At 44.7% G+C, this 144,179-nt stretch overlaps 1 protein-coding gene across 4 annotated transcripts; it reads left to right on the forward strand.

The window, feature by feature from the left end:
* The first annotated feature begins 11,711 nt into the window (after positions 1 to 11,711).
* On the forward strand, positions 11,712 to 66,350 carry ANKRD10 (ankyrin repeat domain 10). 4 transcript variants are annotated; one of them, XM_059721076.1, is made up of 7 exons: positions 11,712 to 12,014; positions 18,251 to 18,403; positions 35,162 to 35,253; positions 44,857 to 44,892; positions 54,568 to 54,803; positions 61,741 to 61,836; positions 64,667 to 66,350. In XM_059721076.1, the coding sequence occupies exons 1-7, from the start codon at positions 11,814 to 11,816 to the stop codon at positions 65,134 to 65,136; spliced, it is 1,284 nt and encodes a 427-aa protein (XP_059577059.1). In that variant the 5' UTR covers positions 11,712 to 11,813; the 3' UTR covers positions 65,137 to 66,350. The 4 variants fall into 4 exon arrangements, with proteins under 4 accessions (XP_059577059.1, XP_059577061.1, XP_059577060.1 ...); XM_059721077.1 differs by having other exon boundaries at positions 11,714 to 12,014; positions 64,685 to 66,350; XM_059721078.1 differs by lacking the exon at positions 44,857 to 44,892 and having other exon boundaries at positions 11,713 to 12,014.
* Positions 66,351 to 144,179: the final 77,829 nt, after the last annotated feature.

The raw sequence follows: 144,179 nt of genomic DNA on the forward strand, positions 1-144,179 counted from the left end.
GGCACAGGCAGCCCCACGTGGGCTGCGAGCAGCTGCAGCACGGGGCTCTGGCCACAGGGCAGGCGAGGGGCTGCTTTCCCTCCCACCCCGCTCAGCACCACCTTGTAACCCAGGCCTACTGCCAGCTTGGGCCCTGTGCTGGCTCTGGGCTCGCCCGTCCAGGCTGCACATGGCTACAGCAGCTGTGACCCCCCCCGCTTGCCATGCCAGGCAGTGTTTGCCACTGCCGCCTGTAGGCTGCCCAGTGCACGAGCTCTGGGCAGGCAGCAGCAGTTAACAGTCCCCGGCACGGCAAGCGGGGGGGGGCGGGAGAGAGGGGGCCTGCAGCTGCTGCCACTGTGTAAAGCTCCAACGGGTGAGCCTGGAGCTGGCGCAGAGCCCAGGCTGGCAGCAGGGCTGGGTTACAAGCTGGTGCTGAGCATGGGGAAAAGCGGCCCCTCGCTCACTCCGTGGCCAGTGCCCCATGCTGTAGCCACTCGCAGCCCGTGTGTGGCTGCCTGTGCCTGCATGGGCTGCGAGTGGCTGCAGCAGGGAACACGGGCCATGGGGCAGGTGAGGGGCCGCTTTTCCCCGTGCTCAGCACCAGCTCCTTCCCTGCCAGTGAGCAGAGGGTCAAAGCTGTGTGCTACCCCCTGCCTGTACCGCAGCACTGGGGGGGCACTGGGAGTGAGTGGGCTGGGAGCTAGCAGGAGCACAGGGCCCGCACCGGTGTCCCAGGGCCAGTGCCAGCGGGGCCCAGAACAGGGCAGCAGGAGCATGGGGTCCCAGCCAGCAGGGGGTCTATGGAACTGGGCCAGCTCCCCCTTCTCCCTGCTGGTGCAGCCCAGCCCAGCTCCACAGACCCCTACCAGCCTGTGCCCCACCTGTGCTGGCCCTGGGATATTGGTCCCAAGATAGTGACCAGGGGGCAGGGCACCTGTCAAGGGGCAGGGCTACCCATGCGGCCCTCAACAGCCTGCCAAAACTGGGTAAGTGGCACTCCGCCCGAGATAATTACCCACCCCTGGTATAAACCAATGCATGATCATTTGTGCTGGAAGGAAAAACTGAAACTAGTTATATGCATGTCTGGGCTTTAATGCAACTAAAATTATGTAGTAGGACTACTTAGCCAAAAGAACTAGGCATCCCCGTGAATGGGACAGTCAAAATATTTTGTGTTTGATTTATATGACACCTTCCCAACAAAGGCTCAGAGTAACTTAAAATAAGAGAACAAAATAACTTATAGAACAGGGGAGTAAACAGGAGAAAAAACAACTTAAAAAAATTACTCTGTGTTCTGCCACACTGAAATAAAAGCAGCAGAGACAATATATTAAGACATACAAAAATGGAACAGCGAGTAATACTAAAAAAGTTATGTGATTATATGCCACCTATATATAGGTGTCTCTTTTCAGATGGTAGGTTTTAAACAACTTTTCTTTTCACCTTCCTACATGGTATTTATTAGGCTTGGTTAGAAACATAGCCCGTGGTACCAGTGGCCAAAGTCACATAACAGTCTTCCTCAATAATGAGACAACAGATAATAAAACAAATAAAAGCAAGCTTGCTTAAAAATAAACCTGACTCCACGATTGTTTCTACCTACACAGTACTATTACAATACTATACTATACTACCATATAGTTCAGGGGTGGGAAAAATACGGCCTGCAGGCTGGATCAAGCCCGTGGGGCCCTGTGACAGGAGTGCCTCTCCTGGAGAGGGTCTATCAGTGACTCCACCCTCCTGTTATGGGCTAATCTCCTGCCTTCTCACCTGCCATGCCTTGATCTTATTTAATTAATGGATGTTAATTAGGGGAAAGTTGCCCATTTATTGCCCCGGTGCCAGGGGGTGCTATCTGCAGCTCCTTTTCCTCCCCTACACCGCAGCCCAAGCCTCACGAATGATACTGACGTGGTTTGATCTGGGCCTTGTTGTAATTTGGCCCTCCTCTTGTCCTCCCTGGGCTTTCTACAGCCTTATCTCGCTCTGTGCCTTCCTGGTGCTTGGGCTCTCCACAGCCCTGTCTGGCACTGCACCTTCACTCTTGCCCCCCCCTCTCTGGGGCTTCTCGCTGCCCCCCCTGTCTGGGACTGGGGTTCCCACACTGCTACGGGTCCCCTATGAGGCATCCTCCATCCCCTAATAGCATCACCCAAACCGCCAGTTAAAATAGCAAACACAAAACACAAGCCCCTGGGCTATAACAAAAAATCCAAGCCACCTGGCTAAAACATCATTCAATCCCTGCCAGGGAATACTCCATCCCATAACAGCATCAGAAGCTGGTTGTGCAGTCAGGCCTCTTCCCCTTCGCTTGACCTAACAGAGCTCTCTTCCCCCTTGGTTGCCAACAGGGAACTGCCCTCCTGGCCTTAGGTCTGGGATTTATGTGGGAGCCAGGCCCTGCCCCTTCCAGTCAGCTGACCAGGCATAGGTGCAGCCAATTCCCTCCTTAATCGGTTGTCCCGGCAACCAGCACCTGGGTTCCTGCCTCTGCTCTGAGAGTAGCAGGCATCTTAGTGTCCTGCTACAGGCCTCTAAAAAATTTAGAAAATTAATATTTATTTGCCCTTGGTTCCCATAAAAGATGACAGGAGGCAGGGGCAGCAGGACCCAGGGGAAGCCCAGCAGAGGCTTCTGGCCTGGGACCATGCAGATGCACTGTGCTGGAAACTCAGGTAAGGGGTGGGGAGGAAAGGGCAGGGGAAGACCCCAGGGAAAACCAGCCCAGGGAAAAGCTGAGCATGGGGAAAAGCGGCCCCTTGCCCACCCCATGGCTGGCGCTCCCTGCTGCAGCTGCTCACATCATGTGCAGGGCTGTCCTGAGCAGGCACAGGCAGCCCCATGTAGGCTGTGAGCAGCTGCAGTGTAGGGTGCCAGCCATGGGGCTGCACCCCTCCCCCCCTGCACTCAGCACCAGCTTGTAACCTGCCCACGCAGCCAGCCTAGGCCTTGCACCAGCTCCAGACTCGCCCGTCGGGGCTGTGCATGGCAGCAGCAGCTGAGGCCCCCACACTTGCTGCACCAGGCAGTGTTTGCCACCACCACCTGTGGGCTACCCAGTGCGTGAGCTCTGGGTGGGTAGCAGCAGCAAACATTGCCCAGTGTGACAAGCAGAGGGGCCGCAGCTGCTGCTGCTGTATGCAGCCTGGACGGGTGAGTCTGGAGCCAGTGCAGAGGCCAGGCTGGCAGCGGGGCTAGGTTACAAGCTGGTGCTGAGTGCGGGGAGGAAAAAGTAGTTCCTCGCCCACCCCGTGGTTGCTGCCCCGTGCTGCAGCTGCTTGCAGCCCACCTGGGGCTGCCTGTGCCTGCTTAGGACAGCCCTGCGTGGGCTGCGAGTGGCTACAGCAGCAAGCACGGGCTACAGGGCAGGCAAGGAGCCACTTTTCCCTGCTCAGCACCAGCTGCATCCCTGCCGGCGAGCAGGGCATTGGGGCTGCACGCTGCCCCCCACCTGTACCACGGGGCTGGGGGGCACTGGGAGTGAGCAGACAGGGAGGCAGCAAGAGCACGGAGCCCACACCAGTGTGTCTTGGAGCCAGTGCCAGCAGGGCCCAGAGCAGGATGGCAGGGGTACAGGGTCCCAGCCGGCAGGGTCTCTATGGAGCTGGGCCAGCTCCCCCCTCTCCCTGCCGGTGCAGCACAGCCCAGCTCCACAGACCCCTGCCAGCCTGTGCCCCGCTTGAGGCCCCAACAGTGCTGGCCCTGGAACACTGGTCCCAAGACATTGGGACATTGGTCCCAAGATGGTGACCAGGGGGCAGGGCACCTGTCAACGGGTGGGGCTACCCATGCGGCTCTCGACAGCTTGCTAAAACTGGGTAAGCTGCCCTCTGCCCAAAATTATTGCCCGTCCCTGATATAGTTACTACCTTCTTTTTTTGTGGAGGCAATTCAATTATTTAATTCCTCCAGCCAAATAATGTCTACCTGCTCTGAGTCAGCAGAGGCACAAACTTTCTTTTTTACAGCTAAGAGAATATTCTCTTAAACAAGCAGAGAAAGTATATTTGTGGAGAATAAAATGATTATGAGAAATGCCAATGAGCCTAGTTACTGAATATGTTAGGGTTACTATACATCCAGGTTTTCCCAGACATGTCCTCTTTTTGGATCCTCCAATCTCCATCTGGGTGTTTTTTTGAAATCTGAGCCAATGTCTGAGATTTTGATCCACTCTGCTGGTAGGAGAAGGTGCAGAGTGATTGGATGCAGGGTGCACCATGTGTGTCTGTGTGTGCACACACATGTAGCCGGCATGCAGCCAGGCAGGGTGGTAGGAGGAGCCTTGGCAGCTGGATCCAGATAAATGTATGGGGGGCAGGGGTTGAAAGGTCATGTCTTTGGGACTGTCTGGGGGGCTGTGGGGTAGGTTTGTGGGTGCATGTAAGTGTGCGTGTGTGGTATGGGTGTGTGGAAGGGATGGGTGTGTGAGGGGGGCTGGTGCCTGCTGGTGCTGGGGGAAGGTGTCTGGGTGCTGGGGCTGCGGTAAGGCAGGGCAGGGGGGTGGCAGGCAGGCTCCCACTCCTCCAGTGAGGGAAGAAAGTGGAGGGGGCCTTTGAAGGCAGCAGGGAGTTCTGTAGCCAAGCCAGCAGCACCAGGGCCAGTCCCCTTGCTTGTGGGGCTGGGCTGGCTGGGAGACGCTGCCCGGTGGGGGCATGGCCAGGTTACCTGGCATGGCACTGGAGCCCCAGCCCGGGGTGGGGGGTGCCACAGGCATCCCCTCTTCCCTCCCACCCGCGCTGGGGCCGGACTTGCTCCGCCACCTCCCACATGAATCAGAGTTGCTGTGTTCTGGCCTGGTCAGGATGGGGGCAGCTGGAGGCCCCCTCTGGCAGGGCTGGGGGGAGCAGGGGGCTGCGGGTCAGGAGTGAGGGGCACTGGCAGGGCCAGGGGGCTGCGGTTTGCGAGTGAGGGGCACCAGCATGGCCTGGGGGGCAGGAGACTGTGGGTTGGGAGTGAGGAGCCACGGGTCTGTGGGTCAGGAGTGAGGGTTGGTAGCAGGGGTTGGGCGGCTGCGGGTTGGGACTGAGGGGCACCAGCATAGCCTGGGGAAGTGAGGGACTGTGGGTCAGGAGTGAGCGGCAGCAGCAGGGATGGGGGGCTACAAGAGGGAAATGAGAGGTACTGACAGGGCCAGAGGGTGTGGGTTGAGAGTGAGGTATCCCCCCTAACAGATGTCCTCTTTTTTAGAATTGGAAATACAGTAACCCTAGAATATGTATAACTGTAAGCTACTTGGTCAGTGAAGTTGTCAGACTAATCTGACAAAGTTCATACAAACCAGGAAATAGAAACAAAAGTCTGAGGCTGTCATTATGGCCTTTCTTTTGCCACACAAAGGTATAAATTACAGTTTAACCTTAACTGTAATGTCCTGCCTTTTACCACATAATGCATGCAAACCACATCAACAATTCCACACATTTATTTGTCTGGAAAGCCAAATGTATAATCTAGAGAGAAGCCTGGACTATATAAAGAAAATCTATATCCCAAGCCTGGACTCTATAAAGAAAATCTATATCCCAAATTATATAGTCTAGGATTGAAAGACATCTGCAGAACAGCTCAGTTAAGAGACTGTTAAGAAGAACCATGATGATACAGAATAGGTACATTCAGAAAAGATAGATCCAGAATTTCTGTTTACCTAGTTTCACAAAACAAAGAAATTATTTCAAAATAAAATATTTTTGTACATGGAACATAATTAACCTGAAAGGCTTGTTAACATGAAATATACCATTAAAAGAGGCCCAGAGCATAGCAGGACTTTAGAAAAGGGTTTTTTTCCCCAATTTATAAGGACAATAATAAAACTCACAGCAAAAATTGATAGAAATATTGTGTTGTTTTATAAAAGGGAACAGAACCACTGCCTTAGACCATAAGTCAATCAACTAACTGATGGTGATTTGTAAGGAACCACCACTCTGAAGAAGTTGGTTCATTACAGTCTATCTTCAAATTATCTGCTACTACCTACTGTAAAGAACAATGAAAAAAAGATGAATGGTCTAGAGCAGTGGTTGTCAACTGGGGGTACACATACCCCTAGGGATACTTAAAAGGGTTGTACAGGGTACAGAGGGGTTCCTGCTGCTATGCACATCCCTGCAGGGGCATGGGGGGCATGTGCTCCCCTAATCTGTGCAGGGGACGGAGGCAGCTGCTGCTGCATTTTGCATGCAGCTGCAGTTGCCCCAGGAGCAGTGTGATGCCATGTGCCTGCCAATGCCAGGCTGCGCCATGCCCCCTACCTGCCCAGTGGCGGGATGCAGGTGGTATCACACTGCTCTTGGGGCAGCTACAGAGGTGTACAAAACCCAATGTGCAGTGGCAGTTGCCTTTGTCCTGTGCACAGATTGGGAGGGCACATGCCCCCCCGGGCCTCCGCTAGGGTGCGTGCAGCAGCAGGAGACCCCGCTATGCCCCTGGATGAGCTGCCCGGGCTCCGATTGTCCCATGACTCAGCCCAGACAGAGCCCCACTCACTCCAGCCCCTACCCGTCTCTGCCCCACTCCCTCCCTCAATGTGGGGGCCTCAATCTGCCCCCCACCATGGCCCTTTCCCCTCCCCCACAGAATTACCTGCTCAGGGGTGCATACGTTCATGCGCTCAGCCCCCCTCAATACTTTTAATATAAAGGAGTACAAGAGCTGAAACTTTGAGACAGAAGGGGTACATTTGTTAAAAAAGGTTGAAAACCCCTGGTCTAGAGGATGCTAACTATGAACCTTAAGTGACAATGTGTTAAAATAATTTCTCTGCCACACATTTCCTCAGTGACTGTAGAAAATTCAGTTCTCTGTGCCTTGTTTGCCATCTGCAAAATGGGGAAAATAGTACTATCTTACCTCATACAGAGTATGTAAGGATACGTACCTACAAGAGTGAGGAGCTCTGATACTATGGTGACAGGATATACGTAATACTATGCATACAAAGGATACTGAAACTAGACAGACCAGGGGCCTAAATTGCTATGGCAATTTCTGTAAAAAGGCACCTTCAAAATTTGGATTGGAATGTTCATGTTTACTTTATGCTTTCTTTGCTACAACCAACATCTTTTTAAATATTTTTCTACACTTTATTATAATTTTAAATTAAATTGAAACTATTATGGTTTATTACTTAGGTGACAAGAGTGGGCCCAAAAATATAAAAGGCATAAATAAAAAGGCAATGCCTCTCTTTATTCTTTATCTCATTACTTGTTAATACTATTTGTCATTTTATGAAGACCTTTTATGTCTTTACTTACATGGCATAAAGAATTCAATGCATCAGTTTAACTGTGTTCTACCATATGTCAAACTGCTACATTTCCAGCAGATTTCAGTCACAAATAAGCATAAAGATTACAAGATAAAGTGTTGGTACTAGTCTAGAAGAGTGTGGTATGTAAAACAAACTGAAACTAAATTTAAATCAGGTGTGGCAGGTTTACCTTTTCGGAGTTTGAGTTGAGTCCCAGAATTGAGGGTCTGCTGTTTGATTGGTGGAGTCTGCCCACCAACCCGGAGGCAGCACAAAGGAAGCACTGCCCCACCCTTTTCCAAAGGGAGGGGGCAAGGAGACATCCCAGGGCCCTAAGGGGAGGGACTTCAGAAAAACCCCTCCAGGAGGTGCTAAGTGCACTCCCTATTTTAAGGTTGTCATGTTAAAGGCTATGTAGCTAGGGGTATTCTTCAAGGGGGTTTATATGGTTTATGTGTTTTAATGTCTTGGTGCGTATATTGGTATTGTTATTTGTAAAGGTTTTAAAAAATATTATTGTTTATTTACTTGGGTTATATAAATGAATATCCCTATGTATTAATTGTGTTGTATAGCTTGTAAGTTATTTAATTTCTTTTTGGTATTATATGTAAATTGTAAAATATTATATATAGTATTATATATTAAGCCTTGTAAATAGTCTATGTTTTATATTAAGTGTCTGTATTTATTCTTTTAATAAATTCTAAGTACTTAAGTATTTAATTTCGGCCTAGCTCTATAAAGAGGGAAAAAAGCCACTCTAATAGCTAACCCCTTCCTCAGCACCCTGCCTGACCACTACCACTGTCATCAAAGAACAGGGCACACCCCCCAGGTTTACCTGGGCTACACAGGTTAATAAACTTTATCAAACGCCAGGAAAATAAGACACAGCTCCAAAGGAAATTATTGTTCGGCAGGCAGTGAGGACTAATGCAAGGGTCACTGGATAGCAAGTCAAGGGGTACATAAAGACATTTCAGGAGGTTAGGGGAGATTAGATTACATTAAAAACAGCCACCTGATCTTAGTTAGCCTAGGTGTGGAGCTTACATTTAGGGCACTGACAGACATGTAGCTCCCTGCTTTAACTCAAGGCGCTTCACAGAAAATGTCATGAGTTACACAGCGACCTCCTCCGAACCCAAGAGATGTTCACCTGTTGGGTCGGGGGGGGGGGGAATCAAGCTCCAGAAGTTTGACAGAAGCTCCATAAGGTGCTGCACTTTATCTGATTCCTCATTAGATGAGTCTTAATTTCATAGCTTCATAGAAACTATGAAACTATGTCACATGCTTGCCCACTTTTCAAGCACTTTGCATCTGTGCACGTGTGACACAGCGTGGCTGTAGCAAATGTTCAGGGTTCCGATCACGCAACAAATGTCACTTCTGTGAGCACTCTTAGATCCCTAGTTAGGTGGATCCAAGTGCAAACTGTGCAGAAGTTCAGGAAGGTTAGATCAGTCTAAAAGTGGCTGACCAGATCCAAGTTAACCCTATCTCTGATATAGTCTAATTTAGATTGGGTCTGGTGAGACTGATCTAACTAAACTTCTGTACACTTAACTGTGCAGCCCTTGACTGGGAAAGCCCAGCCACTGGTCCCAACCCCAGGGTTGCACTTTCCCTACTGCCCTCCCTGGCACCAAGCTATTTTTAGCCCCCCAGCCTCTTCCCCAGATGAACCAGCTGCCCTGCAGATCACCCAGCCCCCCTGAGCCTGACAACCCTCCCCCCCCCAGCCACTCCTGGTACCAGTTTTACTAGCATACACCAGTGCTGGAAACCAAGGAAGTAAATCAGGGTGGGGGGGATGGGCAGGCAGAATGAAAGGGTAGGTTCTCTGGGAGCATTAGGGAGCTAAAAATAGCCCCTGGTTCCAGCCTCCCCCATCCTCCCTATGGACCCCGCTGGTCCCCCTGATCCCACCAAGCCCCCTGCAGATCCCTTTTCCCTTCTGATCCCTCCAACTCCTCCTGCAGACCCTTCTTGCCCTCCCTAACGTTCCCCACAGACTCTGCTATCCCCCTTGATGTCACTGATTTCCCCCCCCCCCGTCCTGCTAGCCCCACTCCCATCCCTCTCATGTACCCTGCTTACCCCTCTGATCCTCACAGAGTCCACTTCCCTCCTGGTCCCCCTCCCCTAGAGCCTGCTTGTTCCTCCCAGATCCCCCCCAATTCCCCCTAATAGCTCCCTCATCCTGATCTACCTTAGATCAGGTGGCCATTTTTAACTCAATCCAACCTCCCCCTAACCTCCCCAAAAGTAACATACAGTAATTCAAGGTATGAGCTTTCCATTACTGTACTTACCCTAGGTACAAGCAATCATATTGTATTAAGTGGTTGCCAAGATGAAGTGACATTGTGATCCAAAGAAGAACATTACAAGAGTTAGTATCTTTTCAGGGTGAGTAAATGGGATAATCCTGCCTCAAGCAGGGAGTTGGACAGGATGACCTATGGAGGTCCCTTCCAGCTTTATGTCTATGATTCTACAAATTTCCTTAAAACTGCCGATTGTTCAAAGAAAACTTGAAGGAAAAAACTTGGGTTAAACAAGACTTCTACATATCATTTTATTTCTTCCTTTTTTTCTACTTAAAGAACACGATACATGACTTTGACTGTCACATATCCACACCTTTAGAAAAAAGAATAGCATAATGCCTGAGAAATCAGGATTTCTTATCCACAGGGTACTTCATAATCACCGATCCCCAAAAGAAGCTGTAAGATTCTTAAACATACCGCAAAAGCCAAATGATACTTGCTCCACCTTTGGGGCCACTTGTTTCAAGAGTCAGCTTGACACAATGGTTAGGGAAAAAAGAAAAGATTCCTTAAGTAAATTAATTTGCAACAGTTATACTTGCACAAATTACAGGGCCTTCCAGTCTCACTACTCCAGCCCAGCATCTGCCACTACAGAATTGTTCTGTAAACCCCTTTTTTGTAGGCTGAGCAAACGGTCCTCAGTCTAAGCATAGTGTTGAAAGATTAGTTTGGTCCCCTGCCCCAGAAGTTTAGCTTGTCAGCAGCGATTAGAGATGTTGGGTTGTATTTTGGCTTGCCGGAAAAACCCGGGAATAATGAACTTCAGTTGCAAAAGCTTGATGTTTCTGTGGAGAAACTTCTAGAAATCCCCCTTTCTACCTAAATCAGTTCCAAATTCAGTTGAACAAAACTCAGTCCAAAATTTGACCAAGCTTTGCCCAATTGGACTCCTGGTCAGTCCAAAATTTGACTGAGCACAACTCACTCGTCAAAGCTACATGACTGTACCGTAGGGCAAGTATCCTCCCGCCCAGGGCTGGATTAACGCATAAACAAAGTAGGCACATGCCTAGGACCCTAGGTGAAGAAGGGGCCCAGTTGTGCTTATTTTACATAGATAGTTGTCATGAATCACTCTTGCCTTGCCTCCTGAGGCTGGGGGGGCACAGTGACCACCTGCAGGCAGCAGCTGCAGCATGACGGTGGTGAGCGGGGACTGCCTGCAGGCGGCCGCAATTATGTTGGAGGCAAGGGCAGGCTGTGCAGGGACCGGCCACAACAACGTTGGCACCGAGGGTGGGCCAAGCGGGGACCACCTGCAGGTGGCCACTCAGGGTGGGGGTGGCGAGCGGTGACCACCCACTAGCACTGGCATCAGCCATGGCCAATCTCAGGGGGTGCACATGCCGCCCTTGCACGTTGCCTATGATAGTTATTGACTGAAAAAAAGTAGGGGCCCACGAGTGTGCTTGTCTAGGGCCCATGCCCAGACCCATCCCGCTGTGGCTTCAGATACTCCCCAAATCCAGGCAGGCATCCTACATGCAAGCCCCAAGCCCAGAGGCTTTGGGGTTCTTATGCTAGAGAGGGAAGGACCTGGACTCCACTGCATCGCACACCTCAACCTGGGCGGATTATTTCAGTTGGGCCCTTCCACAACGCTGACTTAATTACAAGGCAGGCTAAGAATTGAAATTTAGTGCGGGTGGGGGGAGAAAGCGCTTTTTAACTGGCAGCGGTGCAAGACAAGAGCTGAAGGCAGCAACAAGCGAGGCCGAGCTCCCGGGGGACGAGCGCGCACCGCTCCCAAGCTGCTCCGCTCCCGCCGCTTCCACCCACGTCTTAACTGCGGGGCTCGGGGCCGTTGGGCCTGTCCCAACGGCTCCCAGCACGTGGGTGGCCGTTAACTACAGCTAACGGCGCTGCCCGGGCCCGCCTCCTGGGGGCGTTGGATCGCAACCGCCGCCCTGGGAGATGACGGGGGGAAGGGAGGCCCGCTATGACGCTACCTCCTGCCCGGCGCCCGCCCCGCGAGGAACGAGGCAACAGCTGCGCATGAGCAGCCGGCGGGCGTTGTAAACTGTGGGGCGCGGTAGTGCGCGCGTGCGCATGCGCGCGACCATTCCTTGGCCCGGGGCGGAGCGTGGAGCCGGCTCCGCCCCGCTTCTTTTGTGCTCAGCAGCGGTGGCGGCAACAGCAGCGGAAGTCTTCAGCCAGGTCGGCGCGTGCCCCCCTCCGTGCCTGCCTAGTAGCCGCTCGCCGCCATGTCGCTGGGCCCCGGCGCCGAGGCGGGCTTCTCCAGCGAGGAGCTGCTCACGCTGCGCTTCCCCCTGCACCGCGCTTGCCGCGACGGCGACCTGCCGGCCCTGTGTGCACTGCTGCACAGCTCGCCGCGCTCCGACCTGGCCGCCGAGGACTCCTTCTACGGCTGGACCCCCATCCATTGGGCTGCGCACTTCGGCAAGGTGCGGGCGGGCGGGGGTGTGTGTGTGTGTGTGTGTGTGTGTGTGTGTGTGGCGGCGCCGCCGCCGGTCCCCCTCGGGCCCCTCACGCAGGCGCGCGCGCACGGCGCCATCTTATCCCGTGGGGGGGGGGGGGGGTCGGCGCGGGGGCTGCAGCCGCGGCCTCTCCAGTTCCCGCCTCGGGCAGGGGAGCGGAGAAGCCGGCGGTGTCTCCCCATTGGTTGGCCGGCGTTCGGAGGTGCCGGGGTCACGGGCCGCGTCGGCGGGAGCCAATGGGGAATCGTTTCCTTCTGTTCCGCTTCCCCCCCCAGCCCGGGGCGTTGGAGCGCAGCTGCTCGCTCCGTGCCTGCCTCTGCCTGCCCCGCCTCGCTGTTGTGGAGTCTGTGTTGTGGCGACCAGACTGCAAGGGGGGGCGGCGCTTTTGTGAAATAGGTGTCAGAGGAAATCACGGCGCCCACCTGCCCCTGGAGGGTTGATCTGCCACATCTGTCTGATTAATACCAATTTTGTGATCGCCAGGGTGCAAGTTCCTTTTTTTGTCAAAGGTGTTTAGCCGACCTAAATGGAGCGCTGAATGCTTTCTTTTGGCTCCTAAATGGTGGTGCCTAGATCTTTGTACAAAGGTGTTTCTAAAATAGTTTGTATCTAAAGCTAGGTAGTCTTTGATTGCTTTGCTTTCCGCAGGATGGTAATGGATGAGGTTCTTAGCCCAGTTTCATAGATGTTAGGTGCTGATGGGACAGACGATTAAAGAGGAATGGGCGTTTAGGGCTTTTATAGACGTGCCGGGGGTGGGGGGGACACTTTTATTAGAGTGGCTGCGAGAGCTGCTGTGGACCACAGGGTCATGTGTATTGGTATCCCCATGCTGAAAAATGGCAGTGGCAACGCTTTAAAGGTGGTTGAACCAGCTTTAGTTAAAGCACCCCCACTACCATTTTTCAGCATGGGGCTGTTGATGCACACAATGCTGTAGTCCCCTAGAGCAGTGGTTTGCAAACTTATGGATTGCGTACCACCAATTTAAAATGATACAGCCTTAAGTACCACCAACACATTTTTGTTATATGAAGTAATTATAATAAACCTGTCAATGTGTACCACTGACAGGTTGTCTGTGTACCACTGGTACCCATACCACAGTGTGAGAACCGCTGCACTAGAGAGCAGTAATTGCCATGTTCATGCAGACTCAATTAATGGAGTCTGCTCCAATGCATTGTAATTAACACATAAGAACAGCCTCTCTGCTGATGTATAGGTACCCTTAGAGAAAGGAGCAGACACAAAAAGATAAACTCTGTCACTGGAGGGAGGAGCTTCAGCCCTGCTGTCTTCTGGAGCAAGTAGAAGCAGAGCTGACTCCTCCAACTTTAGGGAATGCTGTTGATATGACAGGCTGTATCTGAATTTATGAAGAATTTAAGTATGCATTGAATTTACATCAAGTTTGTGTGAATGCTGTATTTCTGTTACAAACCCTACCCTTCCTATGGGCTAGGAAAGTGTAAGGCATACTTCAAAGAGACATATTTGAGTAATTAAGAAAAAACAAATTTGCTATTTAAATATTCATAAGATTGCATGGGTACCAAAATAGACCTTTCATTAGATAAGACTGAGTAATACACCTGTTCCTGGGAAATGAAACAATAGCTGCATTCATGGACTGCACACACCTTCATTCGCTCGTGTTTTTATTAATGTCTTTCATCTTAATTCAGAGTGGTCATAACTGAAATGAGAAAGTACTTGTATTTTTAAACTTATTGGGGACTCTCAGTGTTAGTTTCTGAAAGGCTTAAGCAGATCCTACATGAGAGAGGAAGGCGTGTAGTTGTCGTGTCGTTATTCTGCTTAGGTAGTCATTGGTATAGGACTTCTTGGGTGGGCAATGGATGGCAAAACAGTGAGTTTGTAAATATAACTTTTTAATATATGGCATCTTGTAGTAAGTACTCCCAGCTTTCTATAACTCTAACTGGTTTCTGCCCAAAGATAGTGGGCTCAGGGGAGAAAGTATTTCAGTGTCTTCATAAATTAAAAAACCCCAAATACTCAAAAATATAGTTTTGAGTTTTGGCTGTATTATTAGGTTTTATATAGGTAATGGTGACTGACCCCACAATGAGGAAGGTAGAAAAGGCTAGCTGTGTCAGAGGGGAAGTGTGGGGAGAGGGAGGAAAGAATGAGACACACAAGTCTAGTACCAAGATAAATTTAAGAAAATGCAAGGATAGAAAAAGAGTTCTAAACCTGTGATTTCTTAGCTTTTTTGCTACATAGCAACTACTATGGCTAAAACAAAAATAATGGTCAGAAGGTGTGATGCCCTTCATTTTTAATGGTCCAGTGTTCTGGTATCTTCTTGAGTATAAACCACAGTCTCTCCAAAGCTGCTCTTCCTTTTTAAATTTAATTTTTGTTTTCATGGAAGATATAAAAACAGAGACTTGCTTCTTGAGAGATGAATGAATTCCACACAAACATCCAGCCAAATTAGTTAATTATATAGTGGGGAAATACTCTACAGACATGCAAGAAGATAAACAGATATCTAAGTTCATGATCTCTAGCCATTGCTGGCAGGGACCTAGCATAAGATTGTTCATTCTCTCTCCCCCTCCCCCCCCCCCCCCAACTCTTTTCCCCATGTTTCATACTTGTCCAATTGTTGACTGCTTAGTCTTCAGTTAGTGATCCTGTGCCAGCTTCTAGTTTTGGCTTGTTGGAGTCGTGTTGTTTCCCCCACCCCCGTGCCAAAAAATAATAGAGCAGTTCTTCTGTTGCAAAGAACTCAGACCACAACAGGTCAGAATGAATATATATATATATATATATATATATATATATATATATATATATATATATATATAATTTTTTTTTTTTTTTTTATCAGTAAGTAATTCTGTGTAAAATTTTTTAGGTTTACCTTGGGGAATCATGTTTGTACACTGAACAGTTCTACAATTGTGGCACCTTTGAAAGGATGTCAAGGGAGCCCAGGGTGCGGTAGCATCTTGGTTGAGAATCACTAGAATGGATACTGTGCCTTGTCTCTCTTAAATTATTTGAGTTTACCAAGCCCCCCCCCCCCCCCGCCAACATTTCACTTAACCATACTCTTTAGTATGGCTAATTATCATAATTAATAGAGGTGCAAAATCAGTTCTAAACAGTAAAGAAAGAGGGCAGTGATTCTCCAATTCTATTTCTTTTTAAAATTGAGGAAATTGCAACACCTACCATTTATCAAAGCTGAGATTGAGTTAAGAAAATGTCAGAAGTGACAATAGCCTGATACGGCTATAAACTTTTACAACAGTATTCAAAATTGTGATTATTAAAATAACCAAAACTTTTGCTTAGTGTGATACTAAACAGAATGTGGCAGAATAAAGGGAAACAAATTTATGTTATTGGTAATGGCTATTATAGCAATTCTAATCTGAAAGAATGGTAATCAACATAAAATCTGAAAGTTTACTTATTTTTATATACTTAGTTTGGACTGTGGACATTTGACCAGCATTTTGTTTTCTTTGCATTTGTTTCAGCTCTTTGGAGGAATACGAGGAGGGTGGGTGTGAAGAACTTTTCTTCCTTCCTTATAGATTGTCCTGAAAACACGTAAGATCAGGGGTGGGCAAAATATGGCTTACGGGCCCTGCCAGGCTTTTTTTTAATCCAGCTGGCTGGTGCCTGCCAATTAATTGTACCCTGCCCAGCCTGTATGCTTAGCTCCTTCTCTTGTGTGTGGAATAGCCCCAGCCCTGGCCAGCATGCACAGGTGAGGCCATTGCTGTAGCTGCCAGGGGACCTGCTCAGCTTCTCCCACCTCCAGCGGCGGCTCCTCTTTGTGTCCCTACTGCAGCTCTTGCTGCAGGCAGCAGATAGGGAAGTAGTGGTGAGTGGGAGGAAGCTGCAGCTGGGCAGGAGCACAGAACCCAGTTTGTGGGGCCCATGCCCAGTGAGGACATGGAGCCCAGGTTAGCCTGGTTTCATTGCACTGGGTTCCTCGTGGCTAGTGTAGCTGCCAGTACTCACATGCCATGTGTGCCCCCCATGTGATGGAACTAGCTTCCTTACCTGCCCCAACATGCAGCTCCTGGGACATTGCCGGAATCCTGGGTGCTGCATGTGGTGGCAGGGAGTGGAGCCAGGCTGCTGGTTCCATTGTATGGGGCTTCCCCTCTGTGGCATGCAAGTCCTGGGATGTGCACATGAGCTGTGGGGAGACCCACATGATAGAAGCAGGTTGATGAGGGCTCCACAGTCACACCAGGCATGGGCCCCAGACCCTGGGCTCTGAGCTCCTGCCTAGCTGCAGCTTCCCTACCTGTTGTGAGGAGCAAGAGCTGCAGCAGGGACATGAGGAGGAGCCCTTGTTGGAAGCCAGGGAAGCTGAGCAAGTCCCCTGCTGGCTACTGCAGTGGCCTCACCTGGGAGCTGTGTGTGCTGGTGGAGGTGGGGCCCTCCCATGCAAAAGTGAAGGAGTGAAGTGCACAGGCTGGGCAGGGTTCAACTAATTGGCAGGCACCAGCAGGTTGGATGAACATCTCCTGGCAGGCCATATCTGGCCCACAGGCCATATTTTGCCTGCCCCTGATCTTAAATGTTTTCAGGAAGATGTTTTTCAGCCTGGCTCTATTCCTTGCCACCACATGTAGCTCCTGGAACTTGCTGCTGCTGGCAAGAGGGGCTGTGCACCATGGGAGAGGTGGTGTGTGGAAGGGTGGTTCTGTTTAACACCGCCCCCCCCCCCTCCCAATACCTCACACTCCCCCACACACAATATGCAAGCCTAAGACTTTATTTTTGAGTCATTATGCAATCACTTCTATATATACTATGAAAACGCACATAAATCAGGACAAAAATATTTTTTTTAATAAAATTTAAATATGTTAAAGTAGGTTTTGTTTTTGGTGTATGATTTGGTGTTTTTCTGGTTCCAAGATGGCAGCCCCCTTCCAAAAGGAGTACTTCTGGGAGGCAAGGGCAAGGGACTTCTGGTGGCAACGGTTGAGGATTATGGGGGAGTGGCGTATGGGTATGGGACTTCTGGTTCCAAGATGGCGACTAGGGGATGGGGCTACACTTGCAGCCTTTGACAGCTCACCAAAACTCATTAAATGGCTGTCCAGCCAAAATAATTGCCTGCTTCTATTTAAGATCATGTCAGATTTTGTTTCTCTTCAAGCAGAAGGAAGTGTTTTTGATTTCATAGACTTTAGGGCTGGCAGGGACCTTGGAAGATCATCAAGTCCAGCCCCCTGCGCCAGAGGCAGGAAGTCAGCTGGGTTCACAGGATCCCGGCAAGATAAACGTCTGATTGACTCTTAAAGGAACCCAGAGAAGGTGCTTATACCACCTCTGATGGAATTCTGTTCCAGGTCTTGCGGGCTTCCAAGTCTTGGAACATTATCATATTTCAGCATCAACTGGGTGTTTGATTTTGCTAGGCTTTTTAGGTATTTTGCTGTTAGTACTCACTTACCGTGCAGATAACCCCCACCCAGACAACAAGCTTTCATTTTATTTCCAATAGTTAACCTCCTGAATTCTCTGTCAGCCGTGCCTAATGCTCATGCTTCACAGATCAGTGTCATGACTGTTTCCATAGCTTATATTGTCATCAAGATAAGAAATGAAAACAGTTAATAAGATCCATATCTAGTTAGCCCCATTAAACACTTCTGGCCATGCTTCCTGGGGCTGTACAATTCCCAACTGCAGTAAAACTGGATGGTTCTGTTCTACATAGGAGCTGTGAAAAGGATGCCCAGGACAACTTAACCCTTCCTAGATTTACCCTTATAGACTAGGGACCGACATTACACATAAACCAGTTTAAGTGATCAGAAACTGGTTTAATTGCTAGGTAGTGCTTAATAACTTTGATATCTTGCCTGATAAAAAAACTTAATATATTTTCTAACAAAAGCAAACCAAATGAAGTGTCTTTTTCTATTAAATTCAAGGTAGTAGGGTTGTTTTTTCAAATGTTTGTGGCAAGAATTAAATTTCTCTTGGCTACTAGAGACTGAAAATCATGGAGGAGGTTGGAAAGAGGTAGTATGGTGTTAGTTCTATTGCATGAGTCTTAATTCAGCAATAATTAATTTAGCTGATACTTTCCCACTATTTCTTTCAATTTAACTATCAATACATAACTATCAATTAATATGTATGATGCGTAATATTTCTAAATAGTTTTTCTTCATGTATCTTTAAAGCTGGAGTGCCTAATACAGTTAGTGAGAGCTGGAGCTACTGTAAATGCCTGTACAACACGTTTTGCCCAAACACCAGCCCATATTGCTGCTTTTGGAGGACATCCTCAATGCCTGATCTGGTTGATTCAAGCAGGGGCCAACATAAACAAGCAGGTATGAACTAATACTTTGTTTTGCATCTGTTTTTGTATCTTAAAAGTGTATTTATGCCTTAAGCAATAATTTAATATACTTATGGAGATTATCAGCATCATAAAGATCAACTGTGGAAAGTGTAAGCATCTCATAAAAAATTTATGAAGGAAGTCAGGTGATGACAGCTATAGTATGATGTGTATAAGACCACTTAATTATTGAAGAACACTCTTTTTACACAATATGTTGAGGTATGGATGGTGGCTTGAGCAAAAGGTTATATTGGATCACTGGGGTCTGCAGCAGAACCATAAATTCTGGTGTTAAAAATGCCTATTTTTAATAAATATGGACTTTCTCAGTGGCTTTAATATGTTATGGTCTGGAAAAATGTCTATACCATATCTAATTAAACCAATGAAGCTGGTAGCAGGCCACCATGATTGAGTGAAAATGCTCATTCTAATAAAGCAGGGTCTGCATTTATTTTAGCATGTATTTGTTTTCCTAATTTTTCTTTTCTAAGGCATAGCAAAATTCTACAAGTTACGTTTTAGTTAGTAGGGAAAGGCTTCTTCCTCCTCCTGAAGATGGAAGCAACAAGAAGAAAACTTGTAATGGTAAAGGGGAGCTGAAGAATTGCAGACCAGCAGAGAGACTGAGGCATGCTGTTCTTGGCTAACAGAACTCAGAAGAGGGAAGGTCCAAGGACTAGTGGTGTACAACTTGAGGTAACTGTGGAGCTCAGACTGGGAGTTGAGGAAATAATGGGGACGAGACCGAAATGCAAGGATGACTCAAGATATGTTTGAACAACAGGATGGAGGAAAGTAGAAGGATATGACTGTAGGACAAGGCAGAGAAATATGACTAGCAGAGGAGTTGAGATTTGAGGAATAAATTTGTCATGCTTTAGATTTGAAGAGGAGAATTGGGGAGAAATATAAATAGGCAGAAACCTGAAATTAGGTTGTAAAGGAAGAAGAGAGAGTAGCCCATGAGAATAGAGGCATAGGACACAATGGAGCTTGCCAAGGAAATGAGCCTTGGGGGGGATACTTGGCTGAAATACAGAAGACTCTGAGAGACAACAGAAGGCAGAATGGAAGAGGAGGAGCAGAGACTTACACCAGTGTGAGGAAGAAGCAGGTTTGTGTGCCTGGAGTCTACTTAGGGAAGAGATGCAAGGTTCTTGCTGAATTTGAACTAAGAAGATGATGATTGCCAAACTACAGAAGATTGTCAAAGCAGTAGAGGTTCAAGTGATTTTTTCAATAGAACTAACTCCTTCAGCTCATAAAAAGGGGGGGGGGCAAAGGCATATCAAGATAATGGAGAAAAAAAGATGGCTTGAATTTGTGCTCCAGGGAAGGAATTGGGATATCTTAACCACTGAGGCAACCACAGGAAGAACTCTTTTCTCAAAAGCTAGACTTCATGTGCGTACTTCAGGAAACAGCCTTCTAGGATTAAGGCTGGTACAACTGATAAGAGTATTAAGCGAAGAAAAGAGGGGAGAAGGTAGAGGGGCAGTGTAGGATGACCTCTGTGCCTGGCTTTAGGTCACAGCAGGGTATGACAGCAAATAAAGGAATATCAGTGGGTAGAAGGATGGATTGCAAAGAAGTAGTAATAATAATGATGGGAACAGTAGTGGGTAGGTGATACAGTTAGTGACAGGATAGGATTCTGCTAAGGAATCCTATCAACTAGTGAACTGGGTGCAATTGGTAAGAAATAACTGAAATATTTGTATGCTACTACCAGGCAGATGGAAAACAGAATGAAGCAATTTAGGCATAACAATCTTAGATGTAAAACCATATATTATAAGACTAACAGAAACGTGGTGGAGCAGCCATCACTGGAAGACAGTGTTGAAGGGTATGGGCTGGTAAGGAAAGGTAACAACAATAATTTGCAAGTTATCCTGATTTTTTTTTTTGATTTTTTTTTTTATTTTTTATTTTATAGTCTGCATTATTAAGGAACAATGATAAAACAAGGTCATCCTTCCTTAAAGCAATTTTGGCTGTAAAATAATTCTACTGCATTAGGGTTGGAAGTGTACTTTGGATCCTCAGGATCAAATATGGGTAAAAGTAGAGATCTCCCTAATGGTCTTTAGGGAGTAATGCCAACACTCGCCATTATAGAAAACTTGTCCAATATAAATTGGAGAGCAGATGCTGCAAATAATAGTAGGGTCCATTTATGTTTGGGCCCTGGATCTGATAGCAAATACTTCTTTACCAAATAGGTATTGAAACAAGAAGTGATGCTTATTTCTTTTGATTGGTAATGAAGGCTGTGGTGGGCTAGTAGGGGGAGCTCCTGTGCTGAGCCACCTACCTCAATGCGCCTGACTGCCTTCCAGGCTCTGAGTGCCTCCCTGGGGGCACCTCACGTCTGGCTGACCCCCTTCCTGGGGCACACCCACAAGCCTGGAGGTACCTGCACCACTCACGAGTCTTGGTCTGTTAGTGGCTCTGTGCCTTGTGAGGTACACAGGCTTTATAGACCTGAAGGGGGTACTTGGCCATCTGCAAGAACTTGGGGTGCTTCCTTTAGTCTGAAGCATATGTAGTGGTCTCCCTTAGCCAGGCCAAGGGGACCCTGAGGTATAGTCTAGACCCTCTCCCAGTAAGTCTCCCTTGCTAGGTACAAAGGAGAACTTTATTGATTACAGTGAGTAGGTTTGGAATAGCATACAGGGTGGAGCAATATCAAAGAATAGCCCTTAGCGCAAACAGTAGCATCATAGCCTTTGATCACGCATCTGAGTTACTGCAAGCTATATATCTAGCCAGATCTCGAGTAGCTTACTCACAGGTATCATCCAGAGGAAGGTGGAGATTCCTTCTGGAGGCCAGTAATTCATTCTCTATGAGTTTCAAGAGAGAGAGTTTCAGATGGTCCAGCTTCTCTGAGAGTCTTCATCATGGCTGTCACCCTTCCTCCTGGGCAGTCTTTAACTTAAATAGACCTTATGACCTCATTTACCTGATCCAGTGAAGGCCAGGAGTTGTAGGCTGCTAGACAACCAATTTGAAATGCAGCACTGGTTGCCAGGTAGACTGGCAGGGTCTCTAGCCCTGTCCCAGTCATGATGTCATTGTTTAGAACAATAGGGAGTTTAAGCTGCCCCCCCCCCCCCAATCCGAGGTGTACGAGGCCAGTCACGTGGGCAGAGGGAGCAGGTTCCTCCCTCCCTCAAGAATGTATCCAGCTCAAGTTACAACTCAGGGTTACCTGAAACAGATGGGGCAGGGGGGGGTGCCTGCTCTCTTCAGTGACCGTGATAACCAAGTTGTCAGATAGGTAATAAGCCTGATAGCAGAGTTTGGGGAGAGACTGGGATGGCATTCTTCCACAAAGGCATTATAGGAGAGTTGATCATTGAAGATGATCTTGGATTCAGTATTCATGTGTGTTGATTCTATTTTTTTTAAAAGAAGGCTAAAAAGAAATGGGTGTAATGCTAACAGTCTCCTTTTGAAAAGGGTAAATGGTCAAATTGAGGGAAGTAATTATTCTGGACATGAGGATCTCGGAGACTGAAAAAGAATTTTCAGATCTCTTCCATGTTCATGTCAAAGGTGCTAAAATTATTAGGAAAAGCTTATAGGCGGGGATAAATTTTACGATGCTCTGCATGAAGTGGTCAAAGGAATACCATCAACTGAGCAACTATTCTTCCTCAGAAAATTCAGCGTAAGAGTTGGCACAGATGACTCATGGCCAGATTGCCTAGGACACTTTGACATCAGCAAGATGAATGAAAACGGCCAGTGACTTCTTGAGTTCTGTGCCCAAAACCAACTGCACTACTGATTCATATTTTTCTGGAAAAGAGCACCACAAATTGTCATGGGGATGAAAGGCGGACATCGCTGGGTGTCCTGGACGCTGACCACCTATGAGAAGGTTAAGGGCCTGGTGGTTGTTAGGCCTCCTCAGACAACCCCAGGGCCTTTTGTATGCTCTGTTTGGGGTGGATTTGGGGGCCAGGGATATACATAGAGCTACACCCTGCCCTCACGTAACCTATAAATACACAGAGACTCCAATAAAGTTCAAAAGTATATTATAAACTCACGATCACAACAAAAAAGATTAACAGTAGGAAACGTACATAACCAGTGTGTACAGTTAATGCTTGATGTTAACTTCAGTATACCATAAACAGAACTGCCGGGGGCAGCGAAGGGCAGCATCAGGGACTTCACAGGCTCACTGAGCTAGAGTGACAGTCAGGCCCTTAGTTTTTTCCCTCATAGGGTACTCGGACTGAGAGAGGGAAGGGTGATCACTGATAATTACCAGTCCAATGGATGATTGAGGTCCCGATCCAGTAACACTTTTACAGGTAAGTATCCAATTATAATACAGTCCAATAGGTCACCCCTCTCTCTCACTGCTACAGTCACTACTCATATGCCTCAGACACGCAGATATGATCACCAACCAAGTAAGCTCACACACCATTCAAACCTCAGGCACTCTTAAGCATCCATATTCCATTCACACTGAATCACACTTTAGGATTCCTTAAATACTCACCAAAATCGCACCAGGTGTCAGTCATTCATTTCACCAATCATATTCACATGCACATGATACCCTACTATTGTACTCTCGGCACTCGGGTGTAGCACATGGCACTCTATTGGACCACACAAGCTATTGCACAAGCTCCCCAGATGTAAGTGGATCACTGACATCATCAAGGTGGAAAGTTTAGCTATTCTAGAACCTTCCCACCTCTGAGCATGTGAACACTGATTAGAAGGGATCTTGTCTTATGGACCACATCCAACAGGGACATCCACGATCAGGCCACTGGCACCAATCTAGACCATGGTATTGTTAACAAGAAAGATCTACCTTCAGTGCAGAAGACCCACACATTCCACGGTGCTGACTGTGACACTGACCACTCCCTGATCATTAGCAAAGTGAGAATTGGAGCCAAGAAACTACATAGAGCAAAACCTAGGAGCAAGCCCAAAATCAATACCACTGACACCAAGAACCAAAGGAAATGCCAAGAGTTTGTGAAAGCTTTTGAACTTGGCATGTTTGGGAAGTTGCCATCAAACAAGGCAGAGGAAATTTGGGAAGGCTTAAAAACTGCAATCCATGAAACAGCTAAAGCTATGTTTGGGGAAAAGAGACCATCCAATAAGAAAATTCAGAAAAAATTACTACCTCATCATCTTCAAGGCACAGCCTATTTGGAACACAACAAGAATCCAATAGAGGACACCAAAGCGAGGTTTTGATAGGCAAAAAAAGTACAGAGAGCAACTAGATGCTGTGCAAATCAGTATTGGATTAAGCTCTGTGATGGGATACAGATGGCCTCAGACACAGGAAACCTAAAAGTTATGTACAGTGGTCTGAAGGAAGCTCTAGGCTTTCAACAAGGTTGCCCCCCTCAAGTCACGCAGCAGTGAAGCTGTTAGATGGAAGCAAGCAAATGTCTTGGGTTGATCTCTACTCGGAGCTGTACTCACAAGAAAGAAACATCACCAGTGAGTCACTGGACCAAATACCAACTCTATAGGTCATGCAAGAGTTAGATGTGGAGCCCACTGTAGAAGAGTTAAGCAAAGCCAGTGAGTCATTGTCAAGTGGCAAGGCTTCTGGAAAAGATGGCATCCCAGCGGATATTCTCAAGTGCAAGAAAGAAAGCCTACTACCATATCTTCATCAGCTGCTACTGAAATGCTGGAAAGAGGGTGAGGTACCACAAGCCATGTGATGCTTCATCACTATATAAAAATGAAGAGAATAAGGGGTAACTGCAACAACTACTGAGGTATCTCGCTACGAAATATAGCAGGAAAAGCTTTCACGAGGGCCATCTTGGTGTGCCTACAATAGCTGGCAAGCATACTGAGCTTCAGCACAGATATGAGATTCAGGGCTGGAAGATAAACCATAGACATGATGTTCTCCCTGCGTCAACTTCAAGAAAAGCACAGAGACCAAAACTGACCATTGTACATCGCCTTCATGAATCTAACCAAAGCATTTGACACCATCAGCAGAGTAGTCCTGTTTGCAGTCCTAGAAAAGATAAGATGTTCACCAACCCTGTTAATGTCTTGTACATACCTTCCAAGACAACATGAAAGCAACTGTTCAGTTTAATGGGTCCACTTCAGACAGCTTTGAGATAAAAAGCAAAGTGAAGCAAAGATGTGTTCTTGCCCCCACACTCTTTGAAATCTTCTCAGTACTCCTGAACTGTGTGTTTAAAGACATGAAAGGTGGAATGTACCTTTACACAAGATCAGTTGAGAAACTCTTCAACATGCCACAACTAAAGTTAGAAAGGTGCTTATCAAGGAGCTTTTATTCGCTGATGATGCCCTTATAGCTTATGACAAAGACCTACTACAAGAACTCGTGGATTGCCTCTCAAGTGGTTGCCAGGCATCAGCTACCACTATCTGCTTAAAGAAAACGAATGTACTAAGGCAGGGAGTTCCACGAGATCCATCCATCACCCTTAAAGAGAACCAGCTAAAAGTAGTCCAAAAGTTCAGCTGCCTAGGTTCTACAGTGACTGCAGGCTTCTCACTGGGGCTAGGGACAGACATTAAAAAAGCCTGAGCTTGAATTGATTCAATCTTTGCAGGTTAGTCTAACCTACCTAGGTTGAACCGGTTTGCAACTGCACAGACATTCCCTCTGGTCTGAAGAAATGCAGGTGCATGCCTGCAGTGGCTCAGGCTAGAAGCCGAAGCACACCAGAGCAACCCTCCTTTGCCTTTGACAGTGCTGAGCTGAGGGTGGGGAAGTATGGCTTGGCTCTGGCAGAACGCTCTGATTAGGGAGGGGTGTAAAACCCCAACCCTGCCTGTGCTATCCCAGGCTCTTCCCCGCTCACTGCTGAAGGGGTGGGAGTGTTGCCAGACCTCAGCCCCGGGCTAGCACACTGAGGTAAAGTGAGGTGTGTGCAGTGCGTGCATCTGATGATACTGAGCTTTTCAATCTCCCTCTCCCTGCTTCATACTTTCTGCAAACCTGACAGGTGAGGGATCCAGCAGGGGCCTGATAATACAGTGTTTATCAGCCCATCAAGGAAACAAAAGCCTCTATCATTAGTTCAAGCTCTTCTTAAACAGCTTTTTCCAAGGAAGGAATGAAGGGACATTACCAGCTGATCTGTTGATTAGCTCCAAATAGCACTAAGCAGACACTGTTCTGTGAAATTGGAGATACACATGGACACCTCTCAGTATTAGCTAGCATACATGTCTAGAGTCTGTGGGGCTGGGGTCTGCGCTGTGGGAGATTTGGCGGGTGCGGGGGCAGAATCCCTGTTCAAGCAGTGAGAGGGGATGGGGCAGGGGAAAGCAAGGCAGACCTTGCTGTGCCTGCAGTCTCTGCTGGAGCTCTAGCTAGGGAGCAGAGGGATGGGGCCAGCCCTATTTTCTGAAGCAGATGGCACAGCCCAGGGCTGCAAAGCATCTGGGATGCTAGGGGACTTGGGTTTAACTTAATTCAGGAAGCGGTCTGGGACAGACACTGCATAAACTAGTTTGACCCAAATCCGTTAAGTCTGATACTATATTCAACCAGGTTCATCTCAAACCAGTTACAGACATTTTGAAACTGGTTTATGTACACTGAACTTACGTTCTGTTGTAGGCTTAAACCAGTTTATGATCGATCACTTAAACTGATTCATGTGTAATATCTGTCCCTAGCTTGGATGATTAAGTTAATGTTTGCATTGAAAAGGCTGCCACTGCCTTCAGCAGACTGACTAAAAGAGCATGGAACATCTCAAAGCTTATCATCAAGACCAAAATGCTAGTGTACGAAGCTTGCGTACTTGGCACTCTCGTGTAATGGGGAAACATGGACAACCTGTGCATATCAAGAGAGAAGCTTCCACTTGCGCTATTTACACTGCATACTCAACATTAAATGGCAAGATAGTTAGCAATGCAGAGGTTCTTTGAAGGGCAAATTTGCCACGTGTAACAGCCCCACTCGGAGACAATTGAGCTGGGTAGGCCATCTGAGCAGATTGGAAGATGGATGTATACGAACAAGAACAACAGGATGTCGCAAGCTTTGCTACAGCAAGCCAGCAAGATATGAAGGCACTTGTAATTGATCCTGACTAATGGGAAACCTTGGTAAGAGATCAGAACAAGTGTCATCATTGTCTCCTCCAGAGCATCAAAGTCCACAACTGGAATTGGCTCCAGCAGCTTGAAGAGAAAAGAGTCCACAGGAAGCAAGCAGCTCCCAAACCACCTAACCATGACACATACACTTGCAACCACTGCCACAGATCATGCAAATCTCGGATTAGTCACATAAGATAGTGCAAACCATCTATGTCATGGGCTGCAACGTCCAGTCTCGCAGACAAAAGGATGTCAAAGGCAAGCTTAGTTAGATCTCAGACTGTTAACATAGATAGCAAAAATAAAAGTAGAGCAAAAAAAGAAGTGGCATTCCTGTGCAGTGAAGGGAATTAATTTAAGAATAGGAAAGGCTCAAGAACCTAAATGTATGATTTGTCTTAATTTTTAGTAAGGATGATGACACTGACCAAGAGGGCAATGGCAGAATAAGGGGAATGGGATATGGAAATGGACTTTCCCTCCACAGAAGTGGAAGCAAAATTTAGCTTAACACACTCCAGTTTTGGAGTTACATTGCACTTCCTGTGGCATGTATTTTTAACAAAGCTATAAAGTCAGGGGTTGGGACCATGTGATTAGAGAATAACAATAGTAGTATCTACTTAAAGGGAGAGGTGATTTAGGCAGTTTTCACCTCAATAGCATAACAGGCTTCAGAGCAGTTTGCAAGAAAAAAATACAGAAGTGGTGGTAAACGTGGGGGGTAGGGATGTGAAAAATAATGTGTGCGCTTACCAGAGCTAGCTCATGCCAGAGTAACCTGATGCCTTTATAAGATAACTTCTCCTATAAACAAAGGAGATAGAAAAGATCTGGTGCATCTGGAATTCAGTAAAGTATTGGAAATGCTATCACAAGGAAAATTGTTAGTAAAATTGAAGAAGTAAAGTTGATAAAACTGTCAGGTGAGTAAGGAAGTGGCTAAAAGGGTGGGGAGCTGCACTGAGTTAGAAGTCTGGGAGGAAGTTGGTAGTAGTTCTTCAAGGATTGGTCTTGGGACTAATCTTGGTTAATACTTTCGTTAGCGACTGACCAAAAAGTGGCAATGTGGTGATGACATAAGCTAAGGAAAAATTCAGTACAAAAGTATCGGAGTATTTTACAAGAACTAGATCAGGCTTGTCCAACATTTCTGTGGCCCACGGTGCTGCGACAGGAAATGAAGGTAAACGTGGTTTACTTTTGTTCCCACCCCTTGTCCCTCCCCTAGCCCCTCAGCAGCAGCTTCCTAATGGCTGCTGAAGGGCTGGGGAAAGGGACAAGGTTCCCACATGCACCACGTCAGCTTGATGTTGCCAATGCGGTGCGTGTGGGAAGAGGAGTAACTATGTGCCTCTCAGGACAGGATGAGCCCAGCTGGAGCAGCAGGGGGCTCAGCTGCACTTTCCCCCTACCTGCACCGGTCAGTCCCTAGCGGCACATGACTCTGCCGCTGCCTCTGCTGGCTGGTGCCGACCCGGGCAGGTCTGTCCCATCCGGAGCAGCATGTAGCTGAAGCCGGATTCCCACGTGCTGCTGGGGATGGGAGGAGCCCAGCCGGGTCGGCATCGGCCAGCAGAAGTGGCGGTGGAGCCATGTGCCTCTTGGGACTGACCAGTGCAGGCAGGGGAAAATGCAGCTCAGCCTCTGCTGCTCTGGCCGGGCTCATCCTGTCCTGAGTGACACACAGCTCCGCCGCCCCTTCTGCTGGCCAGTACAGACCCAGCTGGGCTCCTTCCATCCCCAGTAGCTCATGGGAAGCCAGCTTCCGCTGCATGCTGCTCCAGATGGGACGGACCGAGCCGGGTCAGCACCAGCCAGGAAAAGCGGCATGCAGCTGAAGCTGGCTTCTCCCATGCTGCTGGGGACGGGAGGAGCCCGGCCTGGTCGGCACCGGCCAGCAGAAGCAGCGGTGGAGCTGTGCGCTGCTCAGGACTCACCGGCGCAGGCAGGAGGAAAATGCAGCTCAGCACCTGCTGCTCTGGCCAGGCTCGTCCCATCCCGAGCAGCGTACGGCTCCACCGCCGCTTCTACTGGCTGGTGCAGACCCAGCCAGTCTCCTCCCATCCCCAGTAGCTTGTGGGAAGCCAGCTGCAGCTGCATGCTGCTCCAGATGGGATGGACCCAGGCAGGTCAGCACTGGCCAGGAAAAGTGGCATGCAGCTGAAGCTGTCTTCCCATGTGCTGCTGGGGATGGGAGGAGCCCAGCCGGGTCTGCACCCGGCAGAAGGGATGGCGGAGTCGTGTGCCACTCGGGACGGGATGAGCCCGGCCAGCAGATTGGGGGTCTGCACCGGCCAGCAGATTGGTATAACGTGACAAGCCTATGGCTAGGGAGGGGTCAGGCTCCCTAGATCGGAGACCTGATGTAGGTTATGGCACAGAGACTCGCTCTGGAACAAGGTGCTAATAAACTTGTGTCTGTACCTGCCAGGAACCCAAGTAGCAGGTGGTTGATACCTGGTAAGATCATGTGAGTAAAGACTGCTTATTGCTTTCTTTGTGGCCTTCAAAATGTTTTTATCCTACTAATATATGCCATACTTTGTGAGAGTTATTGCCTCTGTATATGAGAGCAGAATCATAGCCACTGAACTAAATTCATGCCCCATGGGAATTATCACAATTCAGCGAAATGGGCGGGAAGGAAAAGCCAGAGTTCTAAGTGCGCACCCTAAAAGAGGCCATGAAAGAGTCAGAAGCACAACCTTAGAACCAGGACAGCTATCTAGTGACAGCAGTCCAGGAGGCATGATGGGAATCCTCTACTCCCATGAGATTTAGGAGAGCAAGAGGACATGAGAACAATGTGTAGGCAGAGACAGTGTAGGGCATTGGAGCCGTGTTAAGTGAGGACAACTGTGTTCCCACTCTGGTCAGTGACTAATTGTGGGTACATCTTCACTAGCTTTAAGCCACTCAAACCTGCTGCCAAAAAATAAGACCTTCCTACCCACTTACACTTTACCTGCTCTGAACTGGAAATGAGGCAGTAAGGGCCCTTCTAGGGTGGTCCAAGGACAGTAGAAGCAGATCTCACACAGAGTGAGAGATGTTCCCAGAATGTCCTCACCACCACATTTCTTCTGAAAAGCAGGGATGTCCTGAGGTTCATTTAATGTTTGTAAAATGCTTCGAGAGCCTCCCATAGATGCACTGCATAGAAATGCAAAATATATTTTGACTTATTTGGTTGGCACCTTGGGCTGAGATTTTCAAAGCTGAGTCAAAAGGCCAACTTCCATTAAAATGAATGGGATTTAGAGGGCTCCTAATCTTTTATGACAACTTTGTAACATGCCTATCTACCCCTTTTTGCAAATCTCAGCCATAGTTTGGAAGCTCAGCCAAAAAACAGTTCTGGGCACTCCACTTCAAGAGGGATGTGGACAACATTGAGAGGGTCCAGAGGAGGGCCACCTGTATGATCTGGGGACATCAGGGCAGACCCTACATTGAGAGGCTACGGGACCTGAACCTGTTCATCCTTCACAAGAGAAGGCTATGGGGGGCGGGGACCTTGTGGCCGTCTATAAACTCACTAGGGGGGACCAGAAGGGTTTGGGGGAGACCTTGTTTCCCCTAGCGCCCCCCCGGGATAACAAGGAATAACGGCCACAAGTTGTTGGAGAGTAGGTTTAGATTAGACATCCGTAGGAACTACTTCACAGGGCTGCTAGGATCTGGAACCAACTTCCAAGGAAGGTGGTGCTGGCTCCTACCCTGGGGGTCTTTAAGAAGTGGCTTGATGCCTGCCTGGCTGGGGTCATTTGAGCCCAGTTTTCCTCCTGCCCAGGCATGGGGTCGGACTTGAAAATCTACAAGGTCCCTTCCGACCCCACTTCTATGATTCTATGAACATAAGAGCATAAAAAGTGCTGTGCTTGGTCAGCCCAATGGTCCATCTAGCTCAGTATCCTGTCCCAAACAATGGCAGAGGTAGATGCTATAGAGGGTGAGTTTTGAACTGGTTAGACCCATTTCATTGTTACTTCCTGCGACTTCATTGGTGTCACAGGTCACGTGACATCACTTCCTGATGTGATACCGCTTCCTGTGAGGTCTTTGAATGTAGCTCGCCAGCCCACTGGGTGATAAAGTTCATGATCCAGCCCCACATTCAAAAAGGTTGGACACCCCTGAACTAGATAAACGTAAGGACTGAAGTAACAACAATTCCTACTCTTAATTCCTACTCTGACCTGGGAATTTCCCAGCTGGAAGCAATTTATATGGAGAAGGACTTGGTTGCCTATGAACCATTCAATGTTAACACACTATGTAAAAGGCAGTTGTAATCATAAGATGTATTGGGTGATACATTTTTCAGTAGGAGTGGGTAAGTACTAGTGCCACTGTGAGATTAGAAAATTACATATGGTTCTAGTCATTTATATTCAAGGAGGAGAAATTCAAACTGGAACAGGTGCAGGGAAGGGCTACCAATGCCTTGGAGTGATGTAACATTTGAAGCACTTCAAATGCTTCAGGCATATGGGCCCACTTCGCAGGGCATAAAATGTCTTTAAGTGCTCCAAAAATAACCCTGAATAAAATAGCAACTATTTGGGAGAGCTTGCACTTCCAGTGAGCTGAATGTCTCTCTGTGGCCCGAAGCACTTAAAAAGTACATCTGTCCAAAGCATAAGACAGTGATGCTCAACTTTTTTTTAACAAAAGTGGGCCAAACATTAAAATTGAAAATGGGCTGAGGGCTGCATAGGAAAGTATTATATTTTTTGTATTTTTGCATATCCTAATATTAAGTATTTTACGTAATATTAGACAGGAAAGCATAACATTCTTAGTAATTTTAGGTTTATTGATATAAAGTTAAAAAGTTCAATATTCTGTAGTATTAATTTAAACTTTATAAAAATAATTAAATTAAAAAATTACAAAAAATAAAACCAGCCATAAGACATGACAATAAAATAATTCTTTCAGATCACAGATGGAGATTGCTCAGCTGGCAGCACTGTACCACAAGCTTCCTGCTCTTCCTAGTTCCCTACCTCTATTTTCCTGAAGTGGAGAGTCATGGTGGCAAAATGGTGGATATAGGGCCATGTGGTGCCCCAGAGCAGTGAGGCTTTCTTCAAAACTTGAAATTCGTATTTTCAGGTGCTGTCGCCAGCCTTGTGCTGTGCCAGAGCCCTGTGGACATGCGTGCATGGAACCACCAAGGGTGGGTCTCCACTGCCACTTCCAGCTGCCAAAATTTTCCTGGGGCTCCAGAGCTCAGCAGCTGAGAATCCTTACTGTTTGCTTCCTCTTCCCCATTGAATTCAGCAGCAGGAAAAAGGAACTGAGCAACAGTGCGTGGGCTCCAGAGCTACATGAAAGTTCTGAGCCCACGGGCACATCAGCATGGATTTAACAGAGATTGAGCACCGCTGGCCTAAAATAATCTGGGAAATTGAGAGTTTTATCATAAGGAGAAGACAAGCTTGTCTAGAACCTTGCAAAACAGGCTCAGAGGGTATGATTACTTCCATCTCCATCTCGCATCTATTTATAGACAGCAAATATCAAGGCTATTTAAGCTGAAGGACTGTTTTGGCGCAAGAACAAATGGATATAGAGACTAACCATAAATTTAGACTGGAAATTAGAGAAAAGTTTCTAACATAAGTGCTATTCTGTCTTTAGACTTTTTTAAATTAATGTTCAAAAATACTCTTGCCAAACTGTGTGCTCATCTATCCCCATTGCACCTATCAGGAAGAAAAACCCTACTTCCTTCCTTCCCCCACATTCCTTCCCAACCCTTTCACACTTCATTGTGGAAGTGCTTCAGAATGAATTGACTTTTGAAATTTAGCCTTGTTAAATTCAGGGATGGGATCATTCCTTTTTCAGTGAGAATCATTTTTGTTTTCTAGCTTTACATAACTGCAGACATGCCTAAGATTTTCCTCATGCTCAGCAAAGAACTGGTTTTCATCTAAAACTTACTGTAAATAATTTGGCATCCTGGGGATTTTAGAAGTAGTTATGATTAGAATTTTGACACATTAAGCACAGAACACTTATTACAGGTGCTGTAAACAAACACAAAGTTACTTTTGTAGCAAATCCACCAAATCTTTAATTGGAGAGTAGGGTTGCTCCCTCCACAGCCTCAGAGGTTGCACGGGAGGGCGTATTGACTGTTCTAAGTCAGTAGGTGAAAAAGGACCAATAGCTCCTTTTTAAGAAATATCCCTCTATTCTGGGGGAGCATTTAGCCCCGTTCATGTTGAAGGGTTTCTGGCCCATGTTACGAGACAACTGGCTTTACTACAGCTTTGTGATTCATGAGCAATTATAGGTGGGAGGGCTTATACCATCACAACCCCAGATAAGACCAAGCACCTTATATTTGGGAGGGCAGAATGAAGGAGTTTTTTTTCCATAGTTATGGCTGTATACAGCAGAAATAGGACTTAATCTTCTGCTCACTCACTCTTTCTCTCATACTTAACTAAAAGGTGAAACCCTAGCTGCTGCTGAAGACTGGTCTCCATGGGTGAATCTGTGATTTTGCAAAGAGTTTGAAAAGTGCAAAATAGAGAGAGAGAGACCAGGAGTAGCTGGTGCACAGCCAAATTGCCAGAAGAAAGGTTAGCTTGATTAGTGGAACATCAGCTGTTTGATTAATAATAATACCACTCCTACTGCACTTGTGGAGCAGGATTCAAAGTATGGTGATTCTATTCTCGGTGGAAAATAACCTTCTCTGCTTACGACATATACCCCAATTTTGGGGGCTGTTTTTTGGGGAAAAGACTTATATGGTGTGCAAACAAGTACTGGATGTGGGTTTAGGTTAGAAGACAATTCTTAAGGAAGTGGGGAATGGGGTTGGGGGCTCCAAATGTCTACCACTGTAGTGAGAATATAAACCTTTCTTTCTTGACATGCTAATCATTAGATGAGAGGAAGAAGGCTTTCAGCAATGTTGCTGGGACCAGCTAAATAGGATGCCCAGCTACTGGCAGTCCTCCAGTAGATGAAATGGATGGCCATAGAAAGAATAACCTGTACTGCATGGATGATTGCTAGATAACTCGAGTGTGATTTTTAATAAAGCTGCAACCTTCTTGAGCTACTTTCTTAGTGTCTCATCTCTTTTCCTGTAGCATGTGGGACAATTGCAATGTATCCAATGGAACAATTTGGAAAAACAGGTCTGTTGCATTAATCAGCAAAATTAGGATTTATTTTAATAGTTTATGTGAAAATGATCCAACGCAGTAAGTTAAAATCTTAAACTGAAACTATGACCAATATTGTATACTTGTCTTTGTTTTTTCTGGCAACTTGACTATTTGATGCAACTTGCTGAGAGGACACTTACCCATAGGCCTAGGCCAAATCTGAAAACTTGTTCTTGAAAAATCTGAAGGACAAAATCTAGGGCATTTTTTTTTCCTTGCAGGATAACTCTTAAATTGCCCATACACCGAGAACATGTAAAAGAAAAAGTTTGTAGCCATCATGACTACAGAGAGAATCTTCCAGATATGAAGAGTGCAGCCACTGTAATAAAATCTGCCTTAGTCTGTAGGTACCGGAAACAGTAACATAGATATGAACTCCCTGTTCTTTTAATCGGATTGTAACTCAGTTCTGAAGCAGTGACACTTGCCACTTAAAAACTTAAATGATCCTTTTCACAGATGGAGGTGAGGTTAGAAGTAAAGCACATAGGTTAGGAAGTGGCAATTGCTGAAGTGGGAAATGGAGAGAGAGAGAGAGGTACAAGAGACTCAAAAATGCTGAAAGGTAAAAAAAAAAAAAAAAAAATCATATTCTCTTGATCTAGGTGCCACTTCCCAGCAGAAGCTCAGGGTGGCTTACAGTAAGACGACAGAATATGGCTGCCACCTGAAGGTTCAGGTGAAACAGGTTCCTGGTTCCCCACCCCTGTTTCCGTCCCTCCCCTCCCCCCCCCAACTACAAACAAGTGAAAATGGGAGGTTGCATCACATCAGTGGCGCATGTTCCAGTTCTCCCCAGGGCATGTGGTTTGCCCACCACTCTGCCTTGTCTGGATTCAATTTCAGTTGGTTCACTCAATTGATGTTATCTTAATGATAATGAATATGACAGTCAAGTATAGAACAGAAATTCAATTTTATGGCCTTATCCTCCCTTCAGTTTTTGTGCATGCCGCCTCCTAATGCCAACAACAGATCTATTCTGAATGGAAGCTATGCCCCATGGATCACAGCTGTATTACCAGTAAATGAAGTTTACATTCCTACTCTGGACTGTCTATTCCTCCTTTAAAGGCTCTTTGCAGAGATGGAAATTGCGTGAAAGAGAAGAATGTTGGAGTGATGTAGCTGTGATGGTCCAGGAAAAATGCCAAGAGGCAAGAATTATTACAAGTGATGCATTTTATTAGACCATTGTATGGGGGGAAGGGGCAAACCAAGGATTTTTTTTTTTTTTTAAATGAAACATTCAATCCAGTTGAGAGCCAGCACAGTCTTTAAAATGCTAATAAAGGAGCAATTGCATTCATTAATTGATTATTACTATGTCCATTTCCTTAATTAAAGTCATGAATGTTTAGGAACTTCAATTTTTGAAGTGGTCATACTTGACAAAATATAATGTACTTTTACAGGATTATGTTGGTGAAACTCCTATTCATAAAGCAGCACGGTCTGGTAGTATGGATTCCGTAAGTGCCCTTGTGGCTAATGGAGCACAAATAGAGTAAGTGTGGTTTTTTTGTTTGGTTGGTTGTTTTGTGTGTAACATAGAACAGTAAACAAGGATGCTAATAAAATTGAAAAAGAGCAGTTTGATTTTTTTATTAAAAGAAGACTTCAATAAGACATATTCAATTATAGTAACACTCAAGATTTTGAATATGTCTAATACTAAACATTTTTAAGTGATACCAGTACATTAAGCACTGAATGTATAGTTAGTAAAACATTAATCTCAATTCTGTGAAATGCCCCCAAATTTTATGCTATATCTAATAAATTTATCTAAAATACATTATACATAATACTGAATAAATTTAATCATTAGAGCAAATACCTTTATATGGGGGAATAAAAATATTTCACACTTAACTATTCAGTATTTTTTATTAGTATATTGTATATTTGCACTGTTAACTTTTTTCTTTAAAGGTTTATGTACTGCAAAAACATTCAGAAAATCTCACAAACTTTTGCAACTTACAGCATGGACAAAATGGATGCAGTTTTCTCCTAGAAATGTTGAGTATAAGCTCTATGGCTTATAGTAAAGTAAATACTTTAGTACCTTGTTTTTAATTAGAATTAGCTTATTATTTAAATGATAATTAGTATTTTGTATTTTAATCTACAATATGAAACTGAGTTTTAAGTGAAATAAGAATCAAACAGTTAATACCTTGTTTAACCCTTTGGTTTCCATCTTACTGTTTTAATAATGCTGCACCAGTGAATCTGTCTTAAAATGAAACTTTGCTATGTTACCGTAAAGTGTCCATGAAATATAATAATCTGTAAGTTAATAACAATTGTCTTTAGAAAAATGGTACTAACAACTATTATGCAGCTGTCAGGGTCAAGTCTTGATGCATTTCATGAAAACACTTGACACTGACATCCACATTTTGAATTGAGGACCGAGACATTCGCTTTCAGATGTCTTGAGGTAAAGTTGAATTGAAATTTACGGTGGAATTGAGCAAACCTTAATTATCATCATCAATTAGTATGTAACCAGTCAGTTTTATAACTCTCGGAAAGGATAATATCAATATATACCCATAGCTATGTATATGTAATATACATATATAGCTACATAATAAACAAACATAAATGTAGTAACTTGATATACTCCAAGTAAAAATAAATAGGGATTTTCATGGGGTCTTTCATGTGCAAGCAGTACAAGTTAGGGTAAGTCCAGTAGTTTTTGATTACTGCACTAAACTCATCTTTCATTTTAACATGTAGGCAAAAACTGCTCTTAACCTTCAAGAAATGAGTAAACTTTGGCCAAAACTATTCTCTTCTTGATGTAGTATAAAATGCAGCAAATAGTGCACTGTCATAGAAAAAGATTTTAGATTACTAGTTTTGGTATTTTGTTATTTATACAGTGCTTTAGGTGTGTGTACGGGCATATGGACACCTTTTATGTACAAGTAAAATACCACGCCCTGCTTTGAAAGATTTATAGTGTTAGACCCCAGTAATCTAGTCTGATTTACTTAAATGGGCCTTGAGTCTGCTTTCATTGCAGCTTTTAATGCAGTCAGTGTCTACAGATCAGTTAACAGAATTTGGGCCTCAAACTATATTATGTTTTATATGGAGTGAAATTCTTGCCCCAGTGTCCTTGGGAAGAGTTTAGCTGTTGAAGTCCATTGGACTGAGATTTCTCCTACGGAATCTAGTTTTCATATTTCATTTCTTAAAATTAGGCTGAATCCATAAATTAGCACTTGAAAGGAATAGCAGTAAATTATCAGATTTGAAAAATGGGCCCACAGCTGATGGTAAACTGATTTTTTTTTTTCTTTTTTTCGTTTTTGGTAATATCTTAAAAATGTACTGCTGCTTGAGTACTAAGTTTGTATCTCCTTATATTCCCTGGTCTCAAGTTAAAAGTGGACTCTTCCACTTTGTTACAGTAACTAAAAATTCAGTCACAGAATAGTAAGATATTTACTATATAGGATAATTGAAAGATTTGTTAACACTTTGAGCATTAAACCATATACAGTTCTGGTATAAGAAAATATAATATCCTAAATTTTTAGTTAGTTGTGCCCATGTGTACTGATGGTATTTTTGGCCCTTTCATTTCATGGAGATTTGGTCTTCTAATCCTGTTTTCTATAGATAAATTCTTTGTTTCTTTATATCGTGTTTTTGCTGTTAAAAAACATACTTGAATGAAGATGCAGAGGATAACCTAAGAAAGTGTACAAACACCTGACAAACATGTATACAGTATGCACTTAATTTCACATTTTTCACTTGTCTTTGTAAAAGTAACTCAAGAATATTAAGACTCAATTATAATATTAGTTGTAGCAAACTAATGCTGTAATATTTTTATGAATGTGTGTTTTATTGAATACTGATAATGGAAATACTGCTTTTTGAAATTTAGTGCATAATGTAACTTGAGTTACCAAAATCCATGATATCTGTTTTTTACGCTATTATTACTCATACAGCTGAATTGGAAGCTAAGGAATGCTGACTATAGTTAGGTTTTGTTTCCTTACTGGACATATGATGAGCATTTTAGTTTAGTTTAAATAGAAGGATCTTAAAGAGGTAAATTTAAATGACTTTATTTCAAATGTGACAGTTCATCATTCTTATAAAGAAATATAATATGTTGCAGTCTAATTTGACTAAGTTGTTGCATTCTTTTTCTAATTGATGAAAGAGAATTTGGGTCTCTATTCCTTTGTAAATTTTTAATAGTAAAACAATATAAAATGTACCCCAGTAAAAATATTTTGATTTTTTTTTTTTGTGGTATTTACCTTCTCATTTTAGCTGAAGCATATTCTGTATGTCCTACAGCCATAAAAATGGTTGCTCCACTAACTATGGTATTCATGGACCCTTGAAGAGGGGAAGCAGGTGGTCACAATGCCTCATATGAGTGAAAAGGTTTGCTGTGTAACTGACTTTTTAATGTGGATAATACCTTTTAAAGTATCCATAATAACTGCTGGGTTTTTATTAAAAAGGCATAATAGAACAATTCATATTTTGTCAAGTGTGTTTCAGATTAAAAACAAGTGTTCGCATATCTTTTAAAGAAAAGGCTTCTTGGTGCCAGGTTTTCTTTTGCCCTTTCAATGCATCTTTTTCAACATTATATATTAACACATTTTTTAAACTTACAATGTAACTTCTTATAAAAGAATACTCAACTATAAACAGAGATATAAATAGTTGGATAAACAGGAAAGAAAGTCATACTGGATATATTATTAGTGTGGATTAAATTAATATGAAACAGTTTCTTGCATTTCTATTGGTGTATGTTGCATCGAGCATTACATCTGTCTGATTCTGAGTACACCATTCTTTTTTTTTTCTGGTTTATGAACAGCTCAGACTTCTATAGCTGCCATTTGAGCAGCCATATTCTACTACTAACTGCAATGTCTTGGCCTGACTGATGGAAAGAATGCCCACTAGTAGTTCATTCATCTGTATTCTGGCAGAGATAAATGTTAAGATCAAGATGTGGTTTGGAACTTGTTCGTCTAACTGAACCCACACGATCTTCATTAAAAGCAGTTCTTTTGTTTATACTAAAGAAATAGGGAAGAAATTCCATATGTTTTTCTTGCAGCACACTTGCTCTTGAAATTGATTAGTAAGCCTTAATTTCTCTGAGGCAAGTTCTGTAAAGTCTTTTGGCAAAAGATTTGTTACACCATGCTAGGAGAATGGGATAATACTGCTGGGATAAATATGCCAGTGACATTTGAAATGATAAGTAGGTAGTAGAAACAAATCTGGTTTTGCCAGGTGACTGATCTGCATCATCAAGCTGCTTTATTTATTGCAGCTCTTGTTCACTCACAGGTCTCAGACAGTTTCTTGCTAGAAATATTATGGAGTACATTTGAATGAGTAATTTTTGTCATGCAAGTTGAATGGTGTCCACAACACTGTTTTCAGTGAAAAACACTTTCTCGTTTCCTGTTGTGCTGTTGATTTGATTGTATTTACAACTCTTTTTTTTCTTCTCATCACAACTCTTTCAAGCTTTACTTGACTGTTCCTATTTGCCTGTTTTTTTCCAGAGTTACAGGCATTTTTCCTGAGCAGATACTTGTAGGTATTCAAGTGTAGATCCTTTTAAATCTTCTGTAGTTATGTTTGTCCTTGCCTTCTTTCTCAACTGAATTCTAGTTGGTTTCCTTAATTATGTTCTCTTGTGTGATTCCTCAGCTTTCATTTTAGCTAATGTTTTTCACTGCAACTTCATAGACTTTTATATTTCCCCAAGTTTTTATTTTAACCACTTAGATACTAAAATGAGACTTGCATTTCATGGTAACTGACAGCTTAGAAATGTGTTTAAAAAGAACAGTCAGTTCTCAGTCAATTATTCATCAGTTGGAAGGGGAACAATGCTCTCTACTCTGAATTCTCTACTTTAGGATTACAAACGCTTTCACTTGTTTAGCTCTACTTTTTTACCATCAGGTATATGAGCTTTGGAATTCTTTGAGGTCTTTATTCTTGCTCTTTTAGATTCTAGGTACCACATGCCTCTAATTGCATTTTTAATGTTCTTTGTTTCCTCACCTGAGTAACTCAATTACCATGTCTCTACCATTGAGTTGCAACTAGCTAATGTTGTTACACACTGTTCACGTACAATGCCACTTCTTCCTTCTGGGAGAGTGTTGTGGCTTCTAAATGGAGCGTCCATTTAGAAGAATCATATAGCCTCTGATAATCATGTTCTGCCTTACAAATAATAATACTTTTGATGCTTAATGATGATTTTTCATATCACTGGTATTTAGATACTTTGCTGCAGAGGTACAAAGATTTATTATGATAAGCTACTTAAGCTGAGTATTTCAAAACGAAAGATCTTATTTTCAATTTCTCCTGTTCCAAGCATATACCCAGGCCCCATACAAGGCAACTAACCTGCTGGGCTAAATTTTAAATTAAATTATCAAGGCATGCAGTGTAAAAGTTATCTAATCTGTCTAAGCCTTTTCATAGTATTAGAGCATCTCACCAATCCCAAAAGTGTGAGTCTTACAGGATCTCTTACAGGATTTCTTTTGTTGCCTTATAGATTGACAGTCCATATTGTAGGAAGGTAAGATCTACCACATTTCACTGTGAAAGTGGGTTCCGGTTCTAGTCTATTTACTTAATGTTTCTGTTGTATAGAGAAAACAGGCATCCATCATACTGATTTCTTTCTTGAGATTCTTCTTTTTACAGAGGGATATTATACATAATTCATGAGTTCAGAGTGAAGTGATTCTACTGGTTGGTTTGCCAGCTACAAGGAATGCTGTTCTAAGGAAGGTAGAAGGACATAGAGCAGGAAAACTGTTTAAATAAATTTAGAGTCAGAAAACAATGAGGTTCAGTCTCCTGGCTATAGCCCAGATTGTCAGATACCCAGGAAAATTCCTGCCTTCAAATTCTAGTCGGTCTGAGAACAGATATTTTTTAGGAAGAATGGTATTCTGAAATGTAATGCAGAGCAGCAGAAACTACTAACATTATCATAGACCACAGAGAAATCCAAAAATATGAGACAGTTTAAACTTTATCCATCATTTAGAATTGAAATCTAGTTTCTTGCATGTTTGTAGGCCAACTTTTGGAATAAATGGGCCTATTTCTGTTGTGGAGGGAGGGGAAGGGTGTTATATTTGTTATGCAGTTCCTCTGAAGATGGGCAATTCAGAGAGATTAACTTTTTTTTGAAGAGTATAGTAGTAACAAAGTGCTTGTTTCTAGCAGGTTGAAATACTTCAGGATTACCAAGTAAACCATGATCTGAAAAAGTTTGATGTAGCATAATTTTAGCAGTCACTGTAGTGACAATGGGTATCTTCTTATAAAAATAAGATTTAGGGAATATGACGAGCTTTGTGTGGGGGGCCCAGACATTGTGACAGTCATAACAAGTTCTCACTTTTCTTCTGTTAAATAACCTTTGCCTACATTCATAACTTGTATATTTTACTGTGCCCCCTACTGTTCTAATCCCTTTAGGGTAGTTTTCTCTGTTGTGTCTTAAATTCCAGTTCTCATGTTTCCAACAGATTTAGTTATGGTTGAATTTATATTTAGGAACAACTGGCAAAGAAATATTTGAAGTTGTCACAAAGGGTACTGAAATTTGGTCAGAGTAAAGATTTTAAAGCATTTCTGTCTGGAACTGCAGCTTTCAGGAAGCATCTCATGGGTGAATACCTGACAGAATTATCTTTGTAAAATACATGTACATGCTTTGCCAGCCCTAGCTTGAGAACCAAGGACAACTGCACATTAATACTCAGTAGTTCAAGAACAGTTCTTTTTTTCTATTTTGTAGTATTAGTAATAAAGCTGCATTTCCCTTTTTAAGTAGAACAAAAACTTCCTTCCATACTAATCTAAAGCTTGCCTTATAAACTTTGATAGCTTTTGAATCCAGAAAGTCTTCTGTCTCCTGAATTAAGGAACCATAGGGTTGGAATGTCTAGGACAGTGAGTCTCAACCAGTGTCTTAAGATCCTTTTAACGGTGCTACAAAGTGCCCTGCAGTATTAGCACTGTCTGGTATGCAAAGCCATACATGCAATTCACAAGATGAAGTCAGAGATTTCAAATAGGATCCATAGCATCCAGACTGTTCTGACCTGTTGTGGTCTGAGTTCTTGGCAACGAAAGAAAAGAATTGCTCTTATTTTTCCATAGGAAAAAAAATTGAAAGCTGAAGAGCTGACATATTTTCTGAGGGTTGTCTTGAGTCTAACAAGGGATGTCGTGAGTCTAAAAAAGTTGAGAACCTCTGCGCAGAATGAGGATTCACTAATCTTAAACCATCTCAGAGAGATGTCTATCCAGCCTCTTCTTGAAAACTTCCAGCGAAGGGTATTGGATATAATCAACTCCAAACAGCCATCTTGTAGCAGAAAGTATTTTAATGATGGTTTGAAGTCGTCGTCTTTACACAACTACTGGAAGCTAATAGATCTATTCATTGGTCTCTAAACTGGCTATTTCTCTTTTTTTCTTCAATATATGTCCATTTTTCAGTTGACATTTAAAAAAACAAACAAACAACCTTTGAGATAATTATTTACATCCTCTGTAATTTCACTTCTAGGGTGGATGTCCTACATTTTTCATAGTGAATATTCAGATCCAGTATAACTTGTTCTAATGTTGTAGTTCAGGGGAGTTCCACAGCATTATTTAGCCTATTTGGCATCATAATTTTTCTTTGTTATGTTTTCTGTCCACAAGTTGCCACCAGTCTTACCTGTATATGCAGTACATCTTCTGTAACAACATATTCTATATTGCATGTAATATTCCTGCTGTTCTTGAGTAGTTATTTTTCCCTGCGAGGATCCTAGTTCCTCAAATTTGTGTTTTGTTTTGATTTTTAGATAACTTTTGGGTGCTACTCTCCCCTCAGTGAGTAAGGAGACTTGAAATTCTCTTCCTGTTGGATTAAATACCACTGTTGCAACTTCTGTTCCAATATTTTCCTGAATACTTGTACTACAGAAGTGTTGTCTTCAATTCCTCATCTTCCTCTATAAACAGAACAGCTTCAGCCATAAAATTTCTGGCTTTGCCAACATAGACCATCCGTTTCCCATATGACACAATCATTTGACATAGCAGCAGTGCTGCTAGTTTGTCAGTTAAGTTTGTGTTATGGGGCTTAGTCTGGAGTCTGGTTTGTTTGAAGGTTTTAATATTCCTTTTTGACCATATTTTACATCAAACTGAATTACTTGTGGTACTGCAGGAAGGCTTTTGTTTGCTGGCAACATATCATATATGGTGTCTTGTGGGAATTCTTTTTCTTTAATTTTATATGGATGGAAAATATCTTCTACATGATACACTGTTGCTTAGAAGAGCAGGCTATCACTTGGAAAATTATCATAATCTCTCACAACGTGTCTTTGTAAACTATGTTTTGTTTCACAATATGTTTCCCAAACATACTTGAAATCTACCAATTACACTTACCAGTCAAAACCCAGTAGTAGTATCTTGTTCAGCATATTGATGCAACTTAATTCATCTCTCCAAGAAATTCTTAACTAGTTCCTTCAGAGAAATTGACATTTAATGGATATACTTTTGGTTCCTTCTCAACTAAGCATCTAAGATGAAAACCCTGCTTTATAACATAGACTCCTTGTAAGCTAGACCAAAAAAGCAACAAATACACCACAATATAAAAATATTCAGTATAGCAGTTGTCAACACCCAACTTGTATGCAGGCTTATATTTCACAAGTGGTACTCTCTCTAAACTTGTAATATTTTAACTGTTTTAACGTTTAATGATTAGTAAACGTGCCTTTTTCTTGTGCCAGTATATGCTCAGCAGAAAGTGGTGGCATCAAGAAGTTGCTTACAGTACCTGTGAAATTCTTAGAAATCTTTCTAAAAAGGCTTGGAGAAGTGACTGAGAATATGGCAAGGTTTAAAAAAAAGTATTCATGAAAATTTATCTTCCATACACCATGACTAGTTGTAATATGAAAACCTGGCACCAATTTCTCTTGTTTGCCTAGAAGTCCATTATGTATTTTCACAGCTTTCCCAGAAAGTCATAAATCCTGTTTTAACTGAGAATATTTTACTTTCTACAATTATCTAAAGGATGTATGTTTAAAAAACTAACTTAGCAACTTTTGTACTTGGACACCAAAGGGTTAAAACATTTTAAAGTGTAGTATTTTAAAGGTCATTTTGCTTTAGAAATTTTAGACTTAGTATACTGATGTTTGTAGGAAGAGGGTTTTTCTCATTGTGGGCATATTAGTGTTCTGATTCTTTTTTTTAATCCTTGTTGTATGCTAATTTTTGTGTAGGCATAGTTACTAATTTATTTGAAATACAGCATACTAAATTTAAAGTAACTGAAGCCATGAGTTGACCAGTAGTTTTAGTTCATGCTTTTTAAATTTCATCAAAGAATTGACAATTAATTTGGCTTCAGGATAAAAGTAGTAATGCTTAAGGCATTAAAGGCTCAGTATTTTGTTGTCAAGGTGGTCACATGATAATGGCTTACATAATGAATAATGTGCTACAGCACTTTATATATGTTAATGTAACTTTTAATCTTACTGTTGCCTGCAAATATGTGATCCCTTTTGATATAAGTTTCCTGTTTATGCACCATTGCCCGTTTAAATCAAACAGAAGATTCTGAAACTGTAAAAAATACACATGTCAATGTTTTACAGCTACGTAATTCGAATTGACTTGATTTTTTCAAGTAATCCTAGAAAGGGGGAGCATTCCATATAGAAACTGCTGAAACTGCCACAGGTGCTTCTCCGAAAACCTTACAGTTGTGGCATTGAATGTTCAGTATCGCTTCCTTTCTGCACACAAGGCATACTGTTGAGGTATTTGTTGCGGTGATTGGTTTTAATGCTAATCTAGGAATTCAGATATAGAATCTATAGATTTGCATGCTTTGCTTACCCTAATTTACAATGTCTACATTCTTATTTGTAAACTAACAATAGATAAGTTGAGATCAGTACTTTTTAACAGAAGTATTATGCTGATATACAAAAACTGTGGTTTATTTTCTTAGATTGTCGCATGGCATTAACAAAGAATACATAAAGCAGTAGGTGATATGGTGATCTCTTTTTTTTTTAAATGATAGATTCAGGGGATTTAATTTAAATGTTGATTATTCTTAGCAGCAAATCCTGGTTTTGTTTGTTTTCCAAAGTATGTGACGTTATAAGCAGAATATAAAATGTGCTTTTTGAAATAGTAGTCTAAGACTTCTACAGAAATACTAAACTTGCTCTTTCCTGAGATGCAGTAAATACACAGAATATCAAATTCTTGATCGTATGCAAGAAACAGTTTGCTTACCAAGCTTCTTAGTACTTTAGATAAAGTTTATATAAGTATTTTCAGCTAATATATCTTTATACTCTGATTTCAGTATCTTGCTTTCTCCTGTTGGAAGGTTCTTAATGGGGATATTTTTCTGAGCGCTAGTGTAAAGATTCTTTTTCCTGCAGAATGTTTTTAATAAACTTTTGTTAAGATAAACTTGGCAGAGAGCATGCTTCTACTGTATAAATGTCCAGACAGTGAATTTCAGCTTTCCCCATCCACTTCCTGTTTGGTCAAAAACCTATTTTTATTAATTTAATTGAAATTGATCAGGCTCACGTCAGCACTTGTGAGTATTGTAGAACTAATACACTTCTAGGCTTTGTGTTGCATCAGTGCCTTTCCACTATTTGGCTGATACTGATACAACAGTCTCAAATTTATCATGGCTCTGGAATAAAAGCTATGGTGATTTAGGTTGCTAAAGAAGAAAAATTGGAAGTTAAAACAAAAGAGATGAGTGAAAAACATGAAACATACTCATTAGAAATTAGGCATAGTTCTGAAGACCAGCTTATGAAAACCACTTGATGCACAAGAAAATATGAGCATGAAAGAAGTCAATTGCAGACTATCGTCATTAGCATTGTTGTTGTGGAAGGAATTACCAATAAATGCGTTCTTGGGTTTTATGACAAACGTAATCAAGTGTCTGGTTATGAGTTTCTGTATGAAACAACACGTCACTGCAAGAAGCTCTTGCTTGAAATTTAGTAAACAGCAAAGAAGAACCTTAGGATCACTCTACTTTATTCTTCTTAATGAATTTTACCTCTCCCGTATTTGTTTGTATCTCCATCTGCCTTATTCTTGTTGTAAGAATATTTTTCTTTCCACTGTACTAATCCCCACCCCCAACATTTCCCTCTGAAACATATTTAACATCACCTTTTAAAAAGTTAACCTGTCCTTTTACATTATTCCTGACTCTTGGATTTAAGGCCTTGAGGCAGAAGGTTCAAATTGTAGTTTCTTAGTTCCACATAACAGAGTAAAAGGAAATGTATATGTAAGAAAAAATCTAGAGGTGTTGTTACAAACTTTTGATAACAATACCAGAGAGAGCTGTTTTCTAAATGCAGAGTGAATAGACTTTCTGATCAAGAAGTTATGCTCAGTCCTAGCTAAAGGTAACTAACATTTCTTTCTAGTATTTGCCAGCTGAACCCTATGTACACTCATCTCAGTAGGGTAGATGAACTACAAGACAGTTAATTTTCTTGTCAGTAGAGTTGTCTTTTTAGTTTGTCTTTTATTTTTTTTTAACCCCTAGGTAGACTGACCTCTCAAAATAGGCCTTTATTTCTTTAATACAAGAAAAGATTATGGGAGATATTTGCTAAGAATTATACCATCCTTAAAAATTAATGTCTAGTTTAAGAACATATTTTTCTATAGTTAAGGGTTGGTTGGTAGACCTAGGGCTTGTGACTTTTTGGTCATTTTTTTTCCAAGGCTTGAGTTCAGTCTAATGTGGCTTTCCCTTTTTCCCCCTTATTGGTTTCTTCTGTTAAGATCATTTATTTTAAGAAGATGTCAGTTATTGTGTAGCTTTGGATCTTTCTTTGTCTTTTCTTATGTAGGTAACCTGGTAGATAGAAACTCCATATCTGAAAGCCTTTCAAAAACAACCTTTTAATAAACTGGTTTCCATATTCTGATTTGCAAAACTGTAGGTACAGGAGAGTCCCATTCACTATTGCAATTACCAGTTACATGGAAGCAAACTTGTCTTAAGATTTATCATAGCTGCGAAGACACAGGATTATTTGCTTACAATACGCAGCTTCAGAATTTAAGGTTCAGGCACTTCAAAGCTTGGTCAAAATTGTGCTAAAATTGGTTTGGGAATGCCCTGGAACATTTTTTTTTTTTTTAAAGTTTGGGAATTGGGGTAGGAATTTAGATTAAGGTTATATGAAGTCTGAAATGCTTTCTTCCTGTTTATCCATAGATCACATATTACACTTCTTTCATTCTAGGTTTGATACTTGAAGGCCATGTTGCTTAAACTATATAAGTATTTTTGACAACTTTCTTCTTTTACAGCCAGTTCTGAGGGAAAAAAAAGAAGAAAACTTCCCAAGAAAAGGCACCTCTTAGTTTGTGGCTGAGAATATGACACTATTATACTACCAACTCTTTGGACTTCCCCTAGCTTGATAGAGTTTTACCACACAAGTTATATAATCTACTTCCTTTAGTGATACCTTGCTACTTTACCACATTTTCCCTCACATTAAAAGTGGCTTAAGAACTTAGTTTTTCAGAGATTTAAACATAGGCATTCCTGCCATAATGACTTGTGCCCAGATTGTCCACTGAGGGACTGACATACATAGAGAAAAAAGGAAAAGAGCAGATTGAGCTATTCCTATTTAATTCTTATAAAGCATGTGACCACAGCTGTAGTGTTAGTGATTTACCATAACACAAAGACTGAGCAGGACTAGCCCCACTGGGTCAGCCACAGGGGGCCATACTTCCTTCAGCCCTTGTGAAGTAATGCTTATATTAGAACAATAGAAAATGAGGGTTGGAAGGTGTCACGGCGGGGTCCTGCAGGAGGGCCGTGATCTCCTTAGGCCCCCTCTCCGTGCCTATTCGGCCCAAGGGCACCCTCTATTCTCGCCCGCCATGTCTTTCATCTTGAGTTAAATTGGGAGGCTGCCTTACGTCTCCTAGGCATGGTTAGCTGGGACCTACGTCCCTGTGTTCTCCCAGACCCACCGGGGGTCTTTCTGTACACTGGGTGCGTTCCAGGCACCCTAGGCTTATGGGCTATGCATGACTCCTACCAACCCCTAATACCACGCCCCAAGCCTCGCAGATGTACCGAATGTTGGTCCGTCAAAATACATGCCCGCTCCCCTGGGCCTCCTCTGGGGTCTAGCCCGCTCCTGGGCCTTCTCTAATATAAGGCCCCTCACGGGGACTCTTGTCGAGCCCACTCTAGGCCTTCTCTAAAATAACCTAGCCTGCTACGGGACTTCCTACCGAGTCACCGGTCCTTTAGGCCCACCGCACGGCTACCCTCTCTTATCCAGGCTCACCGCACCACTATCCCCTTTTGCCGGGGACCACCGCAGCACCTTGCCTTTCTCCTGGGGTGTTGTACTGCTAGCCCCTTCCGTCGGGGTCCACCGCAGCACCCTGCCCCTATCCGAGGGCTATCGCCATACTAGCCTACAGCTGGGCTCGCTATGCCCGTCTCGGGCTTCTCAATAGTCCCCCCTTTCTGGGACCTTACATGCCCGCGCTGGGCTTCCTGATACTATCACCCCTTCTCTGGGGCTTGCTGTGCCCCCGCTGGGCTCCTTAATAATGCCGCCCCTTCTCTGGGGCTCGCTGTGCCCCCTCTGGGGCTTCCTAATAATACTGCCCCCTCTCTGGGGCTTGCTGTGCCCACGCTGGGCACCGGGGTCCTCACACTTTGCTGTGAGGCCCCTTTAAGGATACTGCGCCCTTACTGGTGCCGGGGTCCCCATACCACTGGGGGTTCCCCCTGAGTATGCTGCGCCTGCTCTGGTGCTGGGGTCCTCACCCTTCGTTGCGAGTCCCCAATGAGTATGCTGGGGCCCCCACTCCTCTGGGGGTCCCTATGAGGCTGCCTCCAACCCCTTATAGCCTCACCCTAGCCACCGGTGTAATAGCAAAACAAATCACAACGCAAGCCTCCTGGCTATAACATAACTATAAGCCACCTGGCTAAACCATGGTGATCAAACCTCTTCGAGTTGCCCTCCTTCACTCAGCTAGAGCAGTTCCTGCAATGCTCGCATCCAAGCTCCTGCCTCCCTGGCCACTGGCAGGGAACTGCCAGCCTGGCCTCAGCCCTGGGCTTTATAAGGGCCAGGCCCTGCCATACATTACCAGCTGACTGCCGTTGGGTGTGAGTTAATCTATCTGGGGTTGCCCTGGCAACTCACAGCTGTGCTCATTATCCCTGCTAGGGCTTTTCCACCAGCGGTTTTCCCCTCTAGGAGCGGGGCAGCGAGGTGCCCCGCGACAGAAGGGACCTCAGGAGGTCATCTGGTCCAACCACCCTGCACAAAGCAGGACCAGCCCCAGCTAGATGATTCCATTGTCGAGTCAGACCTTAAAAACTTCCAAGGATGGAGATTCCACCACCTCTCTAGGTAACCTGTTCCAGTGCTTCACCACTTGCCTAGTGAGAGTTTTTTCTAATATCCAGCATAAACTTCCCTTTGCTCCTTGTTCTGTCATTTGCCACCACTGCAAACAGTCTAGCTCCATCCTCTTTGGAACCCTCCAGGTAGCTGAAGGCTGCTATCAAATCCCCCCTCAGTCTTCTGTTCTACAGACTAAATAAGTCCAGTTCCTTAAGTCTCTTCTCAGAAGTCATGTGCCCCAGCCCCCAAGCCTTTTTTGTTGTCTTCTGCTGGACTCGCACAAATTTGTCCACATTCTTTTTATAGTGTCAGGCCCAAAACTGGACATAGTACTCCAGATGTAGGCTCACCAGTGCAAAATAGAACAGAATAATTACTTCCCTCAATCTGCTGGCAACACTCCTACTAATGCAGCCTAGTATGCCATTAGCCTTCTTGGTAACTATGGCACATTTATCTCTCGTCCAGCTTGTTGTCCACTGTATCTCTAAGGTCCTTTTCTGCAGAGCTGCTGCTTAGCCAGCTGGTCCCCAACCTGCAGTGCATGGGATTGTTCCATCCTAACTGCAGGACTTTGCACTTTTCCTTGTTGAACTTCATGAGATTTCTTTTTGGCACAGTCCTCCAATTTGTCTAGGTTACTATGAATCCTAGTCCTACCCTCCAGCCTATTTACTACCCTCCCAGCTTAGTGTCATCCTTGAACTCACTTAGAGTGCAGTCCATTCGGTCTTCCAAATCGCTAATGAAGTTATTGAATAAAACCAGCCCCAGGACCGACACCTGGAGCACTCCACTTGATACCAGCTACCAACTAGACCTCAAGTCATTCATCACTATCTGTTGAGTCAACAATCCAGCCAGCTTTCTGTCCACCTTACAGTCCATTCATTCAACCCATATGTCCTGAGCTTGCTTGCAAGAATGCTGTGGAAGACAGTATCAAAAGCCTTGCTGAAGTCAAGGTATTATACCATATCCACTGCTTTCCCCACATCCACAGAGCCAGGCATCTCATCATAGAAGGCAATTAGGCTGGTCAGGCATGACTTGCCCTGGGTGAATCCATGCTGACTGTTCCTGATCACTTTCTTTCATCTCCGAATGCTTAGAAATGTATTTCTAAGGACCTGCTCCATCACTTTTCCAGGGACTGAGGTGAAGCTGACTACTCTGTAGTTCCCTGGATCCTCCTTCCATTTCTTAAAGTTGGATTATATTTTCCCTTTCCAGTTGTCTGGGACCTCCCCAATCATCATGAGTTTTCGGAGATAATGGCTAGTGGCTCTGCAGTCACATCAGCCAACTCACTCAGCACCCTTGGGTGCATTGCATCTGACCCCATGGACTTTTACACCTCCAGCTTTTCTAAATAGTCCCTTCTTTCTCTGAGGGCTGCTCACCATCTCTCCAAACTGTCCTGCCCAGTGCAATAGTCTGAGAGCTGACATTGTTTTTAGAGACCCAGGTAAAAGTCTTGAGTACTTCAGTCTCTTCCTCATCTGTCACTGGGTTGTTTCCCTCATTCTGTAAGGGACCTACACTTTCCCTGACCTGCCTCTTGTTGCTAACATACTTGTAGAAACCCTTGTTACTTTTCACATCCCTTGCTAGCTGTAACTCCAGTTGTGCTTTGGTCTTCCTGATTTCATCCCAGCATGGCTGAGCAATATTCTTATGCTCCTTCCAAGTTGTTTGTCCAAGTTTCCACTTCTTGTAAACTTCCTTTTTGTGTTTAAGCTTACTGAAGAGTTCTTTCTGCCAAGCCAAGCTGGTGTCCTGCCATGTAGGCTATACTTTCTGCACATAGGGATCATTTGTTCCTGTGCCCTCAATAAAGTTTCTTTAAAATATAACCAGTTCTCCTGGGCTTATTTCCCCTTCCAACTGGCCTCCCAGGGGATCATGCCCATCGGTTTCCTGAGGAATCAATCTGCTTTTCTGAAGTCCCGGGTCCATACTGTGCTGCACTCCTTTCTTCCTTTTGTCAGGATCCTGAACTCGATCCTGAAAGGAGATGTCAGCATATGGCTGTGGAGCCAGAGAGCTATCCGTTTATATAAGTGCTGCTTGGGAATTTCAGTCCAAGTCTGTAACAGCCCCAATCCAGAGCAGTGCTTTTGGAGGCCTTAGCTTTTTGATGCATGCATATGCTCTAACTTGGATGTTTTAAAAGACTGTGTATGAGATTATTGTTATTCATTATGCTCCTATATTCTGTCCAGAAGTGGCAGCAAATCTCACCCAGTCCTTTTTATGGCACCTCTTGGAAACACAAATTCAGCAAGTATATGGGTATCTTAAAGGGATGAACTCTATTCAAATTAAGTAGCACTGAAATCAAGTAACACTGCTTGATTCTAGTGGTTTTTTCCTTTGAATTCTATGAATATTGCTAACTGAGTGCTTTGCGGTCTTTCCCAATGTTAACATCCATTAAAATTTCACAGCACTCTTAGCCTCTCATTGTCATTTTATATGCTTGTGAAACAAGTTTCGTTTAGAAAATGGCCCAAAACAGGGGAGCCAAACTTGTAGACTATACCAGCAATAGGCAAGATTTTGGAGCTGTAGGCCAGATCAACCTGGTTCAGTGCAGCAAAGCTCCCTGGCTCCACAGCTGAATGCTGCCAACTCCTAGAATATACCATTTTTTGAGGACATCTGGATTTTTACAACTTTTCTGTCAAGTCCAGTTTGGTCCTCATTTTCTTTTTTTTTTTTTTTTTTTTTTTTCAAGTTCCTAAATCTCCTAAAGTATAAAATATATATTGGCTTTGTCCAGTTAAGATCCAATTTGAATATTTCATTCTTTATGAACGGTGAATTTGCTAGCTCTCTGGGATATAGACCATGATCTTATACAGTATATAGTTCTTTGGTACCATACAGATTGCCACAGTACTATTGTTATAATAGTCTCATAGCAATTTCATTGTGTACATGAAGACCTTTGAATAAGAGAAGCTGTTCCTTCCAGAAATTCTAATTCATTACGTCTCTTCTCTCCTTTTGCTCTATTAATCTTAAAAATTTGGGATGTGTGGAAGAGCATTGCCAACTTTTGGAAAATCGAGCTAATTGACTTCTTTCATTCCCGGCAACTTGGTCACATGGTGTTAAAGGACTACACATCTTAATGTATACAGTCTCTTCCGCACCACTTGCTAGTTTTTCTCGTTCCATTGCCACTTTGGAAAATGGTAGTGTATATCATCATAACCTTACTCTTACTTTTTCACAGTATTAAGCAGGGAAATACTTTAATAATAACTGATAATTAATAGTATCTGAGTTATCACTCATTAAAATTAAGTGATTCTGTAACTCAGAGGTATTGTTCAAAGTCATTTGTAAATTCATATACACACCTTGTTTAGAAGATTTGCTTGATACCAGAACAGTGAGCGACTTTGAAAAGCCATAGCAGAGATTCAGAGACATTAAGCAGTCTGTCCATGCTTGTATTCTACTCTTTTACCCACCCCCAACTGAGTGAGGATAGAAAACTATCTTTTATTCTTTCAGATGTTGAACTAAGTAGATATAGAATTTGATACTTAACAAAGGGTATAATTCAAAGACTTGGAAATACTGCATTAAAAAAATACTGTGCTGCATGAATAAATTAACAGTACCAAATAGGGTGTGTAACGGATGACTTTGTAAGAAAGGAAGCTGCCTTGATCTTCCTTAGTTAATGGCATTTCTAATTGCATAAACTAAAAGAAATGAACCTGTGTTCCACCTGCTCTACCCATTCTTACTTTGCTTAATCTAACTGTATCTGTCTGCTAAGGAATTGGTCTCGACTGTGCTTAAATTGCTTCTGAAGTAATTCATCTCTTCCTGATCTGTATGGCCAGGAAGTCGCAATATTCTAGGAAGCAGCTCTGTTCTTTGCCCTTTGTCATTCCTTATTCCATACCATGTCAAGCGTTAGGGCTTCATGCCAGCTCTCAAGTACTCTTAGACACTTCTCTTGCTTAATGTTTCTGTACCATTAGTAATGGCAGAAGAGTTCTTATTGAATAGAAAATTACATTATTCAGTCTGTATTTTTGGCTTGCTGAGATTTCGACCCTGTATAGAACTTGATCATGTTCCTTTGTTTTCTTGTATATTTGCTTAAGAGCAGTTTGTTGGAACTTCCCTGAAATATAACAAAGGAACATATAGATTAGCCTCACTTAACCTTCAAAATTCTTATTCTGTTGGTAATTCTATCTTTTTGTGGAAGGTATAAAGTAGTATGTTTTCTTGCCCAAGATACTAAGTCATAGAACATAGATGTAAAATCCCATTTTCATGAGACCTGCTTCCTAGTGTTTCAAGAAAGGAAAGATTTTTCAACATCCCCTATTCTGCCCTCTAATTTCTCTGTTCCTACTCTACTGAGTCTACACTAGCTGTTTCTTACATTTTTTGTATATGTTTCTAATCATAGAAGCCAGTTGTGTAAATGGTTTTCAAAAGAGAAGGACCAAAGGAAAACTCTTTCAAATCAAACCTGTTTCTACAGTTGTTAGTATCTTATCTGTCTTGATTTCATCATTTTGCATCAGAAAATTAAGAATCCCATATCAGTCACCTAGTTGGAAAAATTCTGGATCAAATTACAGAAAAATCTGCCATTTATAAATGTCACATACTTTGTAATAAGAAACAAAGCAGAAAAAAGACACGCAAAGCATAACTAAGCATAGCATATATATATATATGTGTGTGTGTATATATTTTATTGTTAGGAAGATTACTGATGTTATTCTCATTGTCTTAGACATCAGAATGCCATGGACAATTTCCAAGTCATGCTAAGTTTGTTTTGAGTATTTAATTTTTTTTATTCAAGATAAAGCAATAGATTATCAGAATAAACTACAGAAAATAGTACAATTCAGTATTCAAGACTAAAGTCTGAAGTTCATATAAATGTCAGATACTTCAGACTAACTTTAGGAATTAAGCATTGTAAGAAGTTTAAATAGGAAGATGCTTTTTTTTTTTTTAAAGGCACTTAGTTATGTTGATTTTACATAAGTGTATTGTCTCCCAAATTTTGCTTAGAAGCCAGATATGTGCAAAAAGTTGAGTTAAGTTAGTTATGAATCTTAAGATTGATAGCTAATTCCTTAATGGAAATTTGCTAAGTTTTATATTTTCTCTCATCACCTACATATAGTTAGTCAGTAAGAGCAGCAGCAGCAGTCCAGCTAAGTTGATGAATGAGTGTAATTCAGTTTATTTGTATTGTGCAGCTTGAGAAATGCCAGTGGCCTGACAGCAGCAGACCTTGCTCATACCCAGGGCTTCCAAGAATGTGCCCAGTTTCTCTTGAACCTCCAGAACTGTCACCTGAATCATTTCTATAGTAATGGCACTTTAAATGGGGTTCATCAGAATGCAGGTTCCAATCCTCTCAATGGTGGGACAAGTCGAAAGAGATCCTTTGAAGATATGGAGTCTGCTGGATTAAAGAAAGCAAGGACTGAAGGTAAGACTTCAAAGGTGAAAGGGGAAGGATTACTGTTGATGAGGTTAAAGGGAATAAACACTTTAACAGAGTCAGAAATTAATGCCAACCTGAATCAGATATGAATAAAATTCACAACAAGGATTGATGCCATCCTTTAAAAATGTTTTTGTAAGTTTCTACTCTGGAGGAGCATATGCTATGGTTTTGCAAAATGAGAGCCATCTGAGTAGCAGTGGCTGCTGGAAGGAATTTTGTATGAGAAGCTGATTCATGAAAAGGTTCTTGAGGGATTGTAGAACAACTTTTGGTTCCACAATCATAAAGATCTCATAGCCTTTTTTTTTTACTTATTTTTTTCTTGTTCCTCAACTGTTTGGCAATGGCTAGGGTTTGTTTGTGTGGGGGTTTTAGTTTTTGCACAGAGTATAACTGAGTTCTATACAAAAGCATGTATAAACATATTTTGTCATGAGCCCTGCAGTAAGACTTGGGCCTACCCATGTTCTAAAATAGGGCTATCCAGCTTCCTAGTAGCCAAGGGCTACATGCCACGGGCTACACCAGCAGGAGCCGTAGCTGCCCTGCCCCCCTCCCTTCCAAACCCAATTTCCTTGCCATCACAGTCAGGTGGCTCCACCTTCCCCTCCCCACACCTACCCCTGATAGGTGCCTCCTCCCACATAGCCTTGTCTGTGTGCTCCCCCAGCACCGTAGGCTTCACTGAGCTACATCACCCTATGCTTGTTATGAGGGCAGGAAGTGAAAGCTGGGGGGGGGGGGCAGGCTGGGGATCTGTGGACCCTGGTGAAGCCTTCCTGCCTCCTGCTGCAAGCAGCCCCACCCTGCACCCCCTTCTCCCTTTCCCCTCTGCCCCAAAACTACAGGACTTCCCACCATTTTCTCTGCTTGCTGGTAAGTATATTTTGTAGCAAGCCTGCTGTTTTTTGCACAGCCTGCATGGAGCCCCTGCTTATTTTGTCCTTTCGGAAATTGCTTGAGTCTCAGTTGCTTCTTAACAAAACTGAGCAAGTGTCAAACCAATTGCTCTTTTCAAACATCTTAGATTCATAGAGTTGGAAGGGACCTCAGTCGGCCATCTAGTCTGACCCCCTGCCTCTGGCAGGCAAGAAAAGAGTCACCAACCCCAGGGTCATGTGATCCCAGCCAGGTGCCTGCCCACTCTCCTCGTGAAGACCCCCAAAGATGGGGTGAGCACCACCTCCCTTGGGAGCCCGTTCTAGGTTCTGGCAACCCTGACCGCGAAGAACTTTCTCCTAATGTCTAGCCTAAGCCTTCTGTCAGCTTATGGCCATTGTTCCTTGTCATTCCAGAGGGTGCCCTGGTGACCAGATGGTCACCTATTTCATGTTGCTCTCCTCTTATGAATTTGTATGCAGCCACGAGTTCCCCTCTCAGCCTTCTCTTGGAGAGGCTGAAGAGGTTAAGGTCCCTTAGCCTTTCCTCATAGGACCTTCCCTGCAGGCCTCTAATCAGGCGAGTGGCCCTTCTTTGGACTCTCTCCAGATTGTCCATATCCTGCTTGAACTGCGGCATCCAGAACTGGACACAGTACTCCAGCTGCGGTCTGACCAGTATCTCATAGATGAGGAGAATCACTTCCCTGGACCTGTTTGTGAAGCACCTACAGATGCACAACAAGGTGTGATTGGCTCTGCCAACTGCTTCATCACATTGTCGACTCAAGTTCATCCTGGTGTCAACAGTGACTCCCAAGATCTTTTTCTGCCTCAGTGGAGCTGAGAAGGTTGCCCCCCAGCCTGTAGGTATGATGGCAGTTCTTCCTCCCTAGATAAAGCACCTTGCACTTGTCCTTATTGAATTGCATCCTGTTGCTCTCTGCTCACTTCCCCAGCCTGTCTAGGTCAGCCTGGATCTAGTTCCTCCTCTCCTGGGTGTTAGCTGCACCCCATAATTTTGTGTCGTCCGTGAATTTGGACAGGGTGCTTCCCACCCCCTCATCCAGATCACTGATGAAGATGTTAAACAGCACCAGCCCCAGAACTGAGCCCTAAGGGGTTCCACTGCCCACATCTTTCCAGGCTGACACCGACCCATCCACTACCACCCTCTGAGTGCAACCCTTGAGCCAATTTGCTACCCAGTCTACTGTGTAATCATCCAAGGCAAATCCCTTCAGTTTATTTATAAGGATGGTATGGGATACCTTGTCAGAGGCCTTCTTGAAGTCCAGATAGTTAACATTCACCTCGACTCCTGCATCTAAACAATTGCTGGCCTTGTCGTAAAAGGAAACTAGGTTAGTCGGGCAGGACCTGCCTGCTAAAAACCCATGTTGGTTACCCCTCTACATCACATTAGCCAGCGGGCTCCCACAGATGTTCTCCTTGATAATTTTTTCTAGGGTTTTCCCAGGGATAGAGGTAAGACTGACTGGTCTGTAGTTCCCTGGGTCCTCCTTCCTCCCCATCTTAAAGATTGAGACAACGTTGGCCTTCTTCCAATCCTCTGGAACCTGACATGAGCACCATGAGCGCTCATATATCCTTGCCAGTGGATCAGCTATGACCCCCGCTAATTCCTTCATTACCCATGGATGGAGTCCCTCCAGCCCTGGTGATTTGAATATATCCTGTCCCTCCAAGTGTCTTTTTACCGTGTCGGCACTGACCATTGATCGGCTGATGTTCCCTTTGTTGGTGTCTGTGATGTATGTTGAGGGTTCGTCTAGATTCCCATTTAAGACAACAGAGGCAAAAATCTCATTGAAGAGCTCTGCCTTGTCCCTGCTATCTGTCACGAAGCCCCGCTGCTCGTCCTATATGAGTCCTACACTACCATGCACCCTTTTTGCTCCCAACGTACCTAAAGAAGGACTTTTTATTGTCCTTAATCCCTGACGCTAGCCTGAGTTCTAGAGTTGCCTTGGCCTTCCTAACCAACTCCCTGCAGGTGCAGGCCAAAGAAGTATACTCCTCTTTGCCAGCTACCCCCTGCTTCCATTTCCTGTACACCTCTTTTTTTGCCCTTAAGGTAACTTGGATGCCCCTGGTTAGCCAAAGGGGCTTCCTGGCCCCCTTGCCCTCTTTCTTCTGCCAGGGATTGATTCACTCTGAGCCCCAACAATGGTTTCCTTGAGGAATGTCCACCCATCCTGGACCCCCAACGCATCCAAGTTCTTAGCTCCTAGCACCCTGCTAACCAATCCCCTGAGTCTATTAAAGTCAGCTTTTTTTAAAGTTCAGCACCCGTTCCCTGCTAGGTATAATGCCTGCCCTTCGCTGGATAGTGAATTTACTCATTTGGTGATCGCTGTCCCCTAATTTGCCTTGAATCCGCAGGTCCCGCACCAGGTCATCCCCTGTGGCCAACACCAGGTCGAGCAAGGCGTTGCGCCTGGTGGGACACCTCCTGTGTTAGGTGGAGGTCCTGAATACAGGTTAAGATGTGTGAGAGCAGTTAGATCTAGCTGACTGCTCCTCCCAGCATATGTCTGGGTACTTAAGGTCCCCCATGACTACCATATCTCTAGACCTCACAGCCTCTTCGAGCTGCTTGGAAAATTCCTGGTCTAGTTTGTCATCCTGGTGCGGCGGCCTGTAGTAGACCTCCACTACCAGATCCCTTTCACCCCAAGCCCCTTGGATCCTAACCCACAAAGTCTCTGCTTGACCACCCTCTGACCCTAATTTGATTAGGGAAGATGTGTAGTGTTTTTTTTGACATAGAGAGCAACTCCCCCAACTTTTTTCCCTATTCTCTCTCCCCTATACAACTTATAGCCCTCTATTCCTACCACCCAGTCGTGAGAAGAGCCCCACCAGGTTTCAGTTAGTCCCACTGGGTCAAAGTTGTTGCTCACTAGCAAGAGCTCTAGATCCTCCTGCTCATTTCCTATGCTTCTGGCATTTGTGTATATCCACCTAATTCCCCTGGTGGCTGTCCCTGGTCCCCCCTTAAACTGCTGTCCAATAGGATCTTTGCTACATACCTGGGATGATCTTGTGGGTGTCTCTTGGTTCGGTATTCCATGGCTCCCTCCATACTCATCCTCCCCTTCCCCCGACAAACCTACTTCAAAGCCCACTGGAGGAGATCAGCCAACCTGAAAGAGAGCACACATTTACCTTTGAGGAAGAGGTGAAGCCCATCCCACTCAAGCATGTCTCTTGTTCTGAAGTATGGGTCATGGTCCAAAAAGCCGAAGCCCGCCTCGAGGCACCATTTCTGAAGCCACAAGTTGACCTCCCTGATACATGTCTCATGGCGTTGTTCACGTCTGCTCACTGGGAGAACAGATGAGAAGACCAGCTGTCCACCTGTCTCCTTCAGCTTGTCCCCCAGAGCTGTGGAGTCCTTCATCAGGCAATCTGGGCTGCTCCCGGCCGCATCAGAGAACACTTCTTTTTCAGTCTCTTTGGTGATAAAGAAATTGTCTTCATGCTTTTCTTGTAAAGGATTTTAAAAAATGACACTTTCCATGTTTTTCATTCGGGTGGTGAACTTTGTACCAGGTGCCATATTTCATGGCACAATTCAAACACTCAAATTCAGCCTGCGGTGAATTTGTCTCTACCAGTCCATGCCACTTCCAAGAAGGGAGAGACCTACCTTGGATAAGTGATCTGTGTGAAAGTTTTTCACATGGACTTTCATTCCCTGAAAGTTTGCAGATACATCCTTGTGTTTAATGTTTCATATTAGCTAGTTCTAGGCAGGGCACTAATTAGCATATGGGTTTTGAGTATCATGGGTTTTGAGTGCTTATGGTTGGAAGGGACCTAAACAGATCATCAGGTCTGACCCCCTGCCCTGGGTAGGAATGGGTGCCAGGGTCATATCACCCCAGCCAAATATTTGTCTAGCCTCCACTTGACCCCCAAGGTAGGAGAGAGTATCACCTCAGTGGGGAGCCCATTTGAGAGGCTGGCAGCCCTAACTGTAAAGTAATGTCTCCTGATGTCCACCCTGAACCTTCTCTCTAACAATTTGTGGCCGTTATTTCTAGTAACCCCGGGTGGTGCCCGGGGGAACAGAATCTCCCCCAATTCCCGCTGGTTCCCCTTGCTGAGTTTTTGTTTTTTGTTTTTTAAACGGCCACCAGATCCCCTCTCGGCCTTCTCTTGTGGAGGCTGAATAGGTTCAGGCCCTTTAGCCTCTCTTCATCCTGCCCCCTGACCAGGTGAGTGGCCCTCCTCTGGACCCTCTCAATGCTAGCCACTTCCCTCTTGAAGTGCGGTGCTCAGAACTGGACGCAGTACACCAACTGTGGTCTGACCAATGCTGCATAGAGGGGAAGGATCACTTCCCTGAACTTGCTTGTGATGCATCTGTAGATGTACAACAAGGTGCGGTTAGCCTTACTGACCACTTCCTCGCATTGGCGGCTCATGTCCATCCTGGAGTCAGCAGTGACTCCAAGATCCCTTTCTGCCGCCATGTTGACAAGAAGGGTGTTCCGCAGCCTATAGGTGTGTTGCTGGTTCCTTCTCCCTACATGCAGTACTTTGCACTTGTCTGTGTTAAATTCCATCCTATTCTCATCCGCCCACCTCTGTAACTTGTCTAGATCTAAAGGATCTTAAGGATCGTCCTTGAGTTGTGTTACTATTCCCAAGCACTGAATAAGAAATTCTTTTTTAAATTCAAACTCCACTTTGGGCCAAATATCTAGAAATTAAGGTGTTATGACACAGATAGCATAGGTGCATTAGTCTGGCCCCCTAAGCACACAAGAGATTTTCTGTGGTGCAGACTTCCAAAGAATATCAAGGCAAACAGATGGTTCTCGCCCCAACTTTCTGCAAGTATTTTATAGCAGACCTGCTGTTTTTCACACAGCCTGCATGGAAACCTCCTTATTCTGCATGGAAACCAACCCCCCCAACATCATGAATTACATGATATATCATTCATACTGTACAAAGATTGGTATACCTCCTATTCTGTGACTGCATTGCCCTCAGAGCTACAGTGGCCTACCTCCATCCTTTCTACTTTGAAGCACAGTTACGGAAGAAGTTCTGGAAGCAGGAGAGCATTGATGAGAGCAGGCAGTTTGTATCGATAGGGCATGTGGATCTTGATTAATCCACCCTAGGCCATAGCAATTGCTACTGGTATTTTTTAGAGACTCTTATGATAAAATGGCTAGTTACAAGACTCTGAAAGTGTGGCTCTCTGTGGAAGCTATACAGTTGGAAAACAAAAGAAGCCTAAGGTAAATTTAAGCCACTCCTTTATCTTGTACTTGAATAAATTAATTATGTTTCTGTACTTGCACGTTTCTTCTGTGTATGCCACATAAACAAAGCTGCTATTAGATAGCTATAAACTATGGAAAACTTCAACTTGAGAAGTGAGCAGCAGCTTCAGAATATACCCTCTATATACTGAATGATAGTCGTTTAATTTGAAATATAATGGTTCTTGATGTATGATATGATGGGACACCAGAATCCAAAATTTTACTTCAGATTTAAACCTATACCTATTGTAGTTACGAAAGTTAACATTCAAAATCTAGTCATCTTTGTGATTTGGAGCTGGAATCCTTTTATTTGAGATGTCAGCTGCTTTCCTTGATACCAGTGTGCTAACTATGAAGCCTAATGATAGGTAATTTTTAAATGTTAGCTTGTTTTTCTTCTATTTTGCTTTATCAAGGTAATAACTGGTTGATGTACAGGCAGACACATGGATAGAGAGAGTAGGCACAGCTAATTTTTGTCAGTTTTCTGGAGTGAAGAACAAGCAACTAAGCTCTCAACTCTCATCTTCAGTTATTTCAAACTTAGAATATCATTCTTGCATATTTTCAAAAATATTTCATAAGCTTATAAATCAGTTTTCAGTGAATCAAGATTTCTATTTTAATAACAAAAATGTGTTCTCAAATTTATTGCTTGGTTATGCCCTTTCAAATCTATACATGAAAATAAAGCTAACACTTTTTTCCTTTTTTTTTTTTTACCAGCTTATAATTTTGATGGCTTATTACCAATGGTGAATGGAGGAGTTGAGGATGATGCTGACAATATGCACGTTGATAGAGAGTTTGCTGTTGTATCAGGTGGGAGTGGACAATTTCCTGTTAACTACAACAACATTCAAATGGTTGAAGACACCAAACAGCAGGAGAATGGTTCTGTTGGACCAAAAGAGGTTGAAATTTACACAGTTTCTGCAATGCAAACTCCTTGTCGTTGCAAGAATCAATATGCATTTTATTTTTAATTTAAATATAAAACAACTCTTATTTTTTTTGCACATCTTTGTCCCCAGTCTTGAAAACGATTGTATTTCTGTAACACCCACTAGATTGGGGTTTTAAGTAGATTATCAAAGATTAGTTGTTTCATAGAACATCTTGTAAAGGTATAAGGGAAATATTACTGATAGATCTGAACTAAAGAGCAGTTCACTGTAGCTGTTTCATTTTAATTAAAGGCTTACATTTTATGTGCCTTGCTTTTAGTTACTATAGTTTCAGCTTAAAAGCAAAATCAGAAGTATTTAAAATAATGGATTTCACTGGTACCAAATAGATTTAATTGCCAATAAGAAAATAAGGAAAAATAGCACTTAAATTGTTTTCAAAATAATGTGTGGTACCACTGACCTAGTTTCAAACTAGTTTAACAGATGCTAAAAATAATCCAGGCTTAACCAGAGTGCATTCAACATTTGTTTAAACACAGCGATATGCCTACAGGAGGCTTGCTGTGAGCTATTACTGCTTTGTTTTATCTGGATAAGAGACTCTGGATGCTGCAGGACTTTGTTGGTAGCTATTTGCAACTAAAATACTTTAGGAAACACTGCTTGGATTCTGCATCTGTCCTTATGAAAACCCATGCTGTTAGTAATAATAGTAGTAGAAAATATTTAATACTTCTAAGCTTTTTCAAGGGCTGCTCAATCAAAATACTTTTTGATAACCTTAGAGGGTATATGGCCGGGTAATGAAAACTGTCTTAGGTCAGCTTCTTCATGCACTTGGTAGGTAAAGGGCTGGAGTTACAATATGGATGGATTATTATAGTTTGAAATGAATATTTATATTTTAAATCATACTGTGATCAAAAGTTTGTGCTTTATACTTTAAGTCAAATTCACCAGAGTGGATGATATTGGATAGATATTACAATATTTTAGAAATAAAATATCTTTTATTCAGTAATCTAAAAGTACATAGTGAAAAGCCAGTGATAGTTACCAGATATATTTATGGAGAAGTAATTGGCTTCTTTTTTTAATTTCTATAACTGTTATAGGTAGTGGTTTCCCACAAAGATCAGCATTCTGTAATTGTCACTAGAACTAGTCATTATCTACTTTTGAATATTGATTAACAGTAATGGCATTTTTGTTAAACTTCACTTTGCAAAGGTAGCCAAAATAACCTATTTTAAAATAGTTAAGAATTTGCACTTTTCAGTTAATAAACACTTGAACAAATTTTTTATTGTGTGTCTTCATCACTGAAGTAGTGAGTCTGATGTGTTGATTGAATTTTTTTTTTAATCTAACCTCCAGTAGTACTCTACAGTTAGTAAGTTTAGTGTGGTAATTATAGGTAATATAGATATGAAACAGGAAACAGTTACTGCACCTAGCAAATTTCACACACAACTCTGTATTCACTTACTGTAAATGAAGTACCAGTGTCATGTACATCCAATTATATTTATGTAAAGAACTGTTAAGGGAACGATAGCCTTCTGATTCTCTAGTGTGAAACAGTGGTACTCATTACCTGTTGTTTTAAAAAGATCTGATGTTTTATCACTTGGTGAGTTACCCAAAGAATTCCTAACTGCCCTGAGCTAGAAATAAAACAATAAAGGTCATCATTTTCTGCACACGGGTCTATGCACTAATTTATACATAAATATGTGCATGTGTTCAGATAAATAGAAAACAAAAGTTTTTGTTGCTAATTTTTGGCCATACGTTAACATAAATGTATATATATGTTTCACCAATAGATATTTTTATGGCAGAATCAATAATTATTTTAATGCTAGTGCTTTGAGTACCACTGCAAAAACGTAAGCTTGAAAATTGACTGATTAATTTTTTACTGCAAACAATTACTGTACTGATTACTAAATATCAGAAGAGGGGTTGCTTAAAAATAGCTGTCAGTGTTTTGCATGCATGCTTTTACTATTTCCTGTTACTAATCTTCTAGTCTTCTGTGCATTCTGCGGTTGCAGTTGTATGGCATTTGGCGTGTGGATTGTGCAGAAATCTGTCATTAAATATAAACATTATTTTTCCTGTTTAATACCTTTGCAGGTCAGGCACTGGCTAAATGAACTATTCTGGAATACATTTTATATTAGTTCCATAAGATTTGTTTGTATTGCTTATGTCAGAATGTACTACTTTCTGAGAACTGTCATTAAAGAGGAAGGAAATCACTGCTGTTAAAAACCCTAGTTCCCCTCATATAAAAGTCAGTTTTTGCACATACATATTTTTTTAGCCTTAGCCTGGTTTAAAATTTATGCCTAAAAAGATAATTTAACAACTTTTATTTTACTTTTAAAAATATTGATTGGATTTGTATCTGCTTACCGTACACTTACCACATGCAGTTTCTTAAAATTTATTTTAACTTTATTCTGCCTTCAGAAAGATTAACATAGTTAAGTATATTTATATTTCTAATTTAGATATGACTTATGTTTCCAAAAATAAAATGAAAGTTGCTCTCAAATTTACTGATCATGTCAGACCATATCACTCTTAAATTCCTGTGCTGACATGGAATAAGAGGAAGAGGTTTGCACTGAGTTTTTTTTTCAGAACCCACTTACAGAAGCCTTTAAATAAGTGAACTGTAACAGAAGCATTTTGATGTATTTCAATTGAGTCTCAATTTTTGGTGACAGGTGTATTTCTTAATGCAGATATGAATAGCAGTAGTCCCATAATGAACGCATTGACAAATGGATGTGCCATCAATGGACATTTGGACTTCACCGGCACAGCACAGCTCAGTGGAATGGATACCAGGCGTGACGAAAGTTTAACATTAGTTCCTGGAATAACCTCTACCAATAGGCATAGAATTCATACCAGTAATGGCACTGAGGAACCAGAAAAAGCCCTGAATACTTCTACTGATATGTGTGGTTCCTTACATCAGAATGGAAGCCCAAGTAGCTTTGTATCTAACAGGCCCTCGTGGGTGGAAGATGTTGGAGATACTTTGCACTATGGACACTATCATGGTTTTGGGGATACTGCTGAAAGTATCCCTGAACTTAACAGTGTCCTTGAGCATTCCAATTCTGTTAAAGTTGAACAGAAATACAATAATACTGTCCTAGGCACAATGTATCTTTATCATGGTTCCTAAATCAAGTCTTGTTGTTTATATCAAATGCATATTGAAATTGCTACCAAATGTTTTGGGGTGGTGGGAGGGGGAGGGCAAAAAACTTGCAAAGCATTAAATTTGAAAAATGCAACCATTATTATTTTTACACTTTGTTTATATTAAAAAGTAAACCTTTCATTTGACAGCTTTGTACTAAAGTTCTAGTTTGTGGCATGTACTTGGTGATAGAAGGTGCTGTTACAATGGAAAGTTTATGCTTTGTATTTTTAAGGGATGTTCTGTTTTTGTACTTAATCTTTTTATTTCCAAGTTTGTGAACACTATCTTTATATTTCCCTTTAAAAAAAAAAAAACTTCCATTTTATTAAAGTTTAAACTGAATTTTGTGCAAAAATGAGTTGTGTGATACAAATGTGCATCACTTTGAAGTAAAGATTTTTCTTCTTCTGCTGATGCTATGGTAGCAATATCAATGCCACCTGTCACTATGCAAGGTTTGAAAAGTGGTTATCTTAAAGAGCTTCTCTGACTTGCTAATCTGTGTTTGTTTAATAGAACTGAACGTTCATTAAGATGTTTGAGTAAAAGAAATGTTTAAAGATGCGAAGACAGTTTGAGAAATGAAAGGTTTCACTAGGGTAGAATAGGAGTGTTTTTCTTTGTTGTTAGGCTCTCTGCATTATAGAAGTGGACAAGTGGGTTTCCTGTGTTCAGCTGCAAGGGGATGTGCCTCAGGGTTAATTCTTATTTGTGGCATTTTTATTTTGCTTCTCTACTTTAAATGTAGCTTGATATTTTATCATAGCTCACAGACTGGAGGCATGTTGGCATTGTTTTGCTTTGTATGCAATTTAAAACCAATGTTACTTGTTATAGAAATGGTTGAGTCTCTAAACATTTCAGCTTTACTGTCTTTTGATATACATATATTTTGTCAATTTTTTTACAATTTCTTTGAAAATGTAATGCTGTGTTTTGCCGGTTAAAAATAGTTTTTCTGCTATGTTCACTGAAAATACATTGTATTTAAAGCTTATTACACAAATGGAATTAATACAAGTGCACCCTATTAGTACTGGTTATTCAAGTTACTATGGTGATTTGATAAGAATGGTGGAGAAGATGCTAAACAAGTTAAGTCCTTGAAATTGTGGGGGACATTTTATTTGTTTGTTTAAAAGAGGACCTTTAAAAATCAGATTTAAAAATAAATAACTACATATTACCTTGTATTTGATTTCACGTTGTTTAGATACTCTACTTTCATTGGTGACATGCACAAATATTTAATTGTTCTCAAGCCTTCTGTGAAATCTTTTTATTTTAGTATGTAGCAGTATGAAAATGTAAACAGGCTGGTAAGTCCTCTTTGACTTAATTTTTTAAGTATTTGAAAGATACTAATACATGTTTTCTGCCATACATGTAAAAGCTGCCTGAGTCTTGAGTTCCCAAGAAAGAAGAAATTGCTCTTGGCATTTGAAATGGTATAATTCTCAGTTTCCCCTTCAGTATTTCATTAGATGAAATTTTCCTGATAACAGTATTTTTAATATATTTACAATATACTTTCTGGTTCAGTATTCCTATGTAAGATATCAAACAGCACACTAAAAACGTGTTACTTACATAGTAGTTTTGATCAGGGATCCTGGCTTTCTCTGATTTAAAAAAAAAAAAAAAATCCCTAATGTTCAGAGATAAAAAAGTAACCCAAAATCTACATTTTTCCATGATTTAAAATGAAATGCCACTAATATATGTATAATGGTGCTTCATTTTAATCAGGCAAAAATGTGGGTTTTGAGTTACTTTTTTTAATCTGAACTTTGGGGATTTTTTTATCAGAGAAAACCAGGATCTCTGGTTATGATGACAGTGAAAGTAAATTGAATCATCTTTATTAGGGACCAAAAGCTTGATTTTGTGGAAATCGCAAAATCTACCCCTCCCCCCCCCCCCAAAAGCAAAATAAAAACAATTTACTGAAAATAAAATGCTGGCTTCCCAGAGAGAGCCAGCAGTCCTCATGGTACTGTGGCCTGGTAGCACATCTTGACAGTGGGGGGTGAAGGAAGGCTGCTGGCATACAGGGGAGCCCAAGCTGCTGCCCCTACCCCTCACCACTGATTGGCTGAGAGGGCTGCCTATTATGTGGCCCCACCCCTCTCCAATTGGCAGCGAGGGGTAGGGCTCCATGATGACCCTCATAGCCAGTCATCATCTAGGGGCGGGGCCACTGGGGCCGCAATATTGGGGAGAACCACTTCTACTGGGGCAAAGATGAGTAAGTGGGACCTGACTCCCACTTGAAGCACAGCATCTTCTGTATGTTCATAACTACTTAGTAAAAGCACTAGAGGATGCTGTATTACACCCAAGTTCTAGCATTGTATGCAACTCCATGACTTAATGGCACATTGACAAAGTGCTGTACTACCATGATCATACTAATACTTCAGAGACATAACTTAGCAGCTTGCATAATACTCTCTCTTTTTTTTTTTAATGCTCTGACTTTTTTTTTTAAAGAGCTTATGACATATTTCTTAAACATTTTTTTAATCTAAACCTCTAATCACTGCTCTAACCACTAACCACTTCTCTTGAGCTGCTGGCTATAAAATGATGTCTAAAGAGTTTTACTCCCCAGGTTACAACTAAGATGGCACAGATGTTACTTGGTCAAATTTTATAGTTTTGTATATGTTCTTTCATTATATTAAATTATGTACCTAAGACTCCTATTTCCAGTTTCATAGACAGACTTTTAAGGAGACTGTGTGCAATACTATATTCAGTTTTCATTCCTCCTAATAGATTTGGACACTTATTTCCAAAAAATATCTTTGGCCAAAGAATCTGAGTCTCTATATACAGTATAACCTCAAATCCAGAATTATCAAAAATCCAGCACTTCCCCCAGGTGTTCCGGGACTGGCTACCGCTCCGCCCCCATCCTCCCAGATGCGGAGGGGGAAGCTTGCACGCAGCGGCTGCCACTACCATTCGTCACCCTGTGTTATTGCTCCACGTGCAGCCACTGCTCCAAAACCAGCTGCTGCTATCTGCTACCCATGTCCTCCCTAAGCAACCGGCCACCATACCAGTTTAAAAAATATGACGTTTTCATGTTTCTAGCAAGTGCTCAGTCCCGAGCATGCCGGGCTTATGATGTTATGCTGCATTAACTGAAATATTTGTTTTTTCTGTCCCATCTACTTCTTTCCTTTTTTTCTGATAGCTAAGACATTTTTATTACCTCATGCTAACATGTATAGAGTTCATACTACCTCTTGCAAATGTGCAAGATGTCTTCTCTTAAGAATTGTTCATTTTTTTTTATTTTTTTTTGAAGTTCCATTAAATTTCTCAAAGCTAAACTAGGCTGCAAGAGTAGAATGTAAATAGAGAAGAAGGAGACTGTCATGAGACTATGGGCTTCAGCTCTGGGTAAAGAAATTATGCTATTTTTATTAATTTCTTTTTTTTTTTTTTTTTAGCAGAGCAAAAAATTAATTTGAACTATACAAAATACTAGAAAGTACAGTGCTTCATATTTAAAAAAATGGGATTACTCAAAATGGTTTGTACTTATGTTTTATATGGGGTGGGGAGAAACCAAGAAACATGGAGTTTTACATTATCTTTTTAAAGGCACTTACCAAGTGCAGTTCTACCCTGAAAGAATCCAGTCTTAAATTCTGATTTTCAGCTACTTTCACTATAGCTTCTAGAATGGATGGAATGTGGGGTATCCTTTCAAATTGTATGCTAGCAAATAAAGCTGTAGACCATTGAAGCTAGAAACATTAGGATTTAGGTTAAACGTAAAGCTATTGAAACTGAATCTAAAAATATTATTAGAAAAAGGATTTCTCTGGCATAGTGGTCAGTGTATTTTCTAAATACAACTAAGGATAACAGATATCTGTCATATTTCTGAATATTAAAATAGTGAGGACTTCTTTCCTGTTTTGTGCCCCAAGTTTATTAAAGAGGAAAGGTTAGGAACATGCAGAAATTATTTACTTGGTTTGTTAGGCACTTTGGTTATAAGATTTCCTTTCAGTATTTACTGATAGCTAAAATATTATCAAAGTAGGAAATTGCTATTAATTGAATAGCTATGCTGAACCTTTTTGACTGTGCCGTGTTTTGTAGATGATTAAAAGCATTTTCAGATTAAAAATCAGAAATATAGTCTACTACATCTGAAAATTTATGATTCTGCAAGGGGAACAGTATTATGATTGTTGAGAACAGGATCATTCTCCTGTACCGTGATGTGTCATGTTAGAGATAACTAGCCTACATCATGCTCTACAAAGTAAACTTTAACAAGTCTTCAAACAACCTGTGTGAGAGGACCCTTGAGGAAAAAGTTGAGAGTTGGGCCAGAAACTGAGTAGAATGTAATTCTGTGGCTGTCACACGCGGGGATTCCAGGTGCTAAACAAGACTAGATTCCAAAGACTTTGTTTTGCTGAACAACTGAGACAAGGGTTTTCAAACTTTTCTGGAGGTCACCTTCATTGGGGACATGTTTTTTCACTTATTTTGGCTCAGGCCATTTATGCTCATTACTGTCACATTTTTGTAATCCTAAATCATCTTTGCAGACTTCTCTGTGAGTTGAAACAAAGTTATTGTCCTGTTTCTCAGATGGGTACTAAGAGACAAATTAAGGTGAAAAATACCACTAACACTAGCTGCTGGATCTGAGATTATAAAAGCTCATTTTTAAAATACTTAGCATTCTGGTCCTACTTAGTTTATTCAGAGTGCAACACCTGCTGATTTCAATAGTTCGCAATTGGGCATTCAGAAAATGAGAAATTTTTTCACTAAGCAAAAGTACCTTCCTACAGTACAAAGGGGTTACAAAATTTTTACTGTATGCATCTCTTGCAGAAACAGGGATCAACTCCAAATACTCAGGATTACAACAAATCAAGTTTTGTAATCTTAAGAGCTTTCTTTTCCTGTAATTCCCCACCTCATTTGCTACAACTAGGGCTTCCAGTTCCTACAAAAAGTGAAAGGGTCTTAAAATCAACAGCCTCAATTACTGCCTCATGGGTGGCCAGCTTGTGGCATGCAGGCCTCAACACCCATGCACACTGCCACTGTGGTATGCAAGGCATGTGGGTCTCGGAATCTCTGCTCCCTGAGGTGGGAGGCCAGCTGGGGCCAGGCTGGTGGAGTCCATTGCACCCGCTGTGCCCCACTTGCTTGGCTACTCTGCAAACTTGACCTGGGCAGAGGGGCTACGTGTGAACAGCCCCATGCAGAGGCTGGAACGATGGGTCCTGTACTTCCTGGCCAGAGGTACCCATTCTCTGCCATCTGGCTGGCAGGGGTGGGGGGAGGGAACAGTCTGCTGCCATGTTGGAAGGATGATGGTGGTGGGATAAAGACCTGTGCTGCTTAGCCAGATTCGAGAGAAGGAACAGCCCTGTCCTCGGTGCATGCCACAGAAGCAGCAGCACTTGAGTCTTCACTTCCATTAGACGGGTAAGACTGACTCCTTCCTTCTAGGGTCAACATCCATCACAGTGCTTGAAGGGCTGAAGTAGGGCACAGAACTTGTTTTTTCTACACCTCCCTGGGCTCAGTTCAGCCCAGCATAGCAATATTAGACCAGTATCTGGATTGCTTGCAGCAAGCTCATAGTTGGGATGGCCTGGCCTTATCATTGCCCCTTGCCAAATCCTCCGGGCCGGGTGCACCCAGAAACAGCAGGGCAACCCTCCTGCAGCCCTGGACCCCCTGCTGCTGCCATAGGCTGAGCCTCTTGTCCCACATGCCCCCTGCTACACCCACACCTAGGGGTCCAGTGTCACTGCCCCACAAGGAGGCCCCAGACCAGCCGCACCTTATTGTGACACCAGGATCCTGCAGGGTAGTTGGGCCCTGGAGCCAGCTCTGAGACCCTTCATCACACTGCCCTATGGAACTGCTTGGATCCTGAGGATGTGAGAGCTCCCACTGAAGGGGCTGCCCAGTTGGGGTGGGGGGGGAGGTTAGGCTGCTGCAGGTGACCCCAGTGACTCCTCACAGGTGGAGTTTGGCATACAGTTGCCCAAGGGTGAAAGTTGTCTTATCAGTGTCATAGGCTCTGAAAGGTGGCAACTTGCAAGGTCCTGAAGATGCCAGAGTGCTGCTACCTGCCTGGCATGAAGGCACCAGCAGATGCAGAGCCCTGGGTGCTGAAGGCAGCATGCTGCTGGGGGGTGGGGGCAGGGCCCTACGTGTTCTCTTTTGGGAAGTGTAAGGCCAGAAGCTGTCACTGGGCACATGGCAGATCCCTCACTGAAAGTATCTTCAGATGCTGCCTCACAAGGTGGCTTACTGAGGCTGCCACAGGGTAAAGACACCTGTAACAGCTGTGGCCATAAAATAACAGCAATTGCATCTGAGAAGGGGCAGCCTTGAGACAGTCCCTTGCCAAAAAAAGGATGTATGTGCATGACAAGTGCACAGTCATGTTTTTCCACACCTCTAAAATATTTCCAAGAAATGCATGTCATTTTTCTCTTTAATAGCCCAAGGATGCAAAGCAGTAAAAGAGGGGTTAACTATGCAGCATGTGTGCTACAGCCAGCCTATGCATGGCACCCAAGCCCCAGGTGCTTAGTAAAGCAGGGGTGCCAGAATGGCAGTGGGGAGCAATAGCCTCCAGCCCTATGAAGCAAAAAAAGGCCGCAGGATGCTTCTGCAAAAGGAGGGGTCACTGCCAAGAGCCAGATTAAGATTTCCTGGCCCCACAGCTCCTGCCAATTTAAGGGCTTGTCATATAAAACTTTAATGGTTGCATGGTCAGAGAACAGCTAAGTTGGCTCTTGGCAGTGGTACCTCCCCTCCCAGCACTGTCCTGCTCTGCAACACCCAAGACAAGAACCCCTTGTCTCCGCTCCAGCACCCTAGGGTGCAACCTCTATCAGCTGTCCCTTGGAGGGGGAAAGGGAAGGGGGGAATCAGAGTAGCTCTCAGGGGGGGAATGGGGCTTAACTTGTGGCCTGCCTGCCAAAAAGTTTGTCCACCATCATACTATATGATCCTCAGAGCAATTTCATCCTTAATTTGTGCATTTTACAACATGCAAATATTTGACTTTGTGATCTTAATAATGTTCTTTTAACGTCGTAGTTGGTTTTAAAAAAATTACATGGTCCCAAACGGACATCCACCTGCATTGCCAGTAGCTACCGAACCACAGTCCTGTGCTACTGGAGTTAATGTAGTAACATGACAATCATAAGTTATCACCCTCTCTGTAAACCAGTAGCAGAGGTGATGGAAACACACATTTTATCAGTATGTTTCATAGACATTTGCTGACAGTAGAGAAATACTCTGACTGGCCCTTGGTCCCACATAAGGCTCTCAAAAGTGGTACTGTAGCGGGCACACTTCTTTGCCCTGTTTCCTCCAGTCTCAGTCCTTTCTTTTCCCTATCACTGGCTTGTTCCAGTTGCAGTCTCTTAGGGTGCCCACACAAGAATGGAGCCTGCTCCAACATGGTAATTGCAACATGTCAGAGCAGATTTGATTAATCAAGTCTGCTGAAGTGTGGTCATTAGCACGCTCCAACAGCCTCCCGCATCTTGTGTATCAGTATCCCTGCACTTCAAAATGGCAGCTGGGGCACATGAACTAAAGCTCGTCACACAAGCTTTAGTTCAAGTGCCCCCACTGCCATTTTGGAGCATGGTGATGCTGATACACGAAACACTGCAGCGCTTTAATTAGAGTGGCTCTCGGAGTCGCTCTAACTAAAGTGCCACTTGCCCCAGTCCTTGAGCATGTGTAAAAGTGCTCTTACTGCTTATTCTAAGTAAGGTTTAGGAATTCTGGCAGTGGTTATAAAATGGTTTTTCACATTCAGGGAGGCAATTAATGATGAGTTAGCCATTTGCCATCATTGCTGAAATGGGTCCTTGCCAGACAAAGGACAGTGTTGTCTGTTAAGCTTTATTAGCTATCTCTTCTGACAACCACTACAACAGTGGTTCGGCTGAAGTGAAGAGAACCAGATTACTCTAACATCTCATCAGTGGGCTGCAGTATGGAGAGTGCTACATTCCCAAATGCAAAACAAACTTAAAAATATACCAAGTGTTGGAATCACAAAGGTGAGATGGGCCAGGTGAGACTCACTGAGTACATCTGCACGAGATGCTTTACTGCTCAGCAGACTAATTTGCTGTGCAGTAAAGCATCGCTGTCTACATGTGTGCTACAGTTAGGGCACAGTAGACTAATTACTGCACTTAAACACATGTAAATGGTGACATTGGGATTAGTTTACTCCAGCTCAAATTGAGTCAGAATATATTCAGTTGCATTAATTACATGTGTAGACACACCCGCTGAGTCACACAGGAGGTACTTGGACCAGAGGTAGAAGACAGGAGAATGCTTTTTATAGCAAAGGAGGAAGGATAATTCAGGAGGAGGTCCTTAATGTGGAACCAACCAAAGTAAAGCAAGCTGACCTGGAGCAGACGGAACCTGGGAATGGGAAGAGAGCCATGAGCTTAAGAAGGATCCTAGACATCTCAGAGCCCAAAGAAGCTGCAGAGCAGTGAGGCAACTGAGGCAGGAAAAGACACATGCAGGATTTATTGTTTTGTCTAGATCTCTGTTTTTCACACTAAGTAAAGAGTAACCATTTTAGAGACTGCCACTTGAAGCCTGGTACACTTGTATGTTCCTGAGGAACTAAAGTGCAAGCCCAGAGTATCCCTAAGGATGGAGCTCTGGGTGAATTTAAGTTGTGAGGGTACTCAAATGCTAACCCCAGCCCCAGGAGCTCAGCTTTCAGAAGGGGACACCAGACAGGACCTGCATCCTGAGGGTGTGCCTGGACAGCCCAGGCAAGAGCAGCACTTGAACTCTATTCAGAGTCAGGAGGCTTGAAATGCCCAGGGCCCAGTAAGATTCAATCTGATCGCAACAGCCTGGTAAGGGTCCAGTCAGGAAGCTCTACCTGTAGTGGTCATTGGGCTCAATAAAGGCGAGCATACAATCCATGAAAAGAACTAAACAACAACTTCTAATTTTGAAGCAGTAGGCAACCTCTGCAGACCTTTCATCTCTCTGATTCAGTCCCTCAATTATGAAGCAGCTAGTATGTGTCTCCCAGATCCAAGCTCCCTCAGTCTCCTGTTAGGGAGCATCAACCTGTCAGGTCCCTTCCAGCCCCTAACATCTATGAATCTCTAAACTATAACTTCTATCACTCCACAACTGCCCAGAACCCATGTTTCTTATCCTCATCCCAATCTCCCACTCTAGGGTCATTGAGTCTCAATTTATTTCTCATACCTACTTTCATTTCTTTCAACCCTTTTTTCATCTGATCTGTTTCTAATTCCCCCCACATCCCTGGCTCACAGGCCTAGTCTTCCTCTCTGGACACCTTAACCTACCTCAATCTCCACATCTAGCTGCTTGACTCAGTCATCCTTCTCCCTACCTTTTGCCCCAGTCTCTTTGTTCACCTACTCCTAGTTGTCTCCTACTTCCCGCTTCCTCCTCAGCCAAATCTCATTGTTCTTCCCCAGCTAATCGGTGTCCAGTACCCGTCTACTTGCCCAGTCAGTCTCAGTTTCTATTGTTCTGCTTGTCCCAATCTACTTATTTTCTTCCTTGTTTTTTTCCCTTTATATTTGAGACAGGATACTTCTTCCTCCATGCTGTCCAGCTATCAGCAATGGGATGCTGATGACACAGGAGAAAAAGGACACAAATCCCTTCCTGGCTGGAGCAGCTACTACATGGAAAACCTGGGTTTGTATCCCTGGTGTGGAGGGAGCTTACAGATGCTCTGTAGAGATGGTGCTTATACAGGCTGATCAAAACTAAGTGCTGAGAGGCTCGAGCATACTTACTGTGAGTAGAATCACTAGGGAATCTATTTAATCTAAAAAAATCGTGAGTATTCAAAGGAATATAATTTGACCATATTTAGGCAGATTTTCATTGGGTCACATAAGGGCACCTCTCTCTTAAAAGCAAGTTTAAATTCCTGGCTTCAAAGCACGGAAACATTAGCAGCATCTCATAGGAAAGGCTTCCAGATTTTTTTAAGCCTGGAAAAGATGGACAAATGACCTTTCCCTTTTTTTTTTTTTTAAGTTATTTTCTCAGAAACAGATTTAACTATTTTCTATGAAATTTATAATAATTTTTAAAAGACCAGAGGCACCCTGGTACTTGGCATGGGACAGTTAAGTCCAAAGGGTTTAATTTGGCAAAGCTATTACAACTGAAAGCAGCATCTTATAATAGAAGTGCCAGATTCTTAATAAGCAGTGCTACCAGCCCCACCCACAATGATTTTAAAGGTTAGGCCACTTTCTTCATACTTTTGAATAAGTTTAGTTTGCACTTCTAGCAGTTTGTGAGAAAATGACAAGATTTTAAAATCTGTTGTCCAAGGAGTCACCACAAATGGAATTTAGTGATCCAGTACTAAAATTTAAGACCATTAATCTCTTCTAATCTTCGATCTTGAGGTGAGCATTGAGCAAAAGAAAAAAAAAACAACCCCAAACCTGTTGATTTATGTTAATATGTATCTTCCAGAAGCCAGTAAATGATTTTACTGGAATACCATTTCACTAAACTGCTCTTCTAAGTATTTGTTTTTCTAGCCTGAACTTGTAACCAGAATGAATATTTCCGATCAAGTAGCTAGGTGGCTGCTTCAAATTACGTTACAGATCCAGACTAGTGGTTTACAGAAGGCTGTTTTAATATCAAACAAAGCAAGTACTATATATAGAACAAATCTTGTCCTTTTTTTAACAAACTTGAATCAAAGCAGGTAATTATGTAGTGTGCTGGAAGGTTTTCAGTGGAATTCAGATCAGATAATAATATTGTCTGGTCTGCTACAAAGTTTTACTAATAAAACCTGCCTTCTGTCAGGAAGGCTGGGCTTTCCTCCCCACTTCGTTTTGGTCCTACCAACCTCTGCCAGTCAAGTTAAACCACTTTCACAAGCAGCACAATTTTTCTTCCAGCATTCTTCTTTGGTACCATATCTGTTTGGGACCCTACATTACCTGTATTCAAACAAATAGTTCTCTCAACAAGAATCCCATTATGCCAGTGTCTGCATAGCAGTGATGACCATGCTGGTTGATTTTTTTTAACAATGGTTCCCAAGATTCACAGTGCCTACAACCCTTTCCTTCTCTCCTGATTGGTACCTCAATAAAAATTCATAACATATTTGTTTGGAAAACCTACCAGTGCCTCAATCACTATAATAAAATGAATTCTAAATACCTATATTTTTTGGCATTTGATTTGGGGTTTTTCATCATAGAAAATCAGAGCTCTTGCTGAGACCACTCTGTATACCCCAGGGAATTACGCACAGAAAATTTAAAATTATGCACACCTACGGCTCTACATAAAGCTACAGCTAGAACACCAGGTAAATTTACTATCAGAGCATAGCAGGGACAAGTTCCAGGGCTTAGCAAAGAAGGAACTGTGGATGCTTTCTTGAACAATAAGGGAGGACAACAGAAACCAAACATGATACTGCCCTGCAAAGCAACCACTACTATGCAGGGCTTGATGCTACGCTGAAGGGTGATTCCACCAGCATCCTGAGGTTGCCTCATGCAGTCTGGAAGAAGGTCCCCAAAGCCCAGAACAACAAAGTTCTGATCATTGAGGATAGTGATATGGGGATGCAGAGCCCAGGCAGATAGAAGGTCTTTGAGGCCCATCCGCACCCAGAGGAAGAATGCACTGAGGAAGCACATGGGACTCAGAGGTGTTGTTAACTGCCCTCAAAAATGAATCTCTTTCTTCTAATTCTCTTCATGGGCCCTGAGACTTCATATCCTTCTTTCCATCCTCACACTCCCTCTTTCAAAATAGAGGTCAGCTATAAGCAAGCAGGGAACAATGTGATTTTGTATGAAAGAAGCCAGTTTATATTGAGACCATGCACTGGTGCTGCTGGTCAAGAAATAACTGGAAAAATACTTTCCAATAGCAAAAAGCATTCCAAGGCACATAGCGCAGCAGAGCCTACATACAAAATTAACCTCTGGCATCGCCTATAAAATTAGGTTTCTTAGGATTTTTTTATTTAAAATAATGAAAATGCATATTGCCTGTAGGGATAAAAAACAAAGACCAAATAAGAAGGAAATGTTCAGTGCTCCTTCAGTTCAACCAGGTGAGGCCTGTGATTTTTAAAGCTAAAGTTCTAGAACTCAGTCCCTACAGGTGACCCAGCCAGGTTTAAAGTTTAAATTTAATTTTCAAATTACACAGTGTTGGTTACAGGACAATTGTAAACAGTACCTATTGATGTTTTCAGGTATTATTTTACTTGACATAACTACTATTATTCCTGATAGCTTGTAATTGGTTATCATTGTGAATTGGTATGTATCCAGGTTATTGATTCAAATATATACTTGGAAACTTGATGTTCTTGATCCTTCTATTTAACACATTGTATAGTCATCTTCAGGGACCCTGATTTTCTCTGACAAAAAAATCACAAATTCTCTGATAAAAATTGCAAATTTACTGATTAAAAACCCCAAATCCATGATTAAAATGAAAGGCCAGTGTGTGTGTGTGTGTGTGTGTGTGTGTGTGTGTGTGTGTGTGTACAACAACATGTTCAACAACATCCCTGGGGTTTGGAAGCAGATGAAGATGTTCATCATGACATCTTGCAGCAGCTGGCAAACCTCATGTACTGCTACCCTGGCTGTGCAGGGTGCCACACTGAACTGGTTCCTGATGAAGCAGAAGCTGACGGGTGGCCAGTTTCATGATGGCCCTGGCCCCCCTCTTTTCTGGTGCGATGAGGTGATACATGATGGTGTCCTGGCACTCAATGGGTGGCAAAAGCAGAGCAATTGGCCTGTGTGAAGCACCAACTATTTGCTTCGGATTCGGCCAATTCAGAGGGACAGAGATTCAGAGATTTGAATCACTGTCCTGATTCGATTTGGCTGAATTGGATCAGAAGATTCGACGCCACTTTGGATATTCGGCCATAGACTAAACAGGCAGCGGTCCTCATCACACTGGACACAGCTGCCTCCAGCTGGTAAGTCTGTTGTGGTGGGTGGAGGGGGGAAGGAAGAGGTGTGTGGGAGCAGATCAATGCCCCCACAGTGAGGGAGGGATTGAGGCTGGGGCTGGGACAAGCTGCTCAGCTGGGGTGGGAGGGTGTGGGATGTGGGTGCAGCAGTGCTGGGAGTAGGGCTATGCCCTGCTGCCACTTGCCCAGCCAGGGCAGGAGGGGCAGGGCGCAATGCAGGCACAGCTCACTCCAGGCGGAAGGGGGCAAGTGGGAGCAGGGCACAGCCCCCACTTCCTGCACTGCCGCACCCGCATCCCATGTCCCCCCACCCTGGCGGGGCAAGCAGCAACATTGCCCACATCCCACACTCCCCCGCTCCCCTCCCCGAGTCCCACTCCCTCCCCTGCCCTGGCTGGACAGCTTGTCCCAGCCCCAATCCCTCCCTCATTGTGGGGGTGTTGATCTGTCCCCCCCATGCCCCTTACCTCCCCCCTCCCCCCACTACAACAGACTTAAAAGCTGGAGACAGCTGTGTCCAGCATGGTGAGGATGGCTGCCTGTTTAGTCTATGGCTGAATCTCTGAATCAGGCCAAATCTTTTCTGAATCAATTCAGAGGCTTCCAATTCAATTTGGACCTTTTAATTGGTATCCTGATTTGATTCAGATTCAGAGACTCAGCTGCTGAATTGGGCTGAATCTCCTCTGAATCAAATTGGCTACTGAAGCTTCGCGCAGCCCTATATCGCAGCTATGTGCAAAAATGTGTCCCTGCTCATGCAGAAGCTCTTAAGCCACTACTGATCATCCCAAATCAACAGTATGATGCGTTCCCACTAGTCAGAGCTGCTCATGTGGGCCCAGACCTTGCAATCATTGCTCTGTAGGTTGATCCACAGAACCCTGTCAGCCTTAAGATCCGCAGTTTCCTCTCAGTTCTCCAACTCCAGCTCACAGCCCATTGATTGGTATAGCTAGGCATGAGAAGCTGCTACCCTTCATTGGTGCCTCTGTAGAAAGCCCATCATAGCCTGTAGTATCTGCATTATTGAGTGTCTGCATTCTTCAGTTAGACACCCCCAGGGCATCCAACAGTATCTGGTTCTCCTCACAGATTCCATCAGGAAGCAGCAAAGCCATGTTGTTAGGCAAGACACCACAGTTAGTTTCACTCAAAGCACCACCTGCTTGCGCTATGGGGGTTGAATAGTTAGGGCTGTTGAATAGAGCTATTAGCATTATAACTGGCCTGCTCTTTACATTTCAATTCCTACACACCTCAGGTTCCTGTAACTTCCCCTCCTGTAAAAACTTGGGGTATCTGATGATCCCAGAAACTCATGATCTGCCCAGAGCTGTAGATAATAGTGCTTAGCAGAACAATGACTAGACCCGCCACAAAGTTACACTCCAGTAAACACCCCCAACCCAGCATAAGCCAGGGAAGGAAGGTGGATGTGAGGTTCCCAAGTTCTTTTTGTGTTAGCACTGCCCTCCATTAGCACTGCCCCTCTCGTAAAAACTTGGGGTTTTAGGTTTTTTGAGGATTACCCCTGAAATCTGGCAAATGCTCAGTGGTAAAAAGGCAGGTGCTGAGCAGCAGACTGAATGAACAAACCCCATTTTTCCCCACCCCCACACTAAATAGACTCCCAGGAGCACAGGTGAGCAACTGATAGGTTGGACAGTGTTGCTGTGGCGAGGGGATGTGCTTGAAGGGCCAGCAGCAATTCCTTTCAAGCTGCATCACAAGCTGCCAGGCAATGAATTTTGTGCATGTGGCTGCAAGCCATTAAGAACTATCCTTCTGGACAATGGGGCATCTGGGAGACAATTTGGGGCAAGCTATGGTTTTCACAAGTGTTCTGTTAGGAAAGTTCACATAAGCAAATTTGCGTGAGTGCCAGTACTGAGACACAGTTCACACCCACCTAGGTATACATACCTGGAAAGTCAGACCTGCACAATAAGGTTCCATACACATGTCTATATAACTGCTCTCAGCCAGGGGCAGAACACATCTCGTGGCTCTGGTCAGAGCATAGCGACCCCTCTCTTAGAGAGTCATTTTTCGCCCCAAAATATACTCAATGGAGGTGCCGAAGAACAAGCCACGTCTACCGGGCTGGGAGCAGCAGCCAGATAAATCTCAAAGCCATGGCCCCAACTGGGCCCAGAAAGAACTGGCAGATTTGACTGATATTTGTGGGAGACAAAAAGGTTCTGGAGCAGCTGGAAAATCAACAAAATAAGCCAGTCTATGCCTCCATTGCTGAGGAAATGAAGGATTGTTGCCACAACTGGGACTGGGTACAGTGCCACAGCAACATGAAGGCTCTGAAATGTGCTTTCCATCAGGCCAAGAACCAAAATTCTTGTTTAGGGGCAGGATGCAGAACAGCTCCATTCTATTAGCAGCTGTCCCACATTCTTGCAAAGAATGCAGGTGACATTTGCCTCTGATCCTTCAGTATGATGGGGTTGCAGGATGCCACAGTGTCACCTAGCCTGCAAGAATCCACTGCCACTGCTGCATACAGTGTGACATGCACTGTGCAGCCTTCAGGCAACCAGTCAGAGGTGGGGAGGTGAGTGCTCGCAGCAGCTGCAGAACAGGGAGAACCAAGATAGTGTTCTCTTCACCATGAACCCACTCTCCCCAATGCTTTTCCTGCATAACCTAAAAGAGGAGGACACATCAGATTCCATGATGGTTCTGTCCCCGGATTTGTGCAACACACCAGAAATTCCAGAGACCCAAAGATCAGTGTTGGTGCTAGAGATGGCCAAGGATCCATGCCAAGGGACTTGTAAGTTATGGGGAAGGGGCATTAAATTGGTTTGGGCAACTAGGGCTCACATGGATCTAGCCCCACGTTTGTGCTGGGGCCAAGCACAGTGAGGCAGGAGGAAGGGCATTAATTTTGTAAGCAGCAAATATGTTTGCTACTTGCAGTCACACAATGTTTCACTTACATGGGGGTGGATGTGCTGCTGGGCCCTCTTTTAAAGTTTCTTGGCAGTGGAGAAGCATTAATTCATTTAGTGGCAGGAATTTGTGCTGCTGAGAGATGCACAATGAACTACTTAGTGATCTGGGGAGACATCTGGGTTCCTGCATAATCATTCTTTGCAGGTGGCTGCATTAATTTGCCAAGCAATAGGGATGCAGCTTGGTGATTGCCAATAGTTCATCTGCTACAGGGAGTGGGGATGAGATCTTTGAATATGAACACCTTTTTTCCCCCATTCCTGTTACTAGCTACTGCATCTGCTGGAATTGTGGGATGTGTGCCTGAAGCACGGACACCAGCACAAACCAGAGCTCAGCAAATGCGTAAACACGGTCAAAAGAAAGCATGATGGAGGCTTTGGTAATGGCTATTGAATCATGAGTATAGTCCATAGATGAATGGCAGGATGAACTGCAGGAGATGTATAGTAAGAGCAAGAGGCAGCACCTCACCAGGATATGGCCAGCCCAAGGGAATTCCTTGATCTGGCCAATAAGTGCTATCAGAATATTTTCCAAAGCCAGAGAATGGAGGGCAGGTTTAGACAGGAGCTCCTTAGACACATGCCTCTGGCCCCCATTTGTGAGCTACCTCCCATGGACCACCCATGCAACATCCACTGTCTGTGTCCTGACTCTCATAGAGACCCCTATCCATGATCAGCCCCCAATAGCGACAACCTCAGCAACAGCCACTGTGACTTCGAACGAGGGGTACCCCTACTCTAGCAGCGCAAGCAAAGTGCCACACACAGCACTTTAGGGATGAAGGGGAGGGTGAGACAGAGGGGGCAACAGGGGGTGGGGAAGAAGAGTCAGTGATGGTGATGGGTTTTTAGTTGTTAGTACTGTGCTGCTGCTGCTGTAGCAAATCATTGTGTTCCTGTGTTATTTCGGTTCTGTTTCAGTTAATGACAGTAAAATAAATGCGTTGGTGAAATTAAATTGATTTTTTCTCCATGTCTGTCTGCTGACATGGGAAGGGTTATAGAGGCATGGGCTGTTGGGGGGAGGGGGGGAACTAAGCCAAACCAAAAAAACAGGCTTGTTTCAGACACATCGCACTAAAAAAAGAGGACACACCCATGGACTTGGGGAGGGGTGTTTGCCCAGAATGTGGGTACCATGGGGTATGGCAGTGAGCAGTAATTGGGGGTGCTGCACTGCACCCATAACATTTCATCTGAGCACATGCAGCTTTCCATTGTTCCTTAGCCACCTCACCCAAGGGGGGAGCTGGAAGGGCAGGGGCTTTCAAGGCCCAGGTTTTTATTATTGTGACCAGAGAAAGACACAGGAGCCAAACCAAGGCCAGGTGGTGGTAGGCTGGCCTAGAATTTTGTTAATGTGGGGAGTGCTAATTGAGTGGGTGCTCTGAGCACATCTAGCTTATCAGGGGTCAGAAGTTGAACCAGAAGACTGACAGTGTTCAAGATCAAAACAACTTTGAAACCAGTCAGGCAGGCTTGACAAAATCCTATTTGCTAATACAAGCCAGCAAGACCCCTCCCCGCCATCCTTCCACAAGCTAGCAAACACCCCCACCCCCAAAATCTCTACTCCCCCTCTTAAACAAAGGGAACATGAAGTGAAGAATCGAACAAAGCAAATAGAAACTTTTTTCAACCCAGAAATTAAATAAAAGTAAACAAACCACAGAACAACTATTATAAGATAATGATGCATAATTATTACATAACTGGAGGGTTTTTTTTACTACCTTAATGGTGCATAAGCCATGAAAAAAATCAGTCTAAGCAATAATAATGTCTAAGTAAAAGAACCTGAATCTAAGTTGGACTTTCAGAGCTCGTTCGAGAACTTGTGGTTAATAGCATGCAGATCCATACCAACCTGTGCTACTCCCTGGCAAGGGCAGGAGTGGGGTCAATGACCAGCAGGCTTAGAATCATGGCCAGGAACCCATTTATTATTTGCCATCTGGGTCTCAGAAGGCCTCCTTGACTCGGTGCGGTTCCTTTCATGCCATGAATCTGCCCATAGCCAAACAGATCTGTCTCACCTTCTCACGCAGCCAATGCTCACAGTCCCTGAAGGCGTTCGTGATCCTGTTGGTTTGTGCAATGGTGGCAGTTTGCCTCAGTAACCTGCATGTCCTTGGCAGCAGTGTTACAAACAGAGCTGTAAACCTCTGTCCCTGTGCATTCATGGTGATCCAGTACCACCATTAGCTGCTGGAGATATCTGTAATGGGCTATGTTCTGCAGTGGGGTACGCTGTTGCTGTGTTTTGGTGACATCCCTGCAGAAGGCAGCCCATGGCATATTTGCCCTGAGCTGGCACTGTAGTGCCATCCTGCTGTGCCCCTGCTCACCCATTCTCCTTGCAGCATCAAGGTAGATGTGCCAGTTGGCACACAGGCTGCAGATGAACTGGTGCATGACCTCAGGGTCCTCTAGCATCTGCACCAGGCTCTTTGTTTCAGTGAAGGTCCAATTGGATCTAGACCTACATGCTCCAGTCCACTCAGTTCTCCCCCAAACACCAGACATCTTGGATCAATAAGGGGTACCCTGGGAAGCTGTGTGCTCAATTTATAGGTCTTGAGGTGACCTTGCCAAGGGAAGTTCACCCCCCTCCCACCTTGCTGTGTCTGAGCAAAGTTTGGACAGCAGACAGACATGCTCTGCAACTGTTGCAACTTCTGGTGTCAGTCAGTGGAGTTCACCTGTGACATTTGGCATCAGGAAGGGTTAAGCCAGGGAGGGGAGCTCTGTCTGCACCTGTGGCAACTTTTTGTATTTTATGGGCATGCTTGTTCTGGACATGTTTTTTAGCTCTGCTAAGTCCTTAACCCTGTGTATGCTATGGCACAGTAGCAAGCTGCCCAGTGACCCATGTGTCAAGACACTGCTTCCAGTGGGATATGGTTCCTGTAACCACCACTCCTCTAAAAACTTGTCATTCACTGGGGGGTTTGGGAATTACCCCTGAAATCCATCAAGCACCCAATGGGAAAAATGCAGTCACTGAGCAGAAGACTGAATGGGCAAATCTTGAACCAAAAGGGCAGCCAGTCACACCCCCAGCCAAAAGCATCCTCCACACCAAAACCACACCAGCACCCTCACAAAGGAGCCCCACACCACTAACAGGAGCTGCCACCCAAGAGAACTTTGGGGACCCATTAAACTGTTAGGTGTTAAAAGCTCAGAGCAGAACCCACCCAGCCTGGCCAGCCCTCACCCACCCTGTTGCAATTTTTGGCCCAGTCAGCAGTGTGTTCACCCAGCAGGGCCAGGCTTCTTTATGACAGACATGGCACAGAAGCCATGAGAGAAGCCCTACTCTGGCATCCCTGAACCCCCAAAAATCCCTGTCCATGTAGGGCACAATAGCAGGATACACGACCCATGTGTCAAGACACTGATCCTGGGGAACCCGGCCAACTGCCTGCCCACCTGCCACTCGGAAGCCTGCCTGTCAACTCCCCAGTGTGGAGCAGGCACAAGCATAAGTAGAGGGAGAAAATATTATTGGTGGGGGGGCTGAGTAAAACTTAAAAGATACTTCTTCTGTGCTGCTACACAGACACCACCCACCAGGTAAGTGTGCAGGGGGAAAGGGGCACAGTGGAGGGAAAAGGTGGGGGGGGGGGCAGCAGAAGATTGATTTATGTCAGGCCCTGCAGCTATACCTGGTGTCCTAAAACATCAGTTACACACAGATACCTGAAAATTGTAGCAATACTTAGTGGACAAGGGGGCTTACTACACAAAAGTTGTAGCAACACCTGATGGACAAGAGGGCTCACTATATGTCATTAAGTGACTTGCCATGTACACGTAACACATTAGTGGCTGCACTGTTTCACATTGCAAACTAAATTACATTGGAATGGGGATTAGTTTGTGATGCCGTGAAAACCTCACATACATGTAAAGTGTGATGCCATTAAGTCACACAAAGGGAAATTTCGTCACATGTACATCATCTAGGAATCATGTTTACAAGTGCCCTTAGTGTCCTTATTGAACCTTCCTGAGAACTCTGCAACATACAAGTGTCCTGGGAATTGATTGCTCATATTCTAGTGGTTACAAGAATTAGCATTTTAAAAGCCTGGAAGAGAAGTGACAGCTTTAAAATCTCTGACTGGTTTTAAAAAGTTAGGGAAATCATAGTAATGAAAAAAATTGTCCTATCAAGTCAGTGTTCTGCAAGGGAGAAGGAAAAGAGGTGAACCTTCTCTTACCTCTAAAACAGAAAGTTAGGAAGCTTTTTTGAATATTGGAGGAAAGTGCAAGTTTTGTGCGCTAACACTTAAGAACAAGATTTGAATAAATTTAAAATGTGAAAGCAGAGATGAATAGAAGACAGTAAGATTTGTATTATGCAGAATTCTAAGGAAAAAGAAGGGTGTGTTGTTATATAGAGATGAAGGAAGACAAAAGCTTAACATTGACAGAAACATAAAGGAACTGTCAGACTAAAAGAGAGAGAAGAAAAAAACCACAAGACTCCTATGGATGATTACTCGGGTTTAGGGAGCATTGTTGATGGAAGATAAATATGTTATTTACTTGAATCCAAGACAACCTTGAATTTTAATTAATCCTCCATAATCAGATTTTATACATAGAAGATTATAAATTAGTTATAATTTTTCATGTAGAGAATATAATTATTGGAGGGTTGTCTGCCCCAATACTGCAGTGGGGAAAACAGACCCCCACCCATTGCCCATCCCCCTCAATCTCTTTAACCCTGTCATGACCCAACGGTCTGATTTTTTTTGTGTGTGCTTCGGCACTCGAATTATCCCCGTGGGTTTGCAACTTCATTGCACGGAGGAGTTCTGCTGCGCAGAGAACCCGCGTGCAAAGGAGTGTTCCCGCCACTTTGCAGCGATCTTTGCAGGGTGCATTTCCTTTGCAGCGCAGAAATGCACGGTGCAAAGATTTCCCGCTTGTCGTATGCAAATTCGTGCCCCGCAATTGGCTAGTTCTAAATTATTCACACGTGGCAGCTAGCGATTGGCCTGCTAGCCGTATAAGAGGCTTGAGCAGTTTCCGCCCAAGCCGAAGAGGACTCCGCATCCATCTCGTGGGGACTCTGGGTGTGCGCGGCAGGGTAATAGAAACCCTGTGTGTCGCTCAGAGGAGTTTGGCGGCCTGATCCACCGCCCACCTCTTCCCGTCTTCGAACGGAGCCTACTATAAGACGTAACGACGAGTTTAATGCGCGCTTGTCCTGGACATCCAGAGTTTGTCTGCGTGGAGCCTTGCAACCTCCACGTGTGTTCGTGTTTTTTGTTGTAACCGCAACTCAAGCAAGTTCTCAGCCTACACCACGACCATCTCGGTGTAAGTAAAATAATCTTAAAATCAACCGTTACGTGTCTGTGCCTAATTCTAGCTCGGCGCCCGCCCTCTCCGATCCGGCCTGCCCGGGCTGCTGGCCACAGCCCACATGCAGAGTGACGAAAGCGACCTGGGGTCAGACCCGGCGCGCACAAACCCCAGTGCCTGTGCTTCCTGTCCCTTGTCTCCCGACTGCCTGTGCCACTTGCCCTTTGTCTCCCTACTGCCACTTGCTGTGCAATGGCTCTGGCTCTGGCCAGAGGTGCAAACCACACAGTGGCTCTGGCCCTGGCCCAGCCAGGCATCAGCCTTAGTAGCAGCTCTGGCCCCAGCCCCAGCCCTGCCTTTAGTCCTACTTCAGGGCTGAAGCCAGAGCCACAGCAGATCTCCTGCCACTGCACAGTTTCCCCCACACTCCCCACTTGTACACAGTCTTTCCTATGCTTTCCCTGCTTCTCACCCACTCCTTGTGCTCCCCCTACTGTATGAGTCACCCCAGCCCTGGCCTGGGGCAGGTAGCAGCTCCAGCTCCAGCATTGCAGCAGCCCCCTGTTCCGAGCTAGTACTCAAATCCAAGATGAGGAATTTTTCCCCTCTCCTCCACGTTGGATGGAGAAAATAACCTTGTCTTGGATTCGAGTATATAGGCAGTCCTCAGACTTATGACACAATTGGTTCCTTAAAACCGCGTTTTAATTCGAAACATTGTAACTCGGAACCAATTTTCTCCTAAGAAACAATGTTATAAATAGAGGATTGGTTCCTGAACCAAGGCCTGATACCATATTTTCACCAAAAATACCCCAGAATTTTGTACTCGATCAATTATAGATGAGTAATATAGCTACATTAATGTATTTATATTGTAAATAGCAATCATATTGATTTGGAAGGACTTCTTTGAGGTGACTTTGCTGGACTTTTTGAAAGGCTCTTGGTTGGACTTTTCAAAGGGTTCTTGGCTTGAGTCTTCTCAGGAGTCTTGGTTGCAGGTTTTTCTGGCGTCTTGTGTGCTTTCATAAAGAAAGCGACCAAAGAAGTTCGGACAGATGTTCTCCAGGGAGATGGGTGATGCAGCAAACTTGTTCACTGGTGTGGCATCGCATCGGATCAAGCGTTGTAAAGTTGAAACTGACATCATAAAGTTAAAACAGGGTGTCAATTTATAAACGTTGTAAGCGCGAAACGTTGTAACTCAAAACGTTGTAAGTCGAGGACTGCCTGTATAGAGTATTTCCTTTATATATATTTTAGGGGATTGAATGTATGTTTATATGTTAAATCTGTTATTCGGTCATTTGGATTTGTTAATAAAGTAGGAAAAAAAAGGATCCCAGAGCAAGCCGGATTCCATCCAAGCAAGCAATATCATGGCCAAATGCTGACCTTCAGCAGCATATCAGAGGCAGCTTTGAAAAAGCTCTGGTAATCAGTAGACCTGTGCGAAACAGCACCATTTTGTTTCCACTTCCATTTCGCCATTTCAACGGGACAGTGTTTTGTTTTGAGTTTTATTTCATTTCATTTCGAAAGCACCGTTCCATTTCATTTAGTTGAAACTGTCACTGTTTCAGCACTGTTTTGACATTTCACCCATAGGCCATAATGGGGAAGCACGAAACTGCCTGTAACTTCGTAATTTTTTCCTGATTCAGATAAAACTTGCAGGGATGGTAGCCTCTTCTAATGTCATGAAGCCTGCCAAGTTTCAAGGAGATAGGTGCAGGGATTTCTGGGAAACTCCACCTTAAGCTCCTGATAAGCAAAACTTGTGACATGTGACTGTGTGTGTGTTAAGCTGCAACTGTTTTTCTGTCCCTCCCCCAGAGTATTGGGATTGGAAAGGACCTCAGGGAAGGATCACAGTCACTGGCCAGCTACATAAGTCAATATCAGAGTAGTCCTTCCCCCATTTTCCCTCTCCTTAGTTTTTGTTTCCCTGCAAGCAAGCCCAACTTCAAAGCTGATTAGAGTATATTCTGTGTGTGTGTGTATGCATTTGGAATCTGAGAGGAGGTTCTAATTTCATCTACATGAAGTCTAAAAACTAAGACCTCTTCCTTATGATCAGTGTAGCCTCTTTCTTCAAATCCATGGTTGATCTGTATTTTAGTGGCCAAGTGGGGAAAACACTTGCAGCCATTTCTGAAACATCTTCTGATTTCCACCTGTATGTATGTATGATCAGATTGATTGGTTAGCTCCCAAGGTTTGCACCCAAAAGACTACTTGAGCCATACTGTATTCCCTTTGTTATTAATGTTCCTTACAGAGCTAGCCAACCTTGTCTTTCTTCCTTGCTGCAAAGCCCCAAGTAATGGAATGAGAGCCTCCACCTAGCCATGAACCAGGCTACTTCCCCAAGAAATTCTAAAGCATTTTCCACCTTCTTATATATGTGGCTTGTTTCTGACAAATAGTCAGCTGGAAATAGAAATAAGCTTGACAATTCATTGTATCAGACTCCATTGTAATTATGGCATGTCAGAGCAGACACCAGCTTCACATGCATCATCATCCCTGTGCTGAAAAATGGTGGTGAGGGAGCTTTAGTTATACCACCCCCACCACCATTTTTCAGCACAGGGATGATGATCCACACGATGCCTAATTAAAGTGCTCCCCCCCCGGCTACTCCCAGAGCACGTGTATAAATGCCCCATATGTCCTCCTTAGGTCACATAACTCTCCACACCCAAGTCATACATTAATCCAGATATGTTTCCTGAATATAGGTTCTGGTATCATTTCTGAAGATAAATTTCTATAGATCAGTCATGAGGTGACTGTTAAATGACATTAAGGCATTCAAAGGCAGTGCTACAGAATCCAAGGAATGTTGTAGCACTCCAGAAATATAGTGAACCATAGCTTTAAGTGCCTGCACAACCCCGTGGCTAGAGTCACCTCCTCAAAAGTGTGCTTTCCAGTCAGGGGGTGATAGAAAGCGACTCTTTTGCTTCCACTACCACCAAAGCAGAGCCTGAGGGCTAGTGGAGAAGCACATCCACCACTGGTAGCAGAGCTGCAGCTGTAAGAGGACCTCTGTGCTGAGCAGCTTGGAAGGGAGGAGGATGGATGGACAGTGAGAAAGCAGCACACTCTGGGATGCTGGTGGTCTGAGACATTGGTGACATGGAGGGGGTGCATGTGGGTGCAATGCACCCCCTGAGATTGGCAGCGCCTGTGGACAGCTGCCACTTGCCACCTCCCCCCTCACTGCCAACACCGGCAGCAGTGTTTGCAGGTGGTTGCCGATCACTGCTGACCACCACCATCACTGCTGATATCATCTGCGAGTGGTCGCCAACCATTTGTTCGTGCTCTCCCCCCCCACCGCTAACACCATTGTGGCTGCCTGCCCTCGCTGCCACCATGCCCCTGCTGCCGCTGCCACCTGTGGGCAGTCACCATCTGCAGCAGCCTCTGGGAACACGTCACTCATTGTCTAAGAGACCTGCTGGAGTGCCACATTATAAACTTTCAGGCCTTGCATTGCTGTGCTGGTTCATAAGTGGTTCTTAATATCATAGAACTTGACATGAAGACATCTGCTGGAGGAGCACTCTTTTCCCTTTCAAATTACTTAATAAGGAAGAAATAGTCAAGAAAAAAGGAGATAATGTAATGCTTGAAGAGTCAGACTGACATGAAAAGTACAAGACTGAAAATTCACAGGCAAGACAATTTTGCCTTTTGTTATTCCCCTCTGTATCAGAGAATCTGTGCAATATGATGTAGAAAGTACTAAATCATCCTTAGGGAAGGAGGATTCAGTTTATGTATCTAGAATCAAAAAAGGATTTAGGGTTACTGGGGCAATGTAGTTCCTTAACAGCCTCAGCAGCTGTGAAGATGTCTACAGTGAGAGAGGAAAGTGTGAACAGAAGATACTTCAGTAGATCTTCTTATAAGGTATTTGGGTCTGCTCCACTCACAAAATATTACTCTTTTCACATGATGTATAGTCTTGAGAGAAATCTTAACTGAGGCTCTGTCCACAACAAAATTGTAACATTTTGATTCAATCAGAAGGGCAAAAATTCCACTTCCTATTATATGAAAAAGATTATACTGGTCTCAGGGATGAAGGCCGGGCTATTTCACTGAACTACGATATTTGTTAAAATACGTAATTGTGGCTCACTGAGCACATGCCAAGCTTTAACCCCCTGTGGATAAGGAGATGGTGAATAGGCAAGTTATTTTCCTGATCAATCATGAAAGTGAAAAATGGTTTTATGAGGACTTGTTGCAGGGATACACTAGTGTTTTCACAGACTTCTTGTTTATTTTAGCTTCTTTTCTGCCTTGGAGAACACATAACACCAGCAGAGTCTCCATATGGCAGGTGCTTGTGCCCGAAAGCTTACAAAGAGCTTTTTTCCAACTATTTACTTGGTCTAATAAACTATATCACATCTACCCAAAGAAACTTGTCTGCCTTTATTAGGGCTTGTAGCTTATGGACCAGCCCATGATGGGACTCTATATATTTCCAGAGAACTGATAAAGAGTGTTGATTGGTTATTTGACTAATGAGAGATTGTCATGGTTTTATTGCAATGCAGTATGCCTGCAATCAGTGATTGATTTATCTTTGAAAAAATGTTGACCTTAAGCCCCATAGTCAAGCCATCTTGTAAAAACAGTAAGATGTCCTTTGCTTCACCTGACTTTGTCCCACTGAGTGTCCCTTGTAACTCCAACTTTAAAAACCTCATGTGAATTTTAAAATTTCCATGAATAGGCTAGATAAGGTTACCATATTTCCAAAAAAAGGGGACACCTGTTGTGCAGGGGGAAGAGGGGTATATGACTGGTGAGGGGGCAGTGATATGGCAGTGCCCTGCCCCTGCCCATTCTGTTGCCCCTCACTTCCAAGCCACAGCCCCCTGCCCTCCCCCCATGTCCCTCACTCAGAAGCCACAACCGACCCCTGATCTGCAGCCTCCTGCTCCTCCCAGCCCTGCTCCTGTGAGCACAGACCGGACCTGGTGCTGGCAGGCCAGCCACAGAGCTCCCTGCTACCCCTAAAGGCCCCCTGCTCCCTCCCCTGCTGGAAGAGGCATACATCTGGGGCATGTGCCTCCCCTGACCTGCTGCAGCCCTGGACCCACACACACACCCTGCCCCCCACAGACTTACCTGTGTTGAGCTGCCGGGCTGCTCCCATCCGCTGCCTGGCTATACGCTGGCCACGTGTGCATGCGCCCTGCCCCCAGCCCCAAGCAGTTCCTTGCTGGGGCAAGCCAGGAGCAGAGCAAAATCCTGGACATTTGATCGTATTTTAAGAAAACACCTGGACCAAGATTGAAGGATTTAAAAAGGACATGTCCAGGAAAACCTGGACATATGGTAACCCTATACTAGGAGGGTGTTTATAACATCTTTAAAATATCTGATCAAAGGTCCTTCCTCTCAGTGTCCCAGCTGACTGATTAGGTAGCTCTGGATATTAAATCAGAATCATGACTATTTCTTACTTATTAAGTAATTTGAAAGGGACAAGAGTGCTCCTCCAGCAGATGCCTACATTTCATGTCAAGGTCTGGTGCAAATGGTCAAAGTTAAATAGCACTCTTACATTTTTTATATTTTTTCAGCTTTGGAAGCTATAGGTCTGGAGAACTCTTCCTAGGAGAGCTTGTTTAAGCCTAAATTGAGAGCACAGGTTGCATAGCCCTCCACTTCCTGTACATGCAGAGAGCACCCAACTCTGAAGACTGCCACTCTTGGGGAGAGTCCTAAACGTTCCCGGTCTAGGAAGACCAGATGAGTCATTTGTTTGCTTGGTTTTGTTAAAGGGTTAGCAGTGATATTGAGATAAACAGGGCAGTTCACACTAGAGCTACTATGTAGGACTATGTAGGACTTTGACAGAAAACAACCGAGAGGGAAAGGTCTTTGTAACCAAGAAGAGTTTTTGAAGGGAAATTTAAAATCTGCTGCATTATTCTGAGGCAGTAGAGGTCCATAGCCAAGAGGTTGCCTGAGGCCCTGCTCCCTTACTGCTTAAATGATGGAAACAGTCTAGTCTCAATATTTCCAAGGTTAGTCCCAATTTTCTGTCCTGTTATTAGATCAATCCATTCCTCCGACTAGCCTCCAAGCAGCTGTGATGGAAAAGAAGTATTTTAATGGAAAAAAATCTCACATACTGCCACAAGAGGTCACTATTCCCACTGCTACCAGCATGAACTAGTGAAAAGAAAGGAAAGAGACTTCTATAGGTTGAACCCTCCTACCTCTCAGGTGCTAGAACAGTTTCTCAATCAGGTTGACATGGCAGTTTGGGGTGGCTTGAGATCCTTTTCAAGGGTGCTGCAGAGTGCCACAAAATGTTAGCATTATTAGGTGTACAAATATGATTCACAAACTATACCCAGAGATTTCAAATAGGAACCCATAGTATCAAAAACATGCAAACCCATTGTTATCTTTCTGAGTTCACTGCAACAGAAGAATTGTTCTATTCTTTTTTCCTAATCCAAAAATGAGAAAAACCTAAGAGCTGGCATTTTACAAGGGGGGCCTGGAGTCCTAAAAGGTTGAGAACTACCAATGCTAGAATAAGGAAGGAGGTAGGATGCAGGCAGGGGCAGGAGCTCAAGAAGGAGGTAATTCCAGAGGAGATTCTTGGAAGGAAGGATGTAGGAAAGAGGAAAAAAAGGGCTATAAAAGGGGAAGGGCATAGCAGGGAGGGAAACCTGTAGGGACTGCATCCTACACAACTTAACAAGATGGAAGCCAGTATGTGTCTATAGACATTTTTTTCTTACAACCCATAGAATTAATTAGAGAACGTGCCACCTTATATGGAAATTGTTGTATTCTAGGTGATTCAGAAGCTAATATGAAGGCTCTCATTAGGGTTTTTCCATAAGGCACTGTGGGTATTATGACCAGGGATCCTCTGATAAAAAAAATGTCCCCAATTTTCGAATAAAAAAACAACCCAAAATCCACATTTTTCTGTGATTAAAATGAAACACTGCTAATCTATCTATCTATCTATCTATCTATCTATCTATCTATCTATCTATCTATCTATCTATATTTGTGGCATTTTATTTTAAATCACAGAAAAACATGGGTTCTGGGTAACTTTCTTTAATCCAAAAATTGGGGATTTTTTTTAGCAGAGAAAACCAGGATCCCCGATTATGAAAATAGTTTTCCACAAGGCAGAATGGAGCGACGGTGCAAAGGGTCTTGTCTAGGAGCTTAGAGAACTCTCAGGAGATCCTTGAAGGAGTAAGGTAGTAGTCATAGAGCATGGTGTCAGAAGTAAGTCATCTCCTAAGGGGTACATGAACTGAAAAACTGAGCACATTGCAAAAATAAGGAGAGAATACAAAACAAGACAACATAACGGATTCCTGTCTTCAAGCATATGGATATGAAAAAGGACATGTTTAGAAACTGGGCATTCAACTGGGCAGGGGAAAAAGTGAAACAAAATAAGAGGAGCCCCTCTATTTGGAAAAGGCTGGCATATGGTGATCTTGTCAAACTGGAGAAAGGGTCTGCCACAGGATGAAATCTAATAAGAACAAGTGCAGTCTACTATGTGTTATGTCCACTTAGCAATGGACAATCAACAGTATACATACAAAATGGGGAAATAACTAGCTATCCAGAAGTTCTTCAGGACAGGATCTAAGAACTGAGAGTCAGCAATGTCATGTTGTTGCAGTAAAAAGGTAGCACCATACCATGATTAATAACCAGAAATGTCATATTTAAGATACAGGAAATAGTCCTTCTACTATTCAGAACAGGTAAGGCTTCAGTTGGAATACTGTTTCCAGTTTTGGGCACTGCATAGCAAGAAAAATGTGGAGTTAACTGGAATGAGCCCAGAGGACAGCAACAAAAATCAGACATCTTGAAACCATAGCCTACAAAAAGAAATTTAAAAAACAGTTTTTGTTTAGTCTAGAGAAGCAAGATGGAGGAGAGATACAATCACTGTCTTCAAATAGATGGAAGTTACTGTAAAAACAAAGGTAATAAACTACTTTCCACCTCCTGTGGGGTAGGCCAAGTAGCTATAAGCCCAAATTGCAGGCTGAGGGGGAAACATTCAAAATGAAATGAAAATTTGTATATATTTGCATATGCCTGCCTACTCCCCTACATGCAATAACTGTAGATCTATAAAATATTATGGCAAAGCTTGCACATGAGAAAGAAAAATCCACCATGAAGAAGAAACTACTTAAATGATGAGTGGTTTGAGGACACGTGGTGTTAATTCAGTACAAAAAAAACTGCACCAGGTGCAAAGACAAGGCATATCACATGAACAAGAAGCTGAATACCAAATGGGGTGACGATGGTTGTGATAGGTTCCAGAGACTTTCAGCATCATGTAAAAAAAGAAATTGAAATTGCAACTAAGCAAAACACAATGTTCATGCCACACAGCCAATATAAATTGGAAACAAAACACCGAGAAAAGAACAGATGAGCTCAAGTTTCTGGTAGTACAAACATTAGCCACTGCTTTCAACTAAAACAAGTGTATTCGTGAACACAGTAACATTTCATCCAGGACAAACAATTCATACAAAAGACACGAGCAAAACAAAAACCACATCCACAGCAGAAAATGCACTATGCTGTCCACATCTCAAAGCTGCTAAAAGATTATAAATACATTTTAATGGATTGAAATATGTTTTGGGCATGTTACACAAGAAAATCAATTTAAAAAGTATGAGCCTATACAAAACTTTTCTCTGAAAGTGCCAAATACAATTAAATAAAATATGATGGAAGCAAATTGAAAAGGAACATTTTACAAAAATGTTTGAAAAGGTTGATCAGTACAATCAAGGATGGAAAATTATTTATGTAGGAAGTAATTAGAAACCATTAAAAAGCATTTTTAAAAAGCTATTGCTTGCAGCTTTCATGTGCCTGCAGTGGATGACACAAACTCCAATGCCACAGTCTGGTACACTATAATGAAGGGACGAAGATGATGTATAGCTGATTTTTCCAGAGTAGCCTTGCAGCATTAAAAATGCATCAGATATGTAAACCTCAACCCAACAGATATACAGAGTACACAAACAGAGACAGCATCTCCAATGAAATGGTGTAAAGATAATCTGTGAATAAGCTATAGAAGACAAAGTTTATTCTTATAGTGAATGAATATGGTCTGGTTTGTGAAATACACGCTTAGTCACTGTTGTGTTATAAAGAGTGATTGGAGGCCTCCATCAGTTTGGATACGAATGTTGCCATGTTGCCATATTTAACCATGTTAGTTTGAAGTCAAGCAGAAAGCAGGGCAGGGTGGCACAGTAGAGACTAACTTGTTCACAAAGGCATAAGCTTTCATAGACAACAGCCTACTTCATCAAATGCTATGAATAGAATCCAAAGCATCTGATAAAGTAGGCTGTCACTCAGAAAGCTTATGCCTTTTTGAACAAGTTAATCTCTAAGAGTGCCTATACACATGCAGCAAGGCGACTCCGATGCACTGTAATTACAGTGTGTCAGAGTTGACTTGATTAATCAAGTATGCTGGAATGTGTATTATCATCCCCATGCTGAAAAATGGTGGTGGGGGCTGCCATTTTTTAGTGAGGGGATGCTGATATGGGAGGATGAATTTCATCCCCCCCGCCACTGCAGCAAGGAAAGCAGTGGCAGAGATGGAAACAGCAACAGATAGGCAGGGCGGCAGATGAGCCTGTTACTTTTCACTGGACTTGTAGTTAGGAGAGAGATTACTGACAACTGACACCCAGGAAAAAGTCAACCTGCTTAATGTGTACTTTGCATCAGTTTTACATCAGCCCAAAAGGACCACCCTGTCTAGCATGATGTGGGACAGCCAGAGTGAGGGTGAATTTATACCCAGCATTGGTGTAAACCTTGTAAAGGAACACCTTGAGAGGCTGGACACCTTCAAGTCAGCTGGTCCTGGCAGATTGCACCCCAGAGTACTTAAGAAACTGGCAGGCATCATAGCCCAGCCACTGGCATGGATCTTTGAGAACTCATGGCGCTCAGGTGAAGTATTTGAAGATTGGAAGAAGGCCAATGTGGTGCCCATCTTCAAGAAAAGGAGGAAAGTAGATCTGGGGAACTCCAGGCCAATCATCTTGACCTCTATCCCTGGAAAGATTCTGGAAAAAATCATCAAAGAGACCATTCTTGACAAGCTGGCTGATGGCAACATCCCAAGGAACAGCCAGCACGGGTTTGTTGCAGATAAGTCTTGCCTGACCAGTCTCATCTCCTTCTACGACCAGGTGACATATCACTTGGACAAGGGAGAAGACATTGACATCATATATCTGAACTTTAAAAAAGCCTTTGATCTGGTATCCCATTATCTCCTCATAGAAAAATTGGCCAACTGCAGCCTTGGCTACATCACAGTCTGATGGCTGGGGAATTGGCTCTGAGGTCAGACCCAGAGAGTGGTATCATCATGGCACTCCATGACCAGTGGTGTCCTTCAAGGCTCTGTCCTTGGACCTGTTCTCTTTAAAGTCTTTATTAATGAGGTGGACACTGGTGTCAGAAGTGGACTGGCCAAGTTTGCCAATGACACTGAACTTTGGAGTAGAGTATCCACACCTGAGGATAGGCTGGTGATCCAGGCTGACCTGGATAGGCTTAGAAAGTGGGTGGATATAAACCTGATGACATTCAATACTGACAAATGTAAGGTGCTTCACCTTGGGGAAAAAAACCCACAGCATGCTTATAGGCTCGGCAGTGCTATGCTCACTAGCACCACGGTCGAAAAAGATTGGGAGTCATGACTGAACAGAAGATGAACATGAGCCACCAACACGATGTCACAGCTGGTAAAGCGAGCAAAACTCTACCTTGCATCCATAGCTGCTTCTCAATCAAATCTCAGGATGTCACCCTCCTGCTGTACTTGGCCTTGGTCAGGCCACAGCTGGAGTACTGCATCCAATTCTGGGCTCCACAATTCAAGAAAGATGTGGAGAAGCTTAAAAGAGTCCAGAGGAGAGCCACACGCATGATCAGAGGGCAAGAGAACAGGCCTTATGAAGAGAGGCTGAGAGTCATGGGACTATTCAGCCTGGAAAAGCACAGGCTCAGGGGTGACATGGTGGCAGCCTAAGTACATAAGGGGTGTGCATCAGGATCTGGGGGAATGCCTGTTCACCAGAGTGCCCCAAGGGATGACAAGGACCAATGGTCACAAACTCCTTCAAGACCATTTTAGGCTGGACATAAGGAAAAACTTCTTTACTGTCTGAGCCCCCAAGGCCTGGAATAGATTCCCTCCAGGGGTGGTGCAAGCACCTACTCTGGACTCTTTTAAGAAATGTTTGGATGCTTATCTTGCTGGGATCCTTTGACCTTAGCTGACTTCCTGACCCTGGTGCAGGGGGCTGGACTTGGAGATCTTCCGAGGTCCCTTCCAGCCCTAACATCTATGAAATCTATTAAATTGATCAATGAAACCACTTCAGTCACAACTCAAAAGCTTTATTAGGATACGCAATAGCAAAGACTTATTGGTACTAATAAAGACAATGCTTATGCAGCCTTGGATTCAGGAAGAACAGGGCTGCTGGCCAAACATCTCTGCTTTCCTGGAGAGTCTTGCTGAGTTGGTTTATCTGCTGAGCTTTGGAAAAGGTCCAATTTGTTGCTTGCCCCAAACCCAATATTTAGAGATGGTTGATTTGACATGCTAATAATTGATCTCCGATTGGTTTTATTTAAATTTCTTTGTCAGTTATTTACTAACTGTGGTCTATGGCCTGACAAGGCTGCTTTCCTCTTTCTGTTCTCAAGGTTGCCTTTGTGTCTATAATCATTCGAACATGTTAGCAAAAACACATTTATTATAGCAAAATAACTATAAATACATTTGGTCACCTTAGTTATTCATGTTTTAGGATGCGATTGTAATGCAGAATATTTAGGCCCTTGGCTTGATGTTCAGTCATAGTTCTGCAGCTTTGACTTGAGTTCCCTGAAAATGGCCAAGCCTGATGTCCACACTTTTCCTGAAATTTGGTTATGCTTTGGATAGCATATGTTTGGTTCAAGTTATAGTGCTGTTTGTTACCCCTAGCTTATGCTGCACAAACCTATGCATGGCTACAAGTCAAGCAGCTTGACCCTTACCTCTTGCCCTCTGCCCCCACCACTTCCCTTCCTCCACAGTGCCTGAATCCTCCCACACCTTGTTCCTCCCTGTGCCTGTGTCCCCAGTGCCTGCACCCTGCTATGGTGCCTGCAATCCCTGAATAGGGTGGCCATCATAGAGGACAATCCAGTTGTCCTCTGTCTTCTAAAGATACAAAACCGGATGCCTTTATATCCTCTATTTTTCTCTTGCATAGAAAAATAGAGGGTATAAAGTCATTGGGTTGCCTGCTCTGTTGCCTGCTCCCCTGCCACCTCTTACCCTCAGTCGAGGCTCCAGCTCCTGTCCTACTCCAGCTGGAGAAACAGAGCACATGGTAGCTCTGGCCCCTGCCTGACCAGGCAGCAGCAACAGTGGTGACAGCAGCTCCAGCACTGGCTCCAACACAGTCCTGAAGCTGCACTCTCTGGCTCCAACCCAGTCCTGAAGCTGGAGCTGCCATCACCACAACTGCTGCTGCTCCAGGCAGGGGGCAGGATAACCACATGCTCCACTCCTTGGGCCCAGTAGCACTTTGCCCTGTAGTTCAGTATTTATTGCCAAACTGCATGCACCCTTTTCTGCCTTCACAGATGTGATGTAGTGGATACTCTGAGGATTCCTCATAAAGGCTTATTTTGTGGGAACTAATTCCTCCAGCTCTGAAACCTCTACCACTACCTCTAATATAGTAGTTGCTTATAACTAGGGGAGACACACGATGTGTTCATTCATTTATATGCCACCCTTCCCAACAAAGGCTCAAGACAGCTTACAAAATAACTTACAAAACAGGAGCATGGACAACAGAGCAAAGCAATTTTAAATGGCAACTAGAGGTAAACTCACTTGTCTCTGTGCATTTTCTTTGTCACTTGGATTTTAGGGCTTCTTAACTGTCCTGTGTTTCCAAAATGTTTAATGATCTCCAGTAGCCAAAGTCCTAATGTGACAAAGATTTGATTAGGCCAGTGTTTCTCAACCAGGGACTGCAGCACTCTGAGGTGTCTTGACAGCCTCTCAAAGGTGCCACAATATTAGCACTGCTAGGTGAGCAAGCATGATTCACCAGATAAACCCAGAGACTTCAAATAGGAATCCATAGTATCAAAAACATCTGACCTGTTGTGGTATTTCTGAGTTCTTACAACAGAAGAATTTCTCCATCATTTTTCCAAACTCAAAAAACAAGTGAAAACTAAGAGCTGGCATTTTCCAAGGGGAGCCTTGGGTCGCACCAGGGGTGCCTTAAGTTAAATCACTGAATTAGACAGTTAAACCTGTAAGTCTACATGAGATGAACAGTAAAGGTCCTATCAGGCAAGAAACTGAGCTCACTCTGCAAGGTCAGCCCCAAGTAATCACAGACCTGACTGTCCAGTCCAAAGCTCTGTGTTCTGATGAAAATCAAATATTCATACAGGGATAAAAATAAAAATGCAGCCACAAGTACAACTGTGTTGTTCAGTGTATCTAATCAGTGTATCTAAACCACTCCTTCCTCTACCCCTCCATCTTGTGTCAAAGAAAGGGAAAATCAACTTCAAACAGTTATCAAAGCTGTTTAGGACCCAGCTACAAAAATACATTACATATCCATATCTGTTCCATGCAGTAAAAGGAGACCTGGGGCCTGCTCAGTGCAGGCAGCCTGGGCTGTGCTTAATCTGTTTTGAGTCAGAATTTTAAATCATTCTGAAGAGGCTCTGATCATGTCAGCCTGGGTCCATTTTGCTGATCCACTTTCACACATCCCTCTACTTCCTCCACATTCACTGAGAAATCTTTAAGTGAAAGCTGAAGTTTTTGAGCACGGTTCTGTGACCAGAGGTGGATTCTAACACAAAGTGGTCATTTGAAGAAGGCACAGGGCATAAGCCAGGCACATAAACTTTCAGGAGGGAGTCAGGGTGATTGTCAGGGGTATGACTGGCACGTGGGTGGCTGAAGTTTGACCCTAGAGTAGGGGTGGGCAATTATTTTGGCTGGAGGGCCACTTAATGCGTTTCGGGGAGCTGTTGAGGGCTGCACACATAAAATTAATCATGAAAATATAATTTTAACAAATTATGGATAAAAAGCAAATCAAATGCTAAAAATCAAACATCTACTATAAAATATTTTAATCTTATTTAAAATATATATATTTTTTGTCCTGATGTATGTTTTTTGAGTAGTGTATATAGAGGAGATTACATAATAAACTCAAAATCAACTCTTACTCTTGTATATTGAAAATAAGGTTAAAGAAAAACAAATTCACTTACTCAATGGGAAGAATGAAGCCTCTCATTTCCAACTCAGGCTCCGGGTGTTCAGGACAGCCTCCCTGAGAGTGCCCTCAGCACTGCCCCAGGCTCCCAAGTTGCAGGCAGGCAGGGCACCACCGACCCAGCCTGAGCGGGGGCACCAGGACCTCAGTGCAGCTCACCCAAGGCTTGTTGAGCAGAGCCGGGTGGGCGGGTGTGTGAGGCTGCTTCTGCTCAGCATGCCCTGTGGTGCCAGCAGAGCCTGGAGCCACCAAGGCCCAAGTGTGGCTTGCCCAGAGCCTGTGGGCAGTGCCAGGTGTGCAAATGGAGTTGCTTCCATCAGCATCTCCCATGGTGCCAGCAGAGGCCAGAGCTGGAGCCTCTGCCCACCCACGGGCCAGATAGAATCAGTTAGCAGACCGGATACAGCCCATGGGTTTTATTTTGCCCATCCCTACCCCAGGGGGTCAAAACCCAGAGGAATCAGGAGTTGAGGAAGTCAGGAGTAGACAAGGTCGAGACTAGGGTCATGAGTCAAGCAATCAGGAACCTGAGGTTTGTAAAGAACCAAGCTGTGGGCTTTCACCAAGGTATAGCCACAAGGCAGGGGCATCAGGAGCAAGAAGCACTGGCTAGAGACCCCAGAGCAAGCAGCTGTAGCTGTGTGGGACCAAGACATAAGTAACTGCCAAGCCAAAGCCAGGAGCCAGCTCTGACAAGATGGGTCTGGACTGGAATTAGGAGCAAGGGGCAAACCTGGCAAGTCTGGAGCAAAGGCTAGGGTCTAGAACAAGAAGCAATCAAGCAGCAGGTAGAAACTAGCCAAAAAAGTATCAGCCCTGGTGAGTTGTACTGAGAACTGAAAGAACTGCTGCTCATAAGCAGGCAGACATGCCCATTTAAGCAAATGGGGCCATCTGGATGTAGTTAAGTCACTGGCAGCCAGGCCACCCAGGTAAGCAGGGCCAGCCTGAGGCTGATTAGCTTGCCTGCTGCCCTAACTCCTGACACTGAGGACTGTCATTTCATTGAAGCGGGTGCTCTGCCAGGACTTTTTAGTTGCAACCCCTCATTAGTGTGCATGAAGGAGCTGCAATGCCTGCCCCACAGAAAGCAGTGTCTTAGGTGGTTCTGTGCTTTCTGGAGCTTCTCCTGAAGGGATGGGTCCTACTTTCTCCTCCACAGCCCAGTCAGCTTTGTGTAAAGCACAAAAAGTTACAGCATGATCAAGGTGCCTTTCAGTAATTTCTGTAAGCACCCATGGTCTTCGTCCTCATTCCTCTTTCCCTTGAGGTGCTAGCAAGGAGAAGTCCTTTTGTCCAGAAGAAAATAGGGACTAAAGTTGTAGCAGAGAATGACCTAACTTTGTAGCAGCTGAGAAGCTGGCCATAATTTGGCTTATAATCTCTATTTCAAAGACCTTTGTGACACTGTGCTGTAATACCAAAATCACAGCATATTATGGGAAGGCTGCCCTGCTAAAAATTCACATGAGAGGAACAACTGGGGAAGGGGAATTAACGTAGGAAAGAAAAGGAAAGGCAAAGGCAGATTGCTGAGTGAAGGTCACTACTGAGTGAAAAAGGGGAAGAAAAATCCAAACACTCTGTAATGAAACTTGCATACCTCAACTGTTTGTAAGCAGATTCTTGTATGCTTAAAAATCCACTGAAGTAGTTGAAGCATCCCACACCAAGGTGAAGATGATGTCCAATAGTGTCATTCAGTATAGACTAGACTCCTTTTTGTGTATTAGGCACCTAAGTGGCATAAATGCACCTACTCCATCCTGCTCAAGTCCCTGAAAAACTATTATCACATCTACTTCTGTCTTCTTTGTCATGTCTCCAGTCCTTTCTATATGGTTTGCTCCCAATATTCTTAACAGGCTACTACCGCTGCTGGTGTTGGTGTTGCCAAATGTTGTGAAGTGCATTGTGGTGCTACAAGGCATCTCAGGAGATGATCCATGGTTTGCTTCTCCTGACAAACACATTGGTCAGCTGTGTAGAGGACCCATGATTTCATGAGAAAGTTGCATCTGCTGAGACCCACTCTTAATCGGTCCAGGCTCTGTCTTGTGTACCATTTGTAACTGGAGTCGGATGCTAACTCCTCACTGGGGGTAACTCCTCGCCAGCTCCATTCAACAGCTTTGTTGCCTAGTTTCCTCCATCCTTTTTGCCAGAGGGTAGTTCTGGCTAATTCTGGTGATATGGTCAATGGTATGGTAGAATACAAAAAGGTATGTCTTGTTGAGAGACGATGGTGAGCTGGCTGATATCCATATAGCGGGTGGCAATCATCTGACTCTTGTATCTGCCATTCAACGTTGCCTGCTACTTTCCTCCTGATGTAAGGGGGTGCTATGCCAGCACATATAGGCAGGGAACAGGGACGGGTTTTAGGCAGCCTGTTATAATTCTGTATGCATCATTTAGGGTGGTGTCAATATGTTTACTGTATCTTGAGTGTCCCCAGGTGGTGCAGGCATATTCAGCCACAGAGAAACAAAGTGCTAAGGCAGTAGTACGCAGGGTGGATGGATGTGCTCCCCACTTGGAATTTGCGAGCTCACTCAGCATGTTGTTTCATGTGTTGACCTTGGCTTTGGTATTTAATATGTGCTTTTTGTAACTAAGTGTACAATCCAGTAGACCGGGTGTTTCTGATGTTTGAGACTCTGGTCACCCCAGGTGACATTCAGATGTTGTTCTGCATCCCAGTTTCTCAGATGGAAAACACAGATTTGGGTTTTCCTAGGGTTGGGCTTGAGATAATTGCTTAGGTAATAATCTGACATTGCGTTCATCTATTTCTGTGACACACCGCCATCTTAGCTTTAAAGCTAAGTCACAAGAAGCTGTGGGAGGAAGAGGATTCATCCACCTTTTGCATCAATGGTTGTTCAGGGATTCAAGAAGGGTGGATAAGAAGCTAGAATATGTTAGGGTTGGTTTGTTTGGGGTTTTTTTCCTTCTTTGAGAATTCAAGGTGGTAGCTAGATTGTTCTGACTATGCTTGTATTTCCTTATTACCAGGGATCCTGGTTTTCTCAAAAAAAAAAAAAAAAATCCCCAATTTTCAGATTTTAAAAAGTAACCCAAAATCCACATCTTTCTGTGATTAAAATGAAACACACTTACACACACACACACACACGCATATAACACTGTTTTGGAGTATAAGTTGAAATGGCATCATGCCAAGGAGGTGGTTTTGACTTGCTCTGAGGACGGTGAAGTGTTTTGTTTCAGTTTGTTTTTTTACAGTAATTTGCTATGCTTTCCCACACACAGGCCATGGGAACATACAGTCCTAGATGCACAAGCAGGATGTTACAAAAACAACTGTTTGTAAAGAAGGAAATAATTTGCATTGAAAGGGAGATGGACTAAATAACGTCAGAGCCCAGCACAGAGCTTTCCCATTAGAAGACTTGCAAAATGTGAAACAGTATGGCAGCTTTCTTACAAAACACAGCACTACAGACCATAAGCCAAAGGTGGAAACCAGAAGACATAAAAGTACAGTCCAAGCTCAGGGAGGAACGATTATGCAATTAATAGAAGAGAGATGAAGACAAAGCAATACTTGCTCTCTAGTGACTAAAATTAGAGGACGTAAACATGATGGCTTCTTGAAATTATCATGGAGAATATTTTTTACCAACGATCTCTAAAGAAGAACTGTCTCTCTGTAATAAAGAACCGAGATTGCATCATGCTACTTAACAATCTGCCTCTAGACCGGGCCTGGGCAGTGAAGACAAAAAGATGTGAGGGATCAAGCCCCAAGTTATAGCCACATCCTGAAAAGAATTCCTACCTTTGACAGATCCTGGAGACATTATGTAATATTTTTTATGCTTTGGTAACACCTACATAGGTGGTCATGGCATTGCTTGTTGGGACAAAACCTCACTGAAGTAATTTTCTTATTTCTGTGATGAAATAAAAAGATGTAAAAGAAACCAATTTAATATCTAGATAAAATGTGCCCTTCGCTTTTCCTATCCTTTGGAAGGTGGCTGAATTGGAGTATTGTGACCATGTGGAAAGTGCTACAAGGAATCCTTGAATGTAGTTCCCAATTCAGCAAGCTCCTTAAACACTAAGGGGCTAATTTTAAGTAGCAGGTACTTATATAATGATCTTACTAAATATCAGCCATAGTTTCCTTCCATTTTTGAAGGGCCATACACATCTGCCCACATCCTAAATACTCTATTAGTGTGTGGGTGATTTAGATCAGACCTATATTTATGATTCATTTGTGTGTACATTTCCCTAGTTGCCCACCCTTTATTATGCTGTTGTATAAGGGAAAGTGCAAAGTTGCATGACTTTCGTATGTCTCTTCTGGCATATTTTACAGCTTACAGGACTTATACAGTGTTTAGTCAATGTAAAGGTAGTGGAGACAAATTACATTCTAATCTAAGCCTTACAGAGAAAGAGAAGTGTGTGTCTAGGAACTATTTCTTCTACTTGATGTGCACATTTGTTGGAGAGAAAGTTGGAAGTGAATCCAAGACTTGAAAGAAATTAGATTACTTGAGAGAGAACTGTAATTGAAGAGGAGAAATGTGTGCACTTGAAACAAATTTATTTACTACCATGGGAGAACTGTAATTGAAAAGAAGAGAAACTTGTAGAGCAGAGCATTTGAAATTGACTGGAGAGAGCTAGAGAAAGAGAGCAGGAGTGCTATACCAAAATGAATTTATTGCTTGATTTGTAGTACTGAGCTTTAGAAACATCTATACCAATTAACTTGAAATTTAATGCTTTGCCTTAGGGATACCGGCATTACAAGCTAAGGATAAGAAAATCAGATACTATAGGCCAAATGGGACTAAGGCAAAGTTCCTCAATCCATGCACGTGACGTTATACGGCACAGCCCCAGTGACAGGTCTAGATCTAACTTGTCTGAGGGTGCTTGCATTTGTTTCAGTGCTACCTGTGCTTAATAATGCCCATCAGGACGGGACTGGCTGCTTTATCTCAGGAGAAGCTCACAGAAGCTGAATTATTTCAGGTGCTCCCCAATATCCTCATGGACGTGCATGAAGACACAGAAGGCAAGGAAGATAGGTTTACAGCTCCAAGTCATGCTCATGTCCATTCTGAAGCAATAGATAAGGGGAACCATCTCTGTGTAGTACAAGGACCACAACTGCGCTCTAACAATGCACAAAGATTCTTGGCAGCTGTGTCTCACACCCTGACAGATACATCCCCATATAGGCCACTAGTGGTGTGTGTGTGCTGCTTGGCTTGGTCACCCCAGCTGCTATCAGGGAAACTATTTTATAGGATCATTCATATTTGCTCAGTAAGTGTCCAATCCTACATCCCTGTGATATGGGGAAATTCTGCCATTGACTTCCCTAGAACTAGAATCCATTTCTAATTAGGAGTACTTCTACAAGTTGCCTCATTAGCAGGGACCCTGGTTTTCTCTGATAAAAAAAATCCCCAATTTTTGGTTATAAAAAAGTAACCCAAAATCCACATTTTTCTATGATTAAAATGAAACACTATATATATATATATATATGTTCATAGATTGTTGTAAGGGACTGGAAGGGACCTCACAAGATCATCAGGTGCAGCTCCCCTGCACTAGGATCACAGCAGAGACAGAGAAAAAACCCATGAGGTCCAACTCCCATGCCCCTACTCATCACTAAAGCATACTTTAGACTATGGGCAACTGTGATGACAGAGGTCTTATGTCTGGTGTCACCCGTTGGTGAGGTAGCCCCTCCCCTCGTCCTGCCTGCCACGACTTTGCTGGTAAATTCTTATGAGAGGGTTCCAGTGGAGTTCTTCTCAGAGGGGTTCCCCAACACGGGTGTACTCACAGTTGTTGCGTGCATTGTTCCACGGGGCTCCGCCACCCCTACACCCCATCCACTTGCCAACCAATCCTGTGCTGGTGGGATGGTGATCTTCGGTCCTCTGCGGGCTTGCCCACCATCGATTTCACAAATGCAGGGGCATGGACGCAGCTGCACTGCTCCGCCAACCCATCCTCTTTTCTCTCTCTATCTTGCGCCTCTTCTTGTATTTCTCTGTGTCCTTCCTCCCTAGCTTCTCTAGAAATAATATTCCCCTTGGGCAGAGAGGGTCACGTAGCCACCTTCCCTTACCTGGTGGCTCCCAGGGGATTCCGCACCCATCCCCGGCTCTATTTCCCCTAGGGGAAGTGCTGGTAGCTGCAGGATGCCTCGGTGTTCCCCTTGCTTCCCGCCTCCGAAGGGGAGTACTGACCTCTCCTTGTTTGCTCTTTCTTGTGAGATAGGAGGTTTCCCCTCACCTGCCTCTGCTAGAGACTTAAAGGCTTTCCCTACCTCTTGCGCCGGTACGGCACAGCCTAGCTTGTGACTCTCCCCAGCAGGAGCCTCAGCACGCCAGACGTGCTGCCTGCTCTCTCTCTCTCCTTCTGGCTCCCCCTCCCCGCGGATGCTGTTGGGATTTTTAAACTTTTGCCACAATTGGCCCGACTGTCTCCCTCACTGGGAACAGCTGCTTAAATAGCCGGCGTAATGCTGGCTTGCACGGCTGTAGCTGCGGCTGCAGCTGCTGCTGTGGTCTAGACTCCGGCACCGCCGGGTCTCCCGGAGGTAAGTCACCCCCTCCAGGGTTCTGTTCCGGGGTTTTGTATGCCCCGCAGCCTTCCCTCGCCTCTTCTCGTGCCCGTGGCGGCATGCCGCCGTCACAGCAACAAACTACCCTAGCACCAATTAAAAGCATGGTCAAGAGAAACCTGTAAGTGACTGTGAAGTATGGCATTTCCTTTTGTCTGCAAGGACAGCTAAATCCAGTAGAGACTGAAAATATAAAGTTCCGATTTGCCATAAATTATTACTATAAAACACTGAAGAGATATGACTCCACACCATCTTTCTTGTTCAAGGGACTTGTTGCAGCCTTGATCACAGACTAGTTCCCAACTCACATTCCTGTTCATCCAGCACTTCGCTTCTCTGCTCTTTCTCAAAATATTAGCATCAGCTATACAAGAGCCTCCTTCTCTGTAGCTGCTGACATTGCTGGCAGCTCCATTTTCATTAGATCTCCATTTTTTTTTCCCAAATATTGTCTGAAGCCCTTTAACCTCCCCTGCTGCTACTTTCCAATTTTTCTCCCCCTTGGCAATCAGTCTTTTGACTTATGTACAGTGTTCTCAAAAACAGACATGAACTGTCCCTCTTTCTTGCAGTCCCAAAGCATATGCTTATTCAAGAGGTTTTGCTGTTGTACCTGGAAAACAGTGACAATGGCCCAGAGCAAAGAGTCAAAGTTCTTCCTATTAGGAAGGGTGTCCCCATCTCTCTCAGAAGCAAACTTACAGCTGAAGAGCTGCATCCCTTAGAATACTGAACACAAGAAGCCAAGACTGAAATATAATATATTAGTGGCATTTTATAGTTTCATAGTTGGTACAGTCGAAAGGGACCTGAGCAGATTTCACAGATTTCATAGACGTTAGGGCTGGAAGGGACCTCAGAAGATCAGCGAGTCCAGTCCCCCGCCTAAAGGGCAGGAAGTCAGCTGGGATCATCAAGTCCGACCCCCTGCCATGGGCAGTAAAGAATAATGGGGTCAAATGACCCCGGCTAGGTGATTATCTAGCCTCCTTTTGAAGACCCCCAGGGTAGGAGCGAGCACCACTTCCCTTGGAAGTTGGTTCCAGATCCTAGCCACCCTGACTGTGCAGTAGTGCTTCCTGATGTCTAGCCTGAACCTACTCTCAATCAACTTGTGGCTTTTATTCCTAGTTACTCCTGGTAGTGCTTGGGGGAACAGGGACTCTCCTGTTCCTCACTTGTCCCCCAGTGGTAAGTTTATAGATGGCCACCAGATCCCCTCTCAGCCTTTACTTGTGGAGGCTGAACAGGTTCAGGTCCCGTAGCCACTCTTTGTAGGGCCTGCCCTGCTGCTCCCTGATCATGAGAGTGAACCTCCTTTGGACCCTCTCCATGCTATCCACATCCCTCCTGAAGTGCGGTGCCCAGAACTGGATGCAGTACTCCAACTGCAGCCTGACCAATGTCACATAGAGGGGGAGGATCATCTCCTTGGCCCTGCTCATGATGCATCTGTGGATGCATGACAAGGTGCAGTTAGCCTGACTGACTGTGTCCCCACATTGGCGGCCCATGTTCATCTTGGAATCAAAAGTGACTCCACAATCCTTTTCTGCCTCTGTGCTGACAAGAAGGGAGTTCCCCAGCCTGTAGGTATGCTGCTGGTTCTTTCTCCCTAGGTGCAGTACCTTGCACTTTTCAGTATTGAATCCCATCCTATTCCCATCCACCCACCTCTGTAACCTGTCCAGATCTAGTTGTAGCCTGTCCCTCCCTTCTAGCATGCCCACTTCTGCCCACATCTTAGTGTGATCTGCAAATTTGAAAAAGGTGCTTTTCACCCCCTTGTCTAAGTCACTGATGAACATGTTGAACAGCGCGGGCCCCAAGGACCAAGCCCTGGGGAACCCCACTGCCCACATCCCTCCAGGTCCTCCCTCCAGTCACCACTCTCTGGTGGTGGCTTCTAGCCAATTTGTGACCCATCTGACTGTGTAGGCATCAACGCCACAGTCGCCTAATATTTTAATGACAATGGGGTGAGAGACAGTATCAAAGGCCTTCCTGAAGTCCAGAAATACTACGTCTACCGTGACACCTGCGTCTAAGGATTTTGTAACTTGGTCATAAAAGGCAACTAGGTTGGTCTGACAGGACCTGCCCCTAATGAACCCATGCTGGTTGCCACTAAACATAATCTCCCCTGCTGGTCCCTCGCAAATGTGCTCCTGGATAATCTTCTCAAACAGCTTCCCCAGGACTGAAGTAAGACTAACGGGCTTGTAGTTTCCTGGGTCCTCCTTCCTCCCTTTTTTGAAAATGGGGACCACATTGGCCCTTTTCCAGTCCTCTGACACCTGACCAGAGCACCACGAATGCATGTAAAGCCATGCCAGGGGTCCCACAATGACCTCTGCCAATTCCTTCAGCACTCTGGGGTGGAGATCATCTGGACCTGCTGATTTAAACATGTCCAGACCCTCCAGAAGTTCCCTTACTAGGTCCTCTCTGACTGTAGGCCTGGCGGTGCCTCTCCTGAGTCAATCCAGAATCCTGGTTGGGGGGATGTCCCGGTCTCTGCTCAGAAAAACGGAGGCAAAGAATTTGTTAAAGAGGTCAGCTTTGTCATCTGGTGCAACCACCAGATTGCCAAGTGTGTCCTGCAGGGGCCCCATATTACCCAGTGCCTTCTTTTTACTCCCTATGTATTTAAAAAAGGACTTCTTGTTGTCTTTGATCCTGGTTGTTAATCCTAATTCTGTCTCCACCTTAGCCTTCCTAACAGCACCCCCTACAGCCTCAAGCAATGGAGGTATAATCTTCCTTGGTTATGGCCCCCCCTTTGCACCAAGTGTATGCCTCCTTTTTAGCTTTCAGATGTTCCTGAATGCCTTTGGTGAGCCATGGGGGCTTTTGAGCACTCTTGCCCCCTTTGATTTGTGTTGGGACTATCACCCTTTGGGCTTGGAGGATTGTCTCCTTAAGGAACAACCAGTCATCTTAGACTCCCAACCCCCTACTGTCTGGGATCTCAGTGCCTCCCTAACTAATCTCTTTAACTCATTGAAATCAGCCCTCAAGAAGTCAAGGGCTGCTGCCTTGAACAGGCCTTTGACACCCTGCACTGGATGGTGAATTCCAGCAGGTGATGTTCGCTATCGCCCAGGTGATCGAGAACCCACAGTCCCCTCACCAGGTCATCGCCTATGGCCAGGACCAAGTCCAACAAGGCATTTCCCCTGGTGGGACTGTGCACCTCCTGGGTTAGGTGGAGGTCCTGTATCTCGGATAGGAACCTACGTGAGCAGTCAGACCTGGCTGACTGTTCCTCCCAGCAGATGTCCAGGTAGTTTAGGTCACCCGTGATGACCATGTGTCTTGACTTAATTGCCTCCACGAGCTGACCTGAGAATTCCCAGTCCAGCTCTTCCCCCTGGTTGGATGGTCTGTAGTAGATACCCACCGTTAAGTCCATTTCTCCATGACCCCCTTGTATATGGACCCAAAGCACTTCAGTCTGCCCCTCCTCTGACCCTGTGCTGTTTGTTGAGGACGTGTATTGCTCTTTGACGTAGAGTGCCACACCCCCCCTTTTCCTCCCCATTCTATCCTGCCTGTACAGTCTGTAGCCCTTGATGTTTACCGCCCAATCATGGGTTGAATCCCACCAGGTTTCATTGAGTCCCACTGTGTCCGGGTTTGTGTTAGGTAGCAGGAGGGCAAGTTCCCCCTGCTTGTTCCCCATGCTACAAGCATTTGTGTAGAGGCGTTTAAGGCCTCCTATGGATGCATGCACCATCCCCTTTATCCTAGGACTATCTAGACCCCTGTCACTTACCTGGGTACTTCTTGTGCCCATCACCTGTCTTGGATGGGAAGTGTCCTTGTGTCCCCCTGTGCCCTCATCCCCCAGCAAAGCTAGTTTCATTTTAATCATGGAAAAAAGTGGATTTTGGGTTACTTTTTTATATCTGAAAATTGGATTTTTTTTTTTTTCTATCAGAGGAAACCAGGATCCCTGCTCATTAGCAAAGCATGGTCAACAGCTGTTCAGTGCAACCAGCAACTGCTGTGCCTGGCGTGGAGCCCCCTCCAGGAATGCATTCAGCATTTAAGTGCAGTTCTGTTCCTAAGGTTGGCTGTGAAAACACCAAAGTAGGGTTCTAGGTTGACTGGGCCTGAATGATTCCAAGTGAAATGTATTCTGCAGCTGAAAAGATGCTTGCCTGGTTTTCTGATGCCAGCCATGAAAACTCAAATGGGAAATAAAGGGCCTGACCTTGTTTGCTTCTGCTTCAAAAATCCTCATCTGCAATAAAGACTCTGCAAGGTAGAGGAAGCTTTCATGGACACTTGTGCAGTAGACCTGTGCAAAGTGGCAAGTATTCATTTCAGATTCGGCTTCAGCCAGTTCGGAGGACAGTATTCGATTTGGAGATTTGAATCACTGTCCTGATTTGATTTGGCCAAATCATATCTGAAAGATTTGGCGCTGCTTCGTAGATACTGCCACAGACTAAACAGTCCAGCTAGTAAGTCTTTTGGGGTTGGGGGAGAGAAGCGGCGTGGGGGAGGGAGGGATTGGGGCTGGGACAAGCTGCCCAGCTGGGCTGGGATGCGGGCACAGTCTACTCTGGGTGGAAGGGGGCAAGCGGCAGCAGGGCATAGCTTCCACTCCCAGCACTGCTGCGCCCCTTCTGCCTGGAGCTTATTAAATATAATATATATTTAATGATAATCATTGTTCAGAGAGGGTTATGCTGAAATACACCAACACCACAGCTGCATGGGCCTGTATGTTCCTGGTAATCTTTTCCCCTGCCTACATTTGCTATGTGAGATTCATAAGAAGTAGCAGGGTTTTAAATTGAGGTGAACAGATACATTGGTCCATATCATATCGGCACCAATAAAAGGAAAATTTACATTATCAGCAATCGGCTTTTTTTGGCTTATGTGGCCAATAACGTCACCAATAAATGCTGCATGCATACACACAACCACAGCATGCACACAACCAGCCCAGAAGCTTGGAGAGCAGCATCCAGCTAGTAAGTCTGTTGGGAGGAAGGGGTGGGGAGACAGAAGGGATGTTACGGGGGGCAGATCAAGGCCCCCATGGTGAGGGAGGGAGTGGAACTGGGGCAGGTGCTGTCCAGCTGGGGTGGGGTGCAGGATGGAGCCACAAATGGCTTGTCTGGGTATAATAATGGCTTGTGCGGGTGGGGTGTGGCTTCCACCACTGCACGCACCCCCAGGGAGGCATGGGGGGCATGTACCCCACAGATCTGCGCATGGGGTGAGGGCAGGCTGCCACTGCGGGATGGGCCCAGGGGTGGCACCAGGCTCTTCCCAGCAGAGGGTTGGGCCAGGGCTGTGCTCAGGGAAGGCAGCAGCAGTGCTGGGAGGAAGGTCTATGGGGGGGGCTACAGAATTTGATGTAGCTGTCCCAGCTGACACGGATGGGCACGCGCCGCACCACGAGGGTCCCCTCGGGCTCCGCGGCCCCCCCCTCTGGCACCTCAGAGACGGCCACCCAGACGGAGCCCCTGGTTCTGGGCTCCACGCAGACGGAGCCCCTGGCTCTCGGCTGCGGGGGCTGCCTGTCCCTTTTTCAGGCTCTGGGGCCTGGGAGCATGGTGACCTCCCCTTGTGGGGTCTGCTCCATTTTGGGGTCTCTGGTGCGCCAGCTGGAGGAGCTCCAGGCCACAGTCCAGAGACTGCGTGCCATCAGGGACTGCGAGCAGGAGATAGACTCCTACTGCCAGGCCCTTCTCCCCCAGGAGGCAGAGGGTAGATCACAGTCTCCCTCCAGGCCAGAGGAGGACTCTGGGACCTCCTGCTGTGTCCAGACAGGGGCATGGACCAAGGTGGTCAAGGGCCCTAAGGCCCACCGCACCAAGGCCCCACCCCCACCACAACTGAGCAACAGGTATGCACCTCTTGCTGCCCCAGCAGAGCCTGCTGAGTTGCCGGCCCCCACAGGCAACATGGGCCCAACTGCAACTCCCGCCCCTGCTCTCCCCAAGACAAAACGTAAGGTGTTTGTTGTGGGAGACTCCCTCCTGAGGGGGACGGAGGGGCCAATCTGCCACCCCGACCCCTTAGCCCGGCAAGTCTGCTGCTTCCCAGGGGCCCGCATCCAGGACATTGCGGAGAGGATCCCCGAGCTCCTCAAACCCACAGACCGCTATCCCATGCTCCTTATTCATGTGGGCACCAATGACACTGCTCGGAGCGCTCCCAGCCAGGTCATGAGGCGCTACAGGGATTTGGGAGCGGGGCTTAAGGGTCTGGGGGCACAGGTGGTGTTCTCGTCGATCCTCCCAGTCTCAGGCTATGGGCTGAGAAGGGACAGGAGGATCTATGTGGTCAACCAAAGACTGCGGCGCTGGTGTCGTCAGGAAGGCTTTGGCTTTCATGACCACAGCCCGCTCTTTGGCGAGAGAGGCAGCGAGCTGCTGGGAAGAGATGGTCTCCACCTCTCTCCCCTAGGGAGGAGGCTCTTCTCAGCCAGACTGGCTGACCTGCTCTGCCGGGCTTTAAACTAAGCCCGTTGGGGGACGGGGGGACTACCGCCACTGCTGGCCCGCTGAGCAATCCTTGCAAAGCCAGCGGATCACGGCACTCAAGGGAGCCCACCCTGGCCCCAGCCCTGGTAAAATCTGTGGCCAAGGAAGGAGCCCCCCAGGGGGCACTTGCCTGCCTGTACACTAATGCCAGGAGCTTGGGGAATAAGCAGGAGGAGCTCATCCTCCTGCTCAGTGCAAACAATTAGGATGTCATAGGGATAATGGAGACCTGGTGGGACTCCACCCATGACTGGACCACGGGAATAGATGGCTATACCCTGTACAGGAGGGATCGTGTAGAGAAAAGGGGCGGTGGTGTAGCTCTCTATGTTAAGGAAAGCTATGCGTCCCTGCAAGCCGATATTGGCGACCAGCGTGGACGGCTGGAGACCCTCTGGGTTAAAATCCGTGGGGAACACGGCACAGGGGACACAATGGTGGGAGTCTATTACAGACCTCCCACCCAAAGTCCTGAGCTTGACCAGGAGTTTGCCCAGGAACTGGCTGAGGCAGCTTGCTCCAGGACCATGGTTGTCATGGGTGACTTCAATTACCCGGACATCTCGTGGGAGGATCGCTCAGCAAAATCTGAGTGGTCGCAGAGCTTCCTCTCGTGCGTGGATGACCTCTACCTGACTCAAGAAGTCTATGGGCCAACGAGAGGCAAAGCGCTGCTCGACCTGGTACTGGCTACTGGGGATGACCTAGTCGGCAATCTAGTGATCGATGGGAAGCTGGGTGACAGTGACCACGAGCTGATCACCTTCACCATCTGCTGAAAAGCTGGCAAGTCAGTCAGCAACACGCAAGTCCTTGACTTCAGGAAAGCCGACTTTGACAAGCTCAGGAGGCTTGTCAGTGAGGCCCTAAGGGACTGTGACCACAGAGAGAGGGGAGTTCAAGAAGAGTGGTTGCTCCTCAAGGGAGCGATCCTCAATGCACAAACTAAGTCTATTCCATCTCAGAGGAAAGGCAGCAAGAGGGCACAGCAGCCCCCCTGGCTCTCCAGGGACCTAGCAGACCTCCTGAGGCTAAAAAGAAAGGCCTACAAAGGATGGAGGATGGGAGTCACCTCCAAGGAGGATTATTCTGCACTGGTCCGGTCCTGTAGGGAGCTGACCAGGAAAGCCAAGGCTGCAACTGAACTCCAGCTAGCTTTGAGTATCAAGGACAATAAAAAGTCCTTTTTCAGATATGTGGGGAGCCGGAGGAAAAGCAGGGGCAATGTTGGACCCCTGCTGAACCAGATGGGGCAACTGACAACTGATGCCCAGGAAAAAGCCAACCTATTAAATAGGCAGACAAGGTTCCTTGGGTGAATTTGATATCTTTTATTAGACCAACCCAAATGGTTGGAGAATAGTTATTAAGCAAGCTTTCGGGTTCAAAAACCCTTCGTCAGGCTAAGGACGCTGCAGCAGTTGCTGCGTGCTCTTCCTGGATGGAATGAAAAGTAAAAAAGCCAGGGGCTGGGCTGGGGAGTCAGTTGCCAGGCAGATTGTAATGTATCAAAAATCCAATGTCTGTGTTTAGTCCCTGATCTCTAGTATCCAGCAGGTTGATGAAATGGAGCTCACAGGCTCGTCTCTGGGATGTGTTGTGTAAATTTCCCTTGAGGATCAGGACTGAGAGATTGGAGAGAGAGTGGCCCTCCTGTGAGAAATGTGCCCCCACCGGTAATTGGGTGTTTCTGTCTTTGATGGATTTCCGGTGTGTGTTCATTCTGGTGCGCAGTTGTTGTCTGGTCTTTCCTACACATCTTCCATCAGGGCATTTGGTGCATTGGATGAGGAATACTACATTCCTGGAGGTGCAGCTGTAAGATCCTGGGATGCTGATGGCTCTGTTGTGGGGTGTAGTAATAGTGGAGGTGGTGGAAATGTGGGGGCAGGTTTTGCATTTCTTGTCATGGCACAGTCTGGATCCTTTTGGTGTGTTCTGGGGTTGAGGAAGTTTGCTTCTGGTGATGAGGTTGGCGAGGTTCGGTGCTTGTCTGAAGGCTAGGATGGGTGGCTCTGGGAAGATTTTTTTAAGAATAGGGTCTTTTTCTAATATGGGTTGCAATTTTTTGAGGATTTTCCGTACAGGTTCAAGGGATGGGTGATAGGTCATAACCAGCGGTGTGCGATTTGTGGGTGTTTTTCTTCTGTACTGCAGCAGTTCTTCATGTGGTATCCAGGTGGCTCTTTCAAATATGTGATCTACCTCTCTGGAGGAGTGTCCTTGCTGGGTGAAAGCCTTTTTAAGATTGGTGAGGTGGCGATCCCGGGTGTTCTCTTCAGTACAGATGCGGTGGTATCTGAGGGCTTGGCTGTATATCACAGCTTTTTTGGTGTGTTTCGGGTGATTGCTGGTTCTGTGCAGATATGTGTGTTGGTCTGTGGGTTTCTTGTATACTGTGGTCTGTATTTTACCCTTCTGGATACTGATCATTGTGTCTAAAAAGGGGATGTTGGTGCTGGAGTATTCTAAAGAAAGTCGGATGGAGGGATGGTGACTGTTGAATTTCTGGTGGAACTCAATTAGCGATTCGCGGTTCTCACTCCAAATGATGAAGATGTCATCGATATATCGTAAGTACAGCAAGGGTTTGATGGTGCAGTTCTTGAGGAAGTCTTCTTCCAGGTGGCTCATAAAAAGGTTGGCATACTGTGGGGCCATTTTAGTGCCCATAGCTGTTCCCATCGTCTGGAGGAAGTGTTGATTATTAAAAGTGAAATTGTTGTGTGTGAGGGTGAAGTGTATAAGCTCAGTGATGTCTTTGGGTCTGTATTCTGGGTTGTAATCTTGTTCCTGTAGATATGTAAGGCAGGCATGGATGCCATCTTGGTGTGGGATGTTGGTGTATAGGCTGGTAACGTCCTTGGTGGCTAGGAGTGTGTTGCTGGGAAGGTGGTCTATGTTTTTAAGTTTCCGTAGCAAGTCTGTGGTGTCTTGGACAAAACTTGCTCTGTGGGTGACAAGCGGTTTTAGGATGGATTCAACAAAACCTGATATTTCTTCAGTTAGGGCCCCATGGTTGGATATGATAGACAAGCCCATGAGCTCCATTTCATCAACCTGCTGGATACTAGAGATCAGGGACTAAACATAGACATTGGATTTTTGATACATTACAATCTGCCTGGCAACTGACTCCCCAGCCCAGCCCAGCCCCTGGCTTGTTTACTTTTCATTCCATCCAGGAAGAGCACGCAGCAACTGCTGCAGCGTCCTTAGCCTGACGAAGGGTTTTTGAACCTGAAAGCTTGCTTAATAACTATTCTCCAACCATTTGGGTTGGTCTAATAAAAGATATCAAATTCACCCAAGGAACCTTGTCTGCCTATATCCTTAGACCAACACGGCTACAACCTAAACCCCTGCAACCTATTAAATAGGTACTTTGCGTCAGTCTTTCATCAGCCCCATGGGACGCCCATGCCCGCTACAGGGCCGGGAAGTCCGGGTGAGGGTGATCCCCTGCCCTCCATTAATGCTGACTTCGTGAAGGAACATCTTGAGAAGCTGGATACCTTCAAGTCAGCCGGCCCTGACAATCTTCACCCCAGGGTACTCAAGGAGCTGGTGAGCATCATAGCCCAGCCTCTAGTGCGGATCTTTGAAAACTCTTGGCGCTCTGGTGTAGTGCCCGAAGACTGGAAGAAGGCCAATGTGGTGCCTATCTTCAAGAAAGGGAGGAAAGTGGATCTGGTGAACTATAGGCCCATCAGCCTGACTTCTATCCCGGGGAAGATCTTAGAAAAGTTTATTAAGGAGGCCATCCTTAATGGACTGGCCGACGCCAACATCTTAAGGGATAGCCAGCACGGGTTTGTTGCGGGTAGGTCTTGCTTGACCAATCTCATTTCCTTCTACGACCAGGTGACCTATCACCTGGACAAGGGAGATGAGATTGATGTCATATATCTTGACTTCAAAAAAGCCCTCGATCTGGTGTCCCATGATCGTCTCTTGGAGAAACTGGCCAATTGTCGTCTTGGGCCCTCCACGATCCACTGGCTGGAAAATTGGCTCCAGGGTCGGACCCAGAGGGTAGTAATTGATGGAAGTCACTCATCGTGGTGTCCGGTGACCAGTGGGGTCCCCCAGGGCTCTGTCCTTGGACCTATACTGTTCAACATCTTCATTAATGATGTGGACACTGGAGTCAGAAGTGGACTGGCCAAGTTCTCTGATGACACCAAACTTTGGGGCAGAGCATCCACACCAGAAGACAGGCGGATGATCCAGGCTGACCTGGACAGGCTCAGCAAGTGGGTGGATGAGAATCTGATGGTGTTCAACGCTGATAAATGCAAGGTTCTCCACCTTGGGAAAAAATACCCGCAGCATCCTTATAGGCTCAGCAGTGCTATGTTGGCTAGCACTATGGAAGAAAGAGACTTGGGGGTCATCATTGACCACAAGATGAACATGAGCCTGCAATGCGATGCTGCGGCTAGTAAAGCGACCAAAACGCTGGCTTGCATCCATAGATGCTTCTCAAGCAAATCCCAGGACGTCATTCTCCCCCTGTACTCAGCCTTAGTGAGGCCGCAGCTGGAGTACTGCATCCAGTTTTGGGCTCCACAATTCAAAAAGGATGTGGAGAAGCTTGAGAGAGTCCAGAGAAGAGCCGCACACATGATCAGAGGTCAGGGAAGCAGACCCTACGATGACAGGCTGAGAGCCCTGGGGCTCTTTAGCCTGGAAAAGTGCAGGCTCAGGGGTGATCTGATGGCCACCTACAAGTTTATCAGGGGTGACCACCAGTATCTGGGGGAACATTTGTTCACCAGAGCGCCCCAAGGGATGACGAGGTCGAATGGTCACAAACTACTACAAGATCGTTTCAGGCTGGACATAAGGAAGAATTTCTTTACTGTCCGAGCCCCCAAGGTCTGGACAGCCTGCCACCAGAGGTTGTTCAAGCGCCTTCATTGAACACCTTCAAGAGCAAACTGGATGCTTATCTTGCTGGGATCCTATGACCCCAGCTGACTTCCTGCCCTTTGGGCAGGGGGCTGGACTCGATGATCTTCCGAGGTCCCTTCCAGCCCTAATGTCTATGAAATCTATGAAACCATCCCCTCCCAGAGGCACTCTGCAAACTTATCAGGTATAGACAAGCCATAACAATATAAATGGCATTCATGGCAATAATGACTAGAGCAACCTGGTCTTGTTAAATGGACCACAGAACAGCAGTTGACAGAGTGAAGTAAATGGAGAAAACCAACTTTCCTTAACACACACATAGCAGTTACTCTTCACAGAAGCTGCACAGAGATTTGCAGTAAAACACTTATTAACACTTCTACAGTAATTACAAAAAGAAAAGAAACAACACTTTAAATGAACTAACCTACCTGCCAGTTCTATGCACCATCTCCAGCTGTTAGCTTAATGGAAAAGTTTTCCGAATGAAGAGTTCACATGAACCCAGGCACTCCAGTGTCCCAAATTATATCTGGCACATACAAATAGCTCAGAGTGTGGAGGGGAGGGACATGCCAAAACAGTAGCAACGGGACTCAGTCTGTTGTCTTTAACATAGCTCTGTTGGACACATCTTAAAATATTTCTAAAAACCATTTTTATTCTGAAAAGTGACTGGTAAATGCATCAATAAATGGTAGCACATTCTTACTCAGCAGATCTGTCCTCTGTGCACTGTCAAAATTATATCTGTTGACTTCAGTAGTAAATATGTTCTTACTGGTTTTTACTTCTATTGCCCTTGCAGAACCAACCCAGTTGTCAAAAAGACTTATTGAATGAAATCAGTACTGGCAACATTGGAGGAAGAGGAAGGTGACGAGGAAACCTCTGGTGAGGAGGTCATTATACACACAGAATGGGTTGAAGGAGGCAAGTTGACTCGGAAGAAGAGACGCTGGGTACTCATCATAGGTGACTCCATCCTGAGAGGAACAGAGGGTCCCATCTGTTGCCAGGATCCCATGACACATGAGGTCTACTGTCTGCCCTGAGTGCAGATTCAGAATGTGACGGAGATGATCCCAGCCCTCATCCGGCCCACTGATTACTACCCCATGGTCCTAATTCATGTGGGCACTAATGATGCAGCTGGGAGCAGTCCAGATTGCTTGATGAAGGATTACCAAGCTCTGGCAAGCTGAAGGAGATAGAGGCACAGGTGGTCTTCTCATTGATCCTTCCAAGGAGAGGGCATAGAAGACGCCATAAGACCTGCATCTGGGACGTCAACTTGCAGCTTCAGGAATGATATCTTGCAGCGGGCTTCAGCTTTCTGGACCACGACCCATACTTTAGAACAAGAGACATCCTCAGGTGGGATGGGCTTCACCTCTCCCACAAAGGTAAGCATGTGTTCTCTTTCAGGTTGGCTGATCTCCGGTGGGCTTTAAACTAGGCATGTCAGGGGAGGGGGAGGAAGAAGACCAAGGGAGCCACAGAACACCGAACCAAGAGACACCCACAAGAACAGCCCAGCCAAGCCAGGTGATGAGCACAAGAAATACCCAGGTAAGAGACAGGGGTCCGGACAGTCTGGGGATTAGGGGGAGGCGCATACACCCTCAGGAGGCCTTAAATGCCTCTGCACTGATGCTCATAGTATGGGGAACAAGCAGGAGGAACATGCCCTCCTGCTAGCTGACACAAACCCAGACATAGTGGGGCTCACTGAAACTTGGTGGGATCCAACACACGACTGGGTGGTAAACATCAAGGGCTACAGGCTGTATAGGCGGGATAGAACAGGGAGGAAAGGAGGGGGTGTGGCGCTCTACTTCAAAGAGCAATACACATCCTCAGCAAACAGCACTGGGTCTGAGGTAGGCAGACTGAGGTGCTCTGGGTCAGAATACGAGGGGGTCAGGGGTAAAGGGACCTAACGGTGGGGGTCTACTATAGGCCAGCTAACCAGGGAGAAGAACTGGACCAGAATTCTCAGGTCAGCTCGCAGAGGCAGTTAAGTCAAGGGATGTGGTCATCATGGGTGATCTAAACTACCCGGACATCTGCTGGGAAGAGCAGTCAGCCAGGTCTGACTGCTCATGTAGGTTCCTAGCCAAGATACAGGACCTCCACCTAACCCAGGAGGTGCACAGTCCCACCAGAGGAAATGCCTTGTTGTACCTGGTCCTGACTGTAGGCAATGACCTGGTGAGGGGACTGCAGGTGCCCAACCACCTGGGCAATAGCGATCATCGCCTGCTAGAATTCACCATCCAGCTCAGGGTGTCAAAGGCCTGCAGCAAGGCAGGAGCCCTTGACTTCAGGAGGGTGGATTTCAATGAGGCAAGGAGACTAGTTGGGGAGGAACTGAAGTCCAGGAGGGGAGGGGAGGGGAGCTGGGAGTCCAAGAAGAGCGGTCATTCCTTAAGGAGATGATCCTCCAAGCCCAAAGGGTGACAATCCCCATGTGACTCAAAGGGGGCAAGAGTGCTCAAAAGCCCCCATGGCTCACCAAAAGCATCCATGAATGTCTCAAAGCCAAAAAGGATGCGTACACCCAATGGAAGGGAAGGGCTATCACCAGATTGGCTCCAGATTGTAGGGGGGCTGTTAGGAAGGCTAAGGCAGGGATGGAACTGGGACTAGCGACCCGGATCAAAGAAAACAAGAAGTCCTTTTTTAAATACATAGGGGGTAAAAAGAAGGTACCATGTAATGTGGGGCCTCTGCAGGACATGCTTGGAAATCTGGTGGTAGGACCAGACAACAAAGCTAATCTCTTTAACAGATTCTGTGCTTCCTTTTTCTGAGCAGGGACAGGGACATCCCCCACACTGGGATTATGGACGGACCCAGGGGAGGAGCAGCCAGGCCCAGGGTCAGTGAAGACGTAGTCAGGGAATTCCTGGAGGACTAGACGTGTTCAAATCAGCAGGTCCTAACGATCTCCACTCCAGTGTGCTTAGGGAATTGGCAGAGGTCATTGCAGGACCCCTGGCACAGCTTTACAAGCACTCATGGTGCTCTGGCAAGGTGCCAGATGACTGGAAAAGGGCCAATGTGGTCCCCATTTTCAAAAAAGGGAGGAAAGAGGACGCAAGAAACTATAGGCGCATTAGTCTTACCTCCATCCTGGGGAAGCTCTTTGAGAAAATTATCCAGGAGCACATCTGCAAGGGACCAGCAGGGGAGATTATGCTTAGGGGCAATCAACATGGATGGGTTCATTAGAGGCAGGTCCTGTCAGACCAACCTGGTTGCCTTCTATAACCAGGTCACAAAAGCCTTGGACGCAGGTGTTGCGGTGAACGTAGTCTTTCTGGACTTTAGGAAGGCCTTTGACACTGTCTGTCACCCCATACTCATTAAAAAAATAGGTGGTACTGTGGTGTCGATGCCTACACAGTCAGATGGGTCACAAATTGGCTGAAGGGCTGCACCCAGACAGTGGTAGTGGACAGATCATTTTTGACCTGGAAAGATGTGGGCAGTGGGGTTCCCCAGGGCTCAGTCCTCGGGCCCGCGCTGTTCAATATTTTCATCGGCAATTTGGACGAGGGGGGTGAAAAGCACCTTGTTCAAGTTTGCAGATGACACCAAGATGTGGGAAGAAGTGAACACGCTAGAAGAGAGGGACAGGCTACAACCACATCTGGATGGGTTACAGAAGTGGGCAGGTGAGAATAGGATGGGTTTCAATACGGACAAGTGCAACGTCCTGTACCTGGGGAGGAAGAAGCAGCAGCATATCTACAGGCTGGGGAACTCCCTTCTTGCCAGCACAGAGGCAGAAAAGGACCTTGGAGTCACTATTGATTCCAAGATGAACATGGGCTGCCAATGTGGGGACACAGTCAGGAAGGCCAACCACACCTTGTCATGCATCCACAGATGCATCACAAGTAGGTTCAAGGAGGTGATCCTCCCCCTCTATGCGACACTGGTCAGGCTGCAGTTGGAGTACTGTGTCCATTTCTGGGCACCGCGCTTCAGGAGGGTCCAGCGGAGGGCCACTCAGATGATCAGGAGTCAGCAGGGCAGGCCCTATGAGGAGAGGCTATGGGACCTGAACCTGTTCAGCTTCCACAAAAGAAGGCTGAGAGGGGATCTGGTGGTCACCTATAAACTTGCCAAAGGGGGGCCAGTGGGTAATGGGAGAGTCCCTGTTCCCCCAAGCACTACCAGGGCTAACAAGCAACGGCCATAAGTTGACTGGAAGCAGATTCAGGCTAGACATCAGGAGGCACAACTTCACAGTCGGGGTGGCTAGGATCTGGAACCAACTTCCAAGGGAAATGGTGCTTGCCCCTACTCTGGGGGTCTTCAAAAGGAGGTTCGACAGCCACCTAGCCAGGGTCATTTGACCCCAGCATCCTTTCCTGCCATGGCAGGGGGTCAGAATTGATGATCTGCTTAGGTCCCTTCCGACCCTACTAACTATGAAACTATGAAAGCAGAAATTTTCAAGCACAGTTCTGTGGCAGAGGGCAAATTCTGCAGCAGGGGAGTAAGCTCTGCCCTGACTTCTGTGACTAAATTAAGTTTGAACTGCATTTTATTCATTGTCACCCTGCAGAATACACAGCCAGACAAGGGAGAGCTTATAGGATTCTGTTCCTTCCTGTGCATCGTCAGCAGAATTGTTTTGCTAAGTTTCAATTACAGAGCTGATCAATTACACCTGCCCAAACCCACCAATAGCACTGAAGCTGCACAGTAGGGCTGTGTGAAGCTTCGGCAGCCAATTCAATTCAGAGGAGATTTGACCCGATTCAATTCGAAGCCACTGAATTGATACGGAAAAGCTTCGGAAAAGATTCAGCTGATTCAGAGATTTGTCCATAGACTAAACAGGCAGCTGACAGCTGCCTCCAGCTGACAAGTCTGTTGAAGTTGGGGAAGAGGGGAGAAAAGAGGCATGGGGGGAGGGAGGGATTGGGGCCGGGGATGGGACAAGCTGCCCAGCCAGGGTGGTGGGCGTGGGACTCAGGGAGCGGGGCTGGGGTGCGCAGGATGCAGGCGTGGCAGTACTCAGAGCGGGGGCTATGCCCTGCTCTTGCTTGCCCAGTTGGCACGGGGTGGGGGGGGGATGTGGACACAGCTAGCTCCAGGCAGACGGGGCACAGCAGCGCTAGGACTTATTAAATATAGGGGTCTTATTAAATATAAGACCAACAAGTTGTTAGGAAGCTTCATGGAATCAGATCTTTTAACAGAATATTTAAAGCTTTAGTATTTTATTTTTAGAAACTTTCTTAGGAGTAAATCAAACAAACAAATTGAACCCAATGGACTTACATTGCTATAAAACTGGTGTAAATCAGAGGAAAGCAAGTTATTGGTTTCTATTCAGCATTTACATATTCAAGTGGTGCATGCTGTACAAGTACCTCAATACTAAAAGGCCTTTCAAGAACCTCTCTCACAATGTTTTATTGAGGACTGGGGTGGCATGGGCACTAAAGTGCATGGCTAACAGTCCAGAGGTTGTAAGTTTGAGGTCATAGCAGAAGCACTTGTGGAATGGTCCTGTCAGCTTCCAACAAATCTGTAAATTCTGCTAAATATGTTGTCACACAAGGGTACTGTTTAGGCTGCTAAGCTAAAAGAAGCCTGTAAGCTGAAGAAGGAAGTGCTTTCTTAATAAACTAATTTACTCTGCTTTTGCACTTTGCCCAAACATCATGAAATTAGGTTAGAATGGGAGAAACAATGAGAACATGCTCTGTTACTCACCTAGCCAACTGGGAATGAGATGAACTCTGCATCCTTGGGGCTAGGAAGTATCTCATATCCTTTGTGGAGATACCAGACCCGCCAAACCCATTCTGAAATCCTACTGCACTCTCCCCATCTGAACTGTGAGGAGAGGAAGAGGGAAGAAGGAAGGAAGGAAACTTGGGATAGGGAAGAGGAGAATGGAGTCTCACTGGAAAACTTTGGGCATGTATAGACGAAATTAAATTTCCCATTTATGTCAATGCAATTGCATTTGTGTTTGCACAGCCCGGGATTTCCTGCCACTTTAAAGTCCATTTAGTGCCTTAAACTAACACTACTCGGAGATATTTTAATTTGTAGCGCTTTCCAGTTACGCTGCTCCAACTGTGGATTTTGTTCATGCAAACAGCCAGAGACTCCAAAGACTTCTAATTAATCCCCTTCACCACAAGGGGGTGCTGTGTTCTGGCCTCTAGCCAGTAGGTGCTGCTATATGTTCTCTATACTCCTTCACTCCTCCCTTCTCCCTCACAGCATGCAGTTCAGGTCGGGATGGGTCTGCTCAGACCAATTATTATTATTATTTTAAAATGGGGGAGAAAAATAATCCCTTAATTTTCTACCCCCTCTTAATTCTTTGGGCCCCCCCTACACCTATAGCATATGTCCTCCCCCCAACCATGTACCCTTCACCTGTGACCCCCGCACCCTCTGTCATATGCTGCCACTGCAGTGGCCATAGTTCCTGATGACAGCTGCAGCATGACCATAATGGTAAGTTTTTTGCAAGTAGTTTGAAACTTTGGAGTGAGCGGTTACATGACTTCCTTCAATATTGCAAAGCTTCTGAACTTTATCACATTCCATTTCAGAACCATGACCAAAAGTCCCAGGGCAGCAGGATGCTGCCTGCCAGACTTGACACCCAGGTGATATTTAGGTAATATGTCCCACCAACTTTGTGTGTGTGTGTGTGTGTGTGTGTGTGTGTGTGTGTGTGTGTGTGTGGAGGCAGGGGGCAAAAGTACAGCAAACTCCCCTCCTCTTCCTCTTCTTTTTTCCCCTGCTCCATGCAGAAAACTTTTGCAGGTGGAACTCTCCAGGAGCAGCAACCAGCCCACAGCCCAATTTGATTAAGAAATCAGAATAAAGCTAAAACAGTATAGACTTTTTTTTTCACTCAACAATGCTGTTGGTAGTCAACTGGTGAATATGTTTTTTACAGTACAGCCATTGCCAGCAAACGCAGTACAATAGGATAAAACACCAATTCACAATATGCTCCCATGGTCCCTAGAGTAATCCCTTGATATGATATGGATGGGTGGAGGGCTGTATGGTGGGAGGGCAAGAGGGAGGGAGGCAGCCAGCCAGCCTGGTTACTGGCCCCTCCTGGTTACTGATGACCGTGCAACTTTTATGGAGTCATGGCATTACTGGAAAGTTGCAGGGTGGACTGTTATAGGATGGAGGGAGGTCAAATGCTTGGCCTGTGCTAGTCTGCAGTCAGCATTTTCTTGCAAGAAAGAATACATTTTTTTTACAGTGTCTCTATAGTCAGGCAAGGAGTAATGCAACTCAGCAGACAACGCCATAAACCCTCCAGCAAGTTATACACATGCTCTGTAGCTCTCACTGAAGCTTCATAGGATATGTTTAGTGTGGGCAAGCATCTGTTGAGTCACACGCATTCTCCCTCTGAAAACTGAGCCAATAGCATGGCTGGAAGAAGGAAAGCTTTCAGTGTAGGAGCTGAAGACCCCATTATGGACTCACAGCTGATTAACTAGAACCAAGAAGTATTTGCTATAAGGGCTTTGTTCCCATATCTATACCAGTTTGGGTACAGACTGTAGACAGCTGTTTCACCAGCAACTTAGGACCATCCTGCTACTAACCCAAAGGCTGTAAATTTGCTTAGCCGTGGAGACCCCCTGGCTGTTTTGTTAGCTGAGGCTTATGAAGGGTTTGGCAGCTTCTCCAATCTTATTAAAGCTCTGAAGAGCCCATTTGATGCTCACTACATATTAGAGTCCAACTGTGAAGCCTGAGAAATCCTTTCTGAGAGGATCAGAGGGGAATATTTTGCATGGATGCTAAAGTACAGAAAGATACATGTTAGAAATGTATATTTAAATATATGCATTAGTCAAGTGGGGATGTCCGTGTATGAACCACAAGCCGTTTTGAAACTTTTTGCTTAAAAGTTGTTCATAATATATCAAATTTTGCTTACAGTATCTTATATTGTTCACCATGTTTTCTGTGTATGAAGTGCTTATTCACTAACAGTGTGTAAGGCACTGTCTTTCAGTTTCACTGGGAACTATTAACACCTGCCTATGAGGGTGTATGAGCCCTTAAGTTTACCTCTGTGTAATGCTTTTAGAAAAGGTCCTGTACTTCAGCAAGGGGGCAGAAAAGATATTACATACACTTATATTGCAATATAGTTGTATGTAATATTGGCTCAGGATTTCTCTAACTTGTTACTACTGCAAGGTCATCCAAATGACTCCTCCACAAGACCCTGGAAATGACAAAAGATCTACACCTTACAGAGCTGATACAAACCCTGCTCAAAAACAGACTTTTTGTCAAAGTGGATGGGAAGGGAAGTAGATGGAGGTGACAGATTAATGGCCTCCCCCAAGGAAGTATACTTGCACCGTTGTTATTTAACATCTATACAAATGACTGAGCAATGGATTTGGAAGCAAAATGTTTCATCTATGCAGATGACCTATGCATAAGAGCACTGTGCAAAATACTGGCTTTGACCATGTCAAAAAATCCCTAAGCGAGACACTAATTGGCCTGACCTCATACTACATTGAAAACCAATTACCCAGAGAAAACACCAGCATGTGCCTTCCACCTGAAAAACTATGAGACCAACCATCAGTTCAACATTACATGGTCCAGGACCCCACTATCCCACTGTCCAAATCCAGTTTATCTTGGAGTCACCCTCCCTCGATCTAACCCTCTCATACAAAGAACACGTCATGAAAACAAAAGCAAAGGTGATTCCCTCAACCATCTGAACCACTGCTCTAGCTCTCAGCTTCTCCTCTGCTGAGCATGCATGCCCTGTATGGGAGAGGATCTGTAAATGCCACGTGCCTTGACCCCATTCTGAATGATAGCTGCCGATGCATCACAGGATGTCTGAAGCCTACCACCCTAAACAGTGTGTCCCTGCTGGTTGGCACTGCTCCATCTAACATCAGAAGAGCAGTGGCTAGCAGGATAAAATGATCAGGACAAACTGAAGATGTGAGACACCTGCTGTATGACTATCCCACAGTACACAGACGTCTGAAGCTACACAGGAGCTTCCTCACCAGCACCCAACCTCTCAATGCCACATCCAAGAAGACACAACTACTCATGTGGAACAAGAAACTGAATAAAATACCTGGGCACATGTAGACAAAAAGGGGGCCCTAAATTGAAGTGGTAGGTTTCTAAAAACACCACTTCAATTTAGAGCCCTTTAAGGCCCTGTGTTTTGCACATACCTGAACTTACCTGCCTCCCCAGTGGTGGGGAAGGGAGGGGAGAGGAGGGCAAGCTGCTGGCGGGCAGAAGAGCCCCTGGGCCGTAGTGGGGGCTGGTGCTTCCCTCCATGGCACTGGCAGGCCGCCCCCCAGGCAACACCTGCCTTCAGGCACCCAACTTGGGCAGTGGTCTCAGGGGGCACCGCAGCTGCAGAAGGAAGCACTGGGCCCCTGCACAGCTCAGACAGGCAGGCAGGCTCCAGGGGAAAAAAAAAAGTTCATCATTTCTTTTTTTCTTGGGCAGAGCCTGCCTTCCTGGCCTTCTGCTAGGCTGCCTGCACAGGCTTCCTGCAGAGTCCCTGCGCTGCACAGAGCCAGGTGCTTCGCTCCACAGCTGTAGGGCAGCAAACTAAAACTCCACATCGGAGTTTTAGGTTGCTGCACCCCATGTCATTTAAGGAGCATTACATCACTGAATTTGCTAGAGCAGCTGGAACTACTGAGCAATACGCTGCTGATGCATGCAAGCACCAACACCATTAAAGCAGTGCAAAAGCATTTAACCCGCTTTAAAGTGTTGTGTACACATGCCCCTCATTTCATCTACATGTGGCTTCTGACAGTGGAAAAATGGACATTCCAGTAGCCGAGTCCTTACCAGCAGGGGCTGACGAGCCATGGCAAAGGTGACAATGTCTCAACCGCCTATATACCAGAGTTTGATGCTCCAAGGAACTAATGAAGTGGGGCTATACCATTGGTTCAACCACCCATGACTGCAGCACAGAGCCTCAAACTATGTAACACCTACTGCAATGTCTACTGCTTGAAAGCACATGTACAGTCAAACACCTTGAAGAGTGCAATAAAAAAGCACAAGCTTGTGGTCAAATGTGGTGTAGAGACATGAGAAGAAGATCCATATTCCGAAGGAAGAACATAAATGACAGAGAATGTATCTTGAATCAACAGTTCTCCACACAGAGAAATGGCTATTGTGGACTACCTCCCTAGGTAGGCCCTTATCTTGCACTAGGAGCACCTTTGTAGAGTTTAGCTTAATCTACCGGGGTAAAATTAGTTAAACTGAAAAAGATGCATATGAAAGTGTCCAAACAAGAAGGTCATGCAAAATAGCTAATGTGCTTTCTTTTTGCATCCTAGCTTATTTCACGATTGCTTCTCTGTGTGATGCTTTTACTGTGGGGATTATTATTAGTAAAAGCAAATCAAACTCCTGGTAAAACTGCCATTTCAATGAATATTGTTCAATGCTAAGCATCTTGGCAGCTTTTAATTTAATTGCTTCATAATAAATTTAGCCTTCAGGATTTTAGGGCTCTATGTTTGGATGGATTCAAAGTGGGGAAATGAATGATCTGTGATTATTTCTGTAACAACAAACAGGAGAATTGTATTTCACTTTCATAAACTTGTCATACTAAGGGAAAATATAAATTCATCTTCTGGATTAATTAAAAACATTATGTAGATTAAGTGAGGACTAGGGATTCAATTTAATGTATTAATATCTTTACAAACTGAAAGAGAACCAAGCATTAGGTGTTATGTAAACAATTTCTACCTCCTTTCTAGGTTCTCATAATGTTCAGTGCAAGTTTTTCCCCAGATACTCCCAGATCACTCCAGATCAGCAGCATCTGGCTGGTAAGTCTATTGGGGAAGGGGCAAGTGGGGAGGGAAGGGATGGGGGGAGGGGGCAAATTGAGGCCCCTGCAGTAAGGGAGGGAGTGGGGCTGGCGCTGGGGCAGGTGCTTCCCAGCCAGGGTGGGACACAGGATGAAGCCATAGCTACTGCTGCTGCATGCACTCCAGGAGGGCTTGGGAAGCATATGCCCCCACACCTGTGCGCAAAATGGGGGAGGGCTGCTGCTGCGGGCTGGAGCCAGGGACAGCGCTGAGCATTTCCTGGATGGGTGGGGGAGGGGTTAGGCCAGGCTACACTCAGGGTGGGAGGCAGCAGCACTGGGAGGGAGGCTACAGAAAATTTGGGGGTGGCTGGACCGCTCCTGTAGTCCCCCTTCCAGCGCCACCGCTACCCACCCCAAGCACAGCCCTGGTCCAACCCCCCACACCCTGCCTGCAGCAGCAGCCTGCCCTCACCCCACATGCAAATCTGGGGGGCACAGGCCCCCTATGCCGTCCTGGGGTGTGCCCTCCTGGGGTATATGCCGTAGAGGGAGGCACCCCACCTTCCCCATGCCCCCTGGACAAGCCATTCACAGCTCTTTCCTGTGCCCTGCTCTTCCCTGGCTGTGCTATACCTGTCCCTGCCCCAGCCTCAGAGCCAGCCCCACTCCCTCCCTCACTGCAGGGGCCTCTGTCTGCCCCCTCATGCCCCTTCCCTCACAACAGACTTACCAGTTGGACACTGAACTCCTGGCCACCTGCATGCTGCACTGCAGCTGCGCGCATGCACTCAGCATTTATTAGCAACATTATCAGCCACATCAGCCAAAAAAGGCCGATTGCCGATAATGTCAATTTTCCTTTTATCAGTGCCAATACAATATGGGACTGACATATCAGTGCACCTCTTTAATAAATAGATTAGTTTTTGCGACTGAGTAGCGCTTAGTTCACAAAAGTGACAGAGGAGTGTTTGAGCCCGAGGAGTGCCTTGAGTCTCAAAAGGTTGAGAACCGCTGGTATAGATCTTGATTCCACCAGTACGTATCATGAATGTTTAAGGGGAAAAAGAGAACCTGTTGGAGGAAAAATACTTTTTCTATTTCTTACTTTTTCAGATTATATTTACACTGAACCATAACATAAAAAAACTAGACGACTGCAGCTGATCACTTCTGCCTTTCCCAACTTATGCTAATTTGAAAAGTGAAAGCTTGTTCCTACTGAAGTTGACAGCAAAACTACCAGTGATTTCAGTTAGAGGAGGTCTAAGGCCACAATGAAGTGGTATTACACATGAAGCAATAAAAGTAATTATTATTGGAATTTTTTTAACCTATGGGAAACATTCTCTGGATAATTATTGGTCAGGGATGAGCTAGGAGTAGCTATACCTATGCTCTACTGTGGCTATTTCCCATGCTTCTGGGCTTTTCTGGTTGCCGTGTGGGTCCAGGAAGGAATATTTTTCCCCTCCTGTTGCTACACATGACAAGATTGGGGGGTTTAGTTAGTTTGTTTTCCACTTTCCTCAGAAGCATTGGATGTTGGCTGCAGCCAATGCTAGGAATTTTGACTGGGGTGTGTCAGTGGTCCTCCTGGCAGTAAAACCTGGTGGTTCCTGTCTAGAGGATCTTGCCCCTATGCTCAGGGTAACATCAATTGCCACATTTGGGGTCAGGAAGGAAGGAATTTTACCCTATGGTCAGATCACTACGGACTGTGGGGGGATTTTGCCTTCTGTAGCAGGGGCACAGGCCTCTTCCTTGTATCTCTTGAGTGTATTTAACAGCCCTTGCAGCAGCAGGACACTGGCCACCTTTGTCTCCCTGCTTTACCTACAGCAGATTAGGGTGCTATGGCTTGTGGTTGTGTGACAAGCAAGGCTTTGTATGGGATAATTTGGATAGGGATGATTCTGCCTCAGGTGGGAGACTGGACTAGAACAGCATTTCTCAACCCACAAGTCACAAGAATATATGAAAGGGTCACAAACAAACTTTAAAAATGGATCAACAAACTTAAAAAATGGCTCAATAAACTTTAAAAATGGTTTCTCCTTTAAAGTAGAAAAACATGGGAAACCGCGGCTTTTCCCTTGCAGACTGGCAGAGCTTCAGCCTGTGAAGGGCTGCTTGGGCTCCCACCTCATGCCTCACACACTGGGGGGCTGGGACCTGGGGGTGGGGGGCAGTGGGTCAGGAGCAAGGGGCATTGGCTCAGGACTGGCCATTGATGTTTACAAAGGGGTCCTGGTACAAAAAAGGTTGAGAATCACTGGACTCCTGAAGTCCCTTCCAGCCCTACTTTTCTGGGATGCTATGATTCTACCCTTCCAGCCTACAGTTTCCTCCTCAAACATGTTCTTCTATAAGCCTTCAAATCCTTAAAAGCTCTCTTCCTTCCTTCAATCACATTATCAGCTAATGGATAGCAAAAAGGGGAAATAAAAATATATGTACTAGATTTCAGCACTTCATCACATGCCAGATTCGTCCATGACAGATTTGTCCAATCTACTCTGTTGCTATCAAAATTCCAGGACTGTTTGGCCTTTACAGAGACAAGACAACAGCCCATTTATGATAAGAACAACTTTTGCAAGCTTAGACCTAAAGTTAAGGTACAGCTGCAATTCCCCTGATGATTAACCTTTAAACACAACATTAAGGTTCAGTTACAATTCCCTTAATCATCACCACCCAGTCAGAAAAAAGGCAAGCGACAGCATGACCTTTTATTGTCACACCCCAAGAGCACAAGAATACTTATTCCAATGCCATTCCTAGCAAACCCTCAAAATGACACAGGATAATACAGCTACTGATCCAGGGAGGGAACCCACTACTGCTACTGGACAATTCAGATGATAGCACAGACTGGCAGCAGGTCATCTTGAATTTGTGAAGTTCCCCTCATCTTCTCTCCAGCCTATGCCCTATATTTGTAGATGGGTTATTTTCTATTCTAATAATTGTTCTATGATTGGTTTTATTCAAATTTATTTGTTCCACCAAAACTTTGAGAACTGGTTCAATTTAGTTCCACTGTAAACTTAGAAGGTGTCACTTAGTTTAAATTTACATTCTTGTGAAGATTACTTTTAGAAGGAAGGATTTCTTATCTCCTTCCCCTTGCTATCATGGAATGGTATTTGACAGTGTCCTGTTTCCCTTTCACCTTCTTTGCAGTCTTCATTGACAAGGCTATTTTGTTTTTAAACCTTGTCTAAGAAACTTAAATATCTATCATAGAACTATATTTGGTTACACTACTCATTATTATGAGCTAAAGTTACAATATAATATGTTTGGATTATTTAAATGTAATGTTTTCCCTTTATAATGTCTTCTTTCAGGCTTTGTGCTCTATTTAATCTGATCTGGTTTGGTTGGATGTGTTAATTGCTTTCTTTCCTTTGTTACATCCCATATCTGCAAAGGTTCATTTGGTAATCACTCAGAAATAGACTTTTAGGGCCTTCTGCTTTAGCCACACTTTGTAGCTTGGCATAAACCCCTTTAAACCAATCAGTGCTGACAACAAGTGATTATACATTTGTGCTTTACTGTACTCAGTCAACAAAAACACACTATCTACTCATGCCTTCTCATCAAGGGATAAAACATCAAGTTATTATAGCTGCTACTTCCAACAGTTATTAGTATTTTTCAAAAAGTAGTTTTTGGACCATACATTAGCTGTGACCAACTTTATTCTAATTTCCATACCACTGCTTGTGGCTAAAATGCATGTTTATCATACTTGTCATAGTTAAGGCTTATGCTTAACTTAGTCTCCAGGGCTAGGGATAGACATTCAAAAAGCCTGAGCCTGAATTGATTCAATCTTTCCAAGTTAGTCTAACCTACGTAGGCTAAATCAGTTTTGTAACCAGACAGACATCTGAGAAATGCAGGCACAAGCCTGCAGTGGCTCTGGCTAGAAGCCGGTGGGTCACTAGAGCAGCCTTCCCTTCCCTTGCACAGAGCTGAGCCGAGGGAGGCATGGCCAGGCCCTGGCAAGACACCGATTAGGGAGGGGTCCCCCCCCTTGGTAACAGACCATTTATCAGCTCCATGAACGATGCGTGCCCCCAGAGGCTGGGGAGGCACGGTGAGTGGTGTCAGTGGCAGGGGTATGGCAGTGGTGAGCGGGAAGCTCCCTCAGGTTGCTACAGTGGTGTCAGCAGCAGGGGCCTGGGGGGGATGGTGAGCACCAACCAGCAGTCAGCAACCACCCACAGACACCACCACCAGCATCAGCGGCGTGTCTTTCAGGGGGTTCACCGCTAAGCTCAGGGGGTGCACATACACCCATGTGCGTTCCTTACATGTTGCCAATGATCAGCTCTGTTATCAGCATTTAACACCCCATCAGAAAACAAAGCTTTGCTCATTACAAGCTCTCTTTAAACAGCTTTTTCCAAAGGAAAATGTATACCAGCCTCTGGCTTCTTTACTGTTCATTCCATCCAGGAAGAGCACACACCAACTATAGGAAACTATAGGCCTGTTAATCTTACCTTAGTCCTGGGGAAGCTCTTTGAGAAAATTATCCAGGAGCACATCCGCAAGGGACCAGCAAGGGAGATTATGCAATCAACACGGGTTCATTAGAGGCAGGTCCTGTCAAACCAACCTGGTTGCTTTCTATGACCAGGTCACAAAAGCCTTGGATGCAGGTGTCGTGGTAGACGTAGTCTTTCTAGACTTTAGGAAGGCCTTTGACACTGTCTCTCACCCCATCCTCATTAAAAAATTAGGCGACTGTGGTGTTGATGCCTACACAGTCAGATGGGTTGCAAATTGGCTGGAGGGCTGCACCCAGAGAGTGGTGGTGGATGGGTCATTTTTGACCTGGAGGGATGTGGGCAGTGGGGTTCCCCAGGGCTCGGTCCTCAGGCCTGCACTGTTCAATATCTTCATCAGCAACTTGGACAAGGGGGTGAAAAGCACTTTGTTCAAGTTTGCAGATGACACTAAGATGTGGGGAGAAGTGAGCAAGCTAAAAGAGAGGGAAAGGCTACAACTAGATCTGGACAGGTTACAGAAGTGGGGGGGTGAGAATAGGATGGGATTCAATACTGACAATGCAAGGTATTGCACCTATGGAGGAAAAACCAGCAGCATATCTACAGGCTGGGGAACTCCCTTCTCATGAGCACAGAGGCAGAAAAGGACCTTGGAGTCACTATTGATTCCAAGATGAACATGGGCTGCTAATGTGGCAATGCAGTTAGGAAGGCTAACTGCACATTGTCATGCATCCATAGATGCATCATGATCAGGTCCAAGGAGGCGATCCTCCCCCTCTATGCGACATTGGTCAGGCTGCAGTTGGAGTACTGCATCCAGTTCTGGGAGCCGCACTTCAGGAGGGATATGGACAGCATCGAGATGGTCCAGAGGAGGGCCACTTGCGTGATCAGAGGGCAGCAAGATAGGCCCTATGAGGAGAGGCTAAGGGACCTGAACTTGTTTAGCCTCCACAAGAGAAGGCTGAGAGGGGATCTGGTGATCACTTATAAACTTGCCAAGGGGGACAAGAAGACAATGGAAGAGTCCCTGTTCCCCCGAGCACTACTGGGAGTAACAAGGAATAACAGCCATAAGTTGACTGAGAGTAGATTCAAGCTAGATATCAGGAGGCACTAGTTCACAATCAAGGCAGCTAGAAGCTGGAACCAACTTCCAAGGGAAGTGGTGCTCGCCCCTGCTCTGGGGGTCTTCAAAAGGAGGCTAGACAATCACCTAGCAGGGGTCGTTTGACCCCAGCATTCTTTCCTGCCCATGGCAGGGGGTCGGACTTGATGATCTGCTTAGGTCCCTTCTGATCCTACCGACTATGCAACTAGATGCTTCCTCAGCCTGACAAAGGGTTTTTAAAGTCAAAAGCTTGCTAAGAAAAAAATTTCCAACTGTTTAGTTGGTCTAATAAAAAATATCAGATTTACCCAAAGATCCTGCCTTGTCCAAAGGAAGGAATGCAGGAACATTACCATCTGAGCTGTTGATTACCGCCAAAAAGCCCTAAGCAGACGCTGTCCTATCTGCCTTACACAGCATTAGCTAGCATATCACATGCTAGCTATTGTCTGTGCTGTGGGAGAGAGGAGGAAGGGATCTCTGCTTAAGCAGCCAGTGGTAAGAGGGAAGAAGGGGGGTACAGGGAAGCCAGGCAGACCCTGCTGTGCCTGCAAGTCTCTGCTAGAGCTGCAGCCAGGGAGTAGAGTGGAGAGGCCAGCTCCGCTGTGAAGCAGAGAGCCCCACCCAGCCCAGAGAGCATGCCGGGATGCTGGGCATGTCTGGTTTATCTTAAATCAGCAAGGGCTCTGGGACAAACATTGCATAAACTAGTTTGACCCAAATCAGTTAAGTCTGATACTACATTCAACCAGGTTTATCTCAAACTGGTTTTAGCCATTTTCACACTGAACTGACCATCTGTTCTGTTACAGGTTTAAACCAGTTTCTGATCACTTAAACTGGTACATGTGTAATGTCTGTCCCTAGCCCATTTGTCATTGTGGTTTTTCAGTCACTGGCCACATCTGAGGCCTATGCTGGGGGCCATCTATCCAAACCCTTCAAAGAGAAGTTAGTGTAGCTATATTCAAGGGAAGACCCACTGTCATTCTTTGTTTTCTCTTCTGTTTCCAATCTTATCTCAGCTAGCCATTTTTGTCAAGTCAAAAATTGCATTAGTTACTTTCTACACAAAGCTTTAATAGTTTTGATTAACTTTAAGTTTTGGGAATAAAAAAAAGTACTTTGGATAAAAGCAATATTGCTGAGTTCATGATACAAAGATAATTTTTAAGCACTTTTTAGAATGCAGTTTAAGCATTTGGAACACATGAATGGTTAGCTTAAAATGAACTCCTGCATTAGCAGGGTCTGAAAGTTTTGTCAAGTCACTTGAAATGCAAGTTTGTTTAGAAGACCCTTTGAGAATCAGATCTGATTTTTAATTGGCAACATGTGATATTTCAGTTTTTTTCAATGTGGCATTTTCTTGAAAAGTCTATTTCATTGCATACAACTTGGTTATCACATTATCACTGCTGTTACCTTTGCTGGATGGATAGTGGAAAATATTTTTATGAATATTGCTTCAGGCTGGAAGTTGAAGGGATATTAGCGTGACAATCAAAATGTAAACATTGTTTTCTAGGAATTTAAGTAGTCAAGCTAGCATGGATGCCCTTCTCTAGAACAAGGGTGTTTATTTTGAAAGCTGACCTATCTGGCAAGAGTTTTGAATTATACTATTTGTTATGTTACCTTAAATGTGCTACCCTGGTTACATGCACAAGGTAATTAATGTTATTATGTAACTAACTAATACAAAAAATAATCTGAAGCAGGACTCTGAAGCATTTTCAAATAAATCATCAGTCTCTATTCAGGCAGAGGGAAATAAGGTGTTAAATTCATTCAAAATTTCAAAGCATGAAAAGTTTGCAATGAACATGAGAAGTGTTTCCATGTGGAAGAGGAGAATTCTGTTAACTCTCCCTTAGGCAATGTTGGCTGAGTTCTAATCATACCAATAAAGTGTGAACATACTTTTCCAAACTGTCATTCATCTTTAAAAGATGGTCTTTCTGGAGCCACTAGATCACTAATTGCTATGCAGTTCCAGGTGCATTACATCAATCTTAATAATTGCATGTGTAATTTAAGATTAACACATTGTGAAACATTTCTATTACGATGTATTTAATGTCTCATTTGCTAAGAGTAGTAACAACACTTCTCCTACAATGATTAAAAGCCAATCTTTTTTTCCTTGCATGGTGCCTACTAAATCATCATAGTTATTTCTTATTTGAAGCATGCTTGATGATAATTAAAAGAGTCAGACAAAAGCCTTGAATTAAAGAAACTTAAACAGACAACATAATAGTGACACCGGACAATTCACAGGGACTGTAACAAATATTTCATGATGAAAGATGCAAAGAAGTTTGGGATAGTCTTGACTTAATTTCGAAAAAAATGTTGGATCCCTTTCCACTGGCACTGTGACCCAGAGTTATTTTTGCACTTGTAATGTTTGCAGTGAATTATGGTATTGACATATAATTATGTCCAACTGCACATTCCATCACATTTTCAAAACCCCGGCAAAGAACACTACTGGTCAAAGCTGTGCTACTGGATTTTTGTTCTTGTATGCACTTTTAATAGCAATCACAACTTCCCTCTCTAATGTGTTGTAAGGAGGGATGTTCAGGGTTTTTCACATCTCTCCCATTAATAGTTTCTGTGCCCTTGAACACTTAGGGCCTGATCCTTAAAGATATATACCTTAAGTGTTGCTCCAGTCAGTACTGTTGTGCTGGGACCATAGGCATACTATTTACATTGTGACCCTGGTGCTCCTGGGACTGCTGCTGTGGAGCATGGCACATTTGCAGTCTGCAGGTGCCAAACCCTAAAAATGAGGCAATGAAACCACTCTGGGGATACCCCTCCATTACCACCCTCAAGTATGCTTTAAATGAGAGTTTTGGAGCAGGCACAGTAGGTGGGGTGTCCTTAGCATGGCTTCACTGCCTGGAGCAAAGTGCCAAAATAGTGACAGGGAACATGCAGCAGGAAGGAGATGGAGGTTGGAGTGGTAGTGGAGTAAGAGTGAAGTTGTTGAAGGAAAAAGAAGAGTAGTTCCATGTACAGCAAAAAGCCACTTCCCTCTTCCAAAGGCTCCATGCAGTGCCAGTCTCAGCAAGGCTGGCTAGTGAGTCCAACCATCATACCACACTAATGTGGCTACACTACTTCCAGTTCTGGAGGCAGTATGCATGGGACAGCCCAGCCCTGCCTGCTATGACAAACCGGCAGTGAAGAAATGCCTCAGGCCCTTTGTAGATGGTTTGATCTCTGAAGTCAATAGAGAGACTCCCATGGTGCTCACTGGGAGTGGGATTTGCAGATGAGCACTCCCATGGACTCCAGCAGCGTGCAGGCCCTTAATGCCCGCACAGCCTTTTCAAGACTTTAGTAAGGTAGCCCAAATGGCAAATATATTAAAAGGAGGAGTGCTTCTGTGTTGTTCTTGGACTTAATTACTCTGTTCCATGCTAATGAAGCAAAACTATCCATCTGCTGTGACATGCTAAATACAGAGAATGTGGGGGAGGAGGAAAACAAACAAAAGCCTGATATATAACTTGTTAAAATGAGAAAAGTAAAACAACCAATGACAGTCTGCAGTCCCAGGAGTAGCGAGACAGGCACTGCTCTTACTCACATACTCTAAGAATTGCAGGCTTTAAGGGCTGTCATTGTATATTAAGCACATACTTTAAGGGTTTGATCCTATTTGACCTATAACGCATCTAGGTAGCACTTACGTTGCTTTTAGTTATCCAGATCACTAAACATGATCCGTCTGACCCAGCACAAAAGCCAAAATTCTGCTAAGACACCTAAATTATTCATGCTCCTCCATCTTATCCTGAGAAAAGCCATAGGTGATTGAACTCAGTCTACTGCCCTTGCCCAGAAACAATCTAGTACAGCCACTTAGGCATCTAATTCCATTCACAATTCCATTTGGGAATGCACAAACTTTGGGAAAAGCCCTCAAATCTTAGTGGGAGAAAAATCATGTCCAGTAACTGTTTGACTGGGAGACCCAAGTTCTCTGATCTACCTCATCCTGAGGGGGTTTGAACCTGCTTCTCCAACTTCCCATGATGCTTCCTCAAATATCAAGCTATGGACTAGACAGAGCTGAGGGCATCTTCTGATCCTGCTATTGCTGCTGGACCACTGAATGGAAAGGAATTCAAGAGTCATGGGTCCAGAGGAGCAAGAAAAAGTATGTTTGACTGTACAGCCAAATGAGAACATCACAGCAGTGCCAAGACAGTTCACGTCTTTTTGCATTGGATAAACTGGATAACTAGCATTGAGAGTTAGGAGATGGATTTGGGTCAGTGCTAATCATCTATCCATCTTCACTTCAGCTGTGATTTTTTGTTTTCAGGAGAAGGTGATTTGGGTCATGAAGGGAAATAAAAATACCAATATGGGGAGAAAAGGACAGGGGGAAAAGGCGAGACCTTTGTGCAATAAGGAATCTATGGACTCTCCTCCCTTCTGGTTCATAAACAAAGCTGTGATCCAGTGCCTCCCCCACAAACATTAAAACTCTGATATCACAATAATTGAAAGTCTCATCCCTTAGTGAAGTAGCCAGACAATAAATGGGCAAAGGGGAAAAATAAATTTGCAAGGACCATACTCCTTTGAATACCAGATACCTTTGAATTCAAGATGTGCCCACATGTTCTTGCTTACAGGAAAATAAAACATCAAATAAAAATCCATTTACAAGGATGCAGCCACCATGCTGCATATAAGAGCATTTTACTTTAACTCAAATTTAAGATGCAGGTCATTTTTAGAAGAAACTTTTTTGTTTAAAAAGGGGTATCTTTATCTTCAAAAGAATGCAGTACATTTTGGGCCACAGCTTACCTGAGTTATGGAAACTACTTACTCAGGTAAGTAGTTTCCATAATTAAATATACCAATGTAATTATTTTTTTAGCAGTAGAGACTTTAAAGCCATTGTACATTAAATTGTTGTTTATGGGGTGGGCTTTGTTTTTTGTTCTGTCTCATTTGTTGCATCCCTTAACGCTCAGTTCATTTACATTCCTTAAATGAGAAATGGAACCATCTGCCATGACAATATTTGACAAACTGCTGTGGCTGCAAAGGGAAGGAAAGCATAATGATTTTTAAATTAACTTTAAACCATTTTTTACAATATCCAATACAAGTCAGATTGGAAATGATACTGTTTTGATTTTGCTTATAGAGCTGTTCAATTGCACTAGGCTTGCACTTCCATCCAGCATTGCTGAGGGCTAATCAACAAGAACAAACTTGCAGCCAGGGTAAGAGACAAAACCCGAATCATATTTAGAAATACTTTTAAAAACTGGGAACAATTGGAAATAGACTCTTTCCTCCTCTTTTACCTTTTCCCCTCAGATGTTACCCGAGTTTGTGGGTTATTTGTGTATTTCAGATAAAAGAATAAAAATAACTGTACATGCTGCTATTATTTAACCAGGATCCCTGCTTATTTCTCTGATTTAAAAAAATCCCCAATTTTTGGATTTAACAAAAGTAACCCAAAATCCACATTTTTCTGTGATTAAAATGAAACACCACTAATATATATAAGTGGTGTTTCACTTTAATCACAGAAAAATGTGGATTTTGGGTTACCATTTTAATATAAAAATTGGGGATTTTTTTGTATTAATAGAAAACCAGGATCCTTGCTTACAAGAGAGCTCTGTTAAAAATATCAGAATCTGAACCAACAGTTTTTCCTCAGGCACTGCTCCCATTAATACTTCATTTGTACTGTGCACATACAACAGAATAATAATGGTAATATCACTGAATTGAACGTATCTGCAGTAATTTATTCTAAAATTCTATACAGAATCAAAGACAATGAGGGTTGGAAGGGACTTCAGGAGGTCACCTAGCCCAACCCCCTGCTCAAAGCAGGATCTTCCCCAAATAGATCATCCCAGCCAAACTATATCACCCCATCCCAATATATTGTAGCAATGATAGCAATAATAAATGGATTTTGACACAGAAGGACAATATTTTCTGTACAGTTCATTTTAAGAGTCTAGAAATTCAGAATTGTGGGGGCCGAGTATAGCCGGAATTGGGGCCGCACCGATGGAGTGGAATTAGGCACAAACGCATACTGGTTGAATTGAAAAGAACTTTACTTACAAACTGACGTACAGGGACTTGCGTTGATGCACACAGTGTAGGTACAAACAAAAGCACACCGATGTTTTCCGAGCACGCAGGGTGCGGGGTACGTCAGGGCGGTCGGCGACGGGGAGTGGTTGGTGGTTGATCAGGCCTCTAATTTTGCTCCAAGGTACACGAGGAACTCGCTCCCAACGTACACGTGGAGTTCTCCGGCTTGGGCGGAAACTACCCAAGCTTTTATACGGCTAGTGAGCCAATTGCTAGCCGCCAGGTATGAATAATTTACAATGAGCCAATCGGTAGCATGCATCCAAACAGTGCAGCTACTAGTTTTGGCAGGAGCTGATCACTGCACCAAGGCTTTTCCCGCCGTAGCGAGGCATCCCTTGCACCGAGTATTCGCATCGTGCTAAGAATTCTGCTGTGTCGAGGCACTTTTAATTACTAACCACAGACAAGAATGAGCTGCATAATGTTATTTACAGCTTATATTTATACAATATGCCATTATTCATGCCCACAAAACTGCTATCCATACGTGGATAACTGGCATGCCCAGAGCAGGTGGGGGAATGAGAAGAGCAGAGGGTAAGGAAATCGGAAGGATATTTGGACTCTACTACATGCTTGGAGAAATCCAGTTGTGGAAAGAGAATCTCTTAATCTTGTGAAATGGATAAATCTAGTTATCCATCATTCCAGAACATCCTCCAAATCTTGTTTGTTCTCTGATGTTTGAGCAGCAATAAACTGTGGCATGATAAGTGCTGGAGTTTATTGCTTCTATGTTCACTGTTTGAACATGCACCCGGGACTGTAGCATGTTGAGCTGGGTCAGAACAGCCCTAGGTGGCAGGGGAGTGGCAGGTGGAAGGGGGTGCCAGCCTGCCACCTGGGACTGCTCTAACACCCCCAGTTCAACATGCTGTAGAGCAGCTAGGTGGGGCATGAAGGAGCTCTAGTGTGCAGCTAGCTGGCAGGCAGCCCCCATCCTGAATTGCCCTCATGCCCCAGCCAGCTGCATCAGCGTCTATATGTACAATGCTCTATAGTAAAAAAAATATGCAGCAGCATAGTACTTGTATTTACAAGTACTATCCTGATGTGGAGTTTACTAGTTTCCTATGGCCTAATAGGGCCACATATGTGGATGCTGAGACATTTACTGTGGAGCCCATTAGGCAACTGTCACGGCTGGGTCCTTTAGGAGGGCTGTGATCTCCTCGAGGTCCCTCGCTCCGTGTCAAGGCCAGCCCAAGGCACCCTCTTATTCTTGCCCGCCACGTCTTGCTGGTAAATATAAGGTTGGGAGGCTGCCTATGACTCCCTGGGCACGGCTACTCAGGACCTCCGTCCCTGTGTGCTCCTGGACCCCCTGGGGTCTCCTGGTGTAATGGGTGCTCCCCAGGCACCCTAGCCTTATGGGCTGCTCATGGCTCATACCGCCCCTAATACCACGCCCCAAGCCTTGCTGATGTGAAAGACGTTGGTGTGTCTGCACGCCCGCTTCCCGGGCCCTTCTTCTATAATACATTAGTCCCCTCTGGGACGTCCCCTCGAGCTGCCGGTCTTTTAAACCGGGCTCGCTACTCCTGTCCTGGGTTTCTCAATCGAGCCCCTCTTGGGCTCCTCAATATCGCCCCGCTCTAGGGCTCCTCAGTAATCGCCCCTCCCTGGGGCTGGGGTCTATGTACCCCGCAAGTGACGCCCTTGCTGGCGTCTGCTGCGCCCATCCTGGGCTTCCTAATATGGCGCTCCCCCTCTTTAGGGCTTGCCACGCCCACCTTGGGCTTCTCAATAGTCCAATATGGCGCTCCCCCTCTTTGGGGCTCACCATGCCCACCTTGGGCTTCTCAATGGACCAATATGGCGCTCCCCCTCTTTGGGGCTCGCCGTGCCCACCTTGGGCTCCCTGATAAAATCGCCCCTCTCTCTGGGGCTGGGGTCTACGTACCCCGCACACAACCCAGGGTCTGTGTCCCCCATCCACAACCCACTGGTTGCGCCTGCAACCCACTGGTTGCGCTCCTCACTGCCAGCTGCGCCTGCACTGGCGCTGTGAGAATAATGTGCCCTCCTGGCGCTAGACTGCGCCCTCACTGGTGCTGGGGCACCCCACCCCTATGGGGTACCTATGAGGCTCAGCCGCTCCTCTCTGAGGTTAACTGACCTCACGACTCTGCCCTATAACTCTCAGGGCCTAGCGCACCCTCACTGGCGCCGGGGCCTCACACTCCCTTGTGAGTCCCCAATGAGGCCTCCTCCAACCCCTACAGCCTCACCCAAATCTCCGGTGTAATAACAAAGCCTGAACACAAACATAAACTAGAGCCTCCTGGCTGTAACTCAAACCCAAAGCCCTATGGCTATAACAACATTGCTCCCTATGTCAATGGTACTTGCTACTAGGCTCCTTTCCACATCCTCACTCCCAGAGCTCCTGCCTCTCCAGCTGCTGGCAGAGAACTGCCAGCCTGGCCTCAGCCCTGGGCTTTATAAGG

This window comes from Alligator mississippiensis, chromosome 1 (assembly GCF_030867095.1).
Source record: "Alligator mississippiensis isolate rAllMis1 chromosome 1, rAllMis1, whole genome shotgun sequence".
Taxonomy (NCBI): domain Eukaryota; kingdom Metazoa; phylum Chordata; order Crocodylia; family Alligatoridae; genus Alligator; species Alligator mississippiensis.

Bases quoted from the DNA above. Each gene is read 5' to 3' on its own strand.
- ANKRD10 (XM_059721076.1), top strand. From the start codon at position 11,814: ATGTCGCTGGGCCCCGGCGCCGAGGCGGGCTTCTCCAGCGAGGAGCTG. The intron at 44,893-54,567 runs GTAGGTGATATG...TGTATTGTGCAG, and splicing joins AACAAAGAATACATAAAGCA to CTTGAGAAATGCCAGTGGCC. The intron at 54,804-61,740 runs GTAAGACTTCAA...TTTTTTTACCAG, and splicing joins AAAGAAAGCAAGGACTGAAG to CTTATAATTTTGATGGCTTA.